Source organism: Thunnus albacares, chromosome 10 (assembly GCF_914725855.1).
Source record: "Thunnus albacares chromosome 10, fThuAlb1.1, whole genome shotgun sequence".
Taxonomy (NCBI): domain Eukaryota; kingdom Metazoa; phylum Chordata; class Actinopteri; order Scombriformes; family Scombridae; genus Thunnus; species Thunnus albacares.
Genome location: NC_058115.1, coordinates 15,030,946 through 15,145,131, shown reverse-complemented (window position 1 = coordinate 15,145,131; position 114,186 = coordinate 15,030,946). Strand labels below are relative to the sequence as shown.

Below are 114,186 nucleotides of genomic sequence, written 5' to 3'. Positions count from 1 at the left end.
AGATGTGATTGTGATAAATGATCCAATTCAGTTTTAAAATATCAATATAGTGACATATTACCAGTGTTGTAATGTAGCTGGTCCAGTTTGTGCTTAAGCCTTACTTTACACTGTTGGGTAGTTTAAACTGTGCTGGTGCATAAAACTCCTGTTACTGAGGGAATGAAACACAATATTTCCCTTTGTAACACATTACACACAATTCCTGTAAATCCACAATCCTGATGACATTGCTCGTGGGAAAACCTACAAATAGAGGCGCTGTGTTGTTAAAAATGGCTGTTATTACAGGGAGTCCAAGCTTAAAAAAAAAGACAAACAAACAGAGTGGAACTGGAAAGAGATGGAATAGTATTAATGTTAGCATGTCAGCCTGAAGAACTATGTTTAGGGTTATGAGGGCAAGACAGTGATTTTTAAATCTCATCTAATTCAACAGTTATGTTTCTTAAAGGACAGACGAGTGAACAACAAAAACTTCTGCATTTGCCCCACTTTACTGTATCAAAGGCTTCTCTGCTTCAACTAACATCCATCTGTCCAACTCTTTATCGTCAGGAGCTCTTGTGTTCTGTGGCGTTCAAGATAACCATGTCATCGATGGCATTTGAAGCCTCTTTTTTATACCACATGACTGGTATAGGAATGTTAGTAATCCAGTCGGGTAGTTTTGATGAAGACATGAGTAAGAAAAAGGGTTGATGGGTTTGTAATAGACTACACAAGATCATGTGTGTCCCTCCACTACCCACCATCACTTCAGCTATACAGTGTATTTGTGGTTAAAGTCCAGTTCAAAGAAGCTTCATCACTTTCTCGCAAAGTCTTATTTATTTATATTTATTTGTTGCATCAGCAGTTTACAGGTCCAACCATTGCACACACTGCAATATTGTCCTTATTTACAATACTCTTGGCTGCTGTCATTTCTTTTGAATACTTGAGGTTTCAGTAAATGTACAGATTTTCAACACAACTGCCTCAACAGCCTCAGTGCTCCAAGAGAGCCTCTTAAGTGCGTCATTATGCTTAGCATTGGTGACCAGTTCTAATAAAGAAACAAAACAGTCATCAGATTCATTTCTAAAGCACTTTGTGCTGCAGATATTCTAAATATCTTCAGTTTATTCTCAAAGGCTGGCTGCTTATTGGTTGACTGGAGTTAAGACAACTGATTGAATGCATCCTTGAATGGATCTCCGTTGAAAAGATATTTCAAGCCTAAATAAAACAAAGGCCACAAAGTTCATCAACACATTGAGATACAGTACAATCGACAGATGCACGTCATCATCCTCTTTTAAAAGCAAACCTCCGTCCTAAAGGCAACGAGTGAGAGGTAACAGTGTGAAACATAAAGCAGAGCTGTCTCAGAAAAGAGCAATAAATACACTGTGGTTAAACATTTACACATTTCAGGCTAGAAGTAACTGAGTTATTAAAAATCCTGGATACATTCTTTCAGTCACAGGAAAACATGATTTAGACTTCAAGTTTATGTCACCTTCACACACACACTGTCACTTCCTTTAACTCTTGGCAACTTATTGGCTAAAAAAAACAACAACACATAAAATACTTACATTCTTTTAGTCATCTGAAATGGTAAGTTTTGACAGTTTCCATTATCTGGACATTTATTTATTTTTACACTGACTGTTAGAGATGGTTAAAATGACCTTATAACCTGCAATCTGAAATGTAATTCTTTCCTTAGTTTCTTCACAGTCAACAGTGACTACTGCATTCCTCTTCTTACAATAAGGTCCACTTCTGCCAAATTGAACACACTTTATCCATATTCAGTGTATAAAATTTGTCAATTCTGTATAGTTGATTGAATATGCTGTTGCACAGTCTAATAGTCCTTATTAACAGTTAAATACTGTTCAGCAGTAAAATCTCATCATTATTCTGTTTCCTCAGTCATTTTTGGGGTTAGCACCACATCTTTCTCCTTCTGGTAACACTTTCATCTCTTCTTAGGGCACTCCTCTCTTTTCATTCAGCGATTTTGACATTCAGTTCACCCCTCTGCCTGCATATCAATCCATCTGTTCATCCTGAATATTTTTATTCAGGCAGAACAACCTCATATGTAGTCTCTGCCCCTTCCTCTTGTTTCTGTCCCTCCATCCCACTTCCTTCATCTTCCTCTCTCTCGGTGTTGATCTGGGCCACTCCCAGCCGGTACAGAGCGTCCCTGATCACTACCTCTCCAGGTTGACAGGCCTTCACCACTTGGTTTATCTGCTGGTTCACAATGTCCCTGCTGGAGAGAAAATCCACCAGACGGTTGTAAAGGTAGTAATAGGCTGTGTTGTTGAAAACCACAGGTTGCCGCCGCATATGGCTCACTGAGGAACAGTCCTCTGGATTCTCTGTGGAGTCTTCCTCAGCTTTATCTATCTGCTTCTCCTGCTCTACCCCTTCCTCATCCTCCTTCTCTTCCTTCTCTTTCTCCAGCTCAGCCACCAGGCTGATATAGGGCTCCAGGTCTCTGCAGAGGGCCAAGGAGTGATGCTCTGGAGCAGGAGGGTCATGGGCCTGAGCTGCTCCAGGAGGATACACCAGCCAGCAAGAAGAGGATTTGGTGATGGGGTGGACCTGCTGGTTCTCCCCCACCAACGACTGGTCAGCGCTGTACGGCTGGTCTTCCAGCTCAGCGCATGACACAAACTGAAGAACAAAAGAGGAGAGGTTACCTGAGAGAGTGACACACCTTGAGCCTTTAACATAGACACTAAGAAAACTATATGGGACCTCCAGTTTTTTGACACAAATAGAGGTATTACAGGCTTAATCCAATCCAAATGTAAGCAAAAGGGCGAAGTGACCTGATGCTGATCAAAAGTCAGAAAATAACCAAAGTCATTGGGATTCATCCTGAAGTACCAAGGATTTCTGTATAATATTCCATGGCAATGAATCCAACTCAAATTGAACTTTTAGTACATGGACTAACACAAGAAATATTGTAAATCTACATTTTTGCCATTTTCTGATTTACAGCTCTAATGTGTTAACCTGACATGCCAGATGGTTTGTTACACAGAACCATCCGAGAAGTCATCCTTGAAAACTGTTTGGAAAAGGGCAGGCACTTTCAAAAAATACTTGACAAGTGATTGGATGAACCATCTGTCCATCACCATCTATCACCGTCTTACCTTGTGAGGCAGCTGGATTTGCAAGATCACATGAGAATCCTCATAGGACACTGATTGGTCCAAACACAAAACTGACAAGATGGATTCTCGTGACCTTATGACCTCGTGTATCCAGCTGCCTCGCAAGATAACTGATGCTTGTAAACAGTAATGATCCCTGAGACATATACAAAATGGATTTCTTTTTTCAAGCTACTTTTCAATCATATATTTGAATATACTTACAATTTATCTGATCCAAAAAATACTCATTAGGCCTTTAATTGAATTTGTCCCATTTTAACTAGCACATATTAAAGTTTATTAACTTATCTCCTAAATTTAATTGAAATCACTCACCACTGGCTTTTCAAAGGGATCAGAAAAACAGCCTTGGTTCCTGCCCCACATCTGGGCTGCCAGCTCTGGGTACTGCATGTCAGCACACAGTGCCACCTGACGAGCGCAGTCATTAACATAGACTGGGGGCCAGTAGCGAGAGGACAGTAGCAGATCGACATGGTCTCGAGCCGTCTCTCCTCTCACCAAGTACTTAGAGCCACACACCACCTGGACAGAGGTAAGGGACAGATGCGGACAAGTGAACACTGAAAACAACACTGAAAACCCTTTCTGAGGTCTTGCAGAATGACGGACTCAGTGTGATGAATAAATGGCAAAAATATAAGGAATACTGGAGTTTGAAAAAGTTTTAAGTTCATGCATAACTTTGGTTTTTCCCTATAGGACTGATTTTGCATTTCCTGTTTTAAAATGTCACATTTAGAGTTTTGATACAAAGATCTTGTTGACTTGGTTTTGAACTGAAAGGTCAACTCATGACTAGGATGACAAGTTAAAACAATGACAGTGCTGCTGTTTTTACCTTGTGGGGGCAGACCTTGGACAGCTTGCCAGCAGTGAGGTGTTGAGGGGGCTGAGGGGCTGTGGCAAGACCGCCATGAACAAGCGTATACAAGGAGATCAGAGAGGCCAGCAGCTCATTCTAACACAGAAGGAGAGAGGGAGGAGGCTTTTATTTAAAAAAAAAAAACTGCACAAATGAAGTATCTTATAGAAGCAGCAGAGATAAGATGAACACAAACTTAGTGTAATAATTAAGGAAACATTCTGTGAAACAAATTCAGGTTTCCACCACAGCAAGCAAACTATCTTGCTAAAATGCCCTTGAGCAAAGCATTTAACCCCCATCAGCCTCAGGGTGTGGGGGAGGGGAGGGGAGGGGAGGGGATTTCCTGTAATGTAGACCAATAACTTATCACATGATCAGTGTGTTTGCTCCAACAGCAACACTTGTATTTTTGCTAGTATTTCACAGTCAATATGTTTAACACAAAAAAAGCAAAAACGTGCATGCATAACGAGCACAAAGGCACATGTCTCTCACACAAAAACACACACGCTCGCACATGCACACCTTAGTGGAGTCTGGGGTGATGCTCGCCCTGCAGCGATCAAGTATTGTTCTCAGCTCGTCCTCACTGTGATCTTCAATCTTGTCGAGTCTCAGCTGACCGTCATGAATAAGACGTACCAAAACTGATGGATCTCCTGAGACAGATGAGGAAAACGGTCTTTTAAAAACTGTGAAAATATGTTTACAAAAGCCACTACGACCGATACCTGTTAACATTACAAATCAGGGATGGAGACAGTTTTCTCCCTTATTTCTGACTTTAAAAGAAAACCCTTTTCAAGGATTAGCAATTACAAAAGCTGAAATTAAGTGGTAGTTTAAAGGACACTGGTACCTGAGGGCTGCTGTGTATGTGACAGGACCTTGTCCTTCTCTGTGTTTATGACAGTGGGGCTCCTCATCAGCGGGGGAATGAAAGGAGCAATAATGGAAGCATCCACCCGCGTGATGGGGATGTCTGTGGGGAAAGCTGCCTGCTCGATTGCCTCACTTTCCATGGTCAGCCAGAAGTCATCCACGTGCACCTCATCTGAGATTGAAAACTCAGGCCAGGTAAACTGCAAAGAGGTCACACCAGTATGGAATGAAACACTGTCACTGCTAAATAGCTCTGTGAGTGTTGTAGTTACAGTCTTTTGAACTAAATCTGTCACCTCCACATTCTTGAGCTCCAGCACATTGTTTGTATATCGCTGTGAGATCTCCAGCTTGGGAGCAACGCCACAAATGCCGCAGATCATATCATTGTAATCTCGCACTGTAAGACACTCAAAGGCCCAGTAGCCACTCAGGAGAAGCTCTTGTATTTGAGATGACTCCTCTGGACTCAGAGCATGGACTGATGCAAAGACAAAAAACACAGGATGATAGACAATAGACAGAAGTGATAAAAGTGCTATTCAAAATGACTAAATTGAACTATGATTGTGGCAGAATCCTTGTGGTTCCAAAGTAATCCACACAGTGTTTACCAGGGTGATTGGGGACATGGTCCAGCAGGGTCTTAGCAACCTGAGAGGGTGGGTGGCCCAGTTTGAGGTTGGCCCTGATCTTCAGGAACAGGTCAATACTGACCAGCAGTTTGTTCCCAATGTTGAACAAACCTGTCAACAAACAAAACAAATCCACATTTTAATTCACACAGAAAGCTGTTTATAGGTCATACTGCCTTAAACATCTTTCTCAGAATCAGCTGTTTACATAACTCTTTGATACAATGTGACAAAGAACTGCTGTTATCCTGAACTAACTAACAAAATACTACTGTAATTGTGGCCTCATGCCTACAAATAAAGCAAAGAAGGATGAAAACCCTGTAAAAACATGGAAAATAAACAATGATAGTAACACGATTAAATACTGCCATATTAAGCAGCTGAATATCAGAGTAAGCCAAGCATTTATCTGGTTTTACTGAGCCAAAAGATTTAGAATTCTTTGGTTGGTATTTGTTGACATTCTCTTAAAGCGTGTAAAACCGTTGAAAACATGTCCCTATGAAAGAGGCAGAGTTTTAGAGGAGCAAGGAGTAGAAAATGTGTGACCAGTGTATACTGCAAGGAGAGGGGGTCAAGTAAGATTCACTGGAATCTTAGATACTGTATGATATGACACACATTATTCACTGTTGCGGTGCCCCCTTCCGGCCAATGAGCGTTATAGTGAATATGCCCAAAGGAATAAAACTTATGATCTTTTGCTTAAATTTAGGTCAAATCTAATCAGCAAAATTTCTGTATATTGTGTTATGTATTTTTTCTATAGTTTTGGGGCATTTTAGAGAGATGACAAGAAACCAGGGGAGAGAGAGACGGGGAACAAAGGTCTGTGGCCAGAACTGAACCATAGAACAATGAGTGTAGTGTTGAAAAATGATGCAAAGGTAAAATGACACACATGATTCCTAGGAGTTTACCTGCAATCTCATCTGTTTGAGATAACTCTGCCCCCTGACCAAAAGCAAGGGAAATCACACTTGATGAAAAATTAAATGAACAAGGTTGAAGACGTGAGCGGTGCCGTTTACCTGGATGCAAGTCAGTGAAGCTGTGCAGGGCCAGACACTGAACGTTGAGACACACCTTGAGCTGGAGAGAAGCTGTCTGGATCAGTGTCTCAGTCAGTAACCAGCAGTCCTCCTGTCCTGCAACAGTACTAGAATGTGCACACAAATACACACAAAAAGTGTATACATTAGAGAACTAGACATCAACACAACATGGAAGTACTGACATACAAAAACAGAAGCAGAAATAGCGAGGAGAAGCTTGTGATTAAATGTGTGCTTAAATATCTCCACCATGTCATTCCAGTTCCCATCTTCTCACCTCTGATCTCCTTTGAAAAGAGGGTAGTTACACAGGCTACAGTGAGTAGCTGCTGATTCATAGAACTGAGGCCACCCGGACTCGACCAGCGTCTCTGCTTCGGTGCCGTCTTCCTGCTCCTGGTCTCCTGGTTGAACCAGGACGATCTGAAGACTGTTGAGCTCCTGGATGAGGGTCAGCGTCTCCTGGAGCTCAGTCTCGCTCTCAGGAATCAGCAGGGAACGGCGGAGCAGCTGCAGGGTAGATTGGCGCTGGAGGTCTTTCTGAGCAGCACTCAGAGCCTGGTATGGATCGAGCAGAGTCCCAGACTGCAAAAGAGGGATGAAATTATGAGAACAATTGATCCAAATTAAATTATTGAAGCTGTTAAAGAGGGATGAGGTGAGAGGTAAGCTTTAATAATCAACACAATGAAAGTGATTCATTGCTACAGCAAAAAAATAAGGTGAACAAGGTGCAAAAACTTTTAACAATAAGCATGTTCAGGGCTTTTATGTGGGATATTGATGCCAAGATTAGTACAATACAGTGCTACCACTGGTATTAGTACTAGTAAGACAAATAAAATCCTGATAGAACTTAAAATACAATGAAACAAAATTACAGAAAGAGAGAAGAAACAGGCTGTTAATTATTAAAAAGGTGACACCAATTCTAAAAGAGAAGAAATCCTACAGTATCTGAACTTCATCAAAATCTAGAGGAAGTAAGCTTTCACCTTTGTTCCTTTGGCGTTCCTCTGCGTCAGCTCACAGCCACATTTAGGGCACACTGCAGGTTTGTGTCTGTTTTTATACATATAGTCACAGAATGGGTTCTTACACCGACCCCTGCCTCGCGCTGTAGACAGTCCCAAATCCTAAGAGAAGAAAGAAGACCAACTTATCAAGAAATGAAAGAGACAAAATCATTTTGCAGAGAAATGCTGAGTAATTTAATTACAATACAGCAGTAAATCTCAAAATTCAAGCAAGCTTAACTGCACAGGAAACAGAAATATACTAACAAAGTTAGAAACTGTGTGCTGCTTAAATGGCACAACCGACACGATATTCACTCTCCTATCAGTGAGTGAAGCAACAGGCTGATTTCCTTCTGCTGCGACCGGAGAATCCTATAAAAAAAAAAACATACATTGAGTGAGGACACCTGATAAAATCTGTGTCTTTATTATTCTGTTTGTGTGTGTTTGTAGGTGTTTGTGTGTGTTTACCTGCTTGGCTGTGGTTGTGACTGCCTGACCAAGCTGTTTTAAAGTGCTGGGTTTGAGACCTGAGAAACTCTCTCGAGGCACTGTGGTTACAAAAAAAAAACCCCAACCTCATCAAAGAGCAAAAACCTCAGGAAGTACGGTCACCTCTATAGACGTCTCACTTCCTCTCAATATAATCAAGTACACTCAAGGTGGTGTGCACATGCCAGTAGTAAGCAATGAATGAACATACAATGAAACTGTACACAAACTATGACCAAAAAGAACACATTTAATAAAGTATAATTAAAAAGAACAATCAAATGATGCACAGTACCAGAGGAGGATTTATTGTTGTTCGCAGTCGGAAATTTTCCTTTGTCAGGTGGGACAGTTATGATCTGGAACACAGCACGGCCTGGAAATACAAATACAAGCAATTATGTAAATCCATGTTACCACAGCCTATTTTAACACTACAACAGACCTGTGAGCTGTATGTTTTATCTCACCTGCGCTACAATAGGCGGGGAGGATGGGTCTTACAGGTCTCTTCTGCACAGCTGCGCTGCTTCTGCTTTGACTCTGGACTGTCGCACTTTTCAGACTGTCTTTCAGTTGCCTATTCAATGAGAGAGGAAGAGTATGTTGAATCCAACACAAACTAGTGTCAAACTTACAATAAAAACAGCTGCACTAACAACTCACAATGGTGTCAAATGACTTTAAGAAGGCCACTGTGTGTATTTACTGCAAATGATATGTAGAAACTCAAAAAACTTCAAAACAACAACTCCATGGATGCTCACTCTGTTTGTTCCTGTGACTTGATGCTGCTGCCCTCTGGTGGCTTAACAGCTGGAACTGCACGCTGCTTTTTGCCGCACCGTTGAACTTGCCCGTCTTTTTTACTCCCAGTGGTGTTTGTTTTACTGACATCGGCACACCCCTCCTGAGCACAGGGTGATGTAGCTTGGCAGCTTTCCTTAGACTTGGTTTCAGCTTTCTCTGGCAATTGCTTGGATGCCGCCTCTTTCTCTTGTGTTTTCTTTGCCTGATATATAAATGCAGCCAAAGTTACATGACTTAAACAGCAGGTCATAATGACATTTACTGAAAACAGAGAAACCTGAAGCATTAATCCTTCCTGATGTTCATGACAGATTAAACATCCCTAACTCTTTGTGCAGATAATGCTTGACACTTACAGCAGGTATCCATTTGCCACCGAGGTGGCTCCCACATTCAGGACATGTCGGTGGCTTATGGCGGGTGACATACACAAATGAACAGCCAGGATTTAGACACCTCCCTCGACCTCTCCTGGTGTATGTCTTCACAGACTGCAAAAAAGAGGCAAACATGTAAATTCCTGTCTCTCAACTCCATTTATTACCACATCCACTTATGTGATTTCTCAAATTTTTCCTTTTCCAGTGTATTCTATGCTTGCCAATTTCAGTATTGACCTTTCTAAGTTGGATGGAAAGTGTAGGTGCTTACCATTTTATATGAAGGAGTAGCACTTCGTTCTGCACTGCCTCCTACAGAAACCATCATTACTGGGCCCACAGAGCTGACACCCGCCAAAGACTTGGTCTCCAGAAGGTTCTGAAGTGAAGTGAGAAAATGTGTCACTGCATTAGTAAAAAGACTGTTTTGTGAATAAAATGTTGAGCCTTTGTGCTACTGCAGCTGGTAGAGGGAAATTAAAGTCTCACCTGGGTGGGTATAATGGCAACCACCTGTGTAGTTTCCCCCTGTATTTGCTGCACCATCGCCCCGCCATAACCGCTACCAGCAACTCTTGTCTCATTTCCTTTCAGTGTGACCCTGTTTGCCGTAAGGTCAGCGGAGTTCTGTGAGACTCGGGCATCTGTGGAGGCTGGGGCTTTGGAGGAGATGGAGGAGGAAGAAGAAGGTGGGATTCCTTGAAGGGTCGTCGGATGAGACGCCGCAGCCGTTTCCTCTGCTATATCATCGACAACAATAAGCTGCTCAGAAAGTTCTACCTCGCCAGCCAAACCAAGAGGTTGGAACTGGGGTTCTTGGGTGACAGAGGCAGAGGGCAAGCCTCCCTCCGGTGGAGGATCAAGAGACTCCATGCTGACCTCTGGCTGACAGAATCCTGGCTGGTGATTTGAGGAACAGCCTTTGGCCAAGAGGAAGTAGCTGGCTCTGGGGAGGATTTTGCGGAAGCCTGGCAAGTCTCTGGAGGGACTGACTGAGGACTGAAAGAAATGCAAGGTTAAGAAAATTGTTTATAGAATAATTGCAAAATTATACTAGACACCAGTAAATCAGGCTGGTGTAGATACAAAGCTCCTCCGCTGTGAAAACTGAGACTAATGGGTCACTTCACTCTGACTTCATCTGTAGTTACATGAGCCAAATGTATTCATTGCCACTGAAATCAATCCAGTTGACAATATGAGTGCTCTGCAGTGCATAATCATGAAGAAAAGCTAAGAAATATTCAACATCCTATATTAAAACCAGCACTCCATCACGTGAAAACCTTTTAAAAAGATTGGCTTGGTTTGACTGCTTAGTTGTGTCAGAATACATGGTAATATCCCTACAGTTTTTAAAATGTAGGCTATTAACCAGAAAAAAATATTAGAAAGTAATGGGAGTTCCTGTAATCACTTTAGACTTTCATAACTCATTGTTCTGAACTTTTTTATTAAGGTGATTAGTGATTCTTAAATTAAATTAACATGGAAAGTAATCTCAATTAGCATTTGCGTGACACACTTTCATCTTTTGAATTGACTGTAATTGGTTTATATGAACACATTTAAACTTCTTTCAGAACAGGCCTGGTTGTTCTGATTTTTAAATGAGGACGTTTTATTCTGAGTACTTGTGAAGTTTGATCAGGAAGTTTTATTATGAGTATATATAATCTCCATGAATGCTCAGATACTTACATAAAAACAAACTAAAAAAAAGAGTTGAGGATGTAGCTTACTGTATCTATGCCCTCTTTCTCCGACTTGGCCTTCTCCAGATAGTAGCTTTTCTCAGCTACGCTGAGCCTTTTCCAGCTCTCACTGATACGCTTGTTGATCTCTGACTGTGGCAGATTAGGGACTTCCTGTTGCATCATCTGATGGACATCAAAGTAGTATAACAGGTAGGCAGACCTAAAACAGACAGATTCCATGTCTACAATCAGTACACGACAATCAGGGAGAATTGATATGATTTTTGTAAGCTCAGTCCCCGTTCTGGGCCATACTTAATGCTGTGATATTTTGACAGCTGTGTGACAGTCTTTTCAGGCTATATAAGTTACCTGGGCTTCTTTGGTTTCTCCACATTATCTTCATGAGCTTTGCTTTTCCTCTTTTTTGGAGGAGTCACTTCCATTTGGTTGTAGCAGCTCTCCACCTCGTCAGTCACTTTCACTACCTCATACACCTTCACTTTCTCCATGATCTCCCAGGATCTAGGGACCAATTTCAAAAACAGTACGAGATTAGTTTGTTGTTCATGAACCTTTATGAAGGTAAGATTTATTTCAGGGGTGTTATATTAGAATACATTAGTTTTAACTCAAGTTAGGTGAGCAAAAAAAGAATACAAACGGATAACTGGATGTATTTTACATTACATAATAATATGCATTTAACATCATTAATAAATGATACAATGATGCAACAGTAAAGCATGACTGTGCAGCGCCACTCTTCTGTGTTGTGATGAAAGCACTGAGTTTATGTAGTTTATGATAACTCAGTGGGTAAGTTATACCTGAGCTGATGAGAGACAAATAAAGATACTTTTTAATGTCTGTCTAATAAGAGCCACTTAAAGTAGGACAGTAAAATTGTGCTGGTAAGTTGCTCTATGCTGAGACAAAGCACGATAGTGTGTTGGTCATAATAACATTATGCGTAAAGTAGACATGCGAGTGGCTCACTGAAGGAGGAATAAAGCGCTAACATGTCAAACACACTGACTAAACGCAGCTTTAATGGCGTGTGTTTATACTGCCTGCACAGTCCGTGAGTTATCCAATGAAATGCCTTCTTATTGAAGCCTTACCTACGACGGCCCGAGGCGCTACAAACTGCTCTGAAAGACCTTTAGAAGAAGCCACATAAGTCGGACATTGTACAGACTGTAAACAATCCTGAAATGTATCTATGCTTCATATCAAACCTGGAATTCGCGACGCATAAATGTCTGTAAAGTAGCTTCGTTTGTCGTCGAATTGTAAAAAAAAATACATGGCGGTTTGTTGCTATGGTCCTAGACCAATCAAATGCCGGAATAAACAAGGACGGGCCAATCATGGTAGACGTTTTTGACACGTGAAGGTAACGCTTGCGTCCCATAGACCTTCAGAATACAGATAAGTGCAGTTCACAAGTACTCAGTAAAAGTGCAAATCACTACATGGGAAGTCTCAATGGTTATTGTAAGACAAAGCTCAGTCCGTAAAATATTCACTGCTTCAAGTAAGTTTTTTTTAATCTTGGCCAACTAAAAACGTTTTCTATCAAAGTGGAGAGGTGATATTGTATACCCAAACAGATATATCATCTTAAAGAATTATGTTTAAAGTTATCCATTTAATCACGGGGCAGAGACATGAAAAACACATTTCTAAATGCACAAAGGAGAAGGTAGCAGTGACAAAAAAGTGCAAGTTTTTTGTTACTGTCTTGAACTGTCTCCGGAGTTAAAACTGTATTTTACAACTATCCACGGCGCCGTAAACACCCAGACCAAACTAATCGCATCGATCATAAGCCGCCCAGGCGTAGGAGCCGAACACTGATAAATCCACTGAGCAAAAATGGCAGATGACAAGGTGAGTGAGTTCCTGTGCTATGGCTATAATTGTATTAAATTCACGTGTTTCGTCAGATGACAGTAGCTGCTGGAGGAGGCCGAATAAACCCTCTCAGCAGCCGTTGGTTCTGTGCTAAAATGAGCATTTCTAGATCCACGAACGCTTGTAACGGACATACTTGATCTGGCTAACTTAAGTTATGGTGCTACCAGCTAGCCAGCGAACTTAAACTGACCCATTTAACTGTCAGTTAACTGTTTTGTTAGAAAAGCTTTTAATGGGAAATTATGTCAGTAACTAATTGATTTTAGGCTATGTTGTATAGCATCTTAATTATCGTTCAAGTCGGAATTGTCACTTTCTTAATACAAACGTGACCCACGGTTTCTATTTTAGGATCCACTGAAACAGTTGAAAGACCTGACTCAGCTCAAAAACCAGTTGGAGGAGATCCAGAGACGAGTGGAGAGCGAAGTCTCCGTAGGAATCCCTCAGGTAAGTTATTATTGTGCCCCTGATAACTGACCAAGTTACATGAGGACAAAAAGTCAGATGTTCCCCTCCTCTAAGTTACCAACCTTGGATTTTTTTTCCAGATATGTTTTTGAAGGTGAATGTAATTTATGTTATTCTCATGGAGAATATATATTAATGTAAATGGCCAAACTTTGTCCCTTCATTCACCTTTTCTATTAATGAAATTGAATCGTGTTGCTCTTGACTGAAGGTGATGAACAAGCAAAGAGAATCATAGAATATGAGATCATGTCTTCGTAGATCCTGATTTTAAATGCCTTTTTCACTGTAGTAACGTTGCCCTTTTCAGAGTTCTGTCTCAGGACTGTCATATATACCCTCTTATGATTAGTTTGTGTTATTATATTGTTAGTTAGCCTATATGATGTTTTATCATTGACAAGGGGATAGATATAGGCCTATCCTTTTTAGCCTTTATTTAACCAGGTAAAAGTCTCATTGACATTAAGATCTCTTTTTCAAGAGTGACCTGGCCAAGAGAGTAGCTTTAACATTGTTATAGTAATAAACAAAAAGAATATAATTATCACACCCTACAAACGAGTGAACACAATATCCAGTTAATATGCAATACAAGATTATGGACAAAATCCAGTTATGATGGGCTGCAACCAATGATTATTTTCATTATCGATAAATCTGTGGATCATTTTATTGATTAATCGTCTAGAAAATGTCAGAAAATGGTGAAAAATGTTGATCAATGTTTCCCACAGCCCAAGATGACATGAATAAATATCTTTTTTTGTCCCAACCAACAGTCCACAACCCAAAGATATTCTGTTTACTATCATAGAGGACTAAAGAAACCAGAAAATATTCACACTTGTGAAATTGGAACCAGAAAACTTTGACTTTTGTTCTTAAGAAATTACTCAAAATGATTACTTGTTGCCTCTTTAGTTCAGTTTATTTACCCATCTGTATGTCCTTTCCTGTGATTGGACAGTGCTGTAAATCCTGCTGTCTTGCTCTTGTAGGGAGGCTCAGTGTTGGGATCTCCGTTTCTGAAGGGTTTCCTGGCTGGCTATGTGGTGGCTAAGCTACGCTCCTCTGCCATCCTGGGAGTGCTGCTGGGAACAATCACTGGCATCTACTCAGCACAGAACTATCAAGTGCCCAACATTGAAAGAACTGTGAAAGAGTATATGAACAGTTTGAAAAAAGGACCAAAGTAATTTGGGCTGACTGCTAGTCTTGCCAGTCATATAACGGGCACAACTAGAAGAAATCCTGCTGCAGCTGCTGGCTTGTCAGTGGCCCATGACGGAACAACCTTCAAGATTTCTGTGTAGACCGGTCTGTGGATGCAATATAACTGGAATTTCACAGGGGACTCCAACTGAAAGACTTTCTTTGTCTCCTTTGTTTCAAATTGACTTAAAGACAGATCTTCATTTCCACGTGTTCCTGTTCAATGTTATTACAAGATGTAAGACTACAAAGTTTTAAGGTTTGGTCCCTCAAATTTCATAACTTGTCTTAGTTTTGTTGCCTGAAGCAGATGTCTAAGCCTATTAGAATTTGAATTAGTCGTGTAAAACGGGCAGTAATTCCTGCAAATGCGTCCTACAACTTTATTATTATACAGAGAAATTATACAGAGAATAATGTATTTAAGTATTTTATAATTGGTATATAAATGGTTGAGCTTTGTAAGATAAAATAGCCTAAAGTGAGTTGTTGCACTATAGCAAGTATTGAGATTTGTTAGGAATTAAAAGTGTTTATTTTCCATCACTGAGGATGATTGTGATCCAGAATGTGGGGACCTCCTCTCCAGTGAAGTATAGGAGACAGTGGGTGAAGAGGCTTCAGTGGGGCGTCCTCTTGGGCCTGATGGTCCTCATATACGGCTCTCATGCACCACTCATCACTCTGACCAAAGTAGACGGTCAAGTCCCTTTCGACCCCTCCTCTTGTGTCGTCATGATTGAGTTAGCCAAACTCCTCATTTCTCTGGCGACTCTCGTTCTAACTGGGGGTGTATCCGCCTTACACGCTCCTCCACCTCTAGTCCTTGTGGCTCCGTATGCAGTCCCCGCCATACTCTATGCCCTTAACAACAACCTGGTAGTCGTCATGCAGGCCTACATGGATCCAAGCTCATACCAAGTCCTCAGCAACCTAAAAATCGCTTCCACCGCCCTGCTGTACTCCTTCTGCCTGGGTAAGAGGCTCCGGCAGGGTCAGTGGTTAGCTCTGGGGCTCCTCATGGGAGCTGGGGTGTGCCACAGCTACAGCAGCCTGGATCTAGGGGACACTGACAGGGATGAAGCTGAGCAAGGCCCAAGGCTTCATATCACAGCATGGGGGCTTTTCCTTGTGCTGGTGTACTGCTGTGTTTCAGGGCTAGCAGCAGTTTACACAGAGAGGGTGCTGAAGAGCCAGAAGCTGCCCCTAAGTCTGCAGAATCTCTACCTCTATGTGTTCGGTGTAGCCATCAACGGGCTGTCCTCCTTCTCCGCTGTAGCAAGTGAAAAGAGCTTTCTGGAGGGATACTCAGGGGCGGTTTGGGTGATTATAGCAGGGCAGGCAGCTAACGGACTCCTGATGTCTGTGGTGCTAAAGCATGGCAGCGGGATCACCAGACTGTTTGTCATTTCCTGCTCCATGCTGGTTAATGCTCTGTTGTCTTGGGCCATTTTAGGGCTGCAGCTTACTCCTTTTTTCCTCCTACCAGTTTCTATGATTGGACTGGCAGCTTTCCTTTATTACAGATAGTGGAGTCTTCACCAAACAAATCACAAGGCTCAACTTACCCAAAAGGAACTCCTGTCACAATCTACCAACTGTTTGTTTCCTAGTTCTTGAGATTAAGTTTCAAATGTGATGTGTTTTCTGCCTTCTGTCTATCTGCCTTTTTAGTCTTGTTTTTTTTTTTCCATCTTAAAACTGGACTTTTTCATCCAGAATCCAACACATGTATCTGATTTGTAACCGTATTACCATGTCATGTCAGCTTAAGTCTAATTTGACCATTTGCATCACATTAGAAGGTTTAGTTTATAATTTTGTTAGGCTATTGTAAGTAAATTCAAATAATAATGCATGTAAGAAATAATTATATCTTTCAGTAACACATATCTGAAGGGTGCTGCTATTGTCATCTTGGTGTTTTTTTTGTTTTGTATCACATTCTCTGCCAAGAATAATATCAAAGATCAAATAAAAGTGTTATTCGGTGTGTTAATGATGACTAATAAATTGTCAGTTTTATTTCTCATGACTTACAATATGCACATTGATTCATAAACATCTTATATATTCACTGCTGTTGGGATAACAGTTCAGCCTTAGGATCACCTCGCACAGCTAGAGCATCCTTTAACTCTGCCAGCGCTGTAAAGAAAAGTAAAAGAAGTTAACATGCAGGTGGGAGCTACTATCATCTTTTGGTATTCATGTCACATTCAGCTCATATCTGTAAAATAACCGACAGTGTGGTAGAGGTTAAGAAACATACACTGACCTTTGTGGAGTTGTTTGTTGTCAGCCTGCAGCTGCTGGTTCTGGGCAGACAAGTAGACAGCATCCTGCACGGCCTCCAGCAGCACACTTCTGTATCTGCCCTCTGACATCTTCCTCTGCTCCTCGCTTACCTGACGAAACACTCTGAACACCTGAAGAGCAGGAAAAGAGATAACAGAATAAACATAAGGGTGATGCAGGAAAGACAGAAGCCAGAGATGCTTCCTTATGTAAACATTTGATTGAAAAAAAGGTAGTTCAATGAACAGACATCATTGTATCAGACATCTATTACAATATACCCCTTTTTTCCTGAAAGTGTGTACAATGTGTGTCTCTAATATGAGGTGGCACTCGCAAAATTCTGTTAATTTGTTTTTTTTAAAGCATCCGTTGCTGCACCATTTTCAGATTTACAAAACCTATCGGAAAGAACTGATTCTGACTGCAGTGACCTGTAAGTGTGGTAAAATATGGACTACAGTCTACCCAAAATACCCCCCCCCCCCCCCCCCCCCCCCAAGCACTGAGTCAGCATCACATCAATGCTCAAGCTTCATGCAGACCTTGTCATGAGTAAAACTTCAATATATTGAGCTGCGCATGAAGAAAGCTTATTGAAGATATTTCCCCAGTAGTTATGTTGAAAATGTCAATATGTGCTATTTTTACATGCTAAATGTATTATTAAATGTCTGTAAAGCTCTCCAGAATTGTTGTATTTCACAGCTCAGTTAATATGTGTATCGCATATTTGTGTTTATCGTGTAAATGAGGAAGAATCACTTATATGTAAACATTTGATTGTATTCATGCTGATTGTATTTTCATGGGAGTGTGAGTAGTGGGACACCTTATTAACTTACCATCATACACTTTCAAAACGCTGCTGCATACTCCTACTCCTCAGTAAGGAGACCTGTGTAGCTCTCTTAAATTATTTGGGAGCTGAGACCAATTTAAACTTTATGCATAGCACTCGTTCTTAATAATGAGACTAAGTGCAAAACGGCCTCATTCTTAGAATTTCATCGTACTATAGACCAAAATCTTACCCTGAGAGGCTTCAGACATACTGACTCAGGTGTTCTGAATAACAAAGCTCATGCAAACACATAAACCATCTGCAGGCAGACTGAATCACATCTATTGGTGAAAGAGGTCAGCAAAAGGAAATACTAAACTTATTAAATGAAAATGTATTTGAATTAGTGTTTTCTCCAAACTCTCACCTGCAGGCTCTCCTCCCTCAGACAATGCAGCTCTGCCTGGTGTCTGTGATATTGATCCTGCAGGTCTCTCTCAGCCTGCTGGGCCTCAGCGCGCAGGGCCTCTATCTGCATCACCAGGACCCGCCTCTCTCTGGTCAGCACCAGCAGCTCTCTCTGGGGGTCCTCTATCTAAGGGAGGATTAGATGAAACCATAAAAAATGCAAGGAAATAACGGATTTAAGTTGCAAATGCAGTGGTTTCCTCTGCGCACAATAAATCCAGCCTTGCATTAATTTAAACTGACTCAGCAGCCCTCTGCTAAGATAGATCACAAACTGAATAATGTTAAACAACAGTGTATCTCATTAGCTTACCGGTAGCTGTTCCTGCGCCAAGTCTCTCTCCATCGTCTCCACCTCTTCCTGAATTAATCTCCCATGGTCCTCCTTGAGTTGCCTCCTCCGCTCCAGGGCTTTGCTGTACTCCAACTGAGACTGATCATTAAACCCACAAAATAAACATCTTAGTGTGGAGTGCCTGCTGTTGCAAACATAAATCTTATCTGTATGTTTAACATGGTGTTCACAAAGCCTTGTAAACACATTCTCCAATCAGATGCAAAGGTGTTCTGTATATAATACTTAATTTAAAATGGCAAGAGTTAGATACTTGTTGACAGAGGTCAGATTTCTCTGTAGCAGCCGTGTTCTTCACTGTTTCCTCTCTGAGAGTCTCCCTCAGCTGCTGGATTCTTGCTACCCTCTCCTGGACTTTCCCCACATTCCCTTTACCCTCTGAGGACATGAAAAACACACACATAACATAGGTCATGCTTGTCCCTATGTGCGCAAATCCACATATTTTTTTTTAATCATGCATATTACCTTTGATATGATCTTCCATTTCCTGTCTCAGCTGTTCCTGTAAATATTTCATGGTGTCTGTACTCTCTCTGTGACTAACGCTGTGATCTCCAGAAAAGTGCCAATTGCTATCTGGGGACTGACGACTCTGCCAAAGCAAATGCAAAACATAGTACTCACTTCATCATGTTGGAAAAAGAATTTGTCATCCTTTGCCAAACTTGTGTGGAAAAGTAATCTGTTTACATATTTTTAAACCTTAATTTTGACTTTTATCTTCTCTGACTCTTCCCTCCTTTTTTCCCATGACTGATCTTTCACAATCTGTTGGAAAGATCACAGGAAGTATTTCCATTATGAACTCAGTTTAGTCCCTGAAGAAGATGCTGTTTAGTATCACTGTAATCCTACAAAATACCTGCAGGTTTTGGATCAGCTCTGCTAGCCTGTAGGTGTTGTGCGCTGCACTTTCCCCCTGTGACATCATCATGTTTCTTACATCCATGATGCAACCTCTGATCTCTTGCTCGGCTGCCCACGGACACCAGCAGCCAACAGCAGCCTGAGTTACCAGACTTCTCATTTTCTGGGCCAAAGCTAAAGCAGAGGGCGTCTCATCATCTAGAAGACCCGCATGAGGAGGAGAGTCGGTTTTACATCAGTAAGACACATGCTTAAATTGGTGTGGTTGGGACCAGAGGAACTTACCCTGAGGGTGGATACAGTAGATGAGAACCGTCTTACTGTTTCCTGTTAAGGCATCATTTAGGAGGAAAGGCAGGAGCTTGTCGGTGGTTGTGGCTTCACATTGGATTTGGTCCAGAACCTTCATCAGTGGGCTGACTCTGGAGAGTATTCAGCTGTTAGCACTGAGTCCAACACACACTGTGCATCATAGTGCTGCTACCTGTCCAGTTATATGGCATTTTAAAAGTGCTATTCGTACATCAGTGTGTGATGAGAGAACAGACTAAACATTATATATATATATATATATATATATATATATATATATATATATATATATATATATATATATATGTACACACATATATGACATACTTATTGTACACACTGTATAGTATATACTAATCTTTATACTAGTATTTAATATACTGGTTTTTGCATGTATATGTAAAAGAAATCAACATACTTTACTGTTATATACTAACAGGAAATGATGAGTGCCAGTCAAACTGACATTAGGATGCTGTTGCCAACTTCACAAAGTGGCAGCGAAATGTTTTTATTATTCAGTAGCCTTGTTATTTTTTGCTTTCTGATGTGTTACAAGAGCTGTTGCAACACTATCCACACCTAGTTTTAATGTTTTCTAGCTGTAAGCAGCTCTACGATTTATTTTGTGCATTAGTGTTCCTCAAAAATCAAGTTTTTTTAGTATGCATACTGATTATTTTGACTTATTTTGGCTTTTCTCCAGTGTGAACACACTACATACTTAAAACCTGCTTAGAATGATTTTGTAGTATGATTTCTGGTCATGGGGTGTGTTGAAGATTGTAGTACTGTATGTAGGACAACTGTGGACGGTGTGTTAATTTTAATGTTGCATCAAGCTGCTAGATTCGTTGAAGCAATTGATACAATACACATAATATTTGACTGAAATAGAGCCCTGTCATGGCAGAAGACTGCAATGATGCACTTTGTGTGCAAAATGGACTTAATTAGCTTTTTTTCACAACAGATGTTTTGACTAATCATTGCTGAAGAAGCACAGGTGTTACTAATAACATTAACGATGGCTCTGGTGTCACAGTTAGCCATGACAGTGAGACAGTGAGCCAGCATGCACAATACCACAACCCTTCCTTCCTCCTTTCCTTATATTAATGCTTATACTTATACACTCTTTATAAGGCATGCTTTATTAGAAAATTGTACCTGATAAGGATGGAAATAAAATTCATAAGACCTGAATGATTGTTGTGAATGTCTGTTATGAATACTCAAGATAGTAAATGTTAAAATATAACCAGCACACAGGACAGAGTTATCTACCAGAGAGATAATGATGACTTAAGTACCAATCCAGTCTCCAAGTATTTAGCAATGAGACTGATGGTTCCCATAGACAGAACAGTTCTTAAACACGTAGCTGAACATTAGGAAATTATTTTTAGCTCCTCTTTCCCATGTAATGGATAGCTCGCTGTACTGTACTGACCCTCTGAGGTCAGTCCTGCTGGCTCCTCCTGTCAGGCTGAACAGCTGCAGTCTGCTGCGGCAGACCTCAGACTCCAGCTCCTCTGGATGGAGTTTCCACTCAACAGCCACTGAGAACAGGGAACTACATCTGTGGGAGACAGACATGAACACAGGTACATTCATTCATAGCATTCAGGAAAGGTCAAGCTGACCGACACCGTGTGCAACAACCTGCTCAGGAAATCTGCTACATTACAATCGAATCACTTGTGCAAGAGTATGACACTTAATTCTATTGTGTTTGACCATTCAAAGTTATTCAGTAACTGGATTGCATGGCAAGAGTTTATGTGACCTACCTACTGGAAATGAAGCCTGCATTGGCCTTCAGTGTTGCTCTGCATGTTTCATAAACACTATAAGCTTCTTCAGCTGAGTCCACACAAACCTCACTTAAACCTCCTATAAGACTGAGACAGACATGTGCACATGACGTCAATGTGTTGCATGCATAAACCATTTCAATATGTATTTGTTGTTTACTGCATGAAATCACCTTCCAAGGATTGGGTGCATCATAGGTTTTAGAGTCTGTCTGCTGGGGCTCAGGAGATCCACAGCACTGCCATCTGGATGAAACTGACATCAAAAAGCATCTAAAGTTAGGCTTTATCATATTGTGTCTATTATAATTTGTGGTTATGCCGTTATATAGAAGGACAAACCTGAAGGAATGACAAAGAGATGAGCAGCTCCTCTTTCACTTGTGATGACATGCGACTTAACAGATTTGTCAAAACCTACAATCAGAGTCAAGATTAACAATAAGAAAACATAAAAATTGTCAATACTGGTTACGGTTTTGTTTAAGGCTCCACCTGTTTGACGATACTGTGGTCAATCAGAGTACTCATCTTCTCAGCGGAGGCTCCACATATCAGCAGCGCTCCATTATAACCACTAGATATAGACTCAGTTAGAGGCTGCAGGAGCTCAGAGTGGAATCTCTGCAGATTAATATTCAGACACACAGTTTCCAGACATCACAATATTCTGCAGTCCAAGGCAGTAGAGAGGCTTTGTGGAGTAGCTCAAATAAAAGTCACGTTGGTATAAATCAGAGTTCAAAAGGTCTTCTGTACCTGTATGTTGTCAACAGTCACAACTTGGTCAAATAAGAAGGACTTTCTTTCCTGTTTGAAAAACACATACAGCATTGAGAGCTTGCAGAGAGCAAATAACTAAATGGTGACAGTGACAGTTTTTTTTACCTCATCCTTCCCCGATGTGTAGACTACAGTACGTCCATCTTCTATAATAACTACACAGTTTTTGCCCTCTGAGTGCACAAACAGATATAGAATATAAAAACACATCTCTCTAATGGTGCCATAGCAGATTTATAGATTTTACATTTTCCCACTTGCTTTACCTGGGATTGTAGGAAGTAGAACTCCCACTCTCACTGTTTCACCTCTCTCACACGGCTGTAGAAACATGGTCACAGATCACCACGAGCCAGACTTCATTTGCTTTAATTCTGTTTTCTGTCATTTTACGATGTAATGGTTGTTAAAAGAATTGGTACTTACAGGTGCATTCATGTTCCCAGTGGCCATCCTGTCTTTATGTCTACCGTAGCCGCTGGGTCACCTGGATTTCATTGCACTCTGCTGAATTATTGATGAGACAGAATCTACTTTCACGGGTCTAAGCGATCAGGGTACGGTTACCAAGATGGACAGAAAGGTCAAAACTGAGGAATAATCATTTTGAAGTAATTTTCTTCAACCATCCTCACTGGGTCATTTTGAAATATGTAACACTGCCAGAAGTTGTTTATTCTTTATTAATTCTCCATTTTATTACAAACAAGGATGTTGTTTACGGCAAACATCAACAAAAAGAAATCAGCCATGACAAGAAACCAATAAATACCATCGAATTGAGAGGAGAGCTGTCGTGTCATCTCCCACCGGTAGCATTTACACGTTTCAAGAGGCAAATTCATTGCACCAATCCAATGCTGGGTCAATGGAGTGGCATACACAAACTCAGTGTGTATGTTCAGGAAGGTGACGGTGTCTTTTAGGATACAGTCACACTGATAGTTCCTCCCTGCATGGAGAATATTCAGCTGCTCCACTGTGCTCAAACTGACCCCTGTCTCATTTATCAAGATAGTAAGCTGGTTATTATCCACCTCCAGCACCTGGGGCTCAGACAGGTTAGCCAGAGATGGGAGACGTTTGAGGCAGTTTTTAGACAAATTGAGCTTCTTCAGGCCCTGCGGTGGGTTACTGAATACTTCCAAAAAATTACAAGGTCCAGCTCTTCCAGAGATGTAGAGAACAATGTGTTAACCTCAGTGATCCCTGATAGCATCCTGAGTGGCGTCACCGCCCGGAGGCAGTGTGGATAGTGGAAGATGGACTTGTTTCTGCTGATATCAAGTTCAGCAAAGGCGAGGGGTGAGACTCAGGGGCGTTTCAGAGAGCCTGGAGGGAGGTTAAGTTGCTGCCACTCAGACGGAAAGATTTTAGATGCCTGAATGAAAGACAGGAGCATTGTGATATGTTCTGCAGGTTGGTCCAAGAGAAGGGGTTCTCTTACAGATCCAGATAAGGCAGGTTCTCTACCATTCTAGCCCAGTAGCACTCAATCTCAACCAGGCCAGAACCAACAAGACTAAGAGATTTCAGGGAGTCAAACAGCCAATGGTGGAACACCTGGAAGGAGAGCTGGAGGAGGGAGGGGTCCACTGTTATGCCTTTCAGTTGAAGGACTTGAATTTTAGAGCTGTCAGGTAACACTGGATGCTGCAAGGATTGGAAAGCTTTGATAGTGGATGAAATTGTGCTAATTTCACCCAGTTGAAACAGTAGTAGAAATGGGATCAGTTAACTGATAAATGAAAAGGGAATTGTGATGTTAAAAAGTAGTTTATTAATCTGGATTAATGAAAAATTTGGATCCAAGGTTAGATCCATCCAGTTTGCCATCTCTCAGCTCCAGTTCCAAAGACTGTAAAGAAAACAAACTTTGTGGTTTGCGGTAACCAGATATTGAATTCACAACCAGTCCCATTTTCGCTTAAGCTTCAAAGAGAAGCGGCCGCTCCTAAAGTGACAGCGAGTCCCAAAAGCAAGAACCAGTCTCATGGCAGGCAGGAGGACAGCCAGTGACACCTGAAAATATCAAGATCCAAAGAGAGAACTTTATATATTGCAGTTTTAGTGTGAGTCCTGAAAAGACCTTTTTTGTAATGTGAGGCTGTAAATAGAACAAAACATGCTTTTTAATGGAAGAAAGGAGAAATATTACTGTAAAAAGATTTGAAGATGCTTTTTGAATTTGACTTTCTAGAAGCTATAGGAACTTATATATATATTATTTATTTATTTATTTTTGTTAATAGTGATGAGATTTCTGACATGATTTGGGGAACCTCTCCACCTTAAAGATCCCCTCCAGACAAATTAAAAAAAAAAAAAAAATATATATATATATATATATATATATATATATATATATATATATATATGTACACATATATATACTCTGCTTTGAATAATAATTTGCATCTGATATGTTTCTTTCAACAAAAAGTTAAATTACCTTGTCATTTAAGAAGTTTAACTACTGAACACAAGCTGTCTCTCAGTAACAAGTCCATCCAGTTGAATATTGGACTGATTGGCACCCAGACTAGTTGTAATGTCACAAAATCCTGCTTATATGTGCAAATCATAAACTGCCTTCAAGTATCAGACTCTGCATATACATCATTCTGCAGAATGATGTTCAAACATACAAATGCAGTAACAATAAGTACAACAGTGGAAGGCTTTAAAACTCCTGTTTTTTTTTTTTTACCAAAGGATCATGTCCACAGCCATGCTATGTAAGTACATAGAAATCACAGTGTTCCCGCCCTTATCAACCAACACTGATTACCAAACTGCAGGAAATAAATACCCACAAAGCAAACCATATATGAAAACAACATTAAACTATATTTCATCATAAAAACTGTTTAAAAAACAGTCAAACAACAATATAAAGGTAAAATCAATTAAAATGCCAATTTATTTCCTTATAAAGTTTTGTTGTACTGTTGTATCCCCTGTTAGATAAAAGAGCAAGATATGTAGATGTCCCTTTATCCAAAATGTTTCATGATCATAAAATATCTACAACTACATCTGCTCCTAAACATGTATTTCTGTTCTGATGTGGAAAAACAATAATTTACCAATGTGCAGTGTATCTTTGAGTCAGGCACTTACCCTTCAGTCATTTCAGCTGTAGATGTGTCCACATTGTGGAGTCACTGACCAAGTTAGAAGTTAGAAGATCTCTTAGACTGGAGATCTATGACCTACTTTAATGTCTTTATTCTCATCTGATTTCTGATTTTCTGCTGCAGGTGTTTACCACTCTCCCTTCCTTTTTCTCACAACTCTAAAAAATGAGGAAGCTGGTTTGAGGACATATTGACAGGATTTCCTCTAAGCACGACTAAATTCCCCAAATTAATTTTACCAGTCGAATCTTTGTATGTCATCACTACCAGGCAGAGCAACAGGAACCAACACTTGTTCGTTCATCAAAATGACGCTGGCAGCTATGCATCCCTCAAGAATAACAAGATGCTCAAACCAGGACTGGGAAAACAGCACTGAAGGGATCAGCTGGGAAACAAAGCAAAACATGGTTTTCTGTTTTGCTGATCAGATTCTTAATTTAATTTGATGTCTGTTTCATGATAAACACAACCTCGTTTTAATCTGGACTGAGTACCAGCTTGTTGGCTTTGCAACTTTTGTGACTGTTTTGTCTTTCCTTAATGATGATCTATGAATATGTATGAGAAGGAGGGAGAGATTGGTGGCTGTAAATTCATGTATAGAGGAGAAGGATGTGACTTAAGAATGCAAGTACTAAAGGATAATTCAATTTATAATATATGAAAACTGCTACTTGTTAAGGTTTTTGAACTGGAAATGTCTTGAATGTAGAAGTGAATGAATCTGTATCTTCAATGAAAACTGAAACAGATGCCAGAAAATGCAGGAAAAGTGAGCAGCATCACTGCATCTAATCAGGTTAAAGTTTATTAAGGCCTTATTTAGCTTTTAAATTCCACAATTATATCATCTCAAATGACCATGATCTCAGTTTATCATGTATAACAATGCAAACAGTGTTGTTAGGAAAACTTTATTTCACCTTCTCAACACCTTCATAGAAAAATTACTTCCTCCTAGCACATCCTTTAAAGGATGTGTTCACTCAAAATGCACAAACGTATTTTCTCATTAAACTCTCATGGTGTCTAGCCATGCAGATAATTTTGGCTTTATTTGGTCAGCAGAAGTTCGTAACACTCACAGCAATAAAAAATTAAACAGCAACAACTCTTTCCAGAAACAGCATCCCCATTACTCTGAGTAGTCCACAGACCTCACTGTGGACAGTTTTCATCAGAACTGCTGTCCATAGAAGAAATCTGTCCATGGTATGGTGTGTGGATTATCAGAGTAACAGGGGACACTGTTTCTGGAAAGAGTTTTGGCTGTTCACATTTTTTTAAATGTAGTTTTTAATGCTGTCTGCACCACAAGCAAACGTCCACTCCCCTCCTTTGTATCATCAAGTAAAACTAAAACTATCTCCACTACTAAAGCACTACTACTAAATACTACTGGGGCAAAGTGAAAAAATCTTTTTTTTTTTTGATACATGAAGCATTCTTCAGAAGCAAACAGCAATATTACTCACAAACAGTACATTGTAGATTATATCAATGGTCAAAAGTTAAATGGTCAATGAGAACACCCCCAAAGTAAGCCTATCTGATAAAAAGCAGTTAACTGTAACAGGCCTCTATTGTTTTGATTTCAGACACCTGGTAAAAACGTTAAAATCAAGAGATTACGTAAAAGACTGATCAGGAAAGCTCATTTACTGTATGAGAGTCAGCAGTTAGCTTAAAATGATGATTATTTCTGCCTGCGACGATCACTCATTGAAAAGAGACACACTTTGCTTCATTGGATTCACTGATCTGGAAAAAAGAAAAAAAAAAACACAGTGAGTGATGATGTGTAGCAACCAAACATTCAGTCTTTTCAAAATGTTTGTAATCTATGAATCCACTAAAATACTTAATTTTATGCACTCACCCTCAAAGTTCATGGTCTTCTGCATCATCCTGGGTGCAAACAACATGCGACGAGGAGTGGCGCCTAAAATGAACAGAAAAAGGAGGCGATTCAGTTTCTTTCATCATTCACAAAGGCCTCACATGAAAAGCTTCAGACCCACGTTGGATCAAAAGTCTTGAAATCTGTGCCCTCTACCTCTCTGACAGTCAGGGCGGCCGCGCATGGTGGTGCCCTCAATGGGTGTGCCGCTCTCGTCCACACACCAGCAGTAGCCGGTGGCGTGCCAGCACTGCATGGGCTTGTAGCGGCCCTGCTCGTCACACTGAGGCTTGTAGGAGCCGATCTTGGCGCCACCTGGTGCTGCCTCCAGCTGGCATTTGGTCTTGATGGTAGAGACTGAGGGATGGAAATAATAAGAAGGAGAATATTAAAGGCTTGTTTGGTTTTAATTACCACTGAGTGTAGCACAGAGCTAACAATAGTTGTCCTTGGAGGTAAGTGCAGAAATAAAATTTCACACTAGGTTAAATCTCTGTTTGTAAAACTGGCTGAAGTTTACCCATGAGCAGTAGAGAGGAACGGACACTTGCGATAAGAAAGGTGGTTTTACCTTTTACAAGATGTAAGAGCCTCTCCTATAATAACTTCTAAATACTCTGTGACAGTACCAAGATATCATCTGGTATGCCGTTATTAACCTTTTTGCACTGAAATTATAAAAATGATGGCAATCTTAAACAAGCCATCTGTACACATATTGAAAACTCCTAAGCTCCACACTCCGTCCTTGCTCAGGATGTCTGTATAACATTAATATCATCACAGTAATATATTACAGAAACCTTAAACCTCCTGCTTCTGGCTACTAGAAATGTAGGAAAACAGAACATCAACTAAATGCTAAAATATAAAGGAGCACTGGAGAGAAGTTTGCAGTAACCTGGCTGAGCTGTGGGGGGTGCAGGTGTCTGCTGGGCCATCTGGAAGAGCAGCCAGTAGCGCATCCAGGACTCAAAGCTCTGCAGGGTACAAAATGTTTAGAAACCGTCAATAACAAGATCATTTAAATGTATTCATCTCTATTTTAGTTTTATTAGTTTCTATTTGAGCGTGTGAGAGGCTTCACCTTCCACTCGCTCTCGTTCATCTGCTTCTCCACGCTCTGAAGGTTGACCAGGAAGGTCTCGTTGACATGTGGCAGCTCGGAGACCTGCGCAAAACAAGACGGAACTTAGCGACACAACATCAGCGATGTGAGGACAAACATGATAGTGAGAGCAACATACCTGCAGGAGATCCTTCAGCTGTTTCTCCACATTAACGATAGCAATGTCCTGCAGTTTCTGGTGGGAGAGAACAGAGGGGAATTATAATTACATGTAACTAAAACAATAATTCTGTACGAGATGTATACTTTCAGATTCAAGCAGATGCCATTGATTATACACTATAAATGAGTTTGTTGCTGCCACTTAGACACAGTTACATTGAGTTTTTTCTAGGAGGGAGGTGTAAACTTACTGTCAGGGGAGTCTTGGAAGTCTTGGAGTCCTCATCCGTAGTGAAGTCCATCAGCAGAGGGAGGCTGTTCATGGGCATGTGCATCTTCATTGGAGCCGCAGCTAGGAAAAAGGGAGAACTGATAATTAGCCTAGGAATTTCATCACTTTAAAAATCAAACTGATTAAAAGTATTTAAAAAAGATTCAATTTTAAAACCTAAAAAATTACAATGGAACAGTGTGAATACATTTCTGGGAATTAGTTTTTTGTTTTTACTGAAAACTAAAAGTGCTTAAAAATATTTTCTGCCCCCAATGAATCACAAGCAACTTTCACTTCCTAGTTGTCTGTTTCTGTTCCTGAAAGCAAACTCACTTCCCTGTCCACTTTTTCATTCTTACATCCTGCTCCTGCTCCTCCTCCTCCTCGTCCTATCAGATGAAGGCTATTTCTCATTAATGACGCATCCCTTCTTGGACCACCCTTTCTGATCATAAGGACTTTAATGCTCCCTTATTACCCTTGGATGAGCGGGTCAGCTGTTTGCCCATTCTCTCAGAGTTCTTCTGCAGCGAGTGGATCTGCTGCCCCTGGTTAAACATCATGTAGGCAGTAAAGACCTGGCTGGCCAGCAGCAGACATGCCAAGGTTGTCAGGCCTGCCACCTTCAAGGCACGACTGTTGGAGCTTCTGAGAGGGAGAGAAAAAGAAAAATATATGTCACTTGAAAAACACACAGCCAAGTTTAGAGAAACTAAAAGTGGGATTTTACAGAAAGAGTCCGATGTATTAAAGTGACTTGGAGGGGAGTTCCTAAAGGGCAATTTGTCAAAGTATGGGCCATTTGTTTTTGACAGCCTGGCAGACAGAAAAGCCTCATGAGTAGACCTAAAGTCATGGTATTATTCATTTTCTAAAGAATATAAAATCCACACAAATTGACTTTGAAGTTGCCATAATGTTACCTAAAGTAATAAAAGGCCTGGGACATAAATATATAATAAATTCTTTTTTTTTCTCTGCTGCTCAATATCAGCCAATAGAATGTGAACACATTCTATTGATCACTAGTTACTAGGCAGACACTGTCTCCTGGTATTATGAGGAAGTACGCATCCAGTAAATATTTAGAGCCTGTGTAAGATGTATAAACACGTATTCTGTTATTTTCTTCTTTAAAAAAAGGTGCAAGGCCTCAACAACTGTACTTTCACTTATTTCACATTAATGAAAAGTGAAATTTGAAAAAGTGAAACAACCCAGAGACTTATAAATATTTCCAAGTACTGCATGTAAACAATCGTCCTCATATCTCATCAAGTGTGTTTTTATTAAGATGTTGGTTTATCTGATCTTAAGTTTATCTTAAAAAGTAAATTTTCAAGATTAAATACATATATTACAGCACTAAAGTCTGAGTTTTGAGGGGAAACAGGAAGATTTCTTTATTCCTCACATCTAACACAAAAATATGTTTCATACATTGGAGATACTGTGAAGTTATAACAACAATATATCATATGCATTTCTAGCTCACAATATATCTTATTTCATACTATATATGTTTGTTTTCTTTTTTCTGTCGTAAATTATGAAAATAGCCAATAGCAATGACAGCATCACCAGTTACTAGGCAGAGAACTTCCAGCCAACTCTTGGTGCAAAGGACAGAGGTTATTGAAGATGCTTAAAAATGTATTAAGATAAATAATATTTTGAATTATTTTAAATATAGTTGTAATACAACAACTACACAAACTTATTATTTTATCAACTAAATACTGAACCGATCTGAAAAAGTATAAAAAATCTGAACCAGATATAATCATATTTAGGGATAATATAACCAAAATCAATATTCTGTTGAGTTTTAAATTGATATTGCTGTATGTTATTAGCTTTCTACTTTTAAATGTGATTCATTGCTCATTTTAATTCAGCTCTACATAGACGGACATGCACTTTATTAGCAAATATTACACTGGAGCTACTACTATGCAAACAGCTGTTATCATAAGTAAAAAAATATATAAGTTAATTTATGATATGATCCTCTCACCCTCTGGGTACTGCAGAGGTAACAAGGACCTCTTCACTGCCTGCCAGGCTTCCTCTGGCCAGGGGAGCATCTTCTTGGTGGGCCATCTGTCTTGGAAGTTTTTCTCGGCTTCTTCAATGGAACAAACTGGAGAAAATCTGGGAGGTCGAGTAGATAAATTTCCTTTCAAATGGGGAAGAAATACCAGACAGGTTCCTGAGAAAGGTGAAGGGTTGTGGAAAGTCCCTCTCTTAAAAAGGCTGTGGGACGGCTCAGTGAAGCTGTGAGAGCTATCTGATTGGTCAGAATAAAACACCATCACTTGTTGATAGAGGCAGACAATAGTGAAAGGAGTGCGAGTTTGTTCATGGTCAGGATTTCATCCTAACTTGTATTGTATAGTATTATATTGTTTGTGATAATTCATTTAATTCTTAACAGGGTGTAAGTATAAAATACCATGTATATGCTCAGCTAACCCTGTACCCTGTATAAATATAGTTGAAATTATATAAATTCTAACATGGTCTAGTCAATGAATTCATAAACAAAGGCTTACTAATACTGAAATGTATTATACTTTATTGTTTATTTGGATCCCCATTAGTTGTAACTTTGGCAACAACTACTCTTCCTGGGGTCTTGTATGTAATTTTTTACTTACTTACTTATTATTAGATACTTAGATTCTTTGTGAATACGATTACTACTTCCTCTTCTACCAACAACAATAATACATTTTCTACTAAACATGAGAATATGTGAATTGTGTTAAGTACTTGAACTTCTATTTATGTATTCATTTTGTATTTATTATTAATTTCCTAAATGCATCAGTTCATCTTTATTAACATTGGCCACTGTTTAGTTCCTGGAACAACAGAGGAGGATTTCTTCTTTGGTAGATATTTGGTGGTTTTTACTGTTAAAACAAAATCTGAGTAGAAAAGAAAACATCTTTTTTTAAAGTCCACGTAGTAATATTTTACTGAAGATTCTCTTATAAATATGATAACTAGATTCTACCATAATGATTATGCCACTACTAGATTCTACAATTTATGAACTCAGGTTCACTGAGATTTATTACTTTAGACTCATTGTGCAAGTGAATACTCATTACTATCTGTTCTACCAACAGTCAAGCAATTTTCTTCTTCATGAGAACATGTGAATTGTGCCAAGTACTTGAACTTCTATTTATATTATTCATTTTCTAAATGCAGACATAACTCTTTTATTTTACCTGCCATTTAGTTCCTGAAACGAAAGAGAAGGATTACTTCTTTGGTAGATTTTTGGTGGTTTCCCAAACAAGGAATTAAAATGTATAAACAGGACCCACATACTGAATCTACAATTGGTTCAGGTAAAACATCAGGGAGATAAATGCAGAAGTTTATTGTGTCATTGAATAGATCTGCTTCATGCAATTTTAAGAGATTCAGATCGTTTGCTTCTTGCAAGCACCTCATCACAAAGTGAAACCAAAAGACAAGCCGATCTTGCTTTCGACCAGATGACAGAGAGGCTGACACTGATTTAAATTTCTAGAATCTTCTTTCTGCATGTCCGGGGAACAAAAAAACCCCAAAAAACAACAACTTCTCAGGCGTCCTGATACGCATCTCCTTTTGAATATAGAGTGACTATGAATTAAAAGACAGACTAAGAAACGAGGGGGAAAAAAAGAACCAACGACTGAAAAATACAGTGGTGTTTTATTTGCAAATTAAAAAGCACTGACAATATTAGTTACACTGTAAAAATTATTGACAACAATTACAAATCTTTATCATACAGTCCAGGAGATTAGTACCATCGTTGCTGTTATGTGTTATCACTTAATACTTTATATGGAGAGACTCAGTACCTCTGTACAATAGTTGGCAGTGAGAGGACATGAGAGGAGACAATCTTATCGACAAACCTCCGTACAATGTGTTCATCCAAACTCCCTTCAGCACTGACATCTCACACCATGGGAATGGGCTGATGGAGGGAGCGTAAACCCAAACACATTCAATAATTTAGGTCTACCAAGGGTTGCGGATTATGTACATTACAAAGTCAGGAAATAAAAGGACCACCATGTGCATTGTTATTACATCAGAACATTGTACAAAACTATTGCAATAAGAGCAGCTTTTTGTTATCTATGCTTGACATCTAGTTGCAGTGGTAACACCTCGACCCACAACCAAACGTCTGTACGGTCTCACTGGGCATACTGTCGGTTCGCCTGGCAACTTTACACGTTTTTTTCCCAGAGACAGCTCCCCCCCCCCCAAACTCATTCACTAAATGAAATGAAATAAAATATAATACAAAATATACAGTTTTGACAAAAAAACAAAAAAAAACAAAACAAACCCAATCTGAAACTGAATTGAAATGCACAGTCTTGTTCTGTACACTATCTGAATCTCTCGGACCATAGTGTCTTAATTAACATACAGTAGCTAGCTTATGATCTTCTTCACAGATTGTAGTAGGATCCATTTTCTTAATGTGCTTTCCAGTAACCTGTATGTCCAGAATCGATGTTCACTTGAGTGCCTTTAAATATTGTGCTTTCAACATCTAATCCTTCGGTTCCTGCTTTAGTCAATTCGCTGGTCGTGGAACTGACTAAAAAAAGGAAGCTGAGCCCAACACTTAAACGAACCAGTCTACTGTACTGTACATCTGACCTGTAGGAGGAAACTGAGCTAACATGTTTAGTTTTGGTACATTCTACAATAATGCATTGCCGACAGCATTATAGAAACGTTAAAACAAAATCTGAGTAAAGAAAAACAAACATAAATCTTTAAAAAATAAAAAAAAAAACCCTCAAAAAAAGTCCATGTGGTAATATTTTAAAGATTCTGTCCTGACACCTGTAAATGCAATAACTAGATTCTACCAAGGCCTATCGAATAAGGCTACAACATGCAGCCTGAGTCAAGACTCCAGATGTCCCGTTTCTCCTCACATACAAACACTTCACTTATCACAGGCATTTTGCAACAAATGTCTCTCTGTCTGTTAACCACACAGTCAATGTTATGTTGCCTGTTTTTTTTTAATGTGCTCCAAACACCACAACTCACACCTGTGTGATCACTTCTTCCACCTGTTTTCCAGAGCTGAAACTGTGACGGCCTTCGGGCTTTTTCCTTCCTTTGATTTTCAAGATGAAGTTCATGCGTAGAAGAGAAGGTTTCGCTTAAGGAGAGCAGGGAAGTGATTATCAAACACTGAAGGTCCCTGCTGTACGTCACTGAGCCTTCCCTTCTTCTTCTTCTTCTTCAGGACACGGCGGAGGCCGTCGTTAGGGCTCTCCTGTTCCTGGTTTGTCCCTGCAGGAGGACATCTCGAAGCTCAGGGGGGAGAGGGGAGCGCTAATAGCTGCTTATTGCAACTATGCTCGTAGATCACAGTAAGTTTTGAGTTCTAGTTGGGCATCCCGTCCTCAAATCCAAATACATTTCTGTCTCTTTCAAAAATCATTTGGGATCTTCGACATTGCACGCTCGGGCAGTGTCCCCTCCCTCCCCCCTCCCTCCCTCCCCCTGCAGGGTCGAGCAGTGGTTTATTGTGTGCGGAGCTGCGGTCTCTCCCAGTGGTGCTGCTACCTGGTGTGGACCAGCTCTTCTCTGAGCCAGCTGGGCAGCGGCTGACCCATTCTGTAGAGCAGCTTGGACAGTTCGATGTTGTGATCCCTATAGTACTCCCTGAGGAACCCCTGGGACTGAAGGAGAGAAAAAGGGGAGATGAAACCTCACCAAACAGCAAAATAAACGACATATAAGTGAAATATTAATGAATGGTACATTATCATACCTCAGGGTCCATGTCAGGGTACCTGCGTCCTTTACTCTTTCCCAAACACTTTGTCTTTCCCCCCTCCAGCAGCTGACACCAGAAGCCTTTCTTAGGGTCAAACCTGTATATAATAAATACATAAAAAGATATATTGTAAACTACAGTTGCCAATTAAAGCATTTCTTTAATTAACTTAAGTTAACATTTTAGAGGATAATTTGGTTTATTAAAAAAAAACTGAAACTGATTCCAACCAGCTAAATAAAGCAATGTCATACTTATATGCCTTGTTTTTATCTGCTGCACACCTGACTCTCAACTTGTTTATAACCGGTTTGGTCACATTAAGATCTGGTGAACAGTGACTGGTGTTTGCCAGCTCCAAAAAACAACTTATGTAACCCATGGAGTCTAAAGCTGAAAACCAATCCGTACATTCATTTGTAAACTTGGTAGGAAGAAGAGATTAAGCTGTGAGTGATTTCATGTGAAGGTGGATACTCACGCTAGAATCTTGTGGTAGTTGATGATGTTGGCCAGGCTTAAAAACTTCTGGATTTTATCCATGACTGAGGCAGGCTCGGTCTTTAGCATCTGTCCGTCCAGGACTAACAGCTGGGTCAGACACACAAACAGCACCAAACGTCAGAACAGTAACAGTGACAGTCCTTCACATCAGAAAATCAAGATTATTCTTAATTTTAAATCACAATTTAATTTTTTAAATCCCTGGTAGGAAAAAGCCACATTTTTACTCTTTACTACTATCACAGCTTAAAAGTCGTCATTCTATCTTGCATGTTTGTTGAGAGATTTGGCCAGTCTAGGGTGACAGCTGCTTGTTATTCACCTGTGTGTGTCCCTCACAGGCAGCTACCATTTGCTGTGGTCATATAGATTCAAAGCACCACCCGTAAAGGCACACAAAGGAGTGAAATGAGCATCCCTTACCTATAACCTTCTTAGGAAAAAAAAAAAAAGCCTGCCAGCCACCCATAAAACTTGATTTATAAAGTGGGGGAAAGTTCTCAGACCTTGACATGAGCTAAATGAGAACATTAACTGCAAACTGCCCACTACTGCGTGTATGAATACACCCGTGGTACCTGGCTGGAGTGGTAGAAGTTGAGCCAGCGCTCCAGGTGGATGGCGTACCAGCCCGGCACCAGACAGCGATTCTGGAGGACCCGTAGTCTAACTGGCGCATCGTGGCCTGCGGTAATGACATCATGGAAGGAGTATTTCAATGCCACCGGGTCATCGTGGGCTCTTTGGTGCTGTGGGAAGACAGAGAGGTGAAGAGAGAGTCATTTAAGGGCATTTACTCTGAGCATCCAGTATCTAGCTATGCTCAAGAGAAGGCTAAAATGAATTCTTTACTATTACAGAGCAGTGAGTGGCGTTTAATCCTACTTTATGAGTTATTTATGTAGTTCAGGATTGTCTGTGACAGACCTGGTACCAAGAGTAAGCTCTGTCAGCTGGGTTGATGAGGATGGTGATGATCTTCGCTTTGGGCAGGAGAGCCGCAGCCCTCTGAGCAGCCACCTCAGAGTCGAAGTAGTTGGCACTCTTCTCAAAGTAGTAGTCTGAGCTGGTGTTGGAGGGCAGAGGGAAGTACTCCATATACCTGGCACACAACAAACACAAACATACAAAGTGTTACGGGCAGCCATAGTTGATCTGGTCCAATCTGCTCTCTGTAGATAAGGATCATTCCTCTGTACGCTGTGTGGGTGACTGCCCATGTGCAATAGCTTGGCACACCTAATACAAAAAATAAATAAATAAATAAATAAATAAAACACCTAGCAACACCATTCAATGTTAATATTTGGGCAGCCCACTCACATACATATCCAGCCTGCCAAGTAAATTTCATGTTGGATTTTTTTTTTCAGGTGCTGGTAATGTGTGATGCGGTCAATTCTCATTGATGCAGTTTTCAAAATCAATTAAACCTACAGGAAATTCATAATTTTGTGAATGTGCACCGAAATATTAATTGTGTCGGTGGTCCTGCTCCTAGAAATGTCATCAGTTACTGGATTTGTTGTTGTGTGTGGGCCCCTGATGTAATTTGCATTTTTAATATGGTCTTTGTGATTTCATTTGCATAGAAACACTCCTAAGCTCTCCATTTCCCTCAAACAGTGTTTTTTTTAGCTGTTAGGTGATGTTTTCTGTAGCTTTACACGGTGTACACAGTGAAAAACATATACTGAAGATGTGGGACTAACATGACTATAGATCATGTTTCCTGCACAATTAAAATGCCAAATGGCTGCATGCATTAGAACTACACTGGCCATAATTCAGTGCACATGTACCATGCATCTGTCTCCCTTAAGTCACAATGTGTCAAACTAAATTATATGTTTTGAACATCACTGATAAATTGTCAGTTGCAATGTCAATATCCTATATACTAGCCTGAAAGATGTTGATGCGCAAAAAGTTGGTGAAGAGAGTCAAGCGGAAATGCTGCACATACGAACATTAAACTCATAAACTACATGATGGGGACGTTTCTGAATACAGGATGTGATTGGGTGCTTGCTGCTGCCACGTGAGGGTTCTTACCAGTCGATGCCTCTGTGGTAGTTGTGTCCATTGAAGAACTGGATCTCCTCAAAGGTTTCCTTGCTGGGGTAGTTACTGGTCAGATCAGGGTGCATGCCAAGAAACAGGTAGAGTGCCGTCGTGCCTGGGAGGAAAGAAAGACCAAATAGAGTTGACAGGAGGGAGAAAATGAAGACTGTGACATATAATGTAGAGGCAACTACAAAAGCGACTAACATCTTAAAACAAATCACAGTCTACCAATACCATCTCTGATTTCCTGAGAACTAATCAAAACCTCATTCGAACCACTGAGAGCACGACACATGACATCTCCTTTGAATGCAGTTTGACACGTCAGATTTAATTTCCAGCTACGTCCTGTAGGGGGTGTTGAAGCACCGCGTCTCACCTGTCTTCTGAGGCCCAATGACGAGCAGTTTGGGGAAGCGGTCACATGTTTTCTCTTTGGACCAGATGTCCTTGTGCCTTTTGTCCTCGCAAGGATCCTGGAGCCACAAAAACAAGATAAACAATGCTTTGTTTCAAGTCTGGTTCTAACAAAATGCTAACAAATATGTAGCCCTACAGCAAGTGTATTTGAGAAATAATATTAGGAAAATGTAATGACATCCATCAATCAAACAATGTATTGGTCATTACCAAGTCATACAAACAATGTCCACATATGTATTGCTACGTATTCAAGCTAAAGCACCATATTTTAAAAGGAATACTACATAATACAACTGTACGATATGATTTGTAGCTATATTATGTCCTTGCAGCATTTTGGTATATAAGTACCGGGTGCAAAATTTAGCATTAGTGACAAACAAAAATAAAAAAAACATAAATAAGAAATCAACATCTTGTCCTGACCTGCCAGAGGGGATCTCTCTCAGAAGGGAACAGGCTGAAGTATTTCTGAGCCAGCTGCACAGGCGGCAGAGTCTGCATCTTCAGGTTGGTCCACGTCTGGACGAACATCACCAGACTTTTAAAGGTGTACAGGCCCAGGCGGTCGTTCCCGTAGTTGGACAAATGGGTCATGAAGATACTAATCTGTGAACAGAAAGGAAGGAAAGAGTAAGAAGCTGAAGGTTCGTTCAATATACTGGAGGTAAATTGGAAGATGGGCTGCAATTTAAAATTTTAAAACTATTTCATCTGTTAGGTTGGACAATGTCAGTGATGATGAGCCACTAAAAACATGTGGGTGTTTGCTTCCCTTTCAGGCTATAACAAATAGAAAATACAGAGAAAAGACCAAATGATGAGTAGTTGGCTTAAATAATGTGTTTCATCCATAGTTTGGTTTTGATTTGTTGGACACAAAGAGAATACAGTCATCTGTAGACTATGCTGGGTGATATTTGTTAGAAGAGAGTAAAATTTTTATCATTTGAAGAGAAAAACATGTTGACGAATATGAAGAACATTCGAAAATGCACTCTGGTTCTGATAGAAGAAGCTTTCACAGCAGCGTACAAAGAGAAAACCCGATGCAGACGTCACTACATGAGTCACCAAATAGTTATTGTCCTACCCCTCCTTTAAATTTACGCCACCAGTTAAATGGGTTTCCAAATGTGCAAGATAAATGCTGTGCTGTGTTGCTGTGTTGACTCACAGGGTTCAGTAGAACAGTGAGGAAGAGTTCTCCTCCATTGATGAGCTTGTCCAGTTCATTAGGACTGCCCGGGTAGTCTTTATAGAAGATGGTGTGTGTGAAAAGACCGCACGTCTGCCTGGGCAGCACCTGTGATACAAACAAACACAAAGTCATCAAACTGAAAGTGGGGAAAAAATAAAATAAAATTGCGCACACACACACACACACACACACACCATCAGCCCTCTGCTGAGAGCGAAGCGGACCCGTCAGTACTCCAAGGCGGTTACCCCACACATTGTTTGCTTTCAATAACATTCATATTATGCAGCTCATCTAGCCAAAGCAAACCTCTTATTCACTGAGTCTATATGGAAATTCATGGAAATGCGTTTACAGTTTGGAGTGTCTGGGGAACTGAATATCAATCATCAGTAAGCAGTGGAGACTGTCCATTCAGACCGCTCTATCTCAAGGACGAGAATAGAGCGCTGAGACCACACAGGCGGACTGAATGCCAACACTACAAAGGAACCAGACTGAGGCTGCACTGTTTCCTATCAGCACTGAAGGTCAACCTGGGAAAGAAACAGATAAGATTTTTTTTTTTTTCTTACTTTTGAACCTCTTGAATGTAATCTATTCAACTTTAATTTTCCTCTCATAACAGTATTGTTCAGCACTGGCTAGCTCTGTGAAGCAGAATAAAACGCAGGGTTTCTTTGGGTGTTGACATTTTTGTGATTGGTTGTGTGCAGACACTTGTAATGCTGTTGCCAGAGATGTCAGTCTTCGTTATGGTGCTGAGGCCTGCAAAGCAGCGCTACCCAGACAGGTGTCTCATGCAAGACTGCTTCACTTGACTACATTATCATCTCCCACTCTGTAGAGGAATACAACAGCCTAGCAAGACTAATGAGATGATTGTCTTTCTTAGGATTTGTGCTGCCTTGGTGATATACAGTAAACGAAAAATGAGAGTCTGCACAGAGTCTTTCGGGGATAAAAACTTAAGAAAAGCAGAGGCGGAGAGGAAAAGAGGATGATTGGCAAAAGCAGGATGGAAAGTAACCGCTGGCCATGAGAGAAGAGAATAAACACAAAAGAACTGGAGGAGGTAGAGATGGAGATAATTAATGAATGAAGGATAGCATATGTAAATTGTAGAGGAGAACCCTGAAAGGGATTATTGGCTGAAAAGGTAATGGATGTTGAGAAGCCAAGTGGAGGGAAAAGCAGTGGGCCGGAGGTAACAAGATAATGAGGCCTTATGGATGCCTGGGTGTACACAAGTGCTCTTACGCTAATGCCGCTGTGGATGAAGCCTCGCCGGAAGCGGGCGGGCTTCAGGTGCGGGTACTCCTCTGTGCTGGTCACCTTGATGCCCCAAACCTTCTTCCAGGCGTCGTACAGTTGTATGTGGACAGGGTAGACGCCCGAGTGGTGGGGCGCCACCGCGTAGCCCATGTTAGTGGGGATCCCATGCTCCTGGAGGGTGGAGGGAAACAAGGGGGAAGAGTTAGCAGGCGAGACAAGAAAAGTTACGACAAGAAGGAAAGGTCCATTATCACCCTACATGTCAAAAAAAGCATCAACACTATGACTACGGCTGCCAGTTTGGTCACATAAGATGAGATAAGCTCATAAGATCATAGTGTCAAGTCAAGTAAATTTTTTTTTTTTACTCAGTCAGGATAAATAAAAACTCCTCAAAAGTTTAATTTAACTTGGCAAAACCTCCGGAAGAGCAACAGAGGAGGGATCCCTCTTCTAGGACAGACTGCCAAAGCTGTGATCCGACTTTTGCACCCCTGCGACTCACCATGGCAAATTTCTTGTTGAGCAACATCTGCTCGGCCAGCACGGACTGGTTGTGGAATAGATGGGGCTGCATGTGGCTCCACATGTGAGGGAACCACCAGAACTCCTTAACATAGGAAAGCAGCAGGTCATCTCCCAGGTCCTCCTCATCAGATCCTGGACACAAGACAGAGGAAGAAAGAAGGGGGGGGCGGGTGATGAGTCAGGTGATGAAGGAAGGAAGTGGGAGGGGAAAAGAAAAACATAGCATGGTGGGTTAAGAGGAAATGGAGGAGATAAAAATGGGAACAGTGACAAAAAGGAGAGGGAAAGGTGAAACAAGGTCAGAGAGGAGAAAAGGAGGAAATGAAAGTATTGTGAGTGAGGCATGAGGGAGATAAGCAGGAGAAGAAATAAGATCAGCATGAAGTAGAAGAAGAGGAGTAAAGAGATTAAAATAATATGAATCTAAACTTTACAATCTTTAGAAGTGTCATTTATTTCAGATTAGTGCCTGTTCTTATCTCTGCTTGAGTTAACAGAGGCAAAAGGTTCTCTTCACAGGCCGCTTCTTACCAGCGTGAAAGAATTTCCCTGAGAAGCCAAGATTGAAGGTGAAGTTGGGCACATGGGTGCGCAGCTCCCTCTGTGTCTCCAGCAGGGCCTGAAACAGTGGGAGGAAAGGAGAGTGAGTCAATACATGATGTGCTCTTACTGGTGCACGAGTGCATTAATGAGGAAGCGTGAACACCCAGGCGCACGCGTGCCAACATACATATTTCATTCTGCAAGTTTCTTTCGGTAAACATCCAACATCCACTCCCAGTTGCCTCACTCCTCTCCTTCATTCTGTTTGATATTTTGCTCTCCTCTGATTCGGGTGTTTGTTTCATTTGATCTCCACGCTGGATCAGACTCCCAAGCACACACCCCTCTCTCTCTCTCTCTCTCTCTCTCTCTCTCTCTCTCTCTCTCTCTCTCTCTCTCGCTTGGATTTCTGCGTCTTGTCAGGGTGTGATTCATTCCTAAAAGCTTGCCATTGCGCTGCCTGTGAGGAGGCCTTGATGCTTCTTCCATAACTTTTTCTATACCCTCTGCCTCCACATGCGAGGGGGGTCTGTTCTACTCTGATGGGACGCGAGCAAGGAGCTTTTCAACATTCTTTGTATATCTCTGGGCCCCTGAAATATTCATTGCTGTGGAGCTTCTGTGACAGTGTGAGCACTGGGACCTGTCAGCTTTGAGCGGCCTACTGGGACAAATGCATTCAAAAGGAGAAGTGGAGGGAGAAGAAGGGCTTTCTGTGTGACTGGCAGAAGATAGCACATGCTATGTGTGAGGCAATTTCTATATTTCAGCAGGGGGACAGTTGAGATCTACTGGTTGATGAATACATAAGTGGGTTCAGTTTTTATTCTGATGAAGTTCTTGCACTCCGAAACACATGAAAGTATGAACACAAAAACTCACCTTTACATCTGGCACCTTCATGCGGGTGCCCTCTTTGCCCACAAAGATGTCATCAATATCCACCAGGATGTAGCGCTCCAGGGACAACGAGAGCCTCTTCCCCGTCAGAAAGGCCACAGCATCCACAAACACCAGCTTGTGCAACCAGAAGACCAAATTATTCCCGAACAGGACCCTCTGGATACCGTCATGGAGCCCCAAGTCCTGCACCACCGACGGGAGCAGAGCAGCATTCTGCCCCATCGATGCAATGCTCTCAGCCGATTGGGTCTTGGCCAGCAACACAGGCTCGTATGTAGAGTGGTTGGACTGGAAAACGGTCCAGTCATCCCCGGGGAGAGGACCTGGCAGGGGTTGCCCAGATCGAGTGATAAACAGAAGGGGGGACTTGGGGTTGACTGTGCAGTCCTTCAGACCCAAGTTCGAGTGGAGAAAAAGGGGGAAGCCTTTCAGCTGCGCACTGAGCAGGCTGTTTTCATTGGCCTAATCAACAGAGAGACAGAGAGAGAAATCACACAGATTCATCATACATTGAGGTGATGAAGACAGAAATGTATTGGATATAATTCCCGAATTTCTCCAATCATGTGTGAAATAAGGAATGTCAGGCCTACTCAAACGTGAAAGCATGAGGCAGCTTCTACCTGCTATGCTCAATCTTGAAATGCTCTGAGATTGCAGTCAAAATGAATAACCTCCTGCTGTGTCCTCTGAGATTCAAAGGCTGAGGGTTTAGTGATTATTCATTGAAATTTCCCCTCCCAAAATTTGTCACTCTCCGTTTCTCTCACATCTCTACTGCCACAGATACAAAAGTCCTTCTTTCACTTCCATTTTTACTGAAGTCTTACTTAAAATTTTAATACGATGTGTGCTTGTGTTAGATATAGCATCAGAAAGCTAACTATGTCATGTACTTGGAGATGTCCACATGATGGCTACTGATTGTCCATCGCTACCTGTAGAGCTGAAACAATTATTTTAGGGCTGCAACTAATGATTTTCATTATCAATCAATAATTGTTTGGTCTACAAAATGCCTGTCCGTCACAGTCTCCAAAAGCCCAAGGTGATGTCATCAAATTGCCTGTTTTGTTCGACCAATTGTCTGAAATCCAAACACTGAATTTACTTTCACACAAGACCCAAGAATAAGTAGCAAATCCTCACAAATGACATAAAATGTTTGCTATTTTCTGCTTTAAAAATGACAATTAATTATCACAAAAATCTATATAGTAAAAACAATCAAAATAGTTGCTGATTATTCTTCTGTCAATGGACCAATCCACTAATCATTGCAGCTCTAAATTATTGATTAATCAATTGGTCGATCGATGAAAAAATCCTTGTAAATCAAGTATCTTTAGGTTTTGTCCAACCAAAAGTCCAAAACCCAGATTGTAACTTTGGGGTTCAGAAAACAGTGATGGGCATTTTCACTATTTTTTGACACTCCTCAGACAAAACAAATAATCAATTATTCAAGAAAATAAGTTAGTTGCAACCCTAGTGACCTGCAAACTAGACTGGATTTTGCAGCACATAGCAATAGTTGAGAATTAAAAAGAAATCTGATAACATCACATCAGCTACTGCTTGTGCTTTTTCAACATAAATACATAACAAAAAAGGATTATTTAGAACTGTGGAACATTTTGTAGTTGAGAATGAAAACAAAATACAAACACATTACAAACTATGTCTTCCTCTAAATGACCTCAAATATATGTTTGACACAACTACTGCAATTTCTTATTGGTCAACATTTAAGTCAATACACATATCTGTGATGATAAGCTAATTTTGACTGTGCTGATATATCTGTCGGCCCCTACACATTGCTTCAGATAGCAGAGCATCGATGCATGTCCAGGTCATTGGGATGCACACCCTCACTCTTCTTCCTACTCTCCCACTAGATGGTAAATCCCACCAGGCTTTCCTTACCTTCACCTACACTGCCTAACATCACTGCACCACCATCCATGCCTCCACATCTCTTTCTATATTCTTTCCATGGCTCAGAGATGGTGATTAAAACCATAAGACCTGAAAACTGGCCTTGGGCAAGCAGGCTCAGCTAGGGATTACTGAGAAAGAGAAAGAGGTAGAGAGGCTGAGGACTGAAAAGCTAGAGAAACTAAAACAAAAGGAGAGAGAAAGAGAAACAAGAGACTAGGAGAGAAGAGTGAAGGAGGCCAGATTGCAGAATAAAGAAAAACAAGAGATAGAACATAAGAGAAAATGTGCAGTGGGACTGAGTGATATTGAACCAGGCAGGTCTTTCCAACCCTGTGAATCCCATCTCCTTAGAGACGGTGCAGCCAGATGGACAGGGCAGAAGGTGTGAGTGAGAGGAGGGAGAGTGGAGGAGAGGAGGGAGTGTGGTGTTGTCCTAACCTTGAAGAAGCCAATGATGCCCACTCCATATTCCACACAGTATTTGTCCAGCAGCTCTCGGTTCCAGGCATCCAAGTTAACATACTTGAGAATGTTCTCATAAATCACCAGTGTGAAACGCCCTCTCTCTTTGTCTGTCAATGTGGGCATGTCCCCTTTACCAGGAGAGATCTCAGTCCGGTACCGGAACCGGCCAGACTCCAATATGGCCACAATCTCCTGACCCAGTTGAGAATACTGGCTTTCCACAAACACCAGAACCACAGGATCTGTCCTGGCCCCTCCAGGATCCACCCCTGGGCCCCCTGAGACGCCCCGCAAGGGCAGAAGCCTGGATGGAGTGACCCTCGGGTCGTCCGAGTCGGCGGACGCTCCCTCTGCCCCGGAAACGCCCCCTCCCGACGGCTCCAGCTCCCGCTTGACGCCATACAGGAAGTAGGCGGAGATGAAGACACTGACGGTGCAGAAGAGGAAGAGGAGGAGGAGTGAGGTCTGCAGGGGGAGGAGACGGACCAGCCGACGGAGGCGAGTCACGCATCCCAGCATCGTCTCGCGCCACACCGCTCCGCCCCACAGGCCCAGCAACACGCCTTGGGGACAGTCTCTCTCTCTCTCTCTGTCTCTCTGTCTCTCTCTCTCTCGGTGTGGGTAGAAAACAACAAGCAGGGATTATTCACAACAAAGTCAGTCTTGCTATGGAGCTAAATACAAACGGTGTTAAGGTAGCAGCTGCAGCAGCTACTGGAGAAAGAAATGAGACGGTCTCACGTTGGCTCTCCCTCATATTGCAGCACTGCTTATGTCACCATGGCAGAGAAATACGGGGCCTTGGACCACTGGTACACACTTATGCCTCAAAGGGAGGGGCTGGCAGGGTGGGGTCACTGGTGGAGAAAGATGATGGAAGACTCCATCACCTGTCCATCATGTGAACCTGCCAACCATGTCCCGGCTAGATTTCGCACCGTCCTTTTGATTGGAGAATGATCTCTTGAGGAAAGCAAGGTCATGCAGGTCATCTCAGCAGCACCATTCCCTCAGGATAGAATCTCCTGACCTAGAAAAACAGCAAGAAAGAAGAAAATAATGTTAAAACCTGAAAACGCCGCATTGGCTCCTATAGAACAAAGGACATAATGCATGCTTTTGTTGTGTGGGTTTAGCGGTGTGTGGGAGATGTGTGTATACTGCCACTGCCAGCACTCCGAAAGTTCATTCCGAAGTAGTCCTTGCATTCACCTACACAAAGTGAGAGCTGCCAATCCCCCCCCCCCTCCCTCCCCAACACACACACACCTAACCCCTGTGTGCGCAAACAAAAAAAAGTCACTCGCTCATGCAGCCTCCTCACAATCAATACACAGAATGTGAGTGACAACAAAGCCTCCAGGCGAGCCAATTCCTGATTCAGTCCAGTAGGACTGTGCGACTGCATACAAGTGAAGCCATCACCCGCGGGGACATTCGCCTTCTATTTTCCTCAAATCCCCGACACCAAAAATGGAGTGCAGGAGAGGGGAGGGAAAAAAAAAAACAAAAAAAAAAACAAGCTGATAGAAGGGAAGCGATCCAAGAGCAGAGGAGTACATGACAGTGACAGACAGAGCTGGCAACAATGGGATCTTTTACTCCGGGAGAGAACCCCTTATCACACTCAATATACACCCCCATCCACCCTCTGCAGACCTATCGTTATATACCAGCCCTTTAGTCAATCTCCATCAAGCCAAGTGTGAAAAGTACAAGATGCAGCATGGGAACTGGTGTCAGCTAGTCCCTTACGAAAACATAATTTCTCCATTTAGAGGGCCTGGTGGAGAAATGAGACAGAGCATCATTACCTTTGCATGGAAATGCTCCATCCATTAAGCTGGAGAGCTATTGAGGTGCGCACACAAGTCTTTATAAAAACCCTTGGATACCACAGAGGAGAGTCACGGCCCTCTCAACCCAAAGACATTAAACAGTGGCCACCAAACCCATCAAGACTCATCACACACAAATCAGACATAAAATAGATTTGATAATGCCATCAGAGGGTTTATTAGGAACACTATAACCGAGGTTTAATTAAAGGTGAGTATCATTAAAAATACAAGAGTGGCCATACGGTGCTCGGCACAATGGATCATATGGGCAACAATCGTCCAGCTGACAGTAGTGCAATCAATAAATTATTGATTTTTCACAGCCTGATAAGAGGAAAACTTCAGATCATTCAATGTATCATTACAAACAGAATTCCATATGGATAACCCTTTTATCATTTTAGTTATCCTTCATGTATACACAGTATTAGATGGGGAAAATCAAGTTTCTCCTTTAAAGTAATCAAGGTCAAGTTTCCGGAGAGTACTTCTGCCCCCTCTCTCCTTCCAGCTAAGCTTAACAGGATGCCTAAATCTCCCTCTGAGTGCAGCGGAAGAAAAATCACACTTCTTTTCTCTCTGAGTCGTGTCCAAGTTTCCTCTTCACAGGGAGCCTGATTCTAATGTAAAGAGAGGCCGTGAAAAAACAGTGGGTGTTGAGAGAATGTATCGCAGCCGAGCAGACAAAAACCAACAGCCCTGGTCGCTTGAAGATCCCCCTCCTGTCCTCACCGTACCTTGTTTGTTCATTTCTGAAGGAGCCAGGGTCCGTGCCATGGCATATCAAAGTATGATTAGCCACAGGAAGTGACGGCTGCTGAAAAACAGTGTAGCAGAAGAGGAGACAGGGGAGACAACTTTGAACACGACACCAACACAGTTTTCTTTTTTTTTTTTTTCAGGCCTCTTTAGTGAAGGGCTTTTGCTGCCACTTTAAGAAACAACCTGCATTCGTGAGGTTTCTCGTCGATACAGTTCTGGTGACGAGGGCTGGATGATGAGTCAGTTATTATCAGTGACTGGCTTTTAGCAGAATCTAGGGCTGCAACTAATGATTATGCTCATCAGATATAAATCTGTTGATTACTTTTTTTGATTTAAGAATTCATCGTTTCCATGAGCCCAAGACGACTTCTTCAAACTGTTTGTTTTGTTTGACCAACAGTCTTAAAAACAGAGATATTACATTTACAATGATATAAAAGAGACATGAGCAGCAAATCCTCACATTTGAGAATCTGGGACCAGAGAATGTTTTGTATTTTTTCTGAGATAAGTGACTTGATCATCAGAATTGATTTCTTTGTCGATCGTCTAAACTATGAATCATTTCAGCACTAAAAGAATGATATTATGATATGATCGTTACATCATTCCCAAATTCCTGTTGCTGAAGTTAATATTTATGGGCATGAAGTAGCCTAATTAAAATTTTTAATTTGAGTAAAAGAAGATTTTGATGCCAAGTGATATTGCAAATTATCTTTGGTAATGGTGCAATAATGGCGTCACCCAGCCGTAACCTTTAAAAAAAAAAGAGGCTATCTTAAAATTAATTCTCTGTTAATGTTTAATGAGAATGAAGACGTGTTATCTTTGGCCAACATTTGCAGGGATAAGTTCCAGCCTGACTCTAATGACACTGTTGACATGCATTGGTAGCAGATTAAATGGCGACACAGCACAAACAGAGCAGGGGCACTGAAAACCTCTCTTCTTGCCCAATTCTCAGCAGTGATGACCGCCTCCCAATGTTGACCTTCAGGCTGCGATACAGAGAGCTACAACTGAAGGAAGGAAGGGAGAGAGGGGGAGAGAGGAGGAGGAGGAGGAACATGGACTGACTGGTGCCGACACAAATTAAAAAAAGGGGAAAGCTCAAGGCTTTGAGTGTGAAGTTACAGCAGTGAGAGCAGGCCAACTAAATAGAGAGTACAATACATGAGACTATAATGAGGGTGAGGATATAGCACTGACTGAACAGAATAATGGCTAATGGATCTCAAATGCCTGCACACCCATCTCACCTAATGTGTCTTCTACATTATGTGCTATGTATACCATCGAAGAAGCCAAGATCTGACCGCGAATGTCTCCATCCTCCAAAATAATAGATGCAAAAATGCAGAGGAGGAAGAAAAGAGAGCATGAATATTTCATGTTCAGAGGTTGATGAGAAGTATAGCCAGCAGACATATCCGTAAGGTAAAGAGCAGCCAAAAGGTGCATAGAGACCGGAGTGTTTCAGTCTGCCAGAGAGAGTCAGTGTCTTAACTCATGCATAAAGGAGAGGCAGATGGAGACTAATGCATATGTGATAGCCAAGCTTTTCCTTCTCAATGATGGGAAGAGCTCAAGATGAGTATGAGCTCTGTAACTGCACATGTGGACAAAAAAAAACAGTCTCCCTAAATAGCGGTCGCAGACAGGCCAATAAGAGCAACAAAAAAAAAAAAAAAAGAGCAGAACAAAGGAATAAAAACAGAGAGAAGAACAAGATGATCAACTAGCAAACCAGACTGGTGAGAGAAATTCACCCGAGGGTGACGATCAATCTCGAGGCTTTGAAAACATCAATTAAAAATATCCTCCTTGTTACTTTATAGCTGCTGAATGATGGTGACAGAATGAAGCGGTGGCGTAAACATTAGCTGGTTGGATGGCTGAGGAGGACAGACTAATGCTTTTCCTCTGGGTGGGTGGTCACTCAAACCTGCTCCCTCTGCATCATGGGAAGCAGGCCAGAACCATACTGCTAGATTAATGAGAGATGATGAGGAACAGGGGGACGGAGCCTGGTCCTCAGCTGTAACAACTCTCTGGATAAACAACACTAAGGCTGGCCATATGTAGCCTCGCATGTCCTGTTCCCGCTTTCCCCCCCCTCCCTCCCTCCTCCCCAACACTGCTGTTGTGCTTCTTTTAAAGTGTGAATAAGACTAAGTGTCTCAGGGCTTGTGAGGAGAGTCAGTACATTAACACTGTCAACCGGACTTGGACTAGCTGTAGTTGATCCCTTCAACAAATAAACTTTTAAAAAGGAGAGCTCTGGGGCCCTCAGGACCCAACAGTGCCCCCTCTTCCCCCCCCACTGCCCCTCTCCTCATCCGTCCCCTCACTGCTGACTGAGAGAAATAAACGATGACCCTCTGTGTTCAATCACCACAGGCCTTGACAACCGCACGTTCACCATGGAAACGCCGGAGTTGCATCGTGTTCAGAGGCAACTGCATGCAAACTGTAGAAGGAAATAGAGGGAGGGTGGTAATCCATATGAAAGTCATCAAAAGGCTATTGTTATTGTCATTTTTTTTCCTGTCTTTGTGTATTGATGTGCATGTACTGAAGTGGAGACAGCCCTGAGAGACTTATTAGAAGATCTACAATCCAAATCATCTCGCAACAAAGCACGCAACATTTTGTTTGCATGTGTTCCTGAACAAATATGATTGAGCTTTTGTGCAAACAACGCGGCCACCAAAAACAATTTTGGCCTGAACGTCTGAACTGTGCAGCGGGGCATGGGTCAAGGTTAAATGGGTAATGTAATCCCTTATCTGTAATCCTGTTAATCTCAACACTGCTAACAGTACCAAATGTGCTTATGTCAGCTCTGTCACTGTGCAAGATGCCTTGAAGGGATTAGGAAATGAGACACAATAGAGTGACGGACGATCCAACAGTATGTTGGGAGAAACATGAAAACATTGTGTGTGTCATCCCTCTGAGTCTTTCTCAACTGACTGGTGTGTTACTCGTTTAGAGGCCTGTACGCAAAATCAGAGGTCATCAATTCTGAATCTTTTCTCAGAGATGTTGTGACCACAGTCAATAACTACAAGACCACTGTGTTGGGATTCTCTACCAGGAGCAGTAAGAAGCAAAACTAAAGCAAATTTCTGCATTTGCATTCAGCCTCCTACCCTTTCTTGCAAGAGATTAAACTTCAAAAAGCGAGAATTTTCATATTTCTTTTGAAGCACGTCTACGGCAACAAACAGAGGAGCAAGGACTCGCCTTCTTAGAGAGGGTACATTTAAAAGCCATAGACGCAGGGGTTTTTTTTCCCCTTAAGCCAGCCTTGGCATTCATCAATATAGAATCAATCAATCTGAAATATGAATTCCATTTTATGCATCCATTGTTGCTGCCGCGATTAAAGGCTTAGGCTGTGAAATAGCGTGGAATGTGGCGCCGTATCCTCACTCCAGCTTCCGCCTCCCACCCTTCAGCCAATCTGAATGCACAAGCAGGCTTCATTTTAGCTGCAAACATTTACACCGACTCTTCCTCTCCCTCTGTCTCATCAATTCATTTCACGCCACCGCGTGAAGGACAGTGGACTCGGGAGGGAAATGTAGTTTTGCCTTCTAATTCTCCAGAAAGTGACTTTCAGACCATTTCCCCTATCAAACTGTGCGGCTGAATTATCACATCATTTTTCAGCACCTCAATTTACTGTCCCAAAGACTGAAGCAATTTCACAGAAGAAAAATGCCTTTCCTCAATTCGCCTCTGCCCCTCCAATTACATCTCAAGGCCCTACTTGAAGACCTCCATCTCGGCGCAGTCGTAATTGAAATGATTGCAATGTTATTCGTTGACACAGTAATGGGACAAAGAGGTAGACACACATCCTCAAATCCGGACAAAGGAGAGCAATCTTTTCTTAAGAGCAATTATGAGTAGAAGGGGAGGACAGCAAAAGTGTGTTCAAAGACAATTAGAGAGAACAGAGGCATTTCTGCACCACTACTGTATGTTGTTCAGCAACAGACGGAGCGAGATCCCACCCTTAAACTTCCATTAGAGGGATCATGTCGGATCCCATCAACACCGGTATCGTCCCCCGTGATGATAACCTGAACAGGCACTTGCATAATGGCATGATTACACATTCATATTATGTGGGGACGATTAAAACCGAGATGAATAAAAACACGGAGGCCGGAGAATAAAATATACATGGCACTTTCAGAGTCTTTTTCATCTTAGATAGGCTCCCAAACCTCCTGTCTTCTTTAGATCAGGGATCTCAAGCAGGAACTATAAGGGCAGGGGGGGGGGGATCTGAGACCGGCAGGAAGTATAAAATGGATTACCTCACAGTAGGAAAAGCAGTGAGGATGAGCTGTGTGAGCCATGGGAAAACTGTGGCGAGGTGGAGATGAAGTGGGGAGGGTCATTAGGGAACGCTGGAGCCGAGATGTGAAATGGAGACTTTCCTCAATGGTATTACTCCCCCGGGCAGCAAGTAGAGTGGCGAGAGTGGAACCAGCACCTTCATCAATAGCCTCGATCACCTCCACACAGCACATAAAAAGCACCGCACACACGCATACACGCACATAAGCCCCCCCCCCACCCACCCCCCTAACCCCTGCTGATAACCACCGGCAGCTCGCTACCACAGTATATCTATTTATAGACACTCTGTGCCCCATTTACAGGCATGGGGACACTGGATCTGTACAATAAAACACAGTTGAGAACATGGAAGACATTATTTGTATACTGCAGACCTTTATTAGTAGCTAGAAAGGGCTACAATTCTAACAGCACACAGAAAAGAGAAGACACATATAGAAAATGCTGCAATACATCTGTTGCTAAAACTCCCATTAAGATGGACAGTCAAAGCCATCGAAACGAAACCATATCCAAAACAGCCAAGGTGTCATGTCAGATTAATTATTGATAATTCATGTGATTACACGCTAGACTGATTAATCAGATACGTAACAAGAGAATGGACTGATTAAGCCAATGAGAGAGAGGAATAATTGACCTCACTTTGAAGGCTCCACGTATGATTTGATCTTTGAGTGACATCGCAGACTATTAGCCGGCAGCCACAGGAGAGCAGATCCTACGGTGTGTGCCATAGAAATACATAATAATTTGCTTCATTTGTCTTTTTTTGAGGGTTTGACATCATGCATATGGATGTCCTGCAGGGCTGAAATTACGCGAGTGACATGTTTATGTGCGGAAATTATAGAAATGACCTGGAGCAATGAATAACCCTCCTCTCGCAAAAAAAAAAAAAAAAAAAAGTACAATGTACACTTCCGAGAAAAGTGGGAGCTCACTCTATTGGATTTCTGCGGGGAGAAATAGGCTTGTAGTGCTTCGGACAGCCAACGCAAGGCACGGGGAGGTGGTGGCAGAGGGAGGAAGGGGGTGGTCATTTATCATTTTTGTCAGTCCTGGTGGAGAAAAAAAAAAAAAAAAAAAAGAAAAAAAAGAAAAAAGGGAGGTGGCGCAGGGGAGCTTTCATATAAATTGTGTGTAGGTGGAATCAATGTGGCGTTGTTGGTAAGAGCAGGGAGGGGTGAGGGAGCCGGATCAATGCTGGTGGGAGTGACTGTTTGTTCCCATTGTTTATCTACCGTCATCTCAGGACGCTGCTGAAGGACAAGGGAGCATGGCAGGCAGCACAATGTCTCCATTGGGACTGAAGATTCGTAATGGCTCTCTCCTTATACAGACAATAGACATCACTCAGAGGTGAAAGTCATACTGCTCATGGATAAGACATGTCTGTGTGAGTGTGTGAGCGAGCGTGGAAGTTTGGGGGGGGGGGGTTTCACACTGCAGGGTCTGCCGATCAAATCGACAGTCTATTCAGCAGAGAAAACCTATCAGGAACTCCGCGGAATCTCTGACTAAGGCACAACAGTTTTATTAAGACTTTTACACCTGTAGCGGAACAGCAATAACAGATTTGCTGACCTGACGTGAACCAGAGATGCTATCAAACAACGGTGTTCATGATGGCCGCCGATGAATAAAAGAAAACGATCAAACTAATAATAAAATCCCCAGGCATGCTGTAAAACAGGCTGAGGTGCACACATAAACAATATAACTGTCTAATCTGCTCGATCAATCTAGGAAAGACTGAGAGGAAACAGCCGAGCAGAGGATGTATCTTGGACTGTAATAGGGATAAGTACAATACCTGCTCATGAAATGATGATGAGATAGATTCCGGAGGCCGCCCAATGAATTTCAGGTATTATCATTCCCAGGGGAGCCCTGCCTCTCCCCTCCCCTTTCCCTTTCTCTCTCCCTCCTTTTTTTTTTTTTTTTTACACCTCCCTCTTCCATCTTCCCTTCTTTCATGTCCAGATAAGAAACGGCCCACACTGATCTGACTGTGATTCGCGCAGCAGAAATGCGTTCCCATGGGAATATCACGGTGCAGAAGAATAGCTGACACAAGAGATGAGATTCTGTTGTGCTGCCCATATTTTTGCCTGCGAGATCAAACAGATAGGATTTTTCCTCCTGCATGAAAACGCGCTCATAATCATCAGCCTGCTTTCAAAGCACAATCAAGAACAACAGATAAAATGGGTGGAAGTGGAAATTTGTCTAGAGGGCTGTGTGCAGTATGCTTTACATAAACAAACAGTACACACTTGACACGTGCCCCCCCGTAATGGTAAGTGTAGGCATTAAATGTGAGAGAATTCAAACTGCAGAGGAATACCCAGCCTCATGATTGGCTTATCACAGTAACGATAATTACACTCCTAATTGTAGCCCCAGTCATGAATCCTATTACAAATGCTGTGTGTTTTTTGAAACTGAGGCTCAGCACCAGCTTTTCTGTTCTTTCCCTCTCTCTCTCATATTTTCTGCCTCCGTCGCGGTCTTAAAACACAACCACAGCCCCGCTGTCGAGGTCCTCTATATTCCTCACTTTTCCAACGTGGCAGTGTTCACCCCCCTTGGACTGTTTCTTTGCCGTTTTAAGAGACAGACATTAATTTGACTGGAAACAACATGGAAGCTAATTTCTACAGACTGAGCCACATAAAGTACAGATATAAAACGGCTCAATTTAAATGCAAATTGCTATAACTGGAGGATCCAGCAGCTGATTAGACAACTTTCTGTCAAAATCTACATAATGAAGACAAAGGAAGACTGAAAACAAATACAAGAAAAAAAAACTACACTGACTTATCCCTTGTTGTGCGGTAAGGTGAATCACTAAAAAGGACTTAATCTAGCACACCTGTGTCTCCGCCAAGAGAAAGCAGTCCTTAATAAACTGATCTCTGCAGAGGAGAGCACTGGTGTGAATGCCACCGTGAGGCCTGTGGCAACTCTGAAGAAGCTACAGGATTTTATGGCTGAGAGATGGCAGACACTGTGTATTCAACAACTGTTGCCTGGGTGATTCACCAGTCACAGTTTTATGGCAGAGTGGCAAAGAGAAAGCCACTGTTTAAAAAAAAAACAAAACAAAAACTGACATGACATCTCATCTAGCATTTGCCAGAAGACATGTGGGAGAATCTGAAACAAATGTGAGCTAGGCTCTATAGACTGATGAGACTCTGCTGGTGTAAGCCAAACACTGTACATTACCAGAAACTCATCATCCACACCACGAAACCTACTGCAGTCTGAAACAAAACTGTGACTTGGGAGAAGATTTATTGCCAGTAAAAAAAAAACAATCCCAAAACATTAAGCCAAAGGCTTCACAGGATTGGCTTCAAACCAACAGTGTTAATGTCCTGGAGTGGCTGAGTAAAGGTCCAGACCTCCATCCAATCCAGAATTAGTTTCAGTACTTTAAACTTGCAGGTCATTCACCATCCTCATGCAGTTTGACAGGGTCTGTGTTGTTTTGTTTAGACTAATGATGAAAACTAGCAGTCTCCAGATGCACTGATACACACTTATACCCATAGACGTAAGCCTGTTATTGCTACAGAAGGTGTCTCTATTCAACTTAAAGTAGAAGAATATTTGGGCAATCAACTGGTTAGTGGCTTATATTTGTACTTAATTGAGGTTATTTTGTAGAGCTTCATTTTTACTTAATCATACACAATAAATATTAAAAAAAGATACAATTACATCAATTGTGATTTAAGTTTTTTTTTTTTAGACATTGTACTTGCTAGGTTTTCTTCTCCCTCAAGTCTCCCTGTGTTGCCAAAAATAAGCACAACTCTGCCACAGATCACTGTTATCCCTTTCACAGTTTTAGTCTTAACTCTGCCACTACTACAGATTCTGTCTATGTCAGCCCCTCGCTGAAGTGCTCTACCTGTCCTCAGCAGAGCTGCTTTCGCATCCTCTGTTCTCGTCTTGGACCAGAGCGTGAGGTATGTGTGGGTGTCACTGAGCTGACAGGTCTATCTGGGCTCTGTCTACTGTGCTGGCTCTTCCCATTTCCCCTCTTCACTGCCGTCTCCACAGCTGCTATGTATCCTACCGTGACACCAGAAGCGCACACACACACACACACACACACACACACACACACACACACACACACACACACACACACACACACACACCACAAAACACACAAGGATATCGGTTTACAGGAGGGGGTAGCTGGTGCCTGTGCGCAGGGTCAAGCCTGCACAGGGCTGCATGCATGGTGTATGTCCTAGAACACAACACTGAAATCTAAACAATATTTCTTTTTTTTTCAAAGAGGGAAACAGGCCAAGAGAGAGATAGAGAGAGGAAGAACTACATGTGCATTTATGTGGGAGGGGAGCTATGTTTTTCCCCTGTCATTTCAAGGAAAGCCTGTCAAGAGTTATGGATTAAATGCCACTGTGCAGCATTGTACACACACACACACACAGCCTGACATTTAATGGTGTGCATCTGTGTGTTCTCATGTGTGTAGATGTGTGCATGCGGTTCGGTGGTGGGTTACGGGTCCAAACCATAGACTGTAAAAAAATAATGGAGGCAGCCACCATGACGTCACCCATTTGTTTGTGGACTCCCTTTTTCAAGCCTCGAGTTTGCATTGTGACCATCACCATCTTGGATTTTTTGAGCCCAGAAATGACTATATTTGGACGAGAGGGTGGAGCTGCGCCTGTACTCTGTAGTGACTTGCCCCCGACAGCAAACACCTGTCACTCAAAGCGGCCATGCCCCTCATTATGCATAACCTAATATCTTAATCGAATTTAAACAGGTGAGTTATAATAAAATTCACCCCTCATACAGTTGTCATGAATGAGGAAATTAGTTATAGGAGACTGTTATTTGTACCAGGCTGTAAACATGTTTATTTCTCCTGTAAAAATGGGCATTTTAACATGGGGGGTCTATCAGGATTGACTCGCTTTTGGAGGCAGCCTCAAGTGGCTGTTCGAGGAACTGCAGTTACTGGCACTTTCGTGTTGGCCTCATTTTTCAGCCACGGAGGTTGCCGCTTGGTCCAAACACCCAATCCGAAAAGCAGACTGTCACGTACTGTGTTAGCCTTGTAAAATCTAAAATCCATCTCCTGCCACCCATCCATAACAGGCCAGTAGCTGCCAAAGTCAATGCAGTTCAGGCACACGCCATCACCATAAACCCTATGTAACACATTTCTCATTTGATACGCCTCTCAGCCATTTGCTCTCCTGAGCCGTTTCCACTCTCTCACACACACACGATCAATTTATGCACATGCACACACAATTCCACACACAGATTGGTTGCGTGTTTATGGTCCCCTCTGGCTGTAACAGGTGTGCTGACGGAAGTAGGGGGGGGTGGGGGGGTAGGAAGTAGTAAGCTGATCCAGCCATGAAGACTCACTCCTTCTCCACTCTTTCCAAAACATCCCCAGTCCCACTGCTATCCTTTACCTCCTGAAGGGAAACTTCCAATCACTCCAGCAGATCAATACACCCTAGCCTCAGGATATGAGGCTCTAAAGCTAACGAGAAGCACTTAAGGAGAGGGGAATCTGTATTGATTACAAAGGGTTAATGAGACCTGGTGTGCTGGCTATGCTTTTTTTTTTGGGGGGGGAGATTGGAAATGCATGACTCGATCGGTTAATTGATACAAATTGGTAACACGTGTCCGACTTGACTGATGTTGAGGATTTAATACAACTATTCTACAGCCTGTGGCCTTGTGTTTTGAAACTCAACAGTATACACAAAAGTGAAATAGGGCTGAATGAAATAATGATGCTAGCTCCTCAGTCTGAGGAGAGCACTGTGCCACAATGAATCAGTGCAGACTAACTAGATGACCAGAAAGAAAGCAAACTTTTAAATCTTTTATTTGCACTGCAAGTAAAAATACTGAGGAGGAGTACGATAAGATTCAGGATGCCATGACATATTTGCTCCAATATCAATTATTCATCATTGCCTTTTCTAACCCTTTAATTATACATCAATGTTAGAATAACAAAGGGTAGGGACACTCACTGTGTTCCTGCTCGCAAAGGCCGTGACAAAGAAACCGGATGGGGGAACTTTAGCCTTTAGGTACAGGTTGGAGGAAGACGGAAGGAAAAAGGCCTTGGGGCTGCTTTGCCCTGCTGTCGAGCTGTCATTTATGATGTGTCCGCCTCACCCACTGTGTGATCAGAGATCAAAGGGTTAACTGAAACTCTGGCCTATAGCCCTGTGCTTACATTATTCAACAGCTTGTTACAACAGCCTGCTCCCTGATCTCACACACAGGGAGACGGAGCTGGAAACTCCAGGGAGGGGAACACGAGGGACGAATAGCCGGATTAAGAAAAAGGGATGACAGAGAGAGCGGGAGGCTGGAGAGAAGAAAGATAGGAGAGAATGAGGGGTGGACCTGAGGGATGTGGAGAGAGAGAAAAAAAAAAAAAAAAAAAAAGCAGAGGCGTGGAGAAAAAAAAAGCGGGAGTCAATGGGATGAAAAGAGGTATTGAGAAAAGGGAAGGATAAGAAAGTGGTGAAAGACAGAGAAAGAGAACACAGGTGGATAAAATGGACAGAAGAGGAGGGCTGTCCGTCCAAATTTGCTTGTTGCCAGGGAAGACTGATCAGAATCACTCAATATGGATGTTTAACCTTTAACCACATACCTAATTTGTAAGCATTTGTTAATATTTTCTCTAAGGGAAGCATGGGGTTTTAAAGAGTAACCACACATGATTTTTTTTTTCTTTACGCTGTACACTGATATTTGATGTTAATACAGGTGATTTTTCTAACAATTTTTCCAACAATACACATATTGTGTGTAAAAACTAATTTTTCTGCTCAAAATTAGCTTATTTCTGTTTGCTTGGATATGAGAATCCAGTTCAGCCGAATCCTCTGGCCCCTCCCTGACCGTGACGTAATAAAAGCAAGACTCTGAGGTCTATTTCATTTATCAGCTAACACGACAAGTATGAATATCACAACACTGGCCGACTGTATCCTCAGTTTGTGCCGCTCACACAGAGCTGCTGTGGTAGCGTTAAGCAAGCCTAATAAGAGATGGCAGAGAGGAGACGTTGTGCTACTCAGAGAACCGTCGTTATGCAAATAGCCCAGAGATTTATTTATTTATTTACTTATTAAACACAACACACAGGCCAGCCCATAACTGACTGTATTCAGAGCTTAAAAAGATATTCAAGGTTGATGATGGTAACATTAACCATGATAAACAGTACGGCTATGTATTGACAATCTCCACAGACACACTCGCACTGGAGAGCCTCTCGAAACTTCTACAAAAGGGCCATGAATGTGCTTCTAGTGACTGTCAAAGCTCTACTGGACTCTCTATAGTCGTTGCCCTCCAGTCCTCTATTGCATTTTTGAGATATGCTGGGATAGAGAGAGCTTGAAGAATTTGAGTATGTAGCTATCCTCCAAGTCTAAGAACTTACTTCCAACCTCTTCACAACACAATGGCAAACAACACAATTTAGCTGCATCTCAGATATGATGAAACATAATGGTGATGGTAGCTTTCCTGACAACAATATTTAAATCCATCGCTTTCTATCACTTCACATTCTCAGTGAATGAAAGATGAATATCAGCTCATAGTGTTATCAAACAGGTAACATAGCGGTTTCCATTGGCTTTGGACGCCTCTGAAATAGTACTCACAGACACACACACACACACACACACACACACACACACCACCACAACAACAACAACAAAGCAAAACAACATCTATCAGATGAGCACTGAACTGACAGCGACCATGTTTTGGGAGCGCCCTGTTTATAGTCCCAGACTCGCGCCGCTGCTCAGTGAGCGGGCTCCTTTGTTCATTAATTGATTGGCCTCCCCTGCTGGGCCTCAGTAACTAGGTTACACAGATCCATGAAAAGAAGAGGATTGGGCCCCCCCCCCGGTGAAAGGCGGTGGATAGATAGACGACTCCGGGGCAGAAATCCGAGTGTTAATATAACTAATGGAGTGAGGACGACAGTAACTTTATTGAAATCACCCTCATCTAATTAGAGCAAGCAGCTGATGAGAGCGGAGAGGGACGGGAAGAAAGGTTGGATTCCATTATGCAAGGGTGATGTCACTGTTGTATCAACTGAATGGGCGAGGCTGCGGAAAGGTGAAGTGACGGCTGTGAGAGAGAGAGAGAGAGAGAGAGAGAGAGTGTGATGTTCATTACCCAGGTGTCAGACATATCTTTCTCACATACTGACAGCAACTTGTACTGTGCTCACTCGGTCACCTCTTCTTCTCCCTACAAAGGAAGAGGGGTTTTGCTGAACAATGGGAGCAGGTTAGGGAAAGTGCCGAGGTGGAATTGTGAACATCACTCCCACATCTCCAAGTCTTCAAGTCTTCTGCTTGAATTGAAGCACTAGGCCTTCAGGACCATGCTTCTTGATGAGACTGATGGCCTTTTCACACCTGCACTTTTTATTCCGGTTGAATTGGACTCTGGTTCATTTTCCCCTTTGGTACGATTCGTTTGAACAGATCTAAACAGCAATTGTACTTGAGTGGATACCAAAACAACTGTACCAACACCCTTTGAGGATGTGGTCTCAGCCTGGTCCTAAACAAACTCTGGGGGGGTTGTTTGTGCTGGGACATGATCTGACATTGGTCTGACCAAATTAATAGGCATATTCGTGCAAGTTTGAGCTAAATGGCTCCCGTATAAGCGAAATCAACAGTTGTTAACAGCTAGCCAGGGAATAAATTGAGGCCTGACCTGGACTAACAACAAAGAACGTTGCATTTTGCCAGAGGACCTTCTTCCTCTGTTTATGTTATTGCTCTCGCTCCAGACACATCTGACCAATGAGCTGGATGAACATTCTCATGTGGCTTGTAGTGATTTATTTTGGTTTGTTTGGATTTTTCTCAGTGTGGAAAGAAACCGAACCAAGTGGAAAACACACTAAGTTTACCAACTCATCCACCTATTCCAATGAGAGCAAACAAACTATAGGTTTGAAAAAGCCCGAAGTGACTGAGACAAGATGTGCAGCTCAACAACCAGAAACGGGATGTGCTGAATTTTCTGACATGTGAGCACAGTAAAAGCAGTTGTTTTACTCATAACCAGTAGATTAACCTTTTCTCTATAACAAGGTCAGAATCATACAGGAATCATACAAACACTGCCCTTAAAAAGACCAGTAAAATGAGAAAAATGCGAAAAATGAAAAAATTGAAAATTGGTAGATTCAATTTCTTCATTTCATCCAGTTAATTTTATAATTGAGATGTCACGCAGTATGTTTATGTACAGCATGAATTTCATTACTGTTGCTAATGGGAAACTGTTGGTGACTCCTGAGAGCTCATCATTGACTGATTATATCCAATGTCAATGACAAAGCTCAAAGCTTGAAGCAGTGGGGGGAAAAAAAAAACTGGCACCATGCTGTCAGCAGCACAAGTGGGCTGACCTCAGATAAACCACCACATCCGACAGAAGCATAACCACCGACCAATGTATTTGAAAAAAACTCACACAAGAGGTTAAAGGACCAGTGTTTAGGATTTAGCGGCATCAAGCGGTGAGTTCGCAGATTACAACCGAATGAATACCCGTCTCCCCTCACCCTCCCCTTGACAGCGTGTAGGAGAACCTACGGTGGCCGTGAAACTCACAAAAAACACTAAAGGTCCTTTCTAGAGTCAGTGTTTGGTTTGTCTGTTTTGGGCTACTGTAGAAACATGGCGGTGCAACATGGCGGCCTCCATGGAAGAGGACCCGCTCCCTGTGTAGATATAAAAGGTGACGAAAACACGATTCTTATTTTCAGGTGATTATACACTAATTAAACCATACTTATGATTATTATATTCCATTTCTGCTAATATTTCTGCCAAAAGATCCCCCTAAATCTTACACACTGGCCCTTTAAAGATGGGCCGTTTAGAGGAAGCCTTTTTTTGTTGTTTTGTTTTTTTGGAATAGAAGACAGAAAAAATCCTAGAGGTTAAAATTGGATGTTTATATACCAATAGGAAATGCAATTTAATTAAAACATAAAATAAAACTGCCCCTGCAAAAGGACCACCATGACTCTAAATTCACATTTATAGAGGCATGAAAAACTCCTTGCAAACAGTAAATTTCTCACTCAGCTCTATAACTTCTCCAATAACAGAGATGGAGACATGCTGGGCCCTCCCTGTCTGTGCAGGGCACAACAGCTGAACCGACGGAGGATCTGCCCTGCATACTTCAGAGGATACAAGTTTCAACCGCACAGTTTATCCCTCAGGTGACAGGACTGACCTCCCTTCACTAACAGAGATAGACACGGGGTGGTGGCCAAACAATGACACTATCAGCCTGATGGATATAGGCACTGTGTGTTCTAATGGCAGTCAATATGGGGGAAGAGCAGTGTAGATGTCATTGGCAATAGGTCAAAATCCAAAACAAGAATCAAAAAAGGCCTCAGGCAGCCTTTTGGAAAAAAAAAAAAAAAAAAAAAAACTATCAGAGTATGACTCTGCAAAAATTTTTGCTGGCATAGTCCTTCTCAACCCAAGTGGGGTGTGACGGCTCGCAACATAATCTTAATATATTATTTGATCCTCCCACCCTCAAGCAGCGCAGTCATGCTGCATTACGAGCTCCAGCGAGGCTCGAGACCCTGAGCTGCATAACAGTTGACCACTCCTCAGAGGAGAAGACTTCCAGGTCACATGAGGACAGTGCAGTGGAGATGAGGTTAATATTACTGTCACCAGTAGCCGGAGGGAGAGAGAGAAGCAGAAGGGAAGAGAGGAGAGAAAATGAAAAAGAAATCCAAAGCATTTCGCTTGTATTCCTTTAGACTCCAAATTACCTACTCTGCAAATTGCAGGGAAAAAAGAAGTCCACCTCCTCCCGACAACCCCTCTAATGGTGTTGTCTTTAAAGCCTTTATCACTAATTCATTACTTCTGATTTTCCAGCAGCAAGGGTTGAAGCTTTGTCTTCTTTCTAATTGAGAGCCAGAGGCTTCAGGCTCTAATCAGTCAAACCTACTAACAGCTTTCCTCTGGGGGAGATGAAGTCAAAAACAGCCTTATTGTACCAGTAGGCCATTTGCTATGTGTGCAACTTCAAATTACTTTCATTTCAGCCTCTCCAACATGGTGATTTGTGGAGTGGGTAAAATGCCAAGCTATAATGAATGTTGAGGTTCACCAAGTCGTCCCTTGTCAGAAAGTGGGTGCTGTCATTAAGCAGCATGACATTCAAAGAATATGCCACATGCTTAAAGACAGGTCTTTTTTTTAAGTAACTTTCAGTACTTTCAACAAAGGGGAAAAACAGCCATTTTCTTTCTTTGCATCACTTCCCACTGAATCTCCCTTTGCACCCGACTCTCCCCTCACACTTGGAAGCGTACACAAGTCTAATTAGCTGTGTCGTACCCCTTGATGACTCTGCCATTTCCTCTCACTGGGAAGATTAACCACCACAACACTAATATCAGCCTCCGCATTAACACAATTAGGTGAAGAGTGAAATGTGAAGCATGTCGTCACTTCTCCGCGGCTTCATTAGGGGACGCAAAAAGACAGCTTGACGACAGACAGGCCACTGCGTCTGCGGGGTGGGGAGGTACTGAGCAGGTGTACTTAGCAACCCGGACTGTCGCTATGGGATGTGGTTAGAGCTTGTCCCAGATAATACAATACGGCCAGCTTTATTTGTGGAAGTAGAGGTTATAAAAAGAGCTCAAAGGCCACTAGAAACTGAAGGTGGCCTCCTGTACTTTTCACTTGGCTTATCTATTGACTAGAGCCAAGCAATGAGTACCAAAAGAGATTATTTAAATCTATTCTTAGGTCTAAAACAGGACATTGGGCCTTTGTGGTGTTAATAACTCATATTAATGCATATTTTCAAGCTCCTTATTTAACTGGCATAGCATAGCATACTGCACTGATTCTTCTGATAACATTTATACGGGTGTATGAATCTTTCAGGTCAGCGTTAAACCTATGTATCTAAATGATTAGATTAGACATTCAGTAGAAATCCAATATTATTAGGGTAATGCTAACCGCGGCTGACATGACTGAAGTAAGGATATGATTTTACTGTCAGGAGCCTGCCTCAACATTCTCCCAATCCACCAAAAGTATTTGAGTATGTATGAGGTTCTGTGATGAGTTTTGAGGTGAATATTAAATCAAAGAACGCTAAGTCAATCTTTCTATGGCAAGCCTTCTCTGGAGGCTGAAACTCAAGGAAAGTCAGAAAAGAGAAGCATCCATACAGTTTGAAATGGAGCGTGTTGAAGACGATCCATTGTTCCAAATGGTTTCCAGATGCTCTGTTGCGTTTTCTGACCACGGTTTTGTCATTCTTTCAGTCTCTTCAGTTCTCTTTAGCCAAGTCACCACCCAATGCATCCTCAGTGAACAAGTGAACTTTTGGGACCTTTGGGTGCGATTGTGTTCCGCTTAGTTATGAGAAATAGTTAAACAACTACTGGAAATTATTTTATGCAGAAAATACAACAAGGCTCAAATACACAAACTGAGAAAAACCCACAATTCCCCACGGTAAACATGCTGTTTAATGAACAGCACGCTGATGCCAAGAATAAAATTCTCGAAGAACACTGAGTATTAGTCATTTCCTGTTGGATTTTTTTTTTTGGCAGGTTAATTGTCAAAATTACAAATATGAGGCTTAGAGAGACAATCTGAAAAACAACAGGCACTTTATCTGCATGATATCACCCCCATTACAAACATGATATATTATGAAACGTGACCACTTATACTAATGATGTTAATTAAAGGCACCATTTGTCACTCAAAAACAAGTAGCAGCCTCATCATTAAAACTCAAAACACTGAACTGAAACTGTTATAATTCGTTAATTAACGAGACACACACAGACTACACCGAGCAACTAAATATGACCTACTAAGGTTTTCAGATGCCATTTTGTTTATATCACAAATGTGTTATATATAAAACTGAATCTATAAGCTGAAAAATTGACTAGAGGATAGAAAATAACTTGGCAACAATTCTGATTCATTGTTTAAATCATTTTTCCAGCAACTTTGCCAAACATTTGCTGGTTCCAGCTTCTTAGATGTGAAGACTTTCTGTTTTTCTTTGTCACATATTTGACAATCTTTGAGTTTTTGGACCATTGATTAGATGAAAAAGTAATTTGAAGACATCGCCGTGGGCTCTGGGAACTTGTGATGTAGTTTTGGTTATTTTCTGTCAGTTTACGCAGCAAACAATTCATTGACTGACCAAGAAAATTGTTGGCAGATTCCAATTGTGTGCGCTGTGATTATACCTGTTATGTAGATTTTTTTTACTGGGTCTTCAAAACAACAGCAGAAATAATATAAAGTCAGTTTCTTAAAGCACCACAGAGTTCAACCTAAATATATGCAGCAAGAATCTCCATAACACACTCCCATCTATCTATAGGGGAAACCTTTGCTTTCTCTCATGTTTGTTACAGAAACAGATGCCAACAGTGACAACATAAAGTCCAGCTATGTACTATGACGTTGACAAAAATATCTGGATCAGCCTTCAAAAGTGGATGTTGGCGGATCCTTAGGTGATGATTTCATTTAGGCCCTCAGATCACCTAACAAGCTTTGCCGGCAGGGAAAACACTGTTTTTTCACTGTGTGAAGGATACACACGGACACGAGGATAGAGATATCCTTGTGATCGGATAGGCTGTCAACTGACATTAGAACACATAGCAGATATTTACAGCTTTGTGGAAACATCTGTAGGCTCATAGAGGACTGTCAGGCAGGCAGGGTAAACAACATGCTTACTACCATCTCACACCCCCATGCTAACCAGGCCTGTCAATCACAAGAATCAAGCTAGTGGCTGCAGTTCAGATGTAGATGAAAGGCGCCTGTGCAACGGATGGTACAACAGCACGACAAGCGGCTGCACCACATGAGCGAAAAATATGGCAATTTATTGCGAGTGGAGTTTAAGACTCATAGAAAAAAAAAAAAGAGTAAAAAAAAAAAAAAAAAAACACAAATACTCAGTTAATTGAGATGTTCTGCTCAAACAACTGCAGCAGATTATTTAGTGATAGCTGGAGCAGCAAGTTCAAAAATATAAAAACAGAAGAGAGAAATCTGCCGCTGAACAGAACAGTGTACAGAACGTACAGAACAGAGCGGAGAAGAAGACACGCAAAAGGGGAAAAACAAGAGAGCTAGAACAGAGGAACGCTAACAAAAGACAACAGAACATAGTCGGAACACAGAGGAGCCGAGCACAACACACCAGAACAGGCTGTAATTGTGTTGTGCGGGACTGACCCCAGCGCATCCCAGCAGGCATTGCATGATGAATGGGCCTGGCGATGACTACATCCCACATCCCTCCTCCTCCTCCTCACATGCTCTTTTCTCTCCCTCTCTTCTCTGTTGCCACTATTAGCCCTCCTTCTGTCCCTCCCTTTGCTCCCCTCTTTTCCCCAAAACCACACTCTATTCAGCTGCTGCCATCCCACAAGATTAATTTGCATTCAGTGCACTTAGTCCTCGTATTGTGCTCTGACACAATGACATATTACAGTGCACAGCACAATGAGCACACCTATTAAACATATAGTCTAGCTTGAGGGACGATGCTTTTTTTTTTTTTGGTAAGATGGTTATGATTGAGTATAAATGTGTAGAGCAAGAAGCGTGAGGGTAACGGCTTGATCGGTTTTGAACACAGAGAGGCTCTGACACACAAGTCACAGCGGAATCATTACAGGAACAGTTAGATAACCTCGATTAATGATTCACTAGACCCAAACTAATAAACTGGGTCAGATTTTGTTAGCAGTGGTAGCAAGAGCAGAGAGACCTTCAGGTTAGGCCGCATGAGTGAAATAGCAGCAGTGAGAGCGAGACCGGGAGAGAGAGAAAAAGAAAATTAAAGAGCAAAAGAAAAAAAAAAAAAGAAAGCGAGAGAGGTGTTGGTGTTACTCCACTATAGACCCTGAGGAAAGAGACAGTAATGCATGGAAAATGGGCTTTTTCCTCCAGCTTTCTTTGCTCCTGTTCTCCTTCTACTGTTCCAATGTGCCGACGTCCAAGGGGAGCGAAAGAAGGAGACCGGATTTAATTTGCTACACCGTCTCTAGCCATCACCCTTTGCGTCTGGGGGCAAAAGAAATGGGTTCTGGAATTTAAAAAGATGAGTGAAATAAAGAAATAAAACAGGGCACTCAGGAGAGGGCGTCAGAGACAATAGCACAGAGGGTGGCGGAGAGAAATGAGAACAGAGTTTGAGCGGAGCTGAAGGGGTGGGGGGGTGGGGGGCTGGGGGGGGTGTGCGGTGGCAGGGAGGGAGGAGCAGGAAGCTGGGAGAGCATTATGTGGGCCAGATATTAACTGTATGGTTATCATAAACCGGCTCAGAGGCCTGGCCATCTGGGGAGGCCACGGGGTTACTCAAACAATCAGATCGGGGTGGTGATAGTAGCCGCTGCTGACGGTACGGCGTCCAAACATGGAGGTGGCTGAGGGGTTAACAACCCATTACCTCACCCCTGCTGCACTCCCTGGGGGGGGACACACAGTATGAGGTTGTGGTGGCGGTGTGCGAGTCTTCCTGGGAGCCTAAAGCACACCTTTGGGCTGTTACTCAACAAAGGGGAGCTCAGCGGAGTGACATCACCACAGAGACGGCGGAGCCTGTGTGCGGGAGGCAAGCGGGAGACGAGGGCGTGGAGGATGGAGACTGGAAAGGCTGTGGACTATGTGGGAGTCACATTTCTCCCCTCCAGCTCTTCTCTACCTGTCACATAAGCACTTTGAGCACTCAACAGTAAAGCCAGCGCCTTGACAACTTCAAACGCCTGCTTTGCTGGGGTAGATCAGAGGCAACGGAGGGATAAAGTGAAGAATAAAGGAAGAAAGAGGATTTTAAAAAGCCTCAACATTGTATTGTGGGATGTCTTGAATTTCATTATCAGATTCTTGACTCAAGTTCATCCACTGCTCAGTCCCACAGTAGAAGAAAAAAAAAAAAAAAAAGAAAAGACAGAGGGGTGAGGGGCTCCAGTCTGGCCCATTGAGAGCCAATGAGCTCTGGTCAAGTTGCAGCAGAGAGTTGGGGGCCATTACGGAGAGAAAACAAACATAGACCCCTGGCCAGGCACACACATTGCGGCCCAGACACCTGTGTCCCATTCACCAAACATATCCGGCCACTTAACACTTCACAGAGGGGGTAGGGTGTTGTTTGTGTTTGCAGGCTTGCACACCCCACTATGGTTCCTTTAGTTTTGCTTCTTTACCCAAATAGACTCCGAGCCTCTCTGTAGGTTCCAAATGCTTGAGGCTGTAGCGCGTCCCACTGAGAGCAGCCAGCCGTTGCACCACCTGACCGTCACAACTGACCCTGTTCAAAGCTGAACCTCCAGAAGAAAACTGGCCAGAACCACGCAAAACAAAGCTCATTCATCCTGCTGTCATTTGCAGTCTCCAGCAGTCCTCCTGTCTAGGTGCCCCAGCTGTGTCTGTACTGACCTCCGGGTTGCCAACACCTGTCCTGCACAGACAGAGACAGGCGTGTATTACTCCCCCCCTCCCCCTTCCCCCCACCCCCACATACCACATACACACACAAACCTCTCTCTACCACCCAGAATGGATGAGAGACAGCAGGATGGGCCAACACGGCACCGCCTCGGATCAATGGAGGGGTACACTTGGAGCTGCCAGCGACTAAACCTCGGGTCGGCACCAATACAATTCTTTCCACCTCGGCAATTCAAAATGGAGAAGAGGTATGCCATCAGCTGTGGTCAGTTTGTCACAATGGATTCTCAATGCCTCGATAAAATTTAATGAATTGAAATGGAGATGACCCATAACCCTGGGAATGCACTCATAGTTTCCACCCAAAGATTAAGCTTGATAGCGAGGCTGAGCTGTTTAGATGTAGCGGAGGCTGTTTGCATGCCACAATGCTTTGTTTGCAGTGAGGCCAAATGCACTCACAGATGGGAGCCGACTGGACACCAGATGACTTGTGGTAGCGTGGTGGCGTGGTCAGCTTTGGGGCTAAGAGACAGAGGAGAGAGGGAAAGAGAAGAGAACAGGGGCACTGGGCGCCAGATGCCCTCCTAAAGTTTACTCAGTCCTGGTAGGATGCCACGATGCTCTGGCCTGCTCTGCTCTCAAGTGTCAAAACAGTGAAAAGAGAGACCATGTCACAGACACACCTGTTTTTATGTTGCACTGTTGTTCCGGCTAACAGCAGTCTCTTTTATCATAGACTAACGAAGGAAAACTGAAACCTGAGTGACCTAGTGTAGGTGTTCGCTCTTCTTTTCCCTTGCAACATCACTTCCCATCATCACAGTGCTATAAACACACACACACACATACACTCGAGTTGGTAAACAGCAAACATGGTTTTAAAGAGAGCATCAGGTCACAGCTGTGACCTTGTTTGAGCGTCAGGAAGAACAACTGCGAGCAAAGACAGCTTCAGTTGTTAGCGAGATATGGATTCAGATTATACACTCTGTTGTCAGTTTAACAGGAACAATAAGAGAAAGCTACTGCAGTCTATACAGCCTGAGAGGTGTTTTTTTTAAAATATTTTGTCCAAGCTAAAGCTAAATACTACAAACACCTTTTTGGTGTAACAATACAATTCAAAAGCAACACAAACAGCCTCCAAAATGACACTTTTCTACAACAGTTTTGACAAAAATTGACTATGAGCTTTGTGAAGATAGTCTCAGACTGCATTAGTTTGAATAATGTGTGCTTAATTGGAACAGTATGTTTCGATTAGAGCTGCAACGATTAGTCAATCGACAGAAAAATAGTCAAACTATTTTGATAATCAATTCATCATTTTGAGTCATTTTTTAAAGAAAAAAAATCTCTCATTACAGCTTATTATGAACTATTATAACAAACTGAATATCTTTGGGTTGTGGACTATTGATCGTGGCAAAACAAGATATTTTAGGAAGCATCTTGGGCTTTGGCAATGGTGATTAACATTTTTCACAATTTTCTGACATTTTACAGACCAAACAACTGATTGATTAATCAAGAAAATCAACTGGTTAACTGTAAATGAAAATAATCATTAGTGGCAGACCAAATTTTGATCAATGCTTATATGATACTGTTAATAAAAAGGCTGTGTGTGTGTGTGTGTGTGTGTGTGTGTATATACATACATACACACACACATATATATACATACATATATATATAAAATAACATGCTTTGTGTTTCCTAGAAACATGTAAACAGCTCATGCTTTCCATTCATGCATGTTCTATACACCTACAAAAAAACAAAAAAAAAAACCTGTATACAAGTTGTGGCATGCAGGACTGTGGGAGTAAACATCATTTCTTCAGTAGGTGAGAGACTGAATGTGTGTGGTATCTGTGGTGTGGTCAGACCCAGCTGAGGCCACTAGACAACTGAGTAAACATACAGACCCCCCTCTCCTCCACCTGTCTGCCCTCCATAGTCACACCAGTGAGGTTTTTAGCACTGAGTGATTGGTCTTATGATATAACAATTTATATCTTATCATAACATTTATATAGACTGAGAGTACCATTTAAACATACACTGGCATGACAGTCTTTATAACAGATTGCTGTTTTCCTGACCCATGCTCAAAGTTCCTTAATATAAATCAATGTATGTCTCAACACACACGTACTCACACACACATACACATATATCTCTGACTCTGAAAAAAGCCCTCCAAATGGCTAAATGGACAAAGAGGAAAAAAATCTAATCATATCCGATGACTGATAGCACTTATGATGAGGACGGGGTTAGAATATCCCGCAGTGAAGTGGTGCGTTCCCATTACTGCATCTCTCCATCTCTGAAAATGGCTTCATTAACAGGCCAGTGCCGAGAGCTCCCTTGCTGAGTGTATGAACGCGCTGTACCCCGAGGGTCCGCCGGAATGGCTGAGGTGAAGTCCATTAACAGCCGACAGCTTGTTTTTTGACCACTAAATAAAACAGGATTTTTTTTTTTTTTTTTATGTCTGAGTATAAATAGCTTTGAGCTCAGGAGCAGGGGGAACACAAATTTCTGGCCTTGAAAACTCCACTCAAAAGAAAAATAATTGAGCTCATAGATTCAGTTGCTGATACTGTATCATCACAGGTGTTGATCTGGACCCGTGTGAGTTTTCCAAAAACCCCATATGAAAAGCAACGTTACACAGTTCTCAGGAAACCTGTGGACCTGGAAAAACAGCCTCACGCCCTAACAGAGAGTAGCTAAACAAGATGTAATAACTTTTTGGTTATTTGTCAGAAGTCATTTACTGGTAAATGCCAAGCCTTATTCAGTCTAACTGCCACTATGGGCCTAATCTGATTTCATTGGAGTATAATGTACTAAAGACAATTGAGGGGTTTTCCAACTGCACCATTCTGGATCAGTTTCACCTAAATGCCCGAAATGTTGTAAGTTGCTGTGTCAAAACGGTGGCGAGGGGGCAGGGGTGTGTTAAGCAGAGGAGATATAAAAACCAGACTGTCTTCTGCTGGGGATAAATCCACATCTCACATAACCTGTACAGCTTTTCTGGCATTCTTCCTGATCCTTCAGGCAACCAGAGCCGGCTACCTCTGAGCCCATGACATAGCTCTTACTTTCCCAGCACTTACGCTCCAATCATGTGTCATCTGATGAAACGCTACACCCTAGTCACCATTATTCGTCTGGATACAGGAGCCTCTGGAATGTATCGGATTCCTGCCTCAGGGGGTAGGCACCTTGGAAACATGGTCCTACCTCCACCGACCGGCTAGCCTCTCCCACTCCCCCCCCTTCCCTTCCCTTTCTCTGTCAGTCTATCTTTCCATTCAGCAAAATTCCACGAGAGGCCTACTAGATTTACATCGCCTCATCGCCCATCTGACATGTGCTCACATATTTGACGTATGTCTCACAATAGAAGGACATGCGAGGGACAGTTTAGAGTTTCAGGGCTGTTTTCTGATCGTCTCCTCCTCCTCCTCCTTTATGTCAAAAGGTAAACACCACAATGAACATCACCCTTTGCCCAACCACTGCAGGGTCACGCTACCGTAACATGCTTGAAAGCAAACACCGCAGCCAGAAATTCACATTGGGAAGTTATTTTGTTCTCTGGTGCATCCATGGTACAACCACTCTCAACCCATCTCACCTCTCCAGAGAGCAACAGTTATGTCGTGCCGTACTCAGGTCTGTAGTATTGAGTATCTCTGAGTCACTGGCCTGCGTAATTCAGTCTAGGGAATTATGACAGTGGAAAATCATTTCCCTGGGCCGGGATAGGAGGCCATGGCTAATCGTTCAGTAATCTGATCTGCCTGCATACTGTAGCATTCAGCCGCGCCGCTAGCCTAGCCAGCCGGTCACACATGTGGACACCCCCGGTGCCTGCCAACTAGCCTATCTGATGGGAGGATTGCACTATTCAAAAAAAAACAACTCTCCAGGTTTTCCTGAGGATTACAGATCCCCATCAGATCATTTTCTAATACTCAGTTGTGCTGTGCTGTTTGAAATGTATTTACTCTGCTCCTGCTCTCCAATACCACTCTGGATAGCACAGCCTAAGCCAAAAAAATGCCACAGCTACATTCCAGGCGGAAAAAAAAAAAAAAAAAAAGACACTTCAATACAAACTACTTTATAGGCTACAAATGGTAATCTGCCTCTTGCATTCTAGTATATTAATCCAAAAGCTTGACTTAATGAGGAAACATCTGAGTTTGTCTGTCAAACAGTGGGCTATTTTGGGTACACTTCCAATTAGATTCCAGTATCTAGTGGAGCCAGTGGTGTTGTAGTAGTATATGAATAAGAACCATAGGGAGCAGTACTGTGGCACAAAGCAGCGCTTATACCCAGCAGAGAGGGTTGGGGGGCTCGAGTTTTGGAAAGATGCCTGGCTTCAGCCCCACTCTAAAGAGAGGTCAGCCCCCCCACACACTGTGTGTGGCTATGAGGGGCACTGACATGGAAAAATACAAGAGCTGGCATGTTGTTGGGCACTACAGTTCCCAATAGCCTACAGTTACCTTGTGTAGCATTATGTGTGATGGGATAGCTGCTGCAGTGCAATTAAATTCACATTCTCTTCCAGGTAGATATGAGTAACAATAAAACCTTCTATAGCATGATTGACGACAAACAACGTTCTCCTTACTGATTCCAGCTCAAGCCTAAAATCTAAAATGACAAACGGTCTGTGATCATGTCTCATTCTGATAAACGCCCAAACACTGTTTGGTGACATGATCCGTCAAATACTGTCAAGCCTACAGTATTTTATCAACCTCTATGTGTAGGCATTGTAGCCGAGCTGCAGCGTTTCTGAGGCATATCTAAGAGAAGAGATGCTGATATACGATCAAATGGCTGTGGCAGCCTTCATCAGCTGAAAGCGCTAGATCACAGCATGTTTGGCAGCCAGTGGGAGCAGTCAGATGGAGGGTTAGAACAACCAGACAAACAGTTGGCATGGATAAATAGAAAGCAACTTAAGATTCAGCTCTCCACAAATTTGACAAACAAATGACAGAAACCACAGTCTTTTTTAATCTAATCTGCAAATGGAATAAGCTCTCTCTTTTTTTTTTTTTATACAAATGCTGGGTGGAATATGTGATAAACAACACATGGCTAGGGAATGGGAGGAAAAATGTGAAGCACTGGTCAAATAAATCTCCTGATACATAAAACCAGAAGGACAGCACTTTTCAAGAATGTCTTCTGCAGCTGAGGCGGAATGCAGGGAAAGTCCTTATGACTTTGGCAAATACATTCTGATCGTGAGTCATTCTCCTTTAGTAATCTCTTACTCACATAGGTGCACGCTCGCACGCGCTTGCAAACCCCAAGGCAACAGATTTCAGGCAGGTCTGGACTGCCCCTTTTGCTACAGAGCAGAGTCAAATGTTTATAGTACTTAATAGACGCAGCTATTTTGGTGGAGAAAGACATTTGCTCCACCTTAAAGTAACAAAGCAGGCTGATGCGGTTAAAAGACTGATCATATTTGGGAAAAAAAAACACACTGCATCACTGGTGCATTGTACAACAGCCACATCTTTAAAAGAAAAAAAAAACACCTGGGTGCATGTATATGTTTTAGTGCACAACAAACTGCCCTACTTTCTCACAAACTTAATTTGGAAAATGATGCAAAGTCAGCAGTATCTTTTTTGTTGCCCCTCCACACATAAACAGAGTTTATGTTTAATTAATGCAAAACTATTTTAAAATCTTAGAAGTAACAAACAGCCTGCAGGTGATTCCTACAGGTAAGCTACACAACAGTCTTATGCACCATTTCTCATAACACAAAAACCCCTGTCATCATTGCTAATAATTAACCCGACTTCCTCATATAATAATATGGACAAACTGAGTTGAAGCAATCGTTGCATTCCCGTGGTGCTCTTTTGTCCACCTCTGTCATGTGCAGTGCTACTAGATTAGGTGGCAGACAGCCGTATCGACCTTTAATTATAATTGGCACACAAAATCGTTTGGCCTTTTCAAGTCCTTCATTGCAAAGGGACACGTTATTAGACTGTAACATTTGGATGTAAATTGCTACATTGTTGCTGGACCGTTAAAGCTAATTTAAAGCGAGTATTTGGTGATACTCTATAGGCTACGTCGCGGCTGCTACAAAGTTACAAAAACAAGTTGTCGCTGGTACCGGGCTGCATTACGGGATACTGGCTGGATAAAGGAATTCCGATATTAAATCACAGACCAGAGCAGCCGGGCACTGCTCTATCCTGAGCACAAACTTCGAACAAATAACGCTAGCCTTGTCTCTCTTTTAGCTGCCGTATGGACGGGCTGAAAGCTGTACCGAGACTCCACTATACCGCCGGGGCTTTCTGTTTCCAGCCGGAGGGATAGTCAGGCCGAAAAACTGGCCTCATTCTCCGTCTGCGCCAGACAGCGTTCACTAGCCTGGCCTGGGAGAGCGAGCGAGCGGCGGGGTCTCTCGGTCGTCTCTGCAAACATGTGCGAAAACACGGAGACGACGGGACTTTGTGTTGTGTCGATGTATATACTCACCTTGTCTGAGTCTAGGTGAATCTGGGACGACGCGGGCCGGCTGCAGTGACTGCGGGGTTGAAGCACGCTGGGTTCATGTCGTCGTCGTCGTCGTCGTCTCGGTTTGCTGTCGGCCGTGATGTGGAAGCGGCACAGCGGCTGGGAGAAATCGGGAAATCTGAGAATGCCCCTCTCTTTCTGCAGCTCGGTGCACCGGCAGTGGCCCATAACTGTCGACAGGAGGCGCCAGAGCAGTGCATTTTTGTCTCTGATATGCGCATACATGCATAGTACATACACAACTCCTCAAAGAAATCAGTGTGCGATCACATTCCTGCCGGGGTTTATCTGTATCTGTGCACTTCAGTAGTGAGATTATAGTGATGTGCTGCTCACTCTGCTGGGAATTAATTGTGCAGTGATACTGAGGTTATATCTGAAAGTTCTTTTTATGATTCATGATTCATAGGAGCAGGAGCTCGTGATGATTTTGATTAGTCACCATTGTGCAGATTACACAACAGGAGCCCATGCATAAGATAGTTTTCAAAGGGCTAGCAAAGGCCGTTTAAATTAGATCTCTATTGCCTGATGAAAAAAATCACTCCAGTTTTCCTAGAATATTACTATGGGAACAATGTCATTGGTGCTCAGTCATAGTGACCTTATAATACTCATTACTGTGCTTCTGCAGCTCCTCTAGAGGCATATCATTTTTAAAATAGTTTCATTATCTTTTGAGAGTAACATCTCTAACAGAATATAAGTGAGATAAAATATTTATAGAACTGATTATTGATAAAATGAATGGACGAAGCAGCTGGCCCTTACTGCTCATAGTTTCAGGACAACAAATAGCCTAAAAAGAAACATGAAACATGATTTTAAATTGACTGGAATACAAAGAATATACCTAAATGAGCGCTAATGTCACAGTGCAACACATAAGAACATAAAACACCAACAGATGTGTTAACACCAATCTAAGAATAGCTTATAATTTCTTGAATGGACCTCTAAAAAGTGGAGCAACAGCTGAGATACTACACCTACACATCCTCTGACCTTGTGACTCATGAGGTTGGTGATTTTGATTACGGAGTGGCTAAATCCAAGACAAAGCCGTCCTTCAAAAACAGCTTTGGCTGTCTCATCCACATCACATGGTGGAGGAGACAGGGTCACACGACTCATTAAGACAAAGAAGGCGATGCCCAGAAGGTTCACTTTGGTGTCCCACTAAACACGGGGCACGAGACAGACTGTGCACCCTGCTATAAGGGAGATCAGGAGGAGGCAGAGATCGACTTAACCCTTTCTCATAGAAATATGATCATAGGAGCAAATGATGAGCACAGGGCTACTGATTCATCAAAAGGGAGATGTTCGCCTAAAAGTAGCCTACAAATACAGCAGACTTGCTTGTCTGACCTCCTGGATGGCAGCTGCACTAAGAAAGAGTTGCCAGCTCTTCAAGCCTGTATCTAATCCTTGTCCTTTGACTCTACAGCCTCACCCTGACCTTAAATAAACATTAGGGGCTTAATGCCAATCCGTTATCTCAAACATCCCTTGCCCCACTAATTGGTGTTTCACACAGCAAAGACACCCTGACCTGGATTGGAACAGGTGGGTAGCTAAACTGTAAGTGGACTACACAATTGGCTTATACAAGCTCACACACACACACACACACACACACACGTAGCCAGTCTGTCTGTCTCTTACTCTTTCTCTCTCTCTCTCTCTCTCTCTCTCTCTCTCTCACACACACACACACACACACACACGCACACGCAGTAGCGGAAGGAGGAGGTGGACGAAGGAGGAAGTAATCATCATGTCAATGTGCATGCAGTCCACCCCCACTACACAGAATCTTTGCAATTTACTGTCTCTTTCTTACACTGTTATGTTAATTGCTTAATATTCATGTTTATTGCATTAATTTCTGTTGACATCTGGACCACATTGAATTCCTTGTATTTGCTACTTGGCAGATAAATCTGATTCTGAACTCAAGAAAAAATAGTATTTCCACAATGTAAAAAATACTCTGTTGTAAGAGAATGTGCATCGAAAACTTGCAGAAAATAAACATTCAGAGGTAATATAGGTGAGTGAAGTATAAAAAAAAATTAAAGGAGGCCTGTTCATTATGCAGAATAGCCCGTCTCCGAGAGTTATATTATCATATTATTGAATAAATTATTTATGCATTATTGATGCATTCACATCTTTGTACTACAACATCTATTGCACATGTGTCCCTCCTGGGAGAGGGATCCCTCCTCTGTTGCTCTTCCTGAGCTTTCTTCCATTTTTTTCCCCATTAAAGGGTTTTTTTTGGGACTTTTTCCTTATTCGAATCGAGACAGAGGATGTTGTATTGCTGTACATACTATAAAGCTCCCTGAGGAACATTTGTGATATTGCAAATACAAATAAAAATTGACTTGACTTGAATTATGTTTGACATAAAGTGCAGTATAAGTACCTCAACATTAAATTTAAGTAGCCAACAGTATTTGGATAAATACTTTACTTTCCATTAATGCACACACACAATCTCTTCTCTCTTTAAGTCTTTGTAAAGATTAGATGCTAGAAGTCTCTATTTCTAAGTGAAATTATTATATTGATTATTATTATCTTGAAATAGGGCGACACCCTAAGGTGAAACGTGGCTCTCTGGCGCGTTGCATTGTGGTCTGACACCTCCGGTTGTTTGGCCCGTTTGGCTCGCACTCTGCAAAATGGCGACATCACTCGGCTCCAACACCTACAACAGACAGAACTGGGAAGACGCGGTACGTTTAATCGGCATAATTTTTCATACCGTAGAGACTTTCACTATAACACATTTATTTCCAGTTACATTCCAGGAGTTAATATGATCACAAAATCTGCTTAGTGCCACCAACCGGGCCAGTTTGCTAGATAGCTAGTTAGCCCCCAGCTAAAGCATGGCTGCTACCTTGTTTAGCATGTCTCCGCATATCCGCGTTAACTACAGTGTTAGTACGTATAACATCACAATTTTTCTTTGCAGTGTCGTCAGTGGGCTTCAAACGAGGGGCGATAAACATCCAAGATTTTTCTCACAATCATGGCTTATTTAAATCTAGCGGTTAAACGTGTAGTTATTGTTGTGTTAGCTATCTAAGCTAATGATGCTAGCGCTAGAATGCCATCAACAATGATGTGAAGAAACTAGCGACCAAATTCAAGTCACAGTTGGGAAACACGGAATCGAGCCGCTCTGTCATACTATTGAGTTCGTTATTTTTTCAGTGTTGGACGGAGTTTTGTATTAAAAGTTGAGTTAGGAGCTAAACGCAAAGACCTGAGCCCGCTAACCGGACGCCATATTTTTTTCCTAGGATGGCGAAGTCATGACCCTCTTTACTCTGCCTCTGATTGGCTCACCCTTATAATCTTACCCATAGACACATATACGTAGACGCCGCATTGGCCGCTGGATCGTACGTCAACGTCGCCGCCGCCATATTGGACCGGGCAAGACTCTGTAAACAAATACTAGTAAACCTGGGAGCTGCGGTTTTCTGTATAAAAAGCACTGTTACGTTTACATTTCTCTACCGATTTTAATGACTCTTTTTTATATTCAAGGGTTTAAGATCTACGTGGAGTGAAAAAAATGTCTCCAGTTACTTAGAATCACGATAGTTGGGCTATAAGAGCTGCTAGATGCCCATGAGAGGAGTGTGCATCAACGTTAGGCTTATAGTACATGAACTGAATGACTTCCATGGTTGAGAATAATTCATTGTCATAAAAAATTTATAAATTCACGTTTGTCAAACATGGATTTGGCCTATTTTCCTTGGTTAATACTTGTGGAGACATCCTTAAACAATATGATTTAATGTACATGAAATGTGCAGAAAGTTTTTACATTTTGGAAATGGCCTTTTATGTCTTTGTCCCCATCATTTTAGCTTTCCTTGTGCTCCAGGTCAGACCACAGCTCACAGATGTATCATAGCAACAGGCCAATTGCGGCGTCTGTGTCTGTGCTAACCAATCTCACTCCTCACGCCTAAACCTAACCAACCCAACCATAGACATGTGAACCCAACCAACAAAGGCAACAAGTACTAACCAATCAGAGACAGAGTCGGGTGGGTCATGACTTCACCATCCTAGGAAAAAAAATGTGGCTAACCGCACAGGTCCAATTGTCTTTAGCTTATATTCTGACTCATGAAGTGTTTGAAAAGTGGTGTGTGTGTGTATTATTAACATCTCTCAGTTCAGGAGACATGTCTTATTATATTTAATATTTATTTGTATAGGGACAAGAATATATCATGAACAGCATTTATAGCCTAAGGTAGTTTGCAATGCCTGTTCCTAGATGGGCATTTAAAATACAAAGCAACACAAAACACAAACAAATATATTATAAAAGTTTCATAAAATAACAAGCACCAGATGACTCATGACTACATGACTCATCCCTCTTTAAAAGCTGTTTCAGTTTGAGTTTTAATTCATCCCATCATGGTCTATTTTGAGTTCTGTAGGTAAAGAGTTCCACATGTTGATCCAAAAAGCCGTCTGTCCAAGTGAGGATTTACGAAAGGGCACCTTATAATTCCCAGTAGACGCACCTTGTGTTACTGATAATTACTTGAGCTGTGCTAGTTGTCATGATAGTCATCTTGGTCATTGTTGTGGGGAATGTATTTATTTATCCAAACGGTATTTTAGGTAAATTGAAGTTTTCACATATTTACCAATTCTTACTCTTTAGTTTAATATTTTCACATGAAGCAACTGTATTTTTGTGGCCCTACTATAAAAGGCAACAAATCAGTTTCCTCTCTTGAGCTATGACACAAGCGGGCCTTTGGCCAATGTTGGTTTTATCAAGACACCAGAATACAAACTTGGCAACCCTAGACTATGTAGTTGACATTTGTGCCATACGAGCCGCTTATATTTAGATGCTTGGCTGATGCTGTGGGGAGGATGAATTCATCCTCTGGGGTCTTATCATTCATCTACCATTGCAAAAGCACTCAGTTGGTACTTTTAATAATATCTCTGTAATGGATGTATGTAGCAACTTACTTTAAAAACTGTCCTGCAGCACATTGTTCAGTCGTTATGAGCCGTCACTTGTTCTTATAATATGTCATGTGATATCACTGCAGCACACATATTCACATAGCCCAATTTATGCTGAAAAAAGATATCAATTACTTGCTTGTAACTTACAGCACCGAATTTATACAAATGTTCATCTATTAAGAGAGTCAAGGCACCAGTAATAGGAAAAAAAATGTCTCAGACCGCAGAGGGATAATGTGGGGTCATTTTTAAGCAGCTAGCACTTGGACTGAAACAGCATCCTTCAACAGATGGCAAAGTAAGTCCCATAACATTCTGTGTATTCACACTTGTAACTTCATCAAGGTGCCCAGAGTAGAAAGTAAAACAGAGATTGTAGGTCAAGTTACAGCTTCAGACACTTATATCTGAGTGCTGTTAGATGATGGACAGATATGGTGCTTTTTTTGTTTGTTTGTTTTTACTAAATCAGCATCTCTTTGTCTTTCAGGATTTTCCAATTCTGTGTCAGACATGTTTAGGAGAAAACCCGTACATCCGTATGGTGAGTGAACATTAGTGTCTTTGTGAATTTGAGTTGACATAATTTGGTATGTGGGTTCTAATTTAATTTATCTATGTTTTGTTTTACAGACCAAGGAGAAATATGGGAAAGAATGCAAGGTATGTTTTGTAAAATACCTAAAATCATAATCATGCAGCACACAACATAGTTTGATCATACCAAACACAGTTTAAAGTAAGAATACTTTTTTTTTTTTTTTTCATTCTTTGCCCATTAGATCTGTGCTCGACCCTTTACCGTGTTCCGTTGGTGTCCGGGAACACGGATGCGTTTCAAGAAGACGGAGGTCTGTCAGACATGCAGTAAAATGAAGAATGTTTGTCAGACATGTTTGCTAGACCTGGAGTACGGTGAGTCTTTAACTGTTTATTTCTGATTTGGCCTGTCTATATGTTTTATGTCTCACAGCATATAGTATATATCTGAGTTTAACCCCCTGTCACATATTGTGTTTAACAGGTTTGCCCATCCAGGTCCGAGACACTGGTCTTGCTATCAAAGACGAAGTTCCTAAGTCAGATGTGAACAAAGAGTACTACACACAGAACATGGAGAGAGAGGTATATTTGTTTTTATTGATGCATGCAGATCATTACACTAGTTATTGAAAAGTCCTGATCATGTTTCTTCATCCCTTATCTGAGTTTTTTAATATTGAATATTTGTTGATACAGAGTGTGAGCCAGTTATTTTACTATCTTAATTTTTACTATACCTTCCTTTTAGCTGTATAATAGATCTGACAGTGCTCATTACTCTACAATGTGCCTACATTTACACTGGTTAAGCAATTAAGATATGTTTGATAGCTGAATAATCTTCTATTAAGAAAATAAAACGTGTATTCCAACTTTCCTTTAAGAATTTCTTACAATATTTTCGTGTAGTGTCGTAGGTTTGGACATGATTTGGTCAGACTGTCTTCATCTCTGCAATGAACAGAAGTATTGGTGTTTAATGCAGATTTCAACCATCAGCAGCACTTTAGAGTTTTGGTTGACCTGTAACATCTCGCTGAGTCAAATCAGGACCTCCCTAACTAGTTGATAATAATCCTTGCTAAGATTGGGATTTTCCTGTCGTCAGTCCTTCATGTCTGTTTGGACCTCTGTGTTCTCAGATAGCCAATTCTGACGGCACACGGGCAGTGGGCCAGCTAGGTAAAGCTACCAGCTCTAGCGATATGTTGCTGAAACTGGCTCGGACAACACCGTACTACAAGAGGAACCGGCCGCACATCTGCTCTTTCTGGGTGAAGGGAGAGTGTAAGAGAGGGGAGGAGTGTCCCTATAGGTGAGTGGTGCTTTACACAACAGCAAACTGTTGCAGTGTATTAGGGCTCAAACCTGGTGCTGTGGTATCAAAATACTTACTGCTTATTATCTGAATTGTATGTTATGGCTCTGTGTGAACAGTTGTCTTTGTGGTTTCACAGACACGAGAAGCCCACAGATCCCGATGATCCACTTGCTGACCAGAACATAAAGGACCGTTATTATGGTATCAATGATCCAGTAGCTGACAAGCTGCTGAAGCGGGCCTCGACCATGCCCCGACTGGACCCACCAGAGGACAAGTCCATCACCACCCTCTACATAGGGGGTCTGGGAGATACTGTCACAGATGGAGATCTCAAGTAAGGATTTGTGTTTCATCACAAGCTCTCGTATAACCTGTGGCCATTGTTACGATTTTGAAACTTTGATTCAAGTGTTTTTAGGTTATCTGAGCTCGTATTTCTGTTATCGCAGGAGTCACTTCTACCAGTTCGGTGAGATTCGTACCATTACCATAGTCCAGAGGCAGCAGTGCGCCTTCATCCAGTTTGCTACGCGTCAGTCGGCTGAAATGGCTGCCGAGAAGTCCTTCAACAAGCTTATCATCAACGGACGGAGGCTCACTGTCAAGTGGGGAAGGTAAGAAGCTGATCAAGAAGATGTAAGTTAAGCATTAGGGTGTCTGTTACCACTCTGACCCCTTCTAACACTGAATCCATATCAGTAGCTCATGCAGTCATTCAGTATGTGGATGCAACCCAAAAAATCTCATTCTGGCCATCTGATGAAAATTGTCAGCTTCCATATATCTGCAGTAAGTGGAGCCCGTGAGGAGGAGATAGAAATATTTATAGTAATTTTCTCATTAAATGCCAGGTGGTGTCAGAAAGTAATAACCTGGAATAATGCTACTGTCACAGTCACAAATTATAATACTGATTGCTGTGCTTTTGAAATATGATTATTACCGACACAGTAAGAGTTTAACTTTACAGAATTTGAGAACAGCAGGACACTTTTCTATCCTGGACACAATTCTGCTGCTGTACACAATCCAGTGGTATTTGACAAAGTAAGTGATGTAGTTTAATATACTGTATATAACTAATATGGTTTGTCTTTTTAGGTCTCAGGCAGCAAGAGGAAAGGAGGGCATTAAAGATGGTGTCAGTGAGATGGGTACCAGACTTGATCCTGTACCTGGGCTGCCTGGAGGTAAGTCTGCAAACACACAAAGAGTTGAAGTGTGTGTGTGTGTGTGTGTGTGTGTGTGTGTGTGTGTGTGTGTGTGTGTGTGTGTGTGCAGAATGATATAGCCATGTGAGTCTTATTTTGTCTAACTATAGGGATGCACCGCTCAACTTTTTCAGTCCCAATATTGATACCTGGTCTTTGGGTATCAGCAGATACCGAGTTTGTTTAATAAGCTGTCAGCCTCACTGTGTGGAAGAGACTGGCATCATTCTTTTATGTGTAAGGCAACATCAGGCTTGACTTAAACTTTGCTTTCCTAACTTTGTAAAACAAAATGTAACAAATAAATACATAGATATAATTGTATTGAATTGTTATTTATTAAAATAATGGTACCTGATACCACATTGGTCCATTGTCACCGATACCCGATCCAGCTATTTGAGTCAGTATTGGACTGATATCTGATATCAGTATCGGTGCATCTCTACTAAACACAGTTTTCGCTGTTTTTTTTTTTTGAGACAAAGGTGGCAAAGGTTGGAGAACATGCGTGGTGCAGTGACCATTGTTTGTGCGCGCACCTTTTTAGTGTCGTGTGCTTAAGTGGAAAAAAATGATTTGACAGAAAAAAAGTGTCCATAGGTATTGAAATTTTATACCAACATGACACAAAAATATGAAAAATAAAGCTTGTAGGCCTGGGACGACATGCTTATCTCCTGATTTAATACTATGACGATAGATTCGATTCAGAATCAACTCTCTATTCAAAACTGATGCTTGATTGAATGAAAAGAAAAGGGGGGCACCGTTTTCAGTCTCTTGCTCCACTATACTGTGTGCCAAACCATTCACTGGCGCTGCTTTAATTAATGAACTAATTAATTTAAAAGCATCTTACAGTCTCCTGCCTGTATGAGAATAACAAACTAAGGGGGAGGCGGAGTGCTCCTCTGTGTTGTTATTAACGTCATGTCTCCAGCAGAGGAGAGCAGCCTCTCTGCTGCACCGTCAGCTCCGGGGAAAGACATCTCTGTCCAACATGCTGAGTGGGCAAAGGGTGTCTGAGGTGAAACAGACTGAGCACTGAGTTATTCTCTTCACCTCAGAGTTGGTTTAAGTTGTTTAAAGCTGCAGTGTGTGTCGGTCAGCCGGTCTGGTTTGTTACTGCTCGAGTTTGCTGCTCCGCTAACGTTAGTCTCTGAGTGACAGCGTAGAAAGTTCACAAAATACTTAACGTTCGTCTTGCAAAGGTAATTATTTAGTCATTAAATCAAAAAAATGCTTACAACTGCTGCTTTTTTTGAAGATGAACTACAAGCTAATTTAATATTTAATGTCTAAATTCTATCAGTAAGTGTCGACTCTTTCACATCTTTTTTTTTGGTCATTCCTATTGGGATTGATAGTGGAAACCAAAATTGGAATTATTGTGGACATTTATTTGTTTGTATTCAATTCTGTTTCTGATTGTATTGTAGCTCTACCACCACCACCAGCGCTTGATGAAGAGGCTCCTGCAAACTACTTCAACCTGGACCCTAGCACCTCTCCTGCTGTCATGAACATTGCTCTGCCTCCACCTCCAGGCATCAACCCGCCTCCTCCAGGTAAAATCACAATCATAATTAAATAAATGCAGCTTACATGTGTATGACGTGTACGGTGCATAGTGAATTGTATCAAATATGAAGTAAAATGTAATTCTAATTAGTTTATTCTTGGATTAATTTTGGAAATTGAAACTACAATCTGGTATTATGTCTGCCCAATTTTTTCAGAGCTGCTGAGACTTAATTTATTTATCATGTAGCAGTAAGGTGTGTAGGATACATAACGCTGTATCGTCTTTGTCCTTTTTTGCTCCCCCAGGTTTCGGCCCACCGATGTTCCACCCCATGGGCCCTATGGCTCCACCTATGCCCCCTCCCATGAGCATGAGACCTCCAGGTCAAATCCACTACCCCTCCCAGGATCCTCAGCGCATGGGTGCTCATGCTGCACACGGCTCACGCCATGGCGATTAGCTGCCAGAGTGAAATCATTATTATGATTAGGTGTCATTTTTTTCCTTACATCAGACCTGGTCCGGTGCTTTCACTTGAGATGCTGTTGGAGAGCCTGAAACCTGCAGACCACTTCTGGTAGAAAATACAGGATAACATCAGATTTATTGTGCCACCTGCAGCGCAGCGAATGAACTGAACGAGCACCATCTGTGTCTGGAACGACGACAACCAGGATCTTACATGATGACTTTGTCACCACTTGCAGTAATAAAAGTGCTAGAACAGCATCTAAACAGCGGACGTTAACATAGTAAATGACCTGAAACATGAGTACTGGCCAATGTGATCAGAGCCATATGGTTATAAAGGGTTCCTATAACTGGAGCCATTGTACATATGAAAATGTATACTTAAGGTGAAATTTGCATTTGTCACATTGTTTAAGTATCATTTGGAGGGGAAATCTGAGGGATTTTTAAAACTGTTCATTCTTTTTTTTTTATTTTTTATTGACACAATCTTAATATTCCACAGCATAATGACTTAGTTTATTGTAAGGCTTTCTTTGAACGTTGTTTTCACTTGTCATTAAAGTGACTCAATTTTGTCATTCATCATCTCAGAGTGTACATTATTCATCAATATTCATGCACCTTGATGAGGGGAGATAAAGATGTAGAGCCATAGTGTGAACAGAATCAGATGGAGACTGGGGGGGGGGGGGGGGGGGTTGGAAAAACACAACAAGAAGTCTGGTCATCGATTGGATAAGATACTGCTAAGAGCAAAGGAAGGATAGGTAGGACTGAGCGGCCTGTGGCGGCGTTGTCCTGCCTGGACTCGACTGGTAATGAACTGTTGATTCCATTATCCCGAGTCAGCCTCAGCTGGTCAAACCACTCAGCAGTAGCAAAGCACTTGCTATATCATGCAGGAGTGTTTTTTTTTCTTTTCCCTCTCCCCTGCAGTATCTACTGATAAACATGGATCTTTCATTTGTAGGAGGAGAGGAGCAAGCATATATCAGTCTTTAGCTTATCAGTCCCTTTTTTTTTTTTCATAGTTCATTAGATTCTGGGGAGTAATCAGCTCCCCATCCCCGGGGTGCTCTGTTGAAATTGGGCCGTCGACACATGTTTTCCAGAGCGATGCTGGGCAGGTTTTGGGCTTCCACTGCCTCAAAGCCAATCACTGGGATCACCCTCTTGCTGGCCATACCGCCCCCGAATGGCATGGCAGATCTGAGAGACAAAGAAAAGTCCTTACTAAGCAGGGTGGAAGCATTGTGTTTCATGTTCCTGGCAGAAGTATCACATGGCTCACACTCCTTCCCATAAAGGGGGAAAACCTTCAGATGGTACATGATATCTGGTCATCTCTCATTTAACTCTACGCCCACTGGGGGATTCAGGATGACTGAGTAGTGAACTCAACCTCTTCTACTTGCATAGCTGCTCTAACTATTAGTTGAGTTCAGATTTAATTAAGGCTTCATAATTTCATAATAATCTTTGGGGTGTAAACAGATCCCTCCACAGAGGGTAAAGTTCCAGACTGGCTGGCAGAGCGAGTGACTGACTAAATGAGTACAGTCTGAGTTTGGCTTTCATATATTCTCTATTTCTCCATCTGCCCGAGTTTAACCTTTGTTCTGCCTCGCCGGTGTGATGCACTTCCTTGTGTGCCATTAGAAAGGTGATTCCCTTTCGTGCGCAATCTGTCTTGTGTTGGGGCATTAAAAGCTCGCAAACCCGGTGGATCATCTTTCAAGAACCAGGGTTCAAAATAGCCATCACGCAGCTACAGTCCAAGGAGGTGCAAGCCAGAGACTGGATTATTTTTCAAACTGTGGAAACATGGAGTGGAGCCGAGGGAAGAGATGATTGTGATGGATAACATGGTTAGGTCATCTGGGGGTCTATTTGAAGATGGGTGGGTCTGAAAACATGTGCTTCCACAGAACAGGATTAAATCATTTAAGTTGGGGTGAACATGTCATTTTCTCTAACTACAAACTGATCCTATCTTCCCCAAACTCTCTAGCCACGTCTAGTTCATTTAGTTGAACTGAGCCTCAACTGGAAGTGCAGATATGAAGGTAGGATTTTACCTGTTGAAGCACCTGTAGTTGGCAGGCTGTTGTCTGTGTGGGAGCTGGGGCAGCTGGCTACTGAGGACAGCCAGGAGCTCTTCCCTGTCTCCCAAAGCTTCCCTCCAAGGGGAAGAGTAGGATTTGGGGATTACTGTTGTGTTGAACTTCTCATGAGGAATTTCCTTCAGAGGACCAGAATATCCTAACAGAGAAAAGGTTCAATCTAAGGTTATACCTCTCTTGGCAAGGTGAAAGCAGTGTTACTTTAATTTCATGCTTTAAATCCCAACTAAGCAATACTCAGTCCCCTGTGTTGAGAAAAATGAATAATCCTTGTGCTTTTGAAACTAATTACAAAACCTATTAACTCAAAAAAAAAGCAATCCCCAACAAAGCACAAACAGAATCTAATGCAAATAAATCTCTTTGATGTCACTCCTATCAACAATAGGAACTACAGTAATTAGATCTCAGTGTGAATCCCAGATAATAAACAGAGCTTAGCACACTGTCAGTCACACTGTAAGCAGTGCCTTCTGTCAGGCCGAGCACACAACAGCATTCAGTAGAGATGCTCACAAAAAGCAAAGATAATTGCTTTCTGCATAATGCCAACTCCCCTGGCACTGGTCCCAATATCACAAATTCATTTGCTCACACATTTCCATATAAAAGGTGAATACTAGCAGATCACAGTGTCCATGCATTGCCCAAGCGTCGGCTTTGTCCAGGCACTGGCGTTGCTCAAGCGTTTGTCATTGCAGTGAACTAGTCCTATGACTTGTGGCAGTCTGTGGCAATCCTTTCTACGTCCTTGTGTGTTAACATTTACCTGGAGCGAGGACATCAGGACTGCCTTTCTTTGCTACAGTCTTCTGAAGGTTCATGACCAGGCTATGCTTACCAGGGATGGAGAAAGCCTGGTTCTCCTTTCCTCCCTGTGGCTCTTGGATGATCTGCGGAGGAGGAACGGCCTCTGGATGGGCCTGGGAAAGTGAACCCAGTTAGATTCGTGCGAATGTATTTACTCCCTAAATACTTTACTCCACAGATTTTAGACATGAAGTTCACTTCACTTGACTCATCACGGAGTACTGCTCAGCTTGTGAAAACAGCTGCATAATGTCCTCTGTGGCTCTGGAGGGAGGAATCAGAGTTATCTCAGCTTGACCTTGAGACTTTTTAACAGAGAGCCTGCATTATAAATTGAGGGTTTGCAAGAGGTGGGCAGCATTTAGGAGGCAGGGAGAGGTCTAATAAAAGATGCTATTGAATTGCATTACGGGAAGCATAAGATCCAGTGTGTCTGAGGCTTGAGTCATGCTAGAAACTAAATGGGAGAATATCCAGGCCTCTTCTGCTGAAAATATCTTCTGGTTATCTCCTTATGAGTTAGCAGACATTTCAAAAACTCTATTGGCATATATTCAGGGTGTAATCACTTTTTCTTGTTGCTATAATAGCAAATGTTTGTTTAGTAGTGAAAGAAAACCATCATAGAGTTTTTTAAATGCCTTTAAATATCCTCTCCATTTAAGCATGGTGCACTCAGTTGTAATGAAAAGAGAAGGGGGGTTGGAAGATACTTCTATTAATTACAAAGCAACACTTACAAACTTCTAATTTCACATATTCACAGCTTAAGAGTTGCTAATAATTCTGAGACACACATTTGAATGATACTTTGTTCTGGTTAATGAGTGACTTGTTTCACATATAAACTAAGTTTGGATGCCGGCATCAACACACCAAGGGGTCTGCAGAAAGGGGTTGAAAAAGTATGTCTCTTATGGGTCCAACCTTATGAAGAGGCAATACTAAAAATTACCAAAGTAACCCTGTAACATCTCCTCTTACAGGAGTCGTTTTGTTTTTCTTAATGTGTCACTCATTCATTAAGGCGAGAGAAAGCATGCAAGATGTTTAAGAAATGAGACAGCAGACACCTAGGAGGGTCAAACTTCGTTGCCCATTAATTATAGTTGTTTGATAAATCCAGTACACTAGCAAGCAGCTATTAGGCATAAACTACATGTCAGGACCACATGTTGATAATTTTGTCTGTTCAAGTTGCAGTTAAGTGCTTTGCATATGAGTCACCGTGTGCTATGCGCCGTCCCTGTCGGTGCCTTACATTGATGGTGTTGTAAGCACCATTGGCAGCGTTCTCCAGTGTGAACCTTTCCACCCTCTTCTGTCTCTCCTGAAACATGCGAGAGCCTCGATTAGATGGAAGATTGAGCTCCTCCATCATCACGTCTTTTGGAACGCTCATCTTCTTCCCCAGGTTCAGACCCTCTGGCACAACATGACATAGAAATGAAGGTGCTTTAATTAGTGATTCCACTGAATATTGCTATGCATGTTCCAAATTGCAGCATTTGAATAGTGAAATCTATTTGCCCCCGGTTTGTTCATTGACTATTCCTGTTGTGTGGCACGACATGAGCTGACTCTAACCCTGCATAAATACATCATGACATTTAATCGTGAGAGGAAAGGCAATGATAGCAGCAACTTCCAGACATTTGGAAAGAGAAGAAAGTAACACAGACTAATAAGGACCTTTGGCAAATCATAATGTCTCCTCTGATCTTCTTGTTTCTGTCGACTCAAACAGCTGAGGGGCACCGATTTAAAAAAGCAAAACTGTGGAGCATCACTAAGTTGGAATCCACACAGCTTTTTGCTCAGGGTCTCTGCTCATGTTATATCACGGCACAGTGGAAGGCCTGAAATAGTCTCTTGATGATGTCAAAGGGTGTGTAATGTTTGTTGTGGTCCAGGGTTGCATGGGTAACTGGGCATATAAATAGGATCTTTGGATGAAAGACTCATGTGAAAGCGGATGGCCCTCTTTCTCACACACGATAAGTGTTTGGAGGAATCTGTGCATGTGCCACCCTCGAGGAGCTGCCTTTGATCGGCCTGTGTTAAATTCACTGGTGGGAGTCACATTTTGCTGAGTTTAGGGGACTCGGTTTCAAAGCCTAGCTGGCGGGCAGCGCTGGAAAACAAACAGTGCAAATGGGATGGTCCCTGCTGGAACGTTTGGAGAATTTCATCAACACACAAGCACTCCTGGGATTTGGGTGTGCCATACTGCATGTGGACTAACACACTTTAATGTTTGTCTCAATTACATCTGACAGACACGGATGTAATCACACACTGTAACAGTCTGAACGTGGGTGTAAACACACACAAGTTGCTGACGTAATATATAAACCAATATGTGTGTAATTTTACTTCCAAGTATTGTGTATGTGTGTCAGTTCAATACATCCAGACTCACCTCCTCTGACCTCCTTAGACAGAGCCTTAGCCTGCAACATCCTCAGCTTAGCCGTGTCATCCAGGCCAGATTGCATCATCATCATCTTTGTCCTCTGATAGACACAGACATTTTCATACAACATATAATCTATTACTGCAAATTGCTTCTAAATGACTTATGATTTTGTGGTAAAAGTAAGAAAAAAAAACTTCTAGCAATCTCCTTACTTATATTTTAATTATGTTCCTAAAATTAAAATGCTTCTTATGTTGTTAATCCTCTTATTGTCAATAACTTCACGTATTAGAAGATCAAAAGTTTCACATTGCAGGCAATCCATGGTGCATAATGATGAATTAAAGCAGCATCACAGATCATCATAGAAATGTATGATTTCATCTGTTCCATCTTTACCATTTGTTTAAAAGATCTTCTACATTTATCTTGTTCTCCTTTAGGTTTAAACCATCATGAGAAAGGTTATTTCCCCCCTGCTGATGATGTGTTGTTGCAATAGTAATCCTGTGTCACTACTCACCTCACCTCAGTCCTCACCTGTGTGTGCTGCCTGTCTGTCTGTATGTCCGGTGTCGGAGCCGGTCCGGATGGCTGTGTGGTTTATCCTGCACTGGAGCTGGGATGCTTCCACACTCCTTAGCAGAGAAGGAACAGTCTGTATAAAACTCATCCCAGGATTCCTTGAGTACTTACCTCACTGGGTTATTTTAGCAGGGGGGTAAAGAGAGTGAGGATGGACGGGGGGAGTGTTGAAGGAGGAGGGGGGGTAATGAAATGGTGATTAGGGGGAAGGGGCAAGTATAAAGATTTACATCTTGACCTCAAGCCTCTTTGATAATAAAAATCTGATACCCTGTGAGTGCGTGTGCGTGTGTGTGTGTGTATGCATAATAACAGCTGCTGACTAGACAGTGACACTGAGCTCCCAGAGAGGCCAAGCATTCAACCTCTCTTCTGCAAAAATACACACAAACACAATTTCAACTTCTATTTTCTCTTTTCTGTCTTCTGTAGAACACTATACAACTACTGTGATATACACGCTCATTTACAAATACAATGTGTTTCCCACGCACAGACAGTTTTACAGGAGCAGCTGTAAATTGATGGGGTCACTGCGATCAAAGGTTGTGATTCCGTTTTCCAGTGTAGGGTCAAAGGTTAAACTCTTTGGCAGTTTGCTCTTCCATTTTGGACCTTTAATGTCCTTTTCTTTCACACTGCTGTGAGTTATGGCCATTCTACATGTCTCTTATTACACACTTGTCAGACAGATTGTCATAAATAACAATAAAAATCTTTTTGCCATTGTTGAATTTTTTCATCCACCAGCTTACCAACTGCTGAGAAACTCCAGTTGTGATTTCATAAACCAACACTTTGTGTCACACTAGATGTGATGCCCTTTAACTTTATATTTGGTTGCCCTTTTTGGACTCAAGTTAGTCTTTATCGAGCAGCTTTTTTCCCCCCACAAATTGATTCATTGAGCTCAGCGGAAGCCCGGAGGAAAAAAAACATTTTCTTTATCCCTGTTGAGATTGGATATCGATTTTGCACCTGCCCTGCTCCACAATACCCCTATCCCCTAGTGGGGAGCCTCCCAGCCTCAGAAAGAAAATGTGGAGTCATTCTGAGTCACAGAAAATCATCTGCAGACACACTATATAAGTTTAACAGTTGTTGAGTACAAAAAGCAATATTTATAAAGAGAAACCAGAGTAGGTGAGTAGCTTCCTTTTAACACTTTTGTTGTCTCTGTATCACACAGAGCTTTAGTAATTAGAATCAATCTATGTACTGCCAGTTTATTCAGACTTAGCTTATAATTATAAATACAATTATAAATAATTTTCAGTGTCTATTAATAATTCAGCGATTTGAAGTGTTTTTCTTGCAAGAACAATAGCAAGAATAAAGGACAAATTCCAGTGACAGGTGTCATCTGCATTTGAAAGGTGGCCTCCATGGTGTGTTCATGTCACAATGAGAGAGGTGAACAGCCACCAGGAGCTGACAGCTGACACAGGAACAATAGATGCCCATTCAAACACAAGGGCTTGTGTAATTAGAGCACCTTTAAAACTGTTTCCCAAACCTTATTTGGCTGGTTTGTCTGAGGAAATTCAAAGCTCCACAGGTGTACTTGAGGGCAGGAGAAAGCAAAAGTATCACTATGTTTTTTATAACTTCGTGCTGAGAGCTAAAAGCATTAAAATTCAGCTTGCAGTGCTGAAAAAGTCATCATTCTGAACTTTTCTTATTTGCTTGCAGGTGCTTTTGGGAGGACTGTTGGAAGTCAATCAGTTGGGGAGCTGTCTTGCCAGCGCTCAGTTTGAGCTTCAATCCTGAGAGAGACATTATGTATGGACTGCTGTGTGAGAGTCTTCATGACTTCATCAAGGAGTCGTATGGAGACGATGTGTGGAAGCTGGTCAGAGAGAGAGCTGATGTCAGGTTACACTCCTTTGTCACCCACCAGGTATTTCTGAAACAAATAATTCTACATGATACTGTACACACGAGTAGAATAGTAATAAATGTGTCCTGTTTTTGATCATTCATGTCAACTGCAGTCAAGTTTTCTCTGTCACTGTGTCTGCTTTTGTCGAGAACTTTTCAATCAAAAAATGTGTTTTTCTAGAGACACTAAAGTCTGTATATGTGCACCTGCAGGTGTATAGTGAGAGTGTGATTCCCCGTATTGCAAAGGCAGCCAGTGGAGTGACAGGCACACCCTACAATGAACTGATGAACTCCTGGGGTGTCTACTTCCTGGGATTTGTAGGGAAATATGGCTATGACAGGATCCTCAAGGTGAGAAAAAATCTCAGACTCGAAACTGTCAAAACTCTGCTGTCTTGTACAAGATATGTGAGAGAATAACTTAACGCTCACAGAACTATGTATCTTAAATACTACCACTGTGCTATGGTAATGTTTGACAGAGTATCTTATATACTCTATACTGTTCAAAACTAAATCTTTTATCCTTGTCGTTGTAGTCTAAAAGGATTATTGTGATTAAAGGGTTTTTATGTAGTCTTTACACAAATGAAGAAATAATTGTAACTGATTCAATTAAATTCTATTAAAGTCAGTAGAAAATTATGTCACACAAAATTACAACCATTAAGATTTTGCACATTTTCTAAAATCAGGGGTTATCAATAGAATACAGGATGCAATAATCCAACATAATAATCCATGCACACATTGTAGTTTGGTGTATTATTAACCCTGGTTTTGGGGTAATTTCTGTCCAGCCCTTATTGATAGAAAAATAGCTATTTTGAATGTTTCTGCAGAGCTGTTTTGGGGAATTATGAATTGAGAATTTGAGTAACATAATGCAGTCAGTGATTTTCTGGCAAAATAGATGTAAAAATATTTTTAAAGGGAGAGTCCAGTGATTTAGTATTGCACCATTTGGGTGCAGTTCGGGGAACTCACAAAGGACAGATTACAAAAAGAACAGTCAAGCAGAGGGCAAGACATTCAGATTTTTATTCTCTAGTGTTTGTTAAGCTCCCTAAATTGTGGATCATAGACGTGTTGAATTTAAAGTCTCCAAACCCACACTGAGATTATTTTCGCAGAGTTAACTTCCTGTGTCACAGGAGACATTTTACAACAGTTTTGACAACTTACATCCCATGATGAGTAAATGTACCTTTTTGTGTCACGTTGGAGTGTCACTTTAAGAATATTATAATATAAAACTTATTACAAGTAGGGAAGACATGAACTGCCACCTTCTGTCTCTGAATTCAGGTGCTGGGCCGTCATGTACGTGACTTTGTCAATGGCCTGGACAACCTTCATGAATACCTGCGCTTCAGCTACCCCAAAGTGCAGCCCCCAACCTTCTTCTGCCAGGAGGAGTCTGCCACTGGAGTCACCCTCCACTACAGGTCTGAGAATTTGTTGATAGACTATCAGGCATCAAACATAAAAGTAGTGGGAGACTGAAAGGTGTGCCATTAATCTCTGTGACCTGCAGGAGTAAACGCAAGGGCTACCTGCACTACGCCATGGGTCAGCTGAGGCAGATGGGGAAGCAGTTCTACGACACAGACATCCATGTGGAGGTGCTGTCTGAGCAGATGGTGGGAGACTACTCTCATGTCACCATGAGGTACACAAACACACATACACACACAGGTGGGCACAGCTCCTTTATACTCAACTTTAAACTTTAGAAAACAAATTTATCTGTGCGTCCGTGCAGGCTGAACTTTGACAACTCGGCTTACCGCTACATCATGAAGGAGGATGAGGAAGAGCAGGAGATTCTGCCAATTACCTCAGACTTCTTCTTTGAGGTGTTCCCCTTTAACATCGTCTTCAGACAGGTAATAGTTCTGAGTTGCGTTCGTAAATTCATCATGGGCAGTTAATAAATTAAGTAAAAGAACAATCCTGGTGATTCTCTGATTCTTTAGGACATGGTGGTGCACAATGTAGGCTCAGGCCTAGCCACAGTCTTCCCTGATCTGGATGGAAAGAAGATCAACGATGCCTTCTTGCTGGCTCGCCCCCTAGTGGAGTTCACCTGGAACATGGTGAGACTTCACATGTACTCATTTCACACCAGGCTTCAGTGCAATTAAGGCCTCAGTAATTTGCAATAAACAACAATGAATCTAATGTAAAAGATCAGCTATTAAGATTTGTGGAACAAAATTCACAGATTATCTCCCACCCCAACAACCTGTTTGAGATCATGTCCAAGGAGCCTGTGAAGAGAGAGAGGAACCTCCACAACCGAGTCCAGAGTAAGAGTGGGAGCCATGTAAACACTCTCAGGGGTGTGTGTCTTGTGGGCGAGGACTCGCTGGCTTGTGGTCAGATCAATTTCACTGCAGTCACTTGTAAGAGACACGCTCAATTTCAGTTTCATTAGATAAGGAACAGAGCAGGTGCGCAGCAAAATGGGTGTCCGTTGTTATGTGAGAGCTTGAACATGAACATTTAACCTTGAAAGTGGTGTTAAATTGAAGAAGAGAGTTTAGGAGGTGCCACAGTTGCTGAAATTGAATTGTTTGATGCCTTAATTCAACTTAAATTGATTGAATTCAGTGGAGCTGATCCCAACTGTCGGTTGTCATGGGTGGAGGGTGTGAATATGTGTGTTTATGGCTCTGATAGTTTACCCTGTTTCCCACAGATTCTGACTATGAAAATGCCAATCGCTCTGCTGACGTAGATGTGGAGCTCATGGCTTTCCAGTCCATCATTGGAGATGATTACAAAGGTCATGACCTCTCTGTTATTATCTAAAAAGACATATATAAAACCTGAGCATACAGACACTAAACCAGTCAGGCTGCCAAAAAAAACCTACTAAAGACACAGATATATTAAACTACAAAAGAAATTCATTAGGATGACATTGTTAACACAGTGGAGTTATTATCTAAAGCTGAAATTCAACCTGAAACTCATCTCTAAAATGTTTGTCTCGTTGGTTTGGTTTGATTGTGCTCCTCTTTTAGACGGTAACAGCGCTAATGCCATGGAGAGCTGGGGCGATGGGAGCCGCTGCCTGAAACTAAAAGGACAAATGAGATACATGCCAGAGTGGGAGTCCATCATTTTCCTGGGAACCCCTGTGTAAGACCTACACACACTCACACACACACACACACATATACACACTTAGACAAAGATCTTTATGAAAAAGCTGCAGTTGAAAAGTAAAACATTGAAAAAAGCAACTAGCGCTAAACTGAATTACGAGGCTGGAAATAAAAGCCTGGGCAGTGAATCAAATCAGGGGCCCATTCTAACAGCACTTACCATGCATGAAATGAGCTGCTAATTAGCTTGTAATCAGACAGTGCAGCTCTTGTGAGCCTAATGGGAACCCATTTGCAACTGAGAGTGTTTTCCACAGAGTACATTACCAAAACATCTCCCTCCTCTTCTAAAACATTTTGATTTGCAAGCTGAAGCCCTTATGTCTGTATTGACAAAATTACTGAAATGTAAATGCCATATCACGCCTCTTACATTGTTTATACTGTAGAATAGTAAAAATATATTTTTGTTCCCCAGTTTTATAGACACTGCTCTTGTTACTAAAATGAATCTGTAATTATTATAGTACATATTATTAATGTTATCATTGTCTCTGTCCTCTCCTTGCTCTCTCTTTAACTCTGTGTGTGTGTGTGTGTGTGTGTAGGATGGAGAGTCTGAGTGCTATGTTTAAGACCGGCCTGTACATCAATGACCTGAGCATGCACGACTCCAGCAGAGACCTGGTGCTGGCAGGCACGCAGCAGTCAGAGGAGCTGAAGAGAGCTCTCATACAGGTTCACTGCACCAACGTGCTGCTTAATTCTATATGTGTGATCAGCTCACTTGTCACTCTGCATTATGCAAAATCGCTCTGAAGCCCTTCTTTCAGTCTAGCAGCCCCAGAACACCTACCGCCTGAGATGAAAGAAACAAATTCAAACTTACAGTGTTTTTCTGTCCCTGTTCCTTGTTGAGAATGCAGGAGCAAAAGAAGTCCAGTAAACTAGAGGAGAGCATGAAAATGTTGGACTACGAGATGAAGAAGACTGATGACCTTTTGTACAGGATGATTCCCAAGCCGGTGGCAAAAAGGTTGCGCAAAGGAGAACCGGCTGTAAACACTTGTGAGGTCAGGATTGGAGAGCAGAGAAAAGAATATGTGTTTTGCCAAAGACAGTACGTCTCAATAAAACAATCCAAAGTAGAACAATCTGCCAGGAACATGTTGCATCTCTTTCTTCACTCATTTCATGTTATTTCTCTACTTTCATCTATATAATGGGCATTACCTTATATACCTGTAAAAATACCTTAAAAATATTAAACAAAAGAAAAGCACCAATCTTGACAACACCAACCATGGTTCATGTCAAAAACAATAGAAACAACTGCTTCAGTGCTTTAACATTTTCTTCTGTTTAACTCATATACACCCAAGCACTATCTTGTTTTTGGCTCTAAAAAAGCAGCACCCATCACCTCTTACAAACTAAGGCTTGAGGCTTACTTCACACACACACACACACACACACACACACACACACACACACACACACACACACATATTCATATAAATCCTTGGATTTCTTACTGCTTGCCTGGGCATGCTGGAGCATATGAGGCACACTGGAAACTTCTTGTTGTAGTGAAATTCAGTTTGAGTTGGAGCAGCCTGCTGATGGTGCACAACAATGCATACACTAAAATATGCTTCCTTCAACTGTGTGTGTGTGTGTTTGCAGTGAATCAACTTCCTTCCTCTCTCCCAGGTGTTCCCAGATGTTACCATTCTTTTCAGTGATGTGGTTGGGTTCACCCGCATTTGCAGCCACATTACTCCAATGCAGGTGGTCTCCATGCTAAACACCATGTACACTCTGTTTGACACACTCAGTGAGAAGCACCGAGTCTTCAAGGTTTGCATCTGTTTTTTTTTTTTCTCTGTGTAATGTACTTTATATACAGCATAGGTGCTGCTGTGTAAGAACTGCTGCCTCTCTCCTTTCCAGGTTGAGACCATTGGAGATGCCTATATGGTGGTAGCCGGGGCTCCCGAGAAGACCAAGTATCACGCTCATAACATTTGTGACATGGCCTTGGACATGGTGCGCTCCATCGATCACCTGAAAGACCCCTCAAACGGCAACAACATACAAATCCGTGTTGGTGGGTTGAATGTGTGTGTTTGAGTGTTTATGTCAGTGTTTGACTGAGTGAACTGACCTTTTGTTCCGGTTTCAGGCATCCACTCTGGGATGGTCGTCGCAGGCGTGGTAGGACATAAGATGCCGCGTTACGGTTTACATGGGGACACAGTCCACACTGCGTCTGCCATGGAGAGCAACGGAAAGGTACGGAAGATTGAGAAAGAAAATAATGCTTAAAAACATGTTATAATGTGTAAATATCACTTTTGAAGTAATGCATCAGTTTTTTTCTGTGATTTTGTGACTGGTCACTCTCTGTCTCAATCAGGAGATGCACATCCAGCTCAGCAGTGCCACTTACGAGCACCTGAAAGGAAGTCATTTCATTTTTGAAAGGAGGGGCATCATTACTATTAAGGTCAGGGGTCAAGACTGTCACCACAGCAACTAGCACCCACCACATTGAATGCATTTCCTCAGCTACTATAAAAAAAAAGTAAAGCGCTAATTACTTGTTGGAGGACATATGAGTAACACACAGTGATGATCACTTAAGAGGACATACATGTTTTCTGCACGCTACAACCTTCCTGGGATCCAACACTGAGAGTGTAACTGGTGTCAGGGGAGGATCAGCAACTGGATTTTAAAGAAATATAAAATAATAATAACTCACAATGTTTTGGCTCTGGGGATCCAGCACACTTAGTATTCAGAGCTGGTAATTGCAGCTTGCTTGTTGATTTGCCAGTCTATTTTATCAGCGGGTCTGACTTTGAGCCTGTACATTCAGTGATAGTGCCAGCAAAGTGACTCCCGAAGGTTTCCGAGGCAGCTGATTACAGTTGCCAATCTTTAGAGAGCAGCCATTTTTCATCAGGGACTTTTGACTATTGAAAATTCGCCATCTGCCTTTTTACTCCCCCACATAAAAGAAATTGTGCCTATGAGCACATGTCTTTGAATATTTGTGCATATGTTAGTCATCTTTATATCCTTTATTTACCTCTTTCTTCCATCCGTCCATCCTTTAGGGGAACGTTGAGATTGAGACCTACTGGCTTAAAGGAAAGAGGGACAAAGATGGGAATGCTCAAGCGGCATGTCCTCAGTTTGAGACCCAGACCATCAGCAAAGCCATCAGCAAGGCCACCATCTCAGCACCTGAGGCCACAGGGGATGAGGAGGGACTGGTGCGAATATAGCCGAGACAGTCACGCTTGGCTGGCACACACTCTTGTTTGCTTCATTGCTATCATCGCCATTTCTGATTCTGTGAGTTCTTCTATTTTTGCCTCTAGGTTTTCCCACTGGTTGCAGGGGAGGACGAGGATGATGTCAAGTCCATTCGTTCTCACCGTATAAAGATGGAGATTTCAGGCCATTCTCTGGAGGAGTCGATGGAGGAGTGCCGGGTGGAGGAGATGTCTGTTCATAAGGTGAGAGGGAATATCTGGTGCCAGAACTGCCTCTAACTGATTCTATCAAAATTCAAGTAATTTGGTAGGTGAATAAACACTTTTAATGACACAAATATATTTAAAACCCTGATTGATTTGATGTTGTCATTACCTACTAGTGTCTTTTTGTGATAAATTGACCTGTTTCTTCCCCAGTCCCACTATAAGGACGCTTTGCAGGACGGTCTCCAGGATCCTCTCCTGGAACTGGACTCGCCTGAGTCCAACAGTAGAGAATCCATCATGGAGTCCCACGACAGCTCCTGTGACTCCCGCTGCTCCAAGAGCGCCATGTGCACCATGTCATGAAACGCAACATACTAATGGTGCACAATCAGACGCCAACTGATGCTATAGCCAGTAATTCATACATATCACTGTTTCTAAAGCGCTTTTTGTACAACTCACTCAAAGCACTGAATGTTACGCCAGATAGGAATGCTCTAGGAATTTGTCTTTTTGACCATTGATGCTAGAGGTGACGAAGCTCTTATGGTGATGCCATGACAATCTCTTATGATGTGTTATTTGTACACACACTAGTTTGTAATACTTGATGTTTCCAGTGGCCTTTGCGTGGTGTTACATTGCACAACCACAAGTGTTAATTTAATACTTGTGTGAGCTGACCCTTCACCAATTAATACCTCACACCAGTAACCTCAAAGCCACTAAAAAGTCAACACTGGGAAATTTGCTGTGTACTCAATGTGTAATTTGTTTTAGTACCCAAAAGTGTTCACTGCCATGTGGTTCAGCTGGACACAAGCTCAGTTATTTCCTGCACTGTTTGTTCTGCTGCACCTTGTCTTTTTTGACATCTTGTTTCATCCTGTGAAGAAATGACTCTGAATCTTGCCTCCATCCCTCTTCCTCGCTCTCCCCTTCATCTCGCATGTCTGAATCATTGTTCTGTATCAGTCTCATCGAATACACAACCACAGCACACTGTAAACGCTTGTCAGCTCGGAAGAAAATAAAGTGAGAGGACTGCTGAGCAGTGCGCGGATCTGTTTGTTATTGTTTATCTTGTCACTCAAAGGCATTGGCATTCAGACTCACATTTACATTAGCATACGTTTGACACTTTTCTTTATTGTACACATTTCTCTGTGGATATATGGGTATGTTTTTATTGTGTGTGTGTGTGTATGTATCTTACCTAAACTCCAGTGAACTTAGTATCAAACATAGTCAAGTCAAGTCAGTTTTATTTATATAGAGCCAAATCCTGCTCCAGCAAAAATCAATATCAAATCAATATATGACTCATACATTGTCTTAAATTTCATGCTTTAGTTTAAGGGAGGTGTAATTACCACTGCTTACAGGTACTGTGACACACATCCACACATGCCACTAAACTAAGAATAATGTAATCCTAACATTAATACATTGATAGACAGTTAAATATTAGCTATCCTGGTCCCAGTCAGACAACATTCCCAACTGACTGGCCATCAGATGAACTGCGCTTAAAGGTGGCGTCCTCACGATCTAGGCTGCATCCGTTGGCCGTTTGTGAGTCTTTAGGTGTCGCATTAATGGAGCAGTGGAAGCAGAAGGCGTAGAAGAAGGCCAGCAGGAGCAGGAAGCAGACCACACAAAAAATGACCACAATCAGGATTGTGTGCACTTGCATGTGCACCTCCTCCCATGGGAGCAGTGTGGTGGTGGTCAGGAGGCTGAAGGTCGTCTGGGTGACGTTGAAACTGGGGCGTGGGGTCACTGTGGGTAAGTCTGGCTGCATGGAGGCCAGGTGGGCAACTTGCGGCATGATGGGAGGGATGTGTTCCCTAAGTAGTTAAGGAATATTTTGTTGAAGAATTTTTTTTATAATTGGAATGGTTTATGGAAAGATGAACATGAACAACACACTCAAACAATGTAATAGTAACAGTAAGCTACCCAACTAGTTTTCAAGTTAGAGATTTGTACATCATATTCTTAACATAACAATTGTCTTTCCAATGTTAATGCATGGTAACAAAAACATCTATACATTTAAAAGCAGCTGGTTCATTTCCCCCCTTATTCACAGACAATCAAACACAGATGTGTCTTTTGTTCTTACCTGGAACGTGTTGGTGCAGTTGTGTCAAGTCTCTCTGTGAGGGACTCGGGGTTTCTTTTGATGAGCAGAGCTGGGGAAAATGAAAGAAATGGAGGACAAGAGAGGGAGGGATGGACTAGAGCAGATAGGTTGCTGGTGAATCAAGAATAACAGGGGGGGTTGCCATGGAAACACTTGCTGAGGGGCCACTAGCATGGGAGTGACATCATATATCATGTTAAGAATGCATTTTAAAATCTCTAAATGGAGATATAAGGAGATATTTAACAGATGATAGTGAAATTAATTTGGGATATAACAGCACTAAAGTACTCACCTGCAGCCTATGGAAAGTGTTTATTATTTACAGGTTGTAACATGATGTTCTTCTGAGGTTTTACAGGTATAAAACAAAGGCTTTTGCCCAATCAACCCTGGACTTAAGAAAAGCAAACAAATTAGTGAGATGAGTGCATGTCAAATCACTGATTTGTTAAGAGCAGAGCCTCATCACCGGCCCTGAGATTAATGAGGCTGTCTAACACTGCCACCTGTTGGTTAAGGAAGCATCACTGAACAACACATTGTAAAATGCAAACTCATCTTGCCAGCAGCCCAGCTCCTGCACCGTCTGGTCTCTTTCAAACGGCCATAATAATCCTTTAATACAACTTGTGATTGGTCCTACACCCCCTGCTGAGCTCCCTCAACAGGAGTTGATGCCTAAAGATGCTTTGGGACTTGATCCAAATATTAGTCACCATGGAGATGACTCAATTACAGTGAAGATATACAGTCATTTTGTTAACACTTAGCAAGTAAACCACAAAGCTGTTTTTTCTGTTTTTCAAACCACTCAATATCAGATAAAAGATGAGAAAAAAAATCATTAGCATAATTTCATGTAGAGGAGGACACAGAACAAAGCCTGCCAGCTGATGTGATTTTAGAGTGCTTTCAGATGGTTAATTACAGCTCCAGACAATAGAAACAAAAGATCCATTAAACCTAACTGCAGCTCAGTAGAGCCAAAATGGCTGAATGGAGGACTTAATCGACACCAAGGTCAGTCTAAAGGACAAATAAGTGAAGAAAGACAACAGAGCTGTGTGTGTCTCCAAGCCTGGAGAGGCTTCTGACCGCTATTGTCCCAGAAGAGATGGACCATCTGTGGGTAAAGACTGAGGAAGTCTAATAAGAATCAGTAATCGTTTTGTAGATCTCAGAGTAGAAGGTGAAGAAGGATATTTCCTGATAGTTGCTCTCAGAAACTGTATTTCTGCTGGGAGAACACATGGAGCTCACAGCTGGACTTGAGACGTGTCATGTAGCCAACTACCACTGCAAGAAGACGCCCTGACAAGCTCTAACAGATGTGCACATTGTTGCAAGAGAGACTGCATGCTATGTAATATTCCCAGAATTAACACATAAAACAAAGACTTTGAGGAAAAGTCTCCTGCTGCAAATTAGTCAACCTCTCTGTGTGTAATCTCCTGCACTGTTTGTTCTGCTGCGCCTTGAAGATTTGATATCTTGTTCTGCCATGCAAGTTTATAATTGTAAACACTCTTCTTCTTCTTTTTTTTGCTCTTCAGTTGTCTCTCTCACTGTTCAGCGTAAGCGCTCGTCGTGGTGTTGAAATAAAGCAAGATGACAGCCTTGCAGGAGCGGATCAGCTTGTTATTGTTCTTCTTGTCACTCAGGGAAACGCCAGCATCCACATTCACATGTTTTCTGTCATCCACTGACAGTTTTAACCCTATTATTTGACCATTAAATATGCCTGTTGGAGTTGTTTGTGCATGTCGGCATGCAATGCGGTGCAGAGTTGGTGATGGCTACATAAGATCTGAAAACAAACAAAAAAAAGCAAAATAGCAGAAATGGCTAAGGATTTTATTGTCAAAAATCTCAACACACATATTTTACACTCACTCTGAACTGGAGTCTGTGTAACTGACAAACCCCAACAGTTCTACATGGCTACACACTCATCTTGGTTTTTTTCAGTATTCAGGAAAGCACACAGATTCACCAGACAAAGGATCCTTGGGATAAGGGGATCAAAAACATACATTTTGAGGACAGTACAGTGATTAATAAGTGTCTAATTCACTTATTGTAGCTCAAACATTTCTTTAAATTTGCTACATTTGCAAAATATTCATAAAAATGACACAAATTGTAAAAACAAAATTATCATTCAAATCTGTTTGGGGGTCAAGGATCAGTCATAGGTGAGGTGTGTTGACATTAAATGAGGTGAGATATTTTTTTCAATCCCTTGTGTGAAAATAATGGTGTTGTTTGGGATGCTGGTTCACTTCTTCTTCTTATTCACAATGTTGTTGCAAATCCAGTTCATGCCATCCTGTCAGGGGGAAATAAAAATAAAATCACTCTCATAATTGAGGATGATATTCAAAACCATTCAACTAACTAGGACTTACAAATTACTGATAGAAATAAAGCCTCCATTAAACACAGTTCAGACTGATTTTCAGTAACTTGCTGTACTGAAAGGGGAGGCAGGGAGCACTTTTATATGGTTAATTAGGTCCCATTTGCGGTGAAATCAATAAATCAAAGTTGGGACTGGGTCTGACCTGGACTCCCTCCCCAGACACAGCTGAGCAGGCCTGAATCTGCCACTCACGATCTCGGTACGTATGCAGATTGAGTCCCTCGGCAATCTCACTGGCCGGTGATGCTGTGGCCAGATCCTGCTTATTGGCAAAGATGAGCACCGGAACGCCCTTTAGATTCTCCTCGTCAATCAGCTCGGACAGCTCCTGCACACACACACACACACACACATTTAGTTAATTTCTCTTTTCCCTTACAGAGCAACACGCTTCAAATATATTCTATTTCATTAAGGGTGAATTTCATTTTTAAGTAGTTTTACTGGGTTTATTTTAAGTATGTGTTTGCATGTGGAAATTAGAACTGTGCATCAAACTCACCAGTCCCGTCTCCTCAAACCGCTTCTTGTCTGCACTGTCAATAACATAAATCTGGAAGAAAAAACACAATAAAATAAAACTCTCATTTACTAAAAGAACACTCAAAAAATTCATGGGTCAAAAGTTTTCTTTTTGCTCTCAAAATTTGGCTATTTGCATGTTAACTCCTGAAGGTGTCAGTGACTCTTGGGTTTAGCATATAGCTGCTGAGAATTTAAAAAAAAAAAGGAAAATATAGTTCTCATTAAGCATTAAAATTTGAGTAACAAGTCCCTACATCAAGATACAATAATAATGCTTAACCTGTGCATATATGTGGTGTCCTGTCCTGAGTAATTAAACATTCTTTGTGAAAATGTATGTATTTTATTAGGATTTTGAGCTTCCACATCATGTGCTTTTTGTTATATCTGTTCAGTGAAGACCTGTGTGGACCCACAGGAAGACTTGCAACCACACCAACAAATGGGGATCCAAATAAAGAATAAACCAGATGTTTCCCTGGAGAAATTTTAATTTGAAATGTCACTCACCAACAGGTCTGTGTTCTCCAGGTACTTTTTCCAGAAGGGCCTGATCTTCCTCTGTCCTCCAATGTCCCAGACATTGAGTTTCATACCATGAGAGGCGACACTCTTTATGTTGAAGCCCTGAAGTGCAACACATACTGCAGCTGGAGTCACTCTTCTTCATGTCAGTGCATTCAGTTTAACACAGTTCTAGTATGCAGCACCTGGAGAGCTTTGCAAATGGTTATGGAGCCAATTGCCAACGTACCAGAACACAGGTGTATGTATTGAATTATTTACACTCCCTATTATATCCTCATTACGTATCAGCAGGAGCGCAACATGTGCTCCAGGTGTTTACAAGAAAATGGTCACTGTGTTAATCCGCCACCCTTTTTCATAACGCAGCTCCTTTCTGTTTCGGTCGGCAAGGTTGTATAACAACTTCATCCTGAGGGCAAGCTGAAGAGCAAATCTGAGGATAAGACTGGAAGGATCAGCTGCAGTCTATGTGTTTATGTGTCAAGTCTGATTTGGATTTGTGGTGACTATTGCCATGTCGTACTGGACTGCATCCTCTCTGCCGTGAGTCTGATGAGCTGTCAGACTCGTCCAGGACTTGGCAATACATCTGCTTTATGTCTTGTCTTGTGAGAGTAACACAAGGCTATTAGATAATCATATTAAAGGTTAGATAATCACATCAGAAGAGGGTGATAAAAAAAAGAGTCCTCACGACAACACAAGGATCTTCTCAGAAAATGTGTTGAGAGCATTCAAATCAGGAAGGTCACATAAGGATGTGGTTTATCTCCTGATGACGGTTATTTAACATACAGTGTGATCTAACATCCTCACGTCATTATTTTACTGATTAGTGGCTAAAGCGTGTGCGCTGTAAGACCAATCGTTTCATTTCACAGCGTGTTAGAAAAGGAAAGGTCATCTGAATCCCATTACTTTGAGTGAGAGCGTGCGCTGGTCCAGCTGGTCTCACAAGATTAAATACAATCCCCCTGCGTTTTATAATGCTGCGTTACAGTACTGTAAAAATACAAACTATCTTTTGAAAAGCTTCAGTCACACAAGATCAACATGATTGGTAAAAAAGTTGCACCTATTTTTACAAAATGATTCAGTGACGGCAGACAAATTGTGCTGGTCTTTAAAGAACAGGTGGTAACTTGTTGGTTAAAAAAATATTGAAAAAATATTTCTGGCTGATTGCATCCTGTATATCTAAAATACACTTAATGATGAACATCAGGTAATTATCTTATAAAGTTCCTCAGCTGTTTTAGGTAAGATTAATTAAATCAAAATGAAGGACACGAAAGACATATGCATGCTTTACACATCTGCAAGCATGTCAGTCAGAGATGTGGTGTACTGTGTAATTATGCCCTTAAGTAAGTGACTTTCCTTGAGGTCATGATGTGTGTGAGTGTGTGTGCGTGAGTTTTGACTTTGAACTTCCCCTCACCTGTGTAGGTGTGATGGTGTTCACGTCCTCAGAGGCGAGGCTCTTCAGCAGGGTGGTCTTACCGGCATTGTCCAACCCCAGAAGCACTATCCTGACCTCCTGTTCTGTGGATCCCTTCAGTTTCTCAATGACAGAGAGTAAGCCCTGCTTGGAGGGAGAGAGTGGGGTGGGACAGGGAAAGACTATATATTTGACCAGAATTTTAATATAAAAAAAAACAAGATCTTATTTCCTCTATTTTCCTTGATAATACACTCTGAAACATCCAAGATTATATCAGGAGATAAATAAGAAGACAAACACAGTTCTCAGACATACTTAACATTTGAAAACTGATGAAAAACCATTGACCTCTTTCTGATTCGAGGTCAAAGCTCCCCTTACATACAACACTGCTGAGCACACATCTTGCTCCACCTACCAGCCTCCAGCCTCTGTACTCTGGAGCTACCATATTCCTCCCACCCCCCATTATGTTGCTTCATTTACAAAAGCACCGGTGTTGATTGGGGCTCCATTCATATAATGGTGCGCTGTTTAATGTGATTAGTCTGAGGCAAGGTTACGCAACCACACAGACTGTTGCATTGCTGATCAAAGAGGCACTGTAGCTTTAAATATAGGATTCTAGGTAATAGACACTAACGAGTATGTGTGATTAACTAGAGATCAAAGTGAATTAGAGGTTCAATTTAGATGTATATTCACAGTTATTATTTTATAACAAGACTGTTTGACAAACCAAGGAATTTATATAATCCAAACATCAGAGCAGACAGTTGCATCCAGGTACAGAAAAACAGTAAAACACTTGATGGTAGACACTTTTGGAGTCATAGCAACCTGCGAATAGTTCTTTCTCTCAAATAAATACCAAAGGTTCACATTTGCTTTTATAAGTCCTGTGCTCCAGATCAGTCCACTTACCTTTTGAGCTTCTCCCATGGTGGCGTGTTTCCTGTGGCTTGGCTTAAGGGCCGCAGCTACATTCTCCAGTGAGGCTCACACAGGTGTGTTAGCTATCCAGGTCGCCCAGGTTAGCTATCCAGAAAGGTACCGGCAGGTCTGTATCTTTTTCCCCCTGTTCCTCCTCAGTAAACTTGAGTGGGTTAAGCGGTGTGTGTGTATGAGATAGTTATGTCTACCTGGGCGTCAATTGCTCCTTACTGCCGCAGTGGAGTTAGCAAGCAGGAAGAGGGGGAGGGTAGATGGGACCAGGATTAGGAGGCCAGAATTAGCCCTAGTCATCCATGCAAAGGCCACCCCATCCACCCTCCCCCTTCCTCTGTACATCCCTCCATCTCCACTTTGCAGTGGCTTTACCTGGATTATCCCTTAGCCACCTGCTATAGGAAGAAACTGAATTAACAGTCCTTCCTGACACACTCACACGCGGATATTATTAGGAGGGAAAAAAAAGGAAAATATTCCAGAAATTTTGCCATATGGCTGGGGGGGGAATGGTGTTAATGCAGAAAAACAAAGACACTCTGCAGCACATGGACTGGCAGTTTGCATGGAGCTTAACACGTAAACTTCAAAGGATTATATGTTGTTGAACCAGGGAACTTATTTCTGTGTTCATAAGTCAACTCTCAAATCCCACATCCACTCCTCCTCTCTTGGAGAGGAGTGGATAGCATTATCATCCCATATATCCATTACATGCCAGCCTCTATAAAGCCCCTCTGTGTGGGTCGTCTGTTAGTGTGCATTCCTGTGAGTAGAGCATTCAGCGGGATTAGTTTTAGCACGCCTGTCCTGCGTCTGGATTAAAACATTTCTAGGCTCTTTTCCTCAACTGAACAGGCTTTCTGGTCAGAGGGCGTGGTTAACATGAATGCTGTGTTACACAATGGATACACCCTGGTCTGGAAGTGGCCGTACATAAGCCCACCACCTCACCTGATCACACACCCTTATTCAAAGACAGAGTTTAATTTTTTAATTTATTTTATTTCTAAATCAAATATTACATCAGCAAAATCTTAAACAATATTAGTATTCATGAATTTTGTATGTGATAGTAATGGTTCTTATTTAGGACTCTCTTGGTGTGATTGGAGATGGACCACCACTCTGCCCAGCTTGCACCCTCCGATTCCTCCTCTCTTTGTGCTTAACTGCAAAGGGAAAGAGGGGAGAGGTCACACTTGATAATACAGTCTACATAAAGAGGTAAAATTCCTCAATTAACGGTATGCAAAAATTAATGGAATAGTCTGACATTTTGGGAAATGCGCTCATTTGCTTTCTTGCTGAGATTTCGATGAGGGGATCAATATATCTTTCATCTTTATAAATATATATGTGGAGCCATCAGCCAGTTAATTTAGCTTAGCAGAAAGACTGAAAACAGTGGAAACAGCTAGCCTGGCTCTGTTCGAACGGAACAAAATCCACCCACCAGTGCCTATGAAGCTTGCTGATTATCACGCTATTATCACGTTATATCTTTACTCTAGACTCTGACATGACTCTCACATGACAGACAAGCAGTAAAAACGTCCCACATGTGACCTCAGCCACTCTCAAGGTATAAACGACCTTACAGAGGTTAAATGCCTACAACTCCCCAGAACTGAGGAGGCCTTTTGGATAAGTGGTCGAAACGTCTTCAGGAATCTAGTCTAGTTGTCCATGACTCAACTCTTCTGGATACATGTTATATCTCGTTTATTTAATCCGTACAAAAAACAAAAAATAAAAAACGATGAAACAGTTGTATCAATCTTCTCATCACACTTTTCACAAGACAGCGATCTCCCAAAATGTCCAACTATTGTCAAACTACTGAAATATATTATTTGTACAGTTACATTTGGGAGTAACACAGACCTACACAGACCTACAGTGTGTACATATATATATATATGTGTGTGTGTGTGTGTGTGTGTGTGTGTGTGTGTGTATATATATATATATATATATATATATATATATACACATGTGAGTTACACTTAGAAAGTAAGATATACAGTACCAGTCAAAGGCTTGGACACTTCCCCGATGAGAAAGTGTGTCCAAACTTTTGACTGGTACTGTATTTGAGAAGGCAGAGGTGCTTGTTCTCAACTTGGCTTTCTGTGTTCTCTTATGGCACAGACAGCCTGAAATGAGCTCTTACTGTTGTCTCTTTTCATTTTCAGCTTCATAGCCATCCCCATTATCAGGACCAGGACCAAAGCTGAAACACCACAGACAACCAGGATCACCACACTGCCATCTGGATGAAGACACACAGACAGTTAGAGGCAGAAACAGCAGACAGACTATGAAGACACATGCTGTTGAGGGTTACTGAGGTTTTTGAGCTTTTCTTCTGTTTCATTTTGAATTCATAAATTATCAAAGGCACTATATTCAGGTTTCTGGATAACAAGTTCAATAAACAATCTACATTGCAAAAACTGAAGTAATGTGTGGCTGTGTGAAATAAGCATTGACATGTCTACTTACTGTTTACAGTGACACTGTGTGGCAGAGACTCGTAACTACCATGAGTGCTGTTCACTCTGCAGATGTAGCAGCCTTCATCTGATGTGAGCACTTCTTTTAGAGTCAGATTGCTTTCTTTTTGGTCTTTCATGAGTTTCCCATCCTTTAGCCACTCAAATGTCAGATTCAAATCGGTAAAGTTATGGACACATATCAGAGTGACGGTTTCACCTTCATCGACGCTGGATTTAGGGCTCTTGATAGACACTTGAAAGTTTTATGGGCAGGCGGGGAAGCAAATAGTGAAAGTGTTATGTAATCAAATATCACCATATGTGTTTCAGTGCACTGCAAAAGAAGATAGAAGATATTGTTACCTTTTTTGCATTTTGGAGGAATATCTGTAGATACAAGCAAAAAGAGTAAAGAGAGTTACAGTAAGCATTTAATTTGTAACAGAGCATACATGACCCATCACAGGTGTTCATAACGTAGGAGCATTTTTCTGTGAATATGAATGAACTTACTGAACTTAAAGTAACAATCTTGAAGATCTCTGTTTCGTTGGCAGTTAGAAATGCTAGCAGAGACCAGAGATAAAAGTACGCCGCTTCACACACAAGTTGAAGCGGCGTACTTGAAGATGGAGAAGGGTCTAATTGCAGTCTTGCAGACTTAGATGATACACCCACTTCACTACACAACACCCACGCCCCCACTCCGATATTCTTACCCTAACCCTGTCTGTCTCACTCCTCATGCCTAAACCTAACCAAGTGGATGTGTCACGTATTAAAGTGGGTGTATTGTGTAGAGTACTGTGAGTCCGCAGATAGATATATAGAATATAAAAGTTAAAATGTAAAGAAGAAAAACAAGAAAGATCAGAGGATAAACAAGAATACATACACAAGTACATAAATAAAAAAATACAGGTGTGTCCATACAGGGGTATTAGGTGTGAGAACAATGTTGTTTCTCTTTTAGCCATAATTTAACACCTCTGTTAAAAACACCCTCATCACCCTCCTTCACCCTCTCTGGCGGGTGATGGAAAACGCGACACTAACTGTGTGTCGCTTGTGATTTTTCCCGGGAATGTCGCTACCAACAAACGTAGAGAGTTTGTAATGCTGAAAATGCCAGGGCTTTCACTAGTGGGCCATAGGCTCAATCACCATTGTGTTACCTCATTCGGTGATAGATAGTGACTTAACATACATTTATTTAAATGAAAATCTTTGAGATTATTACTTTAAGTAAAAACATCTAATAAATTTCCTTAGACTAATAATCATATTTATGGCATTTAATTTATTTTTCAAGTTGCCCATGTTTGCCATGTTTGAGTCAACCTCATTCTATGACCACACCCCACCTTCATTTACTGTATCTACTGTACTGTTCTTTATGTAAAATCCACAGGATGTATCTTTAACATGAGAAGAAAGAGGATACTAACCGCAATCATTGTCTTTGCAGGGCGGACAATCTATAGGGAAAAGAGAGACAGAAGGAACAGCATTAAGAACATTTTTCCTTTGTGTCTTGCCTTGCAATTATTTAATGGCACATATTGTTCAGGTGCACTAGCTGTGTTAGCTGCATTGTGTGATGTCTATAAATAGACCGAGAGATTTTAGTTTATTCATTTTTTTTTTTTACCTGCCAGAGCTTCTCCTGTGTCACATTCGAGACACTGGACAGGAAGATGAGCTATAATAACAGAATGAAACGGAGATGTACAGAGCTAAATAAGCATACAGAGAAAGAGAAAAGTACACAGTATATACTGTAAAAATAAAGGAGGCTCCTTACCAATGAAGAGATGGCCGAGCAAAATATATAGGGATATCCCTCGCATAACCATTCTCTATTAGAAAAGACTAATCATTAATTTGCTTTCGGTTTAGAACAAGTTTAAGAGTTGAATGAGACAAAGAATATCTAATTAAGTTAGAATTAATGTTGCAGCATTTAAACAAATTAGAAGGAGCAAGTTTCATAGCGCTGTCATGTTTTAGACCTTCTACATGAGATATTATTAATAATTGTTGAGCTAAAAAAAAATATTATAACACTGAAATGTTTACCTGCAGTGGTGTTGCCTCCTCATACACAGGGTTGAATGATGACCTGCTCTGCTTTGCCTAGCCTAATGGTGTTTCCATCAGTGAAGGCAAAGTAGAAGTGATCGTAAACACTGATACCAATGCAAATAAATTCATTCCAGGAACTTAATAGCACAAACAATACTGCTATTTGTATGTTTGTGGGAGGGAGTGATGGTGAAAGATGATGGTTTCGCTGCAGCCACTTTATGTTGTTGAATGACATTCAGGCTGAAAGGATGGGATTTTTACACTTGTTACACACAGAGGTTGAAATTGAAAGCAACAGAAAACAGACAGAAACAGAAATATAGAGGTATGCTGAGGCACAGTCTGTTATCAGCAAAAGAGTGTTTACTTATGCAAATTATCCACTGCCGTCACACACCGTATAATGTGACACATACAGGAATAACTTTGCCCAGAATTTTTGAGATATTGGTGATTGAATATTCGGGGATACAATATTTTTTGTTACTGAAGTCATGCAGGGCCTTCATATACAGTTTTTATTTGCAGAGTGGCCAGTAGAGAGTGCTGCTGATCATCCATCTTTTTTCTATCCTGTTCAGGGTCATGAGGGGCTAGAGCTTGTTCTAGCATGCATTGGGAAAGCGGCAGGGTACACTCCATGGATGTCTGGACAGATTGAACACATTCACACTACCATTTGCACCTTACAGACGGGAGGAAAGCAGGGCGCCAGAAAAAACCCACACAGACACAAAGAGGACATGCAAACCACATGACCAAACTGGTTTGAGGATTCAAATCATCTTTGAGCCAATTGCCTCCCCTTAAAGATAACTGTGATGAAAATGGAACAAACTCATCAATTTTTGTTTCCCACCTTAAATACTATCCAACCTTACTCTATAAACTGTGACCCTTATCTAAGCTTTTAGCCCCACCACAGAGGGCAACGGTAAAAAAAAGAAAATTTTTTCACCCTCTATCTGATGTCTGTTATCTATTGAAGAGGAATGTACAAATTGTTCAGAAGATGATGTGCTGGCAAATGTGAAACTATCCTCCCAATTGCAGTCAGTCTGGTAAACCACTAAGATCTCAACAACCTTTAATTTAAAATTAAATAATAGTTTTGAAAATATCTTAAGTATTACATTAATTTAAGCTGTGTTTTAGAGAAATAGCAATCCGGTTTTTGTGCTCATCAATGAGACAGCAGTGTTGTAAATTACCTGTGAAAGAACAATGGATATATTATAAGAGTACATAAGTATTATGTACTCTTATTATAAGTATTATAATACATCCATGGAAAGTACACTGAGAACAAACTCCTTTCTCACTCGTATATTTCAGTGCTGGACTCTGATAATGTTGGCAACCAAGATCTTTTCAGTGTAGAATTTACATATTGATATAATTGACTAAATTTCCATTATATTGGCTTTTTGATCCCCTCGACCTGCTGCCACCAGCAGGTCAAATGTCTCCTTGTTCAGTTCACTCAGGTACTTGTATTACCTCTAAAACTAACAACCAAATTCCTTACCTCAGCTCTGTTTAATGCTAATGTTTGAATTTTTCTTTTTCTTTATTTTTTGCTGACATTAGTATTAGCATGCTAAAATGCTAAAGTGTGGCTAGTTACTGTAACTTGCGACTGTATGCATGTTAATATATGTTTACAGGAGCTGTTTGTCATATTCATACTCTTAATAAGATGCTAGCATGCTGACATTCTTCGTTAGCATGTTAAATCTAATAGCCAATGTTAGCAAATTAGCTAACAAATTAGCTTTGTATGTTGACATGCTCATGTGCTGGCCTACAGCTAAATTATGAGGTATAGCTGAAGTGGTGCACCTGCTCCTGAATGACACTAAACATGATGACAACAGTTTTAGTCTTGGTGGCTTTACTTTTTATTGGTACTGATGATTCACATTATGGGAATTCAAAGCACATTTTTAACATGTTACATGCAAGAAATGTCCCTCTTAATTTTACAGTGTTCTGGGCCACTGATACTGTAGCCATAAAAAAACTGCTTAAATGTTATGTTTATTTGGGTATAACAACATAATCTTTCTTCTGGCACCACTAATTTTATCTCAGTAGTTTCATTCATGCAACTTTGTTTTCCATGTAATGAGCATATGAATAATGACATGGTTTCTGTCATCTACTAATGTGAAGCATTTGTTTTTGCAATTTTGCATACATAAAATACAAAAAATGTTCTGTTGTTAAATTTGCAGTATTTTTCCAGAGCATCAAGGCCCAA

The 114,186-nt window shown here is 41.6% G+C and overlaps 11 protein-coding genes across 20 annotated transcripts; 4 read left to right on the top strand and 7 right to left on the bottom strand.

Moving 5' to 3' along the window:
- Positions 1 to 812: 812 nt before the first annotated feature.
- On the bottom strand, positions 813 to 12,545 carry hmgxb3 (HMG box domain containing 3). 4 transcript variants are annotated; one of them, XM_044363477.1, is made up of 22 exons: positions 12,277 to 12,545; positions 12,160 to 12,198; positions 11,408 to 11,560; positions 11,081 to 11,255; positions 9,828 to 10,337; positions 9,610 to 9,717; positions 9,315 to 9,449; positions 8,916 to 9,160; positions 8,619 to 8,728; positions 8,444 to 8,524; positions 8,128 to 8,207; positions 7,921 to 8,028; positions 7,633 to 7,773; positions 6,915 to 7,222; positions 6,614 to 6,741; positions 5,559 to 5,690; positions 5,241 to 5,425; positions 4,922 to 5,144; positions 4,588 to 4,721; positions 4,036 to 4,155; positions 3,510 to 3,719; positions 813 to 2,679 (listed from the first exon to the last, which is right to left on the bottom strand). In XM_044363477.1, exons 1-22 carry the CDS (start codon positions 12,450 to 12,452, stop codon positions 2,074 to 2,076), a joined length of 4,107 nt encoding a protein of 1,368 aa, XP_044219412.1. In that variant the 5' UTR covers positions 12,453 to 12,545; the 3' UTR covers positions 813 to 2,073. The 4 variants fall into 4 exon arrangements, with proteins under 4 accessions (XP_044219412.1, XP_044219413.1, XP_044219414.1 ...); XM_044363478.1 differs by lacking the exon at positions 12,160 to 12,198; XM_044363479.1 differs by lacking the exons at positions 12,160 to 12,198; positions 12,277 to 12,545 and adding an exon at positions 11,866 to 12,119.
- A 286-nt stretch (positions 12,546 to 12,831) lies between these two features.
- On the top strand, positions 12,832 to 14,891 carry LOC122990235 (SLC35A4 upstream open reading frame protein). Its single transcript, XM_044363483.1, has 3 exons — positions 12,832 to 12,931; positions 13,310 to 13,408; positions 14,431 to 14,891. Exons 1-3 carry the CDS (start codon positions 12,917 to 12,919, stop codon positions 14,626 to 14,628), a joined length of 312 nt encoding a protein of 103 aa, XP_044219418.1. The 5' UTR covers positions 12,832 to 12,916; the 3' UTR covers positions 14,629 to 14,891.
- A 113-nt stretch (positions 14,892 to 15,004) lies between these two features.
- slc35a4 (solute carrier family 35 member A4) lies at positions 15,005 to 16,643 on the top strand. Its single transcript, XM_044363482.1, has one exon. It carries the CDS (start codon positions 15,197 to 15,199, stop codon positions 16,172 to 16,174), a length of 978 nt encoding a protein of 325 aa, XP_044219417.1. The 5' UTR covers positions 15,005 to 15,196; the 3' UTR covers positions 16,175 to 16,643.
- A 26-nt stretch (positions 16,644 to 16,669) lies between these two features.
- On the bottom strand, positions 16,670 to 23,807 carry si:dkey-201i24.3 (kinesin-like protein KIN-4B). Its single transcript, XM_044364565.1, has 15 exons — positions 23,779 to 23,807; positions 23,327 to 23,498; positions 22,308 to 22,358; positions 22,044 to 22,172; positions 21,722 to 21,804; positions 21,185 to 21,313; positions 19,705 to 19,841; positions 19,415 to 19,617; positions 19,255 to 19,320; positions 19,018 to 19,144; positions 18,803 to 18,927; positions 18,508 to 18,627; positions 18,154 to 18,321; positions 16,923 to 17,073; positions 16,670 to 16,792 (listed from the first exon to the last, which is right to left on the bottom strand). Exons 1-15 carry the CDS (start codon positions 23,805 to 23,807, stop codon positions 16,719 to 16,721), a joined length of 1,764 nt encoding a protein of 587 aa, XP_044220500.1. The 3' UTR covers positions 16,670 to 16,718.
- Positions 23,808 to 26,260: 2,453 nt separating this feature from the next.
- On the bottom strand, positions 26,261 to 31,121 carry cd74a (CD74 molecule, major histocompatibility complex, class II invariant chain a). The gene is made up of 9 exons (XM_044363714.1): positions 30,897 to 31,121; positions 29,358 to 29,527; positions 28,857 to 28,957; positions 28,622 to 28,678; positions 28,462 to 28,545; positions 28,276 to 28,354; positions 27,531 to 27,731; positions 27,354 to 27,416; positions 26,261 to 27,235 (listed from the first exon to the last, which is right to left on the bottom strand). The coding sequence occupies exons 1-9, from the start codon at positions 30,980 to 30,982 to the stop codon at positions 27,228 to 27,230; spliced, it is 849 nt and encodes a 282-aa protein (XP_044219649.1). The 5' UTR covers positions 30,983 to 31,121; the 3' UTR covers positions 26,261 to 27,227.
- Positions 31,122 to 32,577: 1,456 nt separating this feature from the next.
- LOC122990211 (bifunctional heparan sulfate N-deacetylase/N-sulfotransferase 1-like) lies at positions 32,578 to 74,949 on the bottom strand. Of its 3 annotated transcripts, XM_044363430.1 has the most exons (16): positions 74,723 to 74,949; positions 55,480 to 55,643; positions 44,536 to 45,592; positions 42,133 to 42,615; positions 41,239 to 41,326; positions 40,685 to 40,839; positions 40,165 to 40,350; positions 38,881 to 39,009; positions 38,130 to 38,312; positions 37,660 to 37,756; positions 37,269 to 37,392; positions 36,141 to 36,315; positions 35,792 to 35,962; positions 35,191 to 35,300; positions 34,704 to 34,806; positions 32,578 to 34,611 (listed from the first exon to the last, which is right to left on the bottom strand). In XM_044363430.1, the coding sequence occupies exons 3-16, from the start codon at positions 45,079 to 45,081 to the stop codon at positions 34,492 to 34,494; spliced, it is 2,670 nt and encodes an 889-aa protein (XP_044219365.1). In that variant the 5' UTR covers positions 45,082 to 45,592; positions 55,480 to 55,643; positions 74,723 to 74,949; the 3' UTR covers positions 32,578 to 34,491. The 3 variants fall into 3 exon arrangements, with proteins under 3 accessions (XP_044219365.1, XP_044219364.1, XP_044219366.1); XM_044363429.1 differs by lacking the exon at positions 55,480 to 55,643; XM_044363431.1 differs by lacking the exons at positions 55,480 to 55,643; positions 74,723 to 74,949 and adding an exon at positions 47,141 to 47,229.
- A 2,416-nt stretch (positions 74,950 to 77,365) lies between these two features.
- Positions 77,366 to 85,578, top strand: rbm22 (RNA binding motif protein 22). Its single transcript, XM_044363687.1, has 11 exons — positions 77,366 to 77,511; positions 80,292 to 80,345; positions 80,435 to 80,464; positions 80,584 to 80,716; positions 80,826 to 80,926; positions 81,487 to 81,659; positions 81,802 to 82,002; positions 82,118 to 82,282; positions 82,770 to 82,858; positions 84,322 to 84,450; positions 84,713 to 85,578. The coding sequence occupies exons 1-11, from the start codon at positions 77,458 to 77,460 to the stop codon at positions 84,865 to 84,867; spliced, it is 1,284 nt and encodes a 427-aa protein (XP_044219622.1). The 5' UTR covers positions 77,366 to 77,457; the 3' UTR covers positions 84,868 to 85,578.
- Positions 85,320 to 90,914, bottom strand: myoz3a (myozenin 3a). Of its 4 annotated transcripts, none has more exons than XM_044363692.1 (6): positions 90,774 to 90,914; positions 90,237 to 90,330; positions 89,076 to 89,239; positions 87,846 to 87,927; positions 86,960 to 87,143; positions 85,320 to 86,090 (listed from the first exon to the last, which is right to left on the bottom strand). In XM_044363692.1, exons 2-6 carry the CDS (start codon positions 90,319 to 90,321, stop codon positions 85,907 to 85,909), a joined length of 699 nt encoding a protein of 232 aa, XP_044219627.1. In that variant the 5' UTR covers positions 90,322 to 90,330; positions 90,774 to 90,914; the 3' UTR covers positions 85,320 to 85,906. The 4 variants fall into 4 exon arrangements, with proteins under 4 accessions (XP_044219627.1, XP_044219626.1, XP_044219625.1 ...); XM_044363691.1 differs by having other exon boundaries at positions 87,774 to 87,927; positions 90,757 to 90,913; XM_044363690.1 differs by having other exon boundaries at positions 87,774 to 87,927; positions 90,762 to 90,912.
- A 1,279-nt stretch (positions 90,915 to 92,193) lies between these two features.
- Positions 92,194 to 100,366, top strand: LOC122990375 (soluble guanylate cyclase 88E-like). Its single transcript, XM_044363723.1, has 18 exons — positions 92,194 to 92,718; positions 92,913 to 93,053; positions 94,011 to 94,150; positions 94,240 to 94,374; positions 94,468 to 94,591; positions 94,682 to 94,801; positions 94,930 to 95,014; positions 95,407 to 95,493; positions 95,735 to 95,852; positions 96,427 to 96,556; positions 96,745 to 96,891; positions 97,532 to 97,678; positions 97,772 to 97,928; positions 98,004 to 98,113; positions 98,238 to 98,327; positions 98,944 to 99,102; positions 99,211 to 99,348; positions 99,526 to 100,366. Exons 1-18 carry the CDS (start codon positions 92,599 to 92,601, stop codon positions 99,676 to 99,678), a joined length of 2,301 nt encoding a protein of 766 aa, XP_044219658.1. The 5' UTR covers positions 92,194 to 92,598; the 3' UTR covers positions 99,679 to 100,366.
- A 2,934-nt stretch (positions 100,367 to 103,300) lies between these two features.
- On the bottom strand, positions 103,301 to 107,618 carry arl3l1 (ADP ribosylation factor like GTPase 3, like 1). 2 transcript variants are annotated; one of them, XM_044363697.1, is made up of 6 exons: positions 107,311 to 107,618; positions 106,384 to 106,530; positions 104,925 to 105,041; positions 104,392 to 104,442; positions 104,032 to 104,217; positions 103,301 to 103,796 (listed from the first exon to the last, which is right to left on the bottom strand). In XM_044363697.1, exons 1-6 carry the CDS (start codon positions 107,326 to 107,328, stop codon positions 103,746 to 103,748), a joined length of 570 nt encoding a protein of 189 aa, XP_044219632.1. In that variant the 5' UTR covers positions 107,329 to 107,618; the 3' UTR covers positions 103,301 to 103,745. The 2 variants fall into 2 exon arrangements, with proteins under 2 accessions (XP_044219632.1, XP_044219633.1); XM_044363698.1 differs by having other exon boundaries at positions 106,384 to 106,527; positions 107,311 to 107,617.
- Positions 107,619 to 108,395: 777 nt separating this feature from the next.
- LOC122990812 lies at positions 108,396 to 111,985 on the bottom strand. The gene is made up of 8 exons (XM_044364316.1): positions 111,915 to 111,985; positions 111,640 to 111,694; positions 111,487 to 111,537; positions 111,284 to 111,313; positions 110,199 to 110,222; positions 109,843 to 110,088; positions 109,511 to 109,609; positions 108,396 to 108,506 (listed from the first exon to the last, which is right to left on the bottom strand). The coding sequence occupies exons 2-8, from the start codon at positions 111,689 to 111,691 to the stop codon at positions 108,424 to 108,426; spliced, it is 585 nt and encodes a 194-aa protein (XP_044220251.1). The 5' UTR covers positions 111,692 to 111,694; positions 111,915 to 111,985; the 3' UTR covers positions 108,396 to 108,423.
- Between the last annotated feature and the right edge of the window lie 2,201 nt (positions 111,986 to 114,186).

Excerpts from the sequence above, each read along its gene's own strand:
- hmgxb3 (XM_044363477.1), bottom strand. The coding sequence starts at position 12,452 with ATGGGACGCAAGCGTTACCTTCACGTGTCAAAAACGTCTACCATGATT. Across the intron at positions 9,161-9,314 it reads GTGGCAAATGGATACCTGCT|GCAAAGAAAACACAAGAGAA; the intron begins GTAAGTGTCAAG and ends TTTATATATCAG. Across the intron at positions 8,729-8,915 it reads AAGTCACAGGAACAAACAGA|GCAACTGAAAGACAGTCTGA; the intron begins GTGAGCATCCAT and ends CTCATTGAATAG.
- LOC122990235 (XM_044363483.1), top strand. Across the intron at positions 13,409-14,430 it reads TCTCCGTAGGAATCCCTCAG|GGAGGCTCAGTGTTGGGATC; the intron begins GTAAGTTATTAT and ends TTGCTCTTGTAG.
- slc35a4 (XM_044363482.1), top strand. The coding sequence starts at position 15,197 with ATGATTGTGATCCAGAATGTGGGGACCTCCTCTCCAGTGAAGTATAGG.
- si:dkey-201i24.3 (XM_044364565.1), bottom strand. The coding sequence starts at position 23,807 with ATGGTAGAGAACCTGCCTTATCTGGATCT. Across the intron at positions 21,805-22,043 it reads ACCACAGTATCGTCAAACAG|TTTCATCCAGATGGCAGTGC; the intron begins GTGGAGCCTTAA and ends TTTTGATGTCAG. Across the intron at positions 21,314-21,721 it reads ATGCACCCAATCCTTGGAAG|ATGTAGTTCCCTGTTCTCAG; the intron begins GTGATTTCATGC and ends TGTCTCCCACAG.
- cd74a (XM_044363714.1), bottom strand. The coding sequence starts at position 30,982 with ATGGCCCACCAAGAAGATGCTCCCCTGGCCAGAGGAAGCCTGGCAGGC. Across the intron at positions 28,958-29,357 it reads GCTGACCCGCTCATCCAAGG|CTGCGGCTCCAATGAAGATG; the intron begins GTAATAAGGGAG and ends CCTTTTTCCTAG. Across the intron at positions 28,355-28,461 it reads TGAACGAGAGCGAGTGGAAG|AGCTTTGAGTCCTGGATGCG; the intron begins GTGAAGCCTCTC and ends TGTACCCTGCAG.
- LOC122990211 (XM_044363430.1), bottom strand. The coding sequence starts at position 45,081 with ATGCTGGGATGCGTGACTCGCCTCCGTCGGCTGGTCCGTCTCCTCCCC. Across the intron at positions 40,351-40,684 it reads TCAACAAGAAATTTGCCATG|GAGCATGGGATCCCCACTAA; the intron begins GTGAGTCGCAGG and ends TCCACCCTCCAG. Across the intron at positions 37,757-38,129 it reads AGAGAGATCCCCTCTGGCAG|GATCCTTGCGAGGACAAAAG; the intron begins GTCAGGACAAGA and ends TTGTGGCTCCAG.
- rbm22 (XM_044363687.1), top strand. The coding sequence starts at position 77,458 with ATGGCGACATCACTCGGCTCCAACACCTACAACAGACAGAACTGGGAA. Across the intron at positions 82,003-82,117 it reads GTCACAGATGGAGATCTCAA|GAGTCACTTCTACCAGTTCG; the intron begins GTAAGGATTTGT and ends CTGTTATCGCAG. Across the intron at positions 82,283-82,769 it reads CTCACTGTCAAGTGGGGAAG|GTCTCAGGCAGCAAGAGGAA; the intron begins GTAAGAAGCTGA and ends TTGTCTTTTTAG.
- myoz3a (XM_044363691.1), bottom strand. The coding sequence starts at position 90,321 with ATGATGATGATGCAATCTGGCCTGGATGACACGGCTAAGCTGAGGATG. Across the intron at positions 89,240-90,236 it reads GTCTAAGGAGGTCAGAGGAG|AGGGTCTGAACCTGGGGAAG; the intron begins GTGAGTCTGGAT and ends ATGTTGTGCCAG. Across the intron at positions 87,144-87,773 it reads TCCTGATGTCCTCGCTCCAG|GATATTCTGGTCCTCTGAAG; the intron begins GTAAATGTTAAC and ends TTTCTCTGTTAG.
- LOC122990375 (XM_044363723.1), top strand. The coding sequence starts at position 92,599 with ATGTATGGACTGCTGTGTGAGAGTCTTCATGACTTCATCAAGGAGTCG. Across the intron at positions 94,802-94,929 it reads TGGAGTTCACCTGGAACATG|ATTATCTCCCACCCCAACAA; the intron begins GTGAGACTTCAC and ends CAAAATTCACAG. Across the intron at positions 95,853-96,426 it reads ATTTTCCTGGGAACCCCTGT|GATGGAGAGTCTGAGTGCTA; the intron begins GTAAGACCTACA and ends GTGTGTGTGTAG.
- arl3l1 (XM_044363697.1), bottom strand. Across the intron at positions 105,042-106,383 it reads ACACCATCACACCTACACAG|GGCTTCAACATAAAGAGTGT; the intron begins GTGAGGGGAAGT and ends GTTGCACTTCAG. Across the intron at positions 104,218-104,391 it reads GGTTTGAGGAGACGGGACTG|GAGCTGTCCGAGCTGATTGA; the intron begins GTGAGTTTGATG and ends GTGTGTGTGCAG.
- LOC122990812 (XM_044364316.1), bottom strand. The coding sequence starts at position 111,691 with ATGGTTATGCGAGGGATATCCCTATATATTTTGCTCGGCCATCTCTTC. Across the intron at positions 111,538-111,639 it reads GCTCGGCCATCTCTTCATTG|CTCATCTTCCTGTCCAGTGT; the intron begins GTAAGGAGCCTC and ends CTGTTATTATAG. Across the intron at positions 109,610-109,842 it reads ACACAGTGTCACTGTAAACA|ATGGCAGTGTGGTGATCCTG; the intron begins GTAAGTAGACAT and ends GTCTTCATCCAG.